The 138,356-nt window shown below is 38.3% G+C and overlaps 3 protein-coding genes across 10 annotated transcripts; 2 read left to right on the top strand and 1 right to left on the bottom strand.

Annotated features, from left to right (window-relative positions):
- The first annotated feature begins 17,870 nt into the window (after positions 1–17,870).
- Positions 17,871–37,926, top strand: PP2D1 (protein phosphatase 2C like domain containing 1). 4 transcript variants are annotated; one of them, XM_019810757.3, is made up of 3 exons: positions 17,871–18,077; positions 24,456–25,267; positions 36,689–37,926. In XM_019810757.3, exons 1-3 carry the CDS (start codon positions 18,055–18,057, stop codon positions 37,489–37,491), a joined length of 1,638 nt encoding a protein of 545 aa, XP_019666316.2. In that variant the 5' UTR covers positions 17,871–18,054; the 3' UTR covers positions 37,492–37,926. The 4 variants fall into 4 exon arrangements, with proteins under 4 accessions (XP_019666316.2, XP_006936508.2, XP_006936509.2 ...); XM_006936446.5 differs by having other exon boundaries at positions 24,456–25,519; XM_006936447.5 differs by having other exon boundaries at positions 17,872–18,077; positions 24,456–25,519; positions 36,956–37,926.
- Positions 37,692–67,969, bottom strand: RAB5A (RAB5A, member RAS oncogene family). 3 transcript variants are annotated; one of them, XM_003992157.6, is made up of 6 exons: positions 67,832–67,969; positions 64,611–64,867; positions 45,527–45,678; positions 45,090–45,212; positions 43,280–43,373; positions 37,692–39,131 (listed from the first exon to the last, which is right to left on the bottom strand). In XM_003992157.6, exons 2-6 carry the CDS (start codon positions 64,771–64,773, stop codon positions 39,016–39,018), a joined length of 648 nt encoding a protein of 215 aa, XP_003992206.1. In that variant the 5' UTR covers positions 64,774–64,867; positions 67,832–67,969; the 3' UTR covers positions 37,692–39,015. The 3 variants fall into 3 exon arrangements, with proteins under 3 accessions (XP_003992206.1, XP_019666317.1, XP_044893602.1); XM_019810758.2 differs by lacking the exon at positions 67,832–67,969 and adding an exon at positions 67,318–67,340; XM_045037667.1 differs by lacking the exon at positions 67,832–67,969 and adding an exon at positions 49,790–49,960 and having other exon boundaries at positions 45,527–45,695; positions 64,611–64,748.
- A 3,851-nt stretch (positions 67,970–71,820) lies between these two features.
- EFHB (EF-hand domain family member B) lies at positions 71,821–122,333 on the top strand. Of its 3 annotated transcripts, XM_003992159.5 has the most exons (13): positions 71,825–74,091; positions 92,249–92,311; positions 92,763–92,906; positions 93,597–93,777; positions 95,449–95,559; positions 99,363–99,492; positions 103,829–103,912; positions 104,491–104,558; positions 108,248–108,402; positions 113,916–114,123; positions 117,084–117,296; positions 119,317–119,498; positions 121,998–122,333. In XM_003992159.5, the coding sequence occupies exons 1-13, from the start codon at positions 73,195–73,197 to the stop codon at positions 122,169–122,171; spliced, it is 2,610 nt and encodes an 869-aa protein (XP_003992208.4). In that variant the 5' UTR covers positions 71,825–73,194; the 3' UTR covers positions 122,172–122,333. The 3 variants fall into 3 exon arrangements, with proteins under 3 accessions (XP_044893600.1, XP_003992208.4, XP_023116358.2); XM_023260590.2 differs by lacking the exon at positions 95,449–95,559; XM_045037665.1 differs by lacking the exons at positions 119,317–119,498; positions 121,998–122,333 and having other exon boundaries at positions 71,821–74,091; positions 117,088–117,288.
- The last annotated feature ends 16,023 nt before the right edge of the window (positions 122,334–138,356 follow it).

Raw genomic sequence — 138,356 nt, 5'->3', positions numbered from 1 at the left:
TAATTTGGGGCGCCTGGGTGGCGCAGTCGGTTAAGCGTCCGACTTCAGCCAGGTCACAATCTTGCGGTCCGTGAGTTCGAGCCCCGCGTCGGGCTCTGGGCTGATGGCTCAGAGCCTGGAGCCTGTTTCCGATTCTGTGTCTCCCTCTCTCTCTGCCCCTCCCCCGTTCATGCTCTGTCTCTCTCTGTCCCAAAAATAAATAAACGTTGAAAAAAAAATTAAAAAAAAAAAAGAAAAAAAAAGAATAAAACTAATTTTTCTCATTTTCTCATTTATATCCCCAGGTCCTCACTCAAATTTCTTAGTAAGTACTAGTAGTCATTTCTACCTTATTTTTTTAAACATTTACTTATTTTTGAGAGAGAGAGACAGAGACAGAGAGCATGCACACAAGTGGGAGAGGGGCAGAGCGAGAGAGGAAGACACAGAATCTGAAGCAGAGAATCTGAGGCAGGCTCCAGGCTCTGAGCTGTCAGCACAGGGCCCTACACAGGGCTCAAACCCATGAACCCATGAACTCATGAACCGCAAGATCATGACCTGAGCCCAAGTTGGGCTCTTAAACCGACTGAGCCCCCACGTGCCCCATCATCTCTACCTTTAAACTCTATATTCCATCTGTTCATATTTATCTCCACAGCTCTCCTCTCTCACCCAGACTACTAATAACAGCTTCCTAACTTGTCTCTGCTTTTGCCCTTCCTCTACCAATTCCCTCTACCATTGAAAACTGTAAGTGCAAACCTGATCCCATAATTCCCTGCGTGAAACCTTTTAATGGCTTCTCATAACGTTTAAAACACAATCTCAACTCCATAATCCATTCAGCAAGTGCAATCTCTCCTAGCCCTTCTCCCCGATGTATCGTATACTCCAGCCAAACTCAGGAAGCTCTTTCCTTCCATGGAGCCTTCACTTTTGCCATATTCCTTCCTATCAAGCCAATACAGCATCTGTAAAGCACCGGCAAGCCTGAAACCACAGATAGACTGAAACTGTCCCCACTGAGGGCCCAGACTCCAAGGGCAGAGTCTGGGTCAGGTATTATGAGAAGGAGGTTTAGCCCTGTGTGTAGTCAATGCCTGGCATCCTTTCTGACATGGCCACCTGTTTTTAGAGATAGCGGCTTGACGTGACCATAAAATAAAGGCATGTGAGGTAGATGCCTTTCCATGGAGCTCTTTGGGCCAAATTCCCACCGGAGAAAGTGACTGTGATTACTGCAGATTTATTTTAATAACCTCCAAAATAAAAGTTTTCCTTCTAAGGAAACATTACTGAAAAATAATTATAAAATGAATCCTAGGGGATGGAGACATAAATTATTTTTCCCTAGTTTTCAAGCATTTATGCAATTGAATCATCTTTTCTACAATGTGTCTTAGCCATGCCCCAACTACAATCTCAACTCCATAATCTGTCATTAGTGCTATTTTATTCATTTGTATTTTTAGTTGTTCCTAATAAGAATTTCCCACATTAAATATGAGTAGTCCCAAATGTATTTGGCTGAGCATTGCCCTTGTCAAAAAAGGTTTTTTCCCCATTGTTTTGTTTTAAATACTGACACGTTTATTTACCAGCCTACCTACCATTTGCAATAAAGGTACAAAGTAAGCAAAAGAAATGAAGACTTCTTTCTTCTGAATTCAGGCTAAATGGCTACCTGTCTAAGGCAATATGTGAGTATCTCTTTGAATAACTTGAATATTATATTTAAAAATCAAATTTTCAGGGTATATGACTGGCTCAGTCATTAGAGCATATAACTCTTGATCTCAGTGTTGTGAGTTCAAGCCCCATGTTAGGTGTGGAGCCTACTTAAAATCAAACTTGGGGAACTTGGGTGGCCCAGTTGATTGAGCATCTGACTCTTGGTTTCAGCTCAGGTCATAATCTCCAGTGGGTGGGATCAAGCCCCACATCTGGCTCTGCACTGGCAACTCAGAGTCTGCTTGGGATTCTCTCTCTCCACCTCTCTTTGTCTCCCCCAACTCATGTTCTCTCTCTCTATTTATTTTTGAGAGAGAGAGACAGAGAGACAGAGTGCGAGCAGGGGAGGGGCAGAGAGAGAGGGAGACACAGAATCTGAAGCAGGCTCTAGGCTCTGAGCTGTCAGCACAGAATTTGACTTGGCTCGAACTCACAAACCGGGAGATCCACAAACCGGAAGATCATGACCTCAGCTGAAGTCAGACGCTTAACCGACTGAGCCAGCCAGGCGCCCGTATTTTGTCTTTATGTGTGTGTGTGTGTGTGTGTGTGTGTGTGTGTGTGTGTGTTTAATGTTTATTTATTTTTGAGATAGAGACAGAGCCTAAGCAGGGAATAAACATTTTTAAAAATCAAACTTTCAAAGAATCTAGATTTTCTGTAACATTCTGAAGACAGGTTTCCCCCACTTCTGGAAAGTTCATGTTCTGCCACTTAACTTTTATGAAAGACCTACATTAGTATGGTAATGAGCTTCTTTTGTAAAAGCAAAATCCTCTTCAGACTTCTTTCAGTTGGTGAAAACAGATGCTGAGATATTGTTCTGGGATACTTATTCTATTTTTTTAGTAGACTTTTTTTTTTTAAAGATATATATCTATTAGGTTAAGGGTACTAATTGTAATGGTCCCACTCAATGAATTTTTATATGTGCATATACTTGGCCACTCATGATCCAGATTAAGTTATAGGACATTCCCAATACCCAAGAAGTCTCCCTTTTGCCCCTTTCTAGTTAGTACCCTAAGGCAATCATTATTCTGGCTTTATCATTCTAGATTAGTCTTGCCTATTCTTGAACTTCATAGAACCATAATCATACATCATGAACTCTTGTTGTAAGTCTCCTTTTCGAATACAGTTATATTTATGACATCCATCATGCTGTTCCATGTAGCCATATGTCACTTCTTTTTACTCTTGTGTGATGTTCCATTATATGATTATACCACAGCTTATCCATTCTCCTATTGATGAACATTTCCAGTTCCTTACTACTATGAATAAAGGTGCTATGAATATTCTCTTTTTATTTATTTTATTTTTATTTATTTATTTTTGAGAGACAGAGAGAGAGAAGGGCAGAAAGAGAGAGAGAGGAAGACAGAGAATCCCAAGCAGGCTCCATACTCAGTGCAGAGCCCAACACGGGGCTCAGTCTCACGGTTGTAAGATCATGACCTGAGCTGAAATCAAGACTTGGGCGCTTAACAGACTAAGCCACCTAGGCACCCCAGTATGAATATTCTTATAATACTTTTTGTACTCATATACACTCATTTCTCCCATAGCTAGGGGTATGGTGGCTGGATCATAGGGCAAGTGTACATTGAGCTTTGACCAGCACTGTCAATTTTCCAAAGTGGATGTACCGGTTTATACTGCTATCTGAATTATATGAAAACGACAGTGCTGCACGTGCTCATCAAACTGTGGTATCATCAGTCTCTTGTTTTCACCATGTTGGTGGTGATAGAGTGCTCTTTGTGGTTTTAATTAGCATTTCCAACATGCAGAGTAATGTTGAGCATGTTTTCATTTGCTTATGGGCATTTCAGATTCCTTCTTTTGTGAAATAAATACCCTTTCAAATCTTTTACCCAGTTTAAAATTAATTCGTCTTTTTTTTTTATTTTTTTTTAACGTTTATTTATTTTTGAGACAGCGAGAGACAAAGTATGAACGGGGGAGGGTCAGAGAGAGGGAGACGCAGAATCTGAAACAGGCTCCAGGCTCTGAGCCATCAGCACAGAGCCCGACACGGGGCTCGAACTCACGGACCGTGAGATCATGACCTGAGCCGAAGTCCGCCGCTTAACCGACTGAGCCACCCAGGCGCCCCTTTTTTTTTTTTTTTTGATTGATTTGGTAGATTTTTAACGTATATTTTGGATTTGACTCCTTCAACGGATCTATATGTTGCAAACATCTCTTAGTCTGAGACTGGTCCTTTCACTCTCTTTTTTTTTTTTTTTAATTTTTTTTTGATGTTTATTTATTTTTGAGACAGAGAGAGACGGAGCATGAACGGGGGAGGGTCAGAGAGAGGGAGACACAGAATCGGAAACAGGCTCCAGGCTCCGAGCTGTCAGCACAGAGCCTGACGCAGGGCTCGAACTCACAGATTGTGAGATCATGACCTGAGCCGAAGTCGGCCGCTTAACCGACTGAGCCACCCAGGCACCCCTCTTTCACTCTCTTAATAGTATCCTTTGATGAACAGATACTCTTCCTTCTTGGTCTGGCTTATTAATATTCTCTTCTGTATTAAGTGCTTTTGTCTTCCATTTAAAAACCCTTTGCCTGACCCAGTTCGTGAAGGTATTCTCCTGTGTGTTCGTTGAGTTTTATCATTACCTTTCACATGCAAGTCCTGTTGCCTCTCAACCAATTGCCGAGTCAAGTGTCAAGGAGTGGCCTGCAGCTTATTAAAATTTTCTCTTTGTGTGCCATTTTTAAACCACCATTGTGAAATGTCTGGAGCAGGAGTTCCTGACAGCATGACCCTATAGGTCCATCTTTACTGAAAGTTCACTGTAGTGTTTTGAGGAACAGTTTGGTATCCCATTAAAGATAGCAAGCTCTCTAATTAGTTTTTAAAGCAGCCAGCGTCACCCTTAGCCTCAGGCAAGAGGAGTCCCTGCTCTGGGACCCATAGTATGTAGAGTCTCTCCTGTCATAAACACGCAAAAGCAGAGTGGGGGAGGGGACTCTCTGTCTCTGGTCACTTGCTCTGAGCCCTCAGACCCGGCCACCCTGTAAACCTAGACATTCATCCTTTCATCTAACCTAACCATCTCAAACCCTAAGGAGACTCACTTCCCTGCCTTTCTTGTCCCAGATCCTCAAGCAGAAGGCGCCTGCGTCACAATACTGAGAAATCTTCTGTGTGAGAGAGACACAGTGTGGAAATGCAAGTAGGATCTGAGTGGCAGAAATGCTTAGGTAAGAGGAAAGACAAATTAACTTGTCAAAGCCGCCTTCTTAGTGTGAATGCAAAAGGCTCTTGCATACAAAGTATTGTTTCCCAGAGTGCCAAGCGGCCCTTGTCTTCCTTCCCTTTGTCCTCCAGTTCATGCTTCTGAAGATCCTCATCACTTAGCACGGTGTTCCCTCACGCTGCGGTGTCTGAGGAACATTTGGTAATATTACACAAGTTTTTACCCTCATATGGGTACGGTGTAAACATTACGTATGGGAAGCGTGGCAAGTTTTTTCTTTGGCAAATAGGTGAACATTCGATGCGTACACTGTGAACAGTTTTATAACATTATTTAAGACTTCGCTGAACTTTCTAAAAAGCCAATAAAACCTGTAGCTTATTTTCATACCTTTGACTAGAAATTTGATAGCGATTATAACTTCATCTTGCCTTTTAGCTTTGGTAGGTCATTTTGGATATTTTAGAAGATAGCATTTTTTTTAAGTGAAAAATAATTTAAAAACATTTTTTTACGTGTATTGTCATTCACATTTTTGAGAGAAAATACATTCAAAATTTGTACACTTTAATTTTTTTTAATGTTTACTTATTTTTGAGAGGGGGGCTGGGGAGGGGCAGAGAAGAGGGGGATAGAGGATCTGAAGGGGGTCTGAGCCAACAGCAGTGAGCCTGATGCGGGGTTCAAACTCACGAACCGTGAGATCATGACCTGGGCCAAAGTTGGCCGCTCAACCAAATGAGCCACCCAGGCACCCCCAAATTTGTGCACTTTAAATACAATTACATTTTGACTTATGTACATGTATTACTTTGAATTAAAAATTAAATGAAAAAAAGACAAAGAAAAAAAGAAAGTCCATAAAAAATAAAAATAACTTTTTCTGGCAAATGGTGAGTATTCAGTAAACATTAGGGGTTCCCTCTTGCCACCCCATCTTCCTTCTCTTGCTTTTAACTTGACATCAGATTAAAAATCATTTCACTTTCTCTTTTTCCCCCCTCTATCCCCCAAATACAAACATACATATCCTGTTAGGAATTCAGTTGCTTCATGGAAATAGGTCTAGAATTTGAGAGACAGCAGAATTGACAGGCGGCACATTGGAATCTAGCTGTGGCCCAAACAGAAAAATTAGATAAAATTCAATCATTTACGATGACCAATACTTTTTAGTAGAATTCTGACATATAGCCTATGTCAGGCACATCTTGGCCTAATGAGAAGTCGGGGACATCTCAGAAATGTGGGTGTGGTTAAAGGAAATGTAACTGGTTCTTTTAAAAAAATTTTTTTTTAAATATTTATTTATTTTTGACAGAGAGAGACAGAGTGTGAGCAGGGGAGGGGCAGAGAGAGAGACACACAGAATTGGAAGCAGGCTCCAGGCTCTGAGCCGTCAGCCAGAGCCCGACGTGGGGCTCGAACTCACGAACCTCGAGATCATGACCCGAGCCGAAGTCGGACACTCAACTGACTGAGCCACCCAGGTACCCCTCTTGCCAGCAGTTTGACTTACGGGTTAGGCTGCCAGCCCTTGGCAAAACCAAATGGAAGTTTCAGAAAGTTCGCACTACTGGCCACATCAGCATATCTTCAGACACACACCTGGGATGATTTTAACAGCTGGAATCCAATTTCTGAGGCAATTCGAGAAACTAAAATTTGTAGCATTGAATAATAAAATAAGAATAGCTAACCGTTTGGGGGTACTTACTATATCCTAGGTGCTGTGTGAAGGGCTTTTTACTTATCCTTACCTGGATGTTCTCATCCTCACCAGGATGTTCAAGTTATTAATTATCCCCATTGTAGGGATGAGGAACTTGAGCCTCAGAGAAGCTAAATAATTTGTACCCGAGTCTCTCTGGCTCTTAACAGGTAACTTTCAGCCAGTAACAAGTGTGGCTGCCATTTATGGAGAACTAAAGGCCTAAACAAGTGTTATAACTAACTTTATCTTTATAACAACTCTCATGGGGAGCACTTAGGAGTCCTGCTTATAGATGAAGGACCTTCCGCTGCAGCACCTAGAAATTACGTGTAATAGACATAGTAACTGTAATGGCTGCAGGCCTTGTCCCCCACCTCCTGATCTGAAAGCAGAAAGAAAGTAGGCTTTCTTCTGTCAGCCTGTTGAGAATCCTGTGTTCTGTGCACAAGAGGTATTTTTCATTCTAGAGCAGCACTATTCAGTAGAACTTTCTGTGGTAATGAAAATGTGCTACCCCTGCACAGTCCAATATGGTAGCTATTGACCATGTGTGACTGTTGACATATGAAACATGGCTGGTGAGACTGATGAAGTTTTCATTTGACTGATGAAATTTTAATTTTATTTCATTTTAACTAGTTTATTTCTTTTATCTTAAGTAGGCTCGACACCCAATGTGGGGCTTGAACATTGACCCCAAGATTAGGCATCCCATGTTGTACTGACTGAGCCAGCCAGGTGCCCCTTAACTAGTTTTTAAATTTAAACAGCACCATGGGTGGGCCTGGGTGGCTCAGTCAGGTAAGTGTCTGACTTTTGATTTTGGCTCAGGTCATGATCTCATGGTTTGTGGGATCGAGCCCCACAAACCTGCTCTAATAGCACAGGGCCTACTTGGGATTCTCTCTCTCCCTCTCTCTCCGCCCCTCCCTCACTTCTGTGCTCTTTCTCAAAATAAATACATAAATTAAAAAAAAAAAAAAGTTAAACAGCACACATGGCTAGTGGCTACCATATTGGCCAGCACAGGGTCAGACTGTTTGGTGACCAGGTTCCCAGCAGCAGAGTCTAAGAGCTTCTGATATTATATTCTCCTTTCTCTTAGTCCTACTCTTGGCCAGCTTCTGGGGAACGTATCTATAGACTAAGGCACAACTAAGAAAGAGAGAAAATATCCAGGATCTTTTTTACTCCCTTTATCAAAAACTGAATATTTAAGTGCTCAAACACTTATTTCATTTGTTCATTTCTTTAACAAATATTTACAGAGCTCTTCTTGCATGGCAGACCTATCTACTAAACGTCTATGCTTTGGCTCTGGGGCTAAAATGGTAAGCAAGACAGAAATGGAGAGAGAGACATGAATTAAATGATCACACAGAGACATCGTTAGAAACTTGAAGAAAGGAAAAGCATAAAGAGTTGGGAAGGTGTTTGCAAGGAGGAGGATTCCTGCGAGGTCTCTGGAAACACCTTTCTGATCACTCTAAAGTTCAGCTCGTAGAAGTGATGTTTCAGCTGAGAAATGAAGAATGAGCTAAACTAGGGCCAGCAGAGGGAAAAGCATTCCAGCTTGAGGGAATAGCACGTACAGGCCTGAGGTGGGCAGAGCATGGACACGTTTGAGGAACTTTAAAGAAAAGGAAAGTGGAGAGCGAGAGGTGAGGCTGAAAATCAGCCTCTAAAGAGCCTCATCTGCCGTATCAGGGCTTCTGACCTTTATCCTAGAAGCAGTGACCAGCTACTAAAAGATTTTAAGCAGAGGAGTGACATGATTGGAAAATAAACTTAAAAACCAAAACCAAACAGCAACAAAAAACTTGGCTTTTAACAAGGGCTTCATTGTTCCCCGTTCCTTCCTTCCTTCCTTCCTTCCTTCTGCAGCAGCCAGGCAGGTGACTTCCCCAGATACAGGGCTGCAGCTGGCTCTAGAAGCAAATCCTCAGAACAGACTGGAAGTGCTTGGTCCGGGGCCCAGAGGATGAATGGAGCTAAGCTGTGTTCTCTCCTCTAATGCTCTGTGTGTTCTCTCTGTGTGTTTCTACCATTAAATAAATACTGGGGTATTTATAAAAACTTCAGCAAACCACCCACTCCATTTTCTCTGCCACAGGCCCAGAAGCCCTCAACTGTAACAAGCTGTCCCAGAATGTCTGTGATATCCAAAGAGACAGCTCCTCAAGGACCAGTAAATATAGCTCTCTTCCACACAGGCTGGTGCCTGCTGCCTCAACTTTTACAATCATGGTTGTGGAACATCTAGGAAACGAATTTGACAGGGTTAAGCCGAACAAGGGCAGGCCCCTAGAGAGCTTGGCTTTCAGTATTTTCTAGTCTGGCCATCTTTCTGTTGAGCCACATGGAGTCGTTTGACTTTCAGTTGGGAGAATGACAAACCAAAGAATTCACTCCAGTGGGAAGAAGGCAAGAAAGGAAGAGTGAATATGAGACAAAAGACTTGTGAATGTATTTGAACTTCAGAAGTTTCAAACCGGAATCCAACTCCTTAAGCAACGTGAATCACCGAATGTCTCCTTCTTCCAAAATGAACTGACTTTACCTCTGCCCCTGGCATGATAGAAACGTCACCCATTTTGCTGGTCAACACTCTTGAACTTGATTGTCAACTCTGTCACTTACCTCAAGCAAGTTAACTCACCTTCCAGAGCTTGGGGTTTTTGTTTGTAAAATAGGTTAATAGTGTCTGTTTGCAGCATTGTATGGATGTAAGAAAATGTGGATGAAATACTTAGAAATAGTCTCTGCGCTGGGGTGCCTGGGTGGCTCAGTTGGGTAAACATCTGGGTCTTGATTTCAGCTCATGTTCTCACAGTTCATGAGTTTGAACTCCGTGTCAGGCTGCACATCGACAGTGTGGAGCCTGCTTGGGTTTCTCTCTCTCCCTCTTTCTCTGATCCTCTCCTGTTCTCTCTCTCTCCCTGTCTCTCTGTCGCTCCCCCACTCACCCTTCCTCCCCTCTCTCTCAAAAATAAACTTAAAAAAAAAAAAAAGAACAGAAATAGTTCCCTCACTGATGTTGCTGTTATCCATTACTGCATCTGTGTGTCTACCCTCATTACACTGAACTCCTTAAGCACAGACACTTGCCGTTGGCCTTTATGCAGATCTAGTCCCTATTCCTGTAGGTGTTCAGTAGATAAAATGAGTAATCGCTACAGCCGTCTTATAATAAAGGGATTCTCCTCCCGTGTGGTCAGACTTCCCAACATAATCTATCTTCTATTTTCCTATAACCTTTACTGTTTGTCTGTTTTAGACATGAGTTTGGAAAATAAAATTATGGGCTACATTTGCAGAAAGATATTTTGCTAGAGTGTTTGTACTTCCACCCACATATTATTTTATTAGTAAACTTATTTTTGAGCATTTGGGGGATTACAGAAAACCTGAGCAGAAAGTAGATTTCCCATATGCACCTCACTCCCTTCCCTCCATATTGTTAACATCTTGCATTAGGGTGATACATCTGTTATAATTGGTGAGCCAATATTGACACATTATTATGGACGAAACCCATTGTTTACATTAAAATTCATTCTTTGCATTGTACGCTCTATAAGTTTTGACAAATGTATAATAACTTGTATCCACCATTACAATATCACTCGGAATAGTTTTACTGCTCTAAAAATCTCTTGTGCTCCATCCATTCATCCCTCTCTCCTCCCAGCTCCTTGATCCTTTTATTATCTCCATCGTTTTGCCTTTTCTAGAATGTCATGTAGCTAGAGTCATAGGATAGGTAGCCTTTTCACATCTGCTTCTTTCACTTAGTCACATGCTCTGGGGATTTGTCTAGGTCTTTTCTTCGCCTGATAGATCATTTCTCTCCATCACTGAATACTATTCCACTGTATGGATGTACCACAGTTTATTTATCCATTCACCCGCTGAAGGACATCTTGGTGGCTTTCAAGTTTGGGCAATTATGAAGGCTGCTGGAAGCATTCATGCGCAGGTTTTTTGTTTTTTGTTTTTGTGTATGTAAACTTTCAACTCATTTGAGTAAATACCTAGGAGTGTAACTGCTAGATCGTACAGTAAATATATTTTTAGTTTTATAAGAAACTGCAAAACTGTCTTCCAAAGTGACTGTACTGTTTTAAATTCCCACCAGCAAGAAATGAGAGTTCCTGCTACTCTACACCATCTCCCCTCTCTCGCTTGCTCTCCCTCTCGCTCTCCCTCTCTCTCTCTCTGATAGAAGAGAGGTCTATCAGTGTTTGGACTTCAGCCATTCGAATAGGTGTGTACTGACAGCTCATTGTTTCCATTTGTAATTCTCTAATGACACACAGGTATTAAACACCATTTCCTATGCTTATTTGCCATTTGTGTATTTTCTTTGGTGAAGGGTCCGTTCAGATCTTATGCCCATTTTCAAATCCAGTTGTTTCATTTTTTATTGTGGAGTTTCGAGAGTTCTTTGCATATTTTGAATACCAGTCATTTGTCAAATATGTGCTTTATAAGTATTTTCTCCCAAATTGTGGTTTGTCTTTCCATTCTGGTAGTGTATTTTGCAGATCACTTGTTAATTTCAGTGAAGTTCAACTTATCAATTTTTCTTGCATGGATTGAGGTTTTCATATCTAAAAAGTCATCGCCAAACCCAATGTTACTAGATGTTCTCCTATGTTATTTTTTGGGATTTTATACCTTTCTGCTTTAAATTGAGGTGTCTGAACCACTTTGAGCTAATTTCGTGTAAAGTGTTAGATCTGTGTCTCAATTTTTTTTGTTTAGTTTTGTGTTTAAGGATGTCCAGATGTTCCAGCACCATTTGTTGGAAAGATTACCCTTTCTCCATTGAATCGCCTTTGCTCCCTCGTTAAAGATCAGTTGGCTATTTTGTGCAGGTTTATTTCTGGGCTCCCCATTCTGTTCCGTCGATCTCTTTGTCTATTCTTTCACCAATACCACGCGGCCTTGATTAGTGTAGCTTTAGAGTAAGTCTTGATGTTGGGTAGGGTCAGTCCTCCAGCTTTGTTCTATCCTGTGTTGGCTACTTATGTGTTTAAAAGTAGTTTTGTTGTTTTCGGAAAAATTATGCATGTTTATTAAGAAAAATTCAAACCACATAGAAAAGTAATGCATATATTAAAAGTTTACTATTACAGAAGATTGATTTTTAATCAGAAAAATATTAATAACGCAAGAGGGGAGAAAGTATCTGAATCATTAGTTTCAGAGAAAAAGAAAGTTTAGGGCTCTACAAATATGTATAAAAACATCAACCTTTCTCTTAATTTAAAATGAAAATAAATATTAGTAAGCTCCCATTTTGGGGGGCGCTTGGGTGGCTCATTGGTTAAGCCACCGACTCTTGATTTCAGCTCAGGTCATGATCTTGTTGTTCATGAGTTCAAGCCCTGTGTCCGGCTCTGTGCTGACAGTGCACGACCTGTTTGGGATTCTCAGTCTCCCTCTCTCTCTGCCTTTCCTCTGCTTGTGCTGTCTCTATCTCTCTAAAAACAAACAAAGAAACAAACAAACAAACAAATAAATACACATTAAAAAAACTCCCATTTTTCTCTTTTGTGCCCATTATTAATCAGAATAGAGGAAATAAAACTCAGAAAAAATGGTACAAATTGGTATAAAATGTGTAGATGGCTATTTGGCAATATTTGGAATATATGTTCCTTGTAGGAAGAGATTTGTTTTCCTCATATGGTATCCCCAGGCTAAAAACAGTGCCTGACACATAGTATATCTTCAATAAAGGGTTGTTACATAAATTTGGAAAATTCAAAATGTACTTAGTCACTAATAGAGGAATGCTACTACCTGGAATTTACCAAATGAGTATATGTCCAGGATTTTTTTGGTGCAGCATTGTTTGCAAAGGCAAGTGTTATTATCAGACTCAGTGTTCATCAATACAGAAAACATTAAATCACTTTTTGTACAATCATAGAATAGAATATTATGTAGCTATTAAAAAAGAATAAGGTAGATCTATATGAACTGATATGGAACAGGGTCAACAATATTACTGCTAAGTGAAAAAGCCAAGTATAGAACAGTAGATCTATAATACGAGAATATATAACATACAACCAACTTGTTTTCTGACCCATACTGGAAGGATTCATGCTGTCCAGGGAGTCTCTCTTTGGTTGATGGATCAAGGAAGGAAGAAAAGAACACTTTGACTTGAGAATCCACTTACTAGCTTACATTTTACACTGTAATAAGAAGCAAGTTCAAGCTTTATAATTGCTTTTCTTTTAAATAGATTTTTTAAAAGATTTTATTTTTAAGTTATCTCTACACCCAATATGGGGCTTCAACTCACAACCTTGAGATCAAGAGTCATATAGTCTACCAACTAAGTCAGCCAGGAGCCCCAAATTTATTTACTTGTTTGTTTGTTTATTGTTTAAGTATGATTTATTTTTTTAATAAAAATGTATGAAGTTTTTACGTAAAAATATAAAAAGGGAAGATTTATTTATTTGAAAGTACCATAATTATTTAGGGAAAATGATATATGTTCATTTAAAAATTTATATAAAATCATGGGGTGCCTGGGTGGCTAAGTCGATTAAGTGGCCAACTTTGGCTCAGGTCATGATCTCATGGCTTGTGGGTTCGAGTCCCGCGTCGGGCTCTGTGCTGACAGTTCAGAGCCTGGAGCCTGCTTTGGATTCTGCGTCTCCCTCTCTCTGTGCCCTTCCCCCGCTCTCTCTCTCTCAAAAAATAAACACTAAAAAATAAAAATAAAAAATAATAAAAATAAATAAAAATCTATATAAATTGACAAAAATAAAAAAGTAAAAATCTCTTCCAAAGATAACACTAATATCAGTTTGGTAAACATCTTTCTAGCTATTTCTTTACACATCTGTACAATTTTACAAAAGTGAGCTCACCCTACTTATGCTGCTGTGTAGTCTCCTTTTAATCAGACGATATTCACTGGACTTTTTCTAAATAAATCAGTTTGTTTGTATAAGCTTTATAGTATGCCACTGCATTGACAAGTCATTTAGCAAACTAATCACTTATTTTTAAGCACCATAAACAATGCTGCCTCATTCATTTTTAAAAGAATGAATAAGCACACATATAAAAAATAAAATAAAATAATAAATAGGCATAAAGTAACATTTTAAGCGTGCATGTAAAATAAAATAGCAATACTATGAAGAATAATCACCTAGCCAGACTTTCTGTGGTTTGAACATTCAACAAGCACCAACACGTGCAGCAAGACTGTAAATGTGCTCATACTCCTTGTAGTTTTGCTCATTATAGCAAAAATAGTTACATTATTATAGGTAATAGTTAAATAAATGTTACATTTTTACATTTATCATAGAACATAATACAGCAGTTAAAAAGAATAGGGCAAGTTGGTGGGGGCTCCTGACTGGCTCAGTTGGTAGAGCATGTGGCTCTTGATATCTGGGTCATGAGTTCAAGTCCCATGCTGGGCACGGAGCCCACTTTAAAAAAAGAAAAAGGAAAAGGAAATCACAAAACAAACAGGGTAAGTTGATAGCTACCAACTTGAAAAGTCCCCATCCCATACTAGGCAGTGAAAGAAAGCATTTACAGAATAATTTTGTGGTTATGTTACCCAGTTATTTCTAAAAATACAGGAAACTTGATTTAATGGATCCTACGAGTGTATTCCCATATAAAAATTCATCATGCTGTACATTTAGAATTTGTGCCATTGATAATATGTAAATTAAAGCTAAACTTAAAAAATAGGTTGTGTAGGGGCACCTGCATGGCTCATTTTGTTAAGCATCAGACTCTCAGCTTCAGCTCAGGTCATGATCTCACAGTCCACGAGTTCAGGCCCCACATCAGGCTCTGCACTGACAGTGTGGAGCCTGCTTGGGATTCTCTCTCTCTTTCTCCCTCTTTCTCTCTCTCTCTCATGCTCTCTCTCTCTCCCCCCCTCTTTGTCCCTCTTCTGTTCACACTGTCTCTCTCTCTCTCAAAAGTAAATAAATAGAGGGGCGCCTGGGTGGCTCAGTCAGTTGAGCATCTGACTTCAGCTCAGGTCATGATCTCAGTTTGTGAGTTCAAACCCCATGTCGGGCTCTCTACTGACCCCTTGGAGCCTGGAACCTGCTTTGGATTCTGTGTCTCCCTCTCTCTCTGCCCCTCCTCTGCTCATGTGCTGTTTCTGTCTCTCAGTAAGAAATAAACATTAAAAAAAAAAAAAACAAAAATAAACAAATAAAGAATCTTAGTTCATGTCCCACTTAGAATTGGTTTTAAAAAAAAGTAAATAAATAGACCTAAAATTTTTTTTAAAAATAGGTTGTGTCTACCCCACACTGGGGGTAGAGTTTACTTAAAAAAATAGGTTGTGGGGTGCCTTGGTAGCTCAGTCAGTTAAGCATCAGACCCTTGATCCTGGCTCAGGTCATGATCTCACAGTTTGCGAAGGCTGCTTGGGATTCTCTCTCTCCCTCTCTCTGCCCCTGCCCTGCTCACACACTCTCTCTCTTTCTCAAAATAAGTGACTAGACATTAAGAAAATAGGTTGTGTCTATATTTATATGTATATATGTAAACACATGGAAACTGTCTGGAACAACATACACCTGATTTTTGGCAATGGTTACCTTTAGAAAAGTAGACCTCTGTTTTTCCTCTATATACTTCTGTATGGTTTGAATATATTAAAAAGGAGAATGCATTAATTGGGTATCCCATCTATCAATAAATATAAATACAACATGTTTATATTTAAGTTAATAAAATAACATAAATGAAATAATCACTTAATAGATAAAATTAACAGACCACAGGGGCGCCTGGGTGGCGCAGTCAGTTAAGCGTCCAACTTCAGCCAGGTCACGATCTCGCGGTCCGGGAGTTCGAGCCCCGCATCGGGCTCTGGGCTGATGGCTCAGAGCCTGGAGCCTGTTTTCCGATTCTGTGTCTCCCTCTCTCTCTGCCCCTCCCCCGTTCATGCTCTGTCTCTCTCTGTCCCCAAAATAAATAAACGTTGAAAAAAAAATTTAAAAAAAAATTAACAGACCACAAATAGATTTTGGAAGAAAACAAGCTGCCGAGAACCTACGTAGAAATACACCCATCTTCTTCCTTGGGAAGTATTTTAGGACAATGTTTTCTCTATCTTAGCCTCTCCGGAAAGAAGTTCACATTAAGTCACCAGCTAACTTCTTTAAGTACCCTAATCCCCGCCTGACCTGATGTGGAGGTGAGATGGGAATACAGCAGCCACCCTGCAAGGTGCCTGACCCTACCCCAGGGAGCAAGAGCCTATAGGAGACCTGCTACTTGCTTAAGAAACACACCTCACTCCTTTCCACACTTGTGGTGGTGGGGGGATGATACAACTGATGGAAATGAACACGCAGGACTGGCATGCGTGGTATGAATTAAAAAGTAATTGAATAGGGGCACCTGGGTGGCTCAGTAGGTTGAGCATCTAACTTTGGCTCAGATCATGATCTTATGGTTCATGAGTTTGAGTCCCGCATCAAGCTCTCTGCTGTCACCACAGAGTCCGCCTGAGATCCTCTGCCTCTCCCCTGCTTCTCTCTCTCTCTCTCTCTCTCTCAAAAATAAAAAAAAAATTTTTTTAATTAAGATATTTTTTTAAAAAGTAGTTGAATAATAAGAAATTCAGATTAAAGCAATCAAATGCCCTGTCCTACCAAACTGGCGAGGATTTAATGGCGCTACCCCATATTGGCATGGGATGAGGCAATGATGAGAGGGAAGCTAGATAAATTAGCAGAGGTCAAAGGAAGGAAGGAGAGCATTGTCAAACACATTAAGTTTATCCCAGGAATCAGGGCAAGCCAGTAACAAGCCTTAGACAGTTGGATCGCCTGCTCTGAGGAGAAGACATTGAGAAGCAACCAGACTGGACATGGGTAGAGCACCTAAGAGGCCAGTGAAGTAATCCCGGCAAAATATTTTTGTATCCTAGAAGAGTGGGAAAGGAAACAAGTGGATGAGCAGAGGGATATATTGAAGAGAGAGGTCTGACAGGTCTTGGTGATTGATTGCATCCATCCATCCAGAAAGAGAGAACAGGGTGCTGGTGGTGGTAATGGCAGAGGTATCTATAGCATCTAGGGTTCAATCAGTAAAAGCTGAACCCTGGGACTCACGGAATAAGAAATTCATTGCTGAAATTAGACCTTGCACAGTCTGTGGAAGCAACTGAACATCTGGGAAGGGGCGTTAAATCCCTAACCAGGCAAGATGAGAAGCTAAAAATGTCCAGCCACTGAAGTAGGACCTCAAAGAGGAGACTGATGGAAAAGTCTTGAAGAAGCATTTGCCTTTGGAGATCTAAAGGCAGTCAGATGCTGGTGGATCTGGGGCTGCTGTTGGCCAACAAGGCCTACAGTCCAGAGGAAGAGCTGGAGTAAGAGCAAGGACAAGCTGGAACCTGCCGGGCACCTCTGCTTGCACAGGTCATCTCATTGAACTATGATGGCGTTCACAAGTGGTGCCTCCAAATTCCTTTCTTGGCCCACTCTAACCTGGAACTGCACAGGGAAAGGGGCTCTGCAAAAACAGTTGCCCGCTTCACCAAGTTACTGGTGGGAGATTCTGGAGGAAATGCATTGAGTTCCGTTTTAGACACGTTAATGATGAGTTGATTGTCATATGTCCCCTACGGAGATGCCCCGTAAGCACCTGTCTTGTCCAAATTTCATCACTACGCAAACATATTGCTCTAGTTCTAATCCATCCTGGGGTGAGAGAGTGGAATGCAGCTTTGGATTATGAACCTAGGAATGAAAGATATTGGTCAGGAGTGAAGACAGTCTCAGGAAACAAAAAGGCGGTTCAAACAAGTCTATAACTTTCAGGCAGTGACTTGGGGCAGCGAGATGGAGTGTGCAGGCCCCACAGGGCAGGTGGGAGGTGGTGTCCTGGAGAGATGGCCTGAGAAACCTTACCTCTGACTGAGGAGGGAATTGGTCTATACATTAGGGATAGCCTCTCAAATCAGAATTTTGAAAGTCTCATGACTTGTAAGACAAAAACTTACTTGACAGTTACTCCTCTTATTTTTTAATCCTCTTATGGAGGCACAAGACAGTATGTTTAATGAATGATTCTCCTTTTCAGAAACTTCAAAGACAAGTTTGTTAATACGGTTTATGACCCTCCTGCTTCAAAGTCCTTCAGCATCATAAAGAGAGTTCTGACTGAGGTTCCAGGCGATGTAATAAACATTCCACACAGAGAGGTGTAGTATTACATCCGTGGAACCCCCACCACTGCCCCCACACCACCACCATTGCTCCCACCATCTCAACCACCTCCACTACTGCTGTCAACATCATTATCCAATCTGGAGGAACAGAGGCTGGGGAAAGGCAGTAAAGAGACAGCAAAGGGAGGCAACAATTCCAAATAAGTATGGAAATTAATAGTGCTTTCAGGTAAATCTTTTTCATTTCTAGTGGACAACAAATGTAGTCAACTAACATTTTTTAAAAAATTCCAGTGTAATTAACGTACAGTGTGATATTCGTCTTAGGTGTACAAGATAGTGATTCAATAATTCTACATATTACTCAGTGTTCATCATGATAAATGTACTTTTTTTAAAATATGAAATTTATTGTCAAATTGGTTTCCATACAACACCCAGTGTTGATCCCAACAGGTGCCCTCCTCAATACCCCTCACCCACCCTCCCCACCCTCCCACCCCCCATCAACCCTCAGTTTGTTCTCAGTTTTTAAGAGTCTCTTATGTTTTGGCTCCCTCCCTCTCTAACCTTTTTTTTTTTTCCTTCCCTCCGTCCCCCACCATGGTCTTCTGTTAAGTTTCTCAGGATCCACATAAGAGGGAAAACATATGGTATCTGTCTAAGCTTCTGCACTGCAAAGAAAACAATCAACAAAACTAAAAGGCAACCAACAGAATGTGAAAAGATATTTGCAAATGACCTATCAGACAAAGGGCTAGTATCCAAAATCTATAAAGAACTCACCAAACTCCACACCTGAAAAAACAAATAATCCAGTGAAGAAATGGGCAGAAAACATGAATAGACACTTCTCTAAAGAAGACATGCAGATGGCCAACAGGCACATGAAAAGATGCCCAATGTTGCTCCTCATCAGGGAAATACAAATCAAAACCACACTCAGATAAATGTACTCTTAATCTCCTTCACCTGTTTCACCCATCCCTCCACTCACCTCCTCTTTAGTAACCATCAGTTTGTTCTCTATAGTTAAGAGTCTGTCTTTTGGTTTGTATTTTTTTTCCTTTGTTAGTTTTTTTTTTTTTTTTTTTTAAGTAGTCTTTACACCCAGTGCCTAGCCCAACGTGGGGCTGTACTCATGACCCTGCAATCAAGACCTAAGTTGAGATCAAGAGTCAGACGCTCAACTGACTGAAACATCCAGGTGCCTCTCATTTGTTTCATTTCTTAAATTCCATATGAGTGAAATCATATGGTATTTGTCTTTCTCTGACTGACTTGACTTAGCATAATACCCTTTAGATTCCATCGATGTTGATGCAAATGGCAAGATTTCATTCTTTTTTTTTTTTATGGCTGAATAATATCATCTCTTTTTTATCCACTCATCTATTGATGGGTATTGGGCTGCTTTCATAATTTGGCTATTGTAAATAATGCTGCAAAAACCATAGGGGCGCATGTATCCCTTTGAATTAGTGTTTTTGTATTCTTTGGGTAAAATACCCAGTAGTATGATTACTGGACCATAGGGTAGTTCTAATTTTTTGAGGAAGCTCCACACTGTTTTCCACCGAGGCCGCACCAGTTTGCATTCCCACCAACAGTGCACAAGAGTTCCTATTTCTCCACATCCTCACCAACACTTGTTTCTTGTTCTGTTGATTTTAGACATTCTGACAGCTGTGAGGTGGTATCTCACTGTGGTTTTGATTTGCATTTCCATGATGAGTGATGTTGAGCATCTTTTCATGTGTCTGTTGGCCATCTGTAAGTCAATGAACAGTTTTATCTGCAGTATTCTTTTTCCTCCACTCTCTTAGTTATCAAATGAAATCTTGGCGTCCGGTTAGACTATGTACAGGGGCAAATGATATATTATTCTGACTACCTTTTACAAAGGAGGGCTTCAATCCCTCTCTATGCTCTTATTCTGCTGTATTTTTCATGTTAGTACTTACCCCGATCTGGGAATATATGTTTACATGCTTCCTTTATTTATTGTCTGCCTTTGTGTCAGTATAAGCTTCGTCACAGACCATGCCTGTTTTCTTCACTGCTGTATTCCAGCAAATAAAACAGTACTTAGCATATTTCAGACACTCAAGTATTTGTTGAAAACTGAATGACACATTACATTCTAAGAATGACTCCAAGTGAGAGGTGAGAGAGAACTGTATTATGGCTAGTGCCTATATACAGAAAAATAAACTTCTGGTGTAAAAGGTTGACTCTATGTCAAATCACAGTCATAGGGTGCCTTATATATTGTCCCAACAGTTCATTAAGCCTCAGAAAAACTATACCCTTTACATGAACATTACTAAATAATAGCAATTAAAAATCTTGGCTCTACATTTTGGCCAGAAGAGCTTAATAGCTTTGCCAGTACAGTATAACCTTGGATTGTGAATGACTTGTTCTGCAAGTGTTCCACAAGAGGAGCAAACATTTCTACCCAATTTTAACTTGATAAACGAACGATGTCTTGCAATATGAGTGGGACTTGACGCCGAATGTCACATGATCACAACTGAGCCAAAGGTTCTTGAAATTTGCTTTGATATCCACGTGCTTTGGATTACCTGCATGTTTCTGGAATGAATTATGCTCTCAAACCAATGTTTTCTTGTACTCATTTTCTCCACCTACTTCTTTGCTTTTGCATTCTGTTTCCTTTGGTGGGTCCTCTTCCTCCTTCCTGCTAACTGGTCATTCCCTTGGATTTGCCTTGGACCTTGTTAATATCTCTCACCTGTGAGTTTTTCTAGGTCAGCTTCTCAGATGTCATGATGCCATTCCTAGCCAGATGAGGGGTTAGGTCCCTGGTTGGGTACTGTCCTGGGCTTCATCTGACCTGTTTAATTCTTTGTATGAAGGTATGAGTGGCACTGTGAACTCCTCCCCTGGAAGCTTCAAGCCTTTTTTGTCTGTGCATCTTCAGCACCATGCACACTAGTTGGCCTGTTGTAGGTATTGAAGAAGTGATTGAATGCTGACCAAATTTGTTGATGAGATTAAAGTATTTACCAGTGAAATTTATATAATTTTGGGATTTGCTCTAAAATATTCTAATAGACGGGTGCCTGGGTGGCTCATTGGTTCAGCTTCCGACTTTGGCTCAGGTCAAGATGTCGCGGTGCATGGGTTTGAGCCCTGCATTGGACTCGGTGCTGACAGCTCAGAGCCTGGAGCCTGCTTCAGATTCTGTGTCTCCCTCTCTCTCTGACCCTCCCCCCACTTGTGCTCTGTCTCTCTCTCTCTCTTAAAAATAAATAGACACCGGGGCACGTGAGTGGCTCAGTCGGTTAAGCATCTGACCCTTGATTTCAGCTCAGGTCATGATCTCACAGTTCTTGAGTTCAAGCCCCGCATCTGGCTCTGTGCTGTCAGATTCTCTGTGCTTGGGATTCTCTCTCTGCCCCTCCCCCACTTGCTCTCTATCTTTCGGTCAAAATAAATAAAAATAAACTTAAAAAAAAATATATATATATAATAAACAAATAAATAAACATTAAAAAGATAAAATATTCCAATAGAAATACATAAAATGAAACTAAAAAATAAAATGGTTGAAGACAAAGATGAAACAAGAATGAAAAAGTGTTGGTAATGGTTGAAGCTGGCGATGGTTATATGGGGGCTCATTATACTCTTCTATTTTTGTGTATTTTTAAATTTTTTTGTTAATAAAACACAAAAATTTGTTGTTGAGGCAAAGCTAGGAAGGTCTACTAATATGCTAAGAGTTCTAGAAACATTTATGAAGGGCAAATTTGTAAATAAAATTTTACTATACAGTTGTGCCCTTCAGGGAATTAAATACAAATAAGGAAAGGAAAGCAGCAAAACATTTCAAACTTTTCAGAGCTCTGCTTGTTTCTTTAATTTTTCATATTACCATGTGCAAACCATATATGAAAGTTACTGAAACCCCTTGCCTATCACATAGTACACCATCTTATTTATCATTTATCATAGAAAATTTTCCTTCCTAGAAACAAGATTTTTGTATAGCATATAGAATAAAAATTCTAATGGGAAGAATCTTAAAGATATTTTCCTATTTTCTAGAGCTATCGTATTATTTTATTTATGCATTCATTTCTTATTTACATACATTTCTCAAAATTAGGCTCTATTTTTTTTATGTTTTTATTTATTTAAGTAATCCCTACACCCAACATGGGGCTTGAACTCATGACCCCAAGATCAAGAGTCAAATACTCCCCCAATTTAGCCAGCCAGGTGCCCATAAATTGTGTTCTATCTTGTATGTCCAGTTTATTTTTATTGTTATTTGTTAAACTAACATAACTGTAGCCAAGCAATGATATATACAACTTACCACAACATATTAATAAAAACACATCAAGGAATTCTGAAACATTCAGATTCAGTTTCTGCTATTAACAACATCCTCTCCTTGGGTGCCTGTTTGGCTCAGTCAGTACAGCATGTGACTGTTCATCTCGAGGTTGTAAGTTCAAGTGTCATATTGGGTATAAAGATTACTTAAAAAAAAATCCTCTCCCATTGAGTTACTAATTTTTTCCCTTAAATTAGTTTTATATAGAATACATTTCCCCCTAAGCATTGCAATTTCACGTCTTTATGTCATATGTTTTCATTTGGTATGGTTCTCAGTGTCCTTTTTGCTTAGGGTAGAAGGAGCAGGCACTTTCTGAGTGTCCCCTATTGCCAATTGCTTCTCCATTGATCTCATGTGATGCTAAAAATAATCCTGTTCATTTACAGAAAGAAAGCAGATGGTCAGAGAAGCTCAATAACTTGACTAAGGCCATATAGTTTGTAAGTGAAGACAGATTTTCTTTTTTTTTTTTTAATTTTTTTTTTAATGTTTATTTATTTTTGAGACAGAGAGAGACAGAGCATGAACGGGGGAGGGTCAGAGAGAGAGGGAGACACAGAACCTGAAGCAGGCTCCAGGCTCCGAGCTGTCAGCACAGAGCCCAACGCGGGGCTCGAACTCACGGACCGTGAGATCATGACCTGAGCCAAAGTCGGACGCTTAACCGACTGAGCCACCTAGGCGCCCCAAGACAGATTTCCTTTTAATCCAGAGTCTACATTGTTTACAGTAGATTGTTTTGTCTCTCCATATTCAAACTTTCAATATGAGGCCATGACTTAGTATTGAGTGATAATGGCAGATTTTAGGACGGCATGCAAAATGTGACCCTACTTACATTTCAGAAAAGATGACATATTTATATTATATATGTAAATATATTTATGGAATTAATGTTAACATTAATATATCATATCATTCTATATTTAATGATATACACACACACATGCATACACACATATTTGGAAAGATAGATAACAGGCGGTTAACTGAGCCTGGGATTTGGGAGTTAGGGGTGGGGCTGGGGAGACAAGCAGAACACGCTTTCATTTCTAGTTTGTATCTTTCTGTCATGAACTTAAAAATGATTATGCATTGTTTTTATGTAAAACATATTATTATTTTGTCATTAGTACTAAATGGGCTCATTTCTTATTTTGACAACTGTCAGCACTCTTGAATACCTGTTACTATGCATATTATTGTAGGTGCATCTACTATATTAAACGTACTCACATCACATACAATTATATGACTTGAGTTGAAGTTAACAGGATGTTGCATGTCATAAACATTTAAAGCTACTAACTTTGATTTTTCAGGTTTTAAAATATTCTTTAACTAAAGCAGTTTTTTCAGATCTCCAACATTTCCCTGGGCCTCATGAATTGTGCTTATGTGGATAAAAATTGCCCTATGTGCTGAGTACTGTTCTAGATGCTTCTGGGAAGTAGTATAAGAAAGGATGCCTGCTGTCCAGATATTTATCGTTCAGCTCCACAGCTTTTCTTTCCTTTCCTCAGCCTACACCCCTTTCCCACGTAGTCCTAAAAAATTCTGTCCTATAGTTCTTTTTATCAGTCTGCTTGGTTTGGCCATGTCCTATGCATTTTGTTGCAAATTCTTTAAGTAGAACAAAACAAGATTTTCAGCAAGATAAAATGGAGTACAAAAATATTCATGCTCGTGGCACCTGGGTGGCTCAGCCAGTTAAGGTCTGACTCTTGATTTCAGCTCAGGTCATGATCTCACGGTTCGTGAGATGGAGACCCCAGTCGGGCTCTCTGCTGACAGCATGTAGCCTGCTTGGATTCTCTCTCTCTCCCTGTCTCTCTGCCCCTCCCCCATGCTCTCTCTCTCAAAGTAAATAAATCAACTTAAAAAAAAAATAATCATGCCCAATTTTAAATCAAATACCTAGGTCTCAGCATATACCTTCAAATGGCTGGGATACAATCTTGTGTTGATTTCTCGGAGTATTTGTTCTTAGATTCCTAGTTGACTTTGTAGAGACTTTGCCTAATTTTATTCAGGCACACACAGTTCAGTCACCAATTTTTTGAGTCCCACTTTTGCGGTCTTTTGGGAATGACAGAAAGATGCATCAGAATATTCAGCGGTAGGCCCACACAAAACTGTGAGGAACTAAAGCAAATCGCAAAGATAAAGGTCTGCCTGACAAGACTTTCTGTGTCATTCCTAGCGCGTAAATATCTTTTATCCTGTTTGCAGAGTGTTTTGGAAATCAAGGGAATGGAATGTGAGAAAGTCGACATTTAATTCAGACCAGGAAATACCACTTTCATTGAGAAGAAGGTATTTTAAGAGGAAGAAAAAGGGCAGACCATCCAGAGACTCTGAAGAGTATGATAAGCAACAGGTCGGTGATCACATGATAACATTTCCCTGTTCCATATGCAAGCACGAAATTGACGTACGTGAAATTTTCCTCCATAAAAAGCAACATGTGGCTTGGGCCACCCTGGGGTTTCAGTTGATGGGTGGAAAGAAACCAGGGCCCTCAGTGATTGCCATTCAGAGACAGCTCATAATCGCCAAACTATTGTCATCTTCTAGATTCACCGAAAAAATCCTACAGAGCATTAACAATGCTTTTGAGCTACTTTGGAAGAAACAAATACCAGCATACTTTAAGATTGTTGACAGCATTCATAGGAGTTCCACACATCCTCAAACTATCTGTCATCTATTGATTAAAGGTGTCGCCATTTGTGAAGATAGAAATTCTACATGGAGAGCTGACATGAATGATAAATTCACTGTAGTGAACAATTTTGGCAATAAACACAATGTGTGTTTCTTTGGTTTGTTTGATGGACATCATGGTGGCTCAGCAGCAGAGCTGACATCAGTTGAACTCCCAGTTTTACTTCTCCATCAACTTTCCAGATTCGATCCTTCCTACCAAATGACCCCTGAAGAGCAAAACATAATCGAATCCTTTCACACCGTGTTTAGAGAAGAATACATAGCTATAGAAGAACTTTTCTCCTCCATAACGAAAAAGACAAAAACACTGAAATGTGAGTATGAGAACATACACAAAGCCTTTGCAAAAGCATTTTGGAGAATGGACAGGCTTTTACGTCTTGGAAGGAAAGAAGTATCCAGGGTTCGATGGAGTGGCTGTTCTGCAGTTACTTGTATACTGGAAGGCAACATTAAAAATCCCTATGCTGAGAAGAGAATCCATAAGCGTGTTAGTGTGGCCGAGAGTTTCCCTTCCCAGATGATGCCACAGATAATTTCTGGAGTATTGCATATTGCAAACACTGGTATGTACATTGAGTTGTACACACTATACCTTACATTTATTTTTTATTCCTGGCAGCAAAACTTCTCTTGCTTCCAGAAATACTTAGCGACCTATAACGTAGTGACTTATTAATGCCTAGAAATTCCATTGGCTAATTTAAGAAAAGATCAATAACCACAGAATAAATGCAGATTGCAGGCACAAAAACAGTTGTAATTTTGGAGGAACATATACATAATGATGTGACCAAAATGTTGAATTTCCTAAATGGGGTAGCAATACAGCTGTTGATAAAGGAAAAGCACATTTGCTTAGATCTGAATGAAACAAAGAACATTTCCCATACTTCCCTTTTCCAGGAGAATGGAAAGTTCTTTGGGGATTGTTACAGTCTGAACTGGTTATTCTGATAACACAATTGCAATAGGTCATGTGTGCTTATCGGTCAACTAGCATCAATTTGATTTTTAGAGAAATAATACTTTATGCCTCAATTTTATAGGCATATGTTCTCTTCTCCAAAAGAGAATTTTATTTCAAGAAACACTTCTTTTCACTTTAAGTGTTAAAGTTCTAGTTTAGGAGCTTGCCAAAATGCAAAGCACATAGGTTAAACAGTTTTAGAAAAGTTAAGCTGAGTTCCATGAGATGCTTAATTAGGTTTCCACTACCCCTTTCATGAACAGAGTTATTTGTTGTTGTTATTGTTTTTTTAAGTAAACCCTACCCTCAGTGCAGGGCTCGAACTCATGACTCCGAGATCAAGAATCGCATGGGCTACCAACTGAGCCAGTCAGGTGCCCCTGGACAGAGTTATTATTATTATTTTTAATATGAGATTTATTGTCAAATGGTTTCCATACAACACCCAGTGCTCATCCCAACAGGTGCCCTCCTCAAGGCCCATCACCCACTTTCCCCTCCCTCCCACCCCCCATCAACCCTCAGTTTGTTCTCAGTTTTTAAGAGTTGGATAGAGTTATTATTAATAATTGCATTCACTTATTGAATATTGAAGATAGCCTAATTTCTCATTTAGTTTTACAAGAACACTGATATCTAAAGATATATTCTAAGTATTATTTTTTTAAATGTATTTGACATATCACCTTGTGCAAGTTTAAAGTATGTTAATATGATACATTTATATATTATAATATGATTGCTGTTCAGGTGACAATTAGCACCTCTATCATGTTACATAATTACCATTTCTTTTTAGTGGTTGAAACAATTAAGTTCTAGTCTTAGCAACTTTGATGACTATCATACAGTATTGTTCTCAATATTCCCTATATTGTGCATTAGATCTCTGGGACTTATTGCTGCAAGTTTGAACCCTTAAACTATCCATACCCCTGCCCTAGTATCTGTTGTTACCTCAATTTTCTATTTTTTTTAATGTTTATTTTATTTTTGAGAGAGAGAAAGAGCACGAGTGGGAGAGGGGCAGAGAGAGAGGGAGATACAGAATCCGAAGTAGGCTCCAGGCTCTGAGCTGTCAGCACAGAGCCTGATGCAGGGCTCGAACTCATAAACCATGAAATCATGACCTGAGCTGAAGTTGGATGCTTAACCGACTGAGCCACCCAGGTGCCCCTACCCCAGTTTTCTAGATGAGAAAACAGAAACTGGGAGAGGTGAGATAATTTGTTCAAGGTCTCAGAGGTAATAGGAATTGGAGCTGGAAATTAACCCCGCTATGTCATACTGCATCTGAAGACGATTGCTTCCAAAGCTTGAGGAGGCTGGCCCTCAGAGAGTGGGACATTGTGATCAAGATGGCTCTGAACAAAAACCAGACAATCACGAAGACCACTATAATGTCAAGGTCCCTGGAAGTCAGCCTGTTTCTGCTCTAGCTCTGGTTCTGAGCCCAAGATGGGTAACTCCCATTAAGCAATGCCAAGTGCAATGCCAGTTAGTTCCCTCAGAATTTTCATCATTTCTCAGGCTTTATGCTGAGGTTCCAGATGGCTTCAGAGCAGGTCTACTTCATACACAGACAGTTTTCAGATTTCAGATCAATCTGGGAACTGACCCATATTCTTGGACTTGGGACCTCCATTAGAAAATGTCATTACACATTAAGGTTCTTGTAAAATTAAAGGAAGAATTATGAGATAGTGAATAACTAGACACTATCATTAAATGTCTAATTTACTATGACTCACTACTTCCAGAATCACTGCCGTTTGGCTGGTTCTAATCTCCAGGTCAGACTTTTGTTGGATCTAATCTCCAGGCTACATAATTATGTTAAACTGTTTTCATTTAGGCATCCTTCATTTTAATAAAAACAAATAGGTAGGGGAAAAAATCCAGCTTGTGAAAAGGAGGTTGTGATTAATGACAAAAGAGTGCTCCTGGAAGAAAGCAATTTAAATGGGTTACAAAAAAATGTTCACAGAAATTCACCAAGAGCATGTTTTGTATTTTATGATACAAGACCTCTAATTATAGCAAGGGTATTTTTTTTTCTTATTTGAAGTTTGTAAAATACCAGTGCCATCACAACTCTGAAATTAAACAAAAGAAAACAAAAAAACTCGCTTTATAATGAAACATGAGTGCAATAATGAAGCCACTGAATAAATGTTGAATGTGTGCATGTGGAAACAGACACTTCCAAACCAACATTCTTGAGTTTTTATTCTTAGCACATCTCATTTAGAGTGCATTTTATAATTTCTCTTGGTGCTCTCGTATTTTACTTCAATTAGTCCTCACAGAATTAAAACACTAACAAATGTATTTACACAGAATACATAATTACACATTTTCCCTAACATCAAATAAACCACAAGTTTTACATTTCTAATTAACCACACTAGTTCCTTATAAACAGAATGGATTCTTATTTGAGCCCTTAATTTTCCCCAGTGCTTTTATTTTTAATAGCTTTATTGAGATGTAATTCACAAAGCATACAATTCACCCGTGTACAGTTCTGTGGTTTTTAGTACATTCCATTTACAGATACGTGCAACCATCACCATATTCAATTTTTGAAAATTTTTGTCTTCTTACAAAGAAGCTCAGTACCCTTTAGCAATCAACTCCCTAACCTGACATTTCTCCAGGTCCAAAAAGCCACTGATCTACATTCTGTCTCCATACAGTTCCCTCTTATGGGTACTTCATAGAAACGTAATCATATGACTTGTGTTCTTTTGTGACTACCTACTTTCACTTTGCATGTTTTGAAGGTTCACCCATGTTGTAACCTGCATCGGCACTTCTTTCCTTTCGGTTGCTGCATAATATTTCACCGTATAGTTGTGCCACATGTTGTTTATCCATTTATCAGTTGAAAAACATTTGCGTTGTTTCCAATTTTCGGCCGTTACGAATAATGTAGGCATGAACCTTGTGGATAAGTTTGTGTGTGGACATGTTTTCACTTGCTTGGGTACATACCCAGGAGTGGAATTGCTGGGTTGTAAGATAAGTCGACAGTTAACCATTAGAGGAACTGCCACACCATTTTCCAGAGTGGCCACACCATTTCACTATCCTGCCATGGATGTCTGAGGGCTCTAATATTTACACATTTTCCCAGTGCTGTCTTTCTGATTCTAGCCATCTTAGTGGGCATGAAGTGGTGCTGATTTGCACTTTTCTTTGTTGACTATGTTGACTATTGACTACCTCTTTATGTGATTATTAATCATTTCACTATCTTCCTCTGAGAAATGTCTACTCAAATCTTTTGTCCATTTTTTTTTTTAATTGGGTTGTCTATTGAGTTGCAAGGTTTTTTAGTATTCTGTACACAGAATCAGATATATGATTAGGAAATATTTTAATTACATGGGTTTCTTCTCTTTCTTCTGTTCTGAAGCAAAAACACCTGAATTTTGATAAAATCCAATTTATCAACTTTGTTGTTTTGATGCTTGTACTTTTGGTGTCAAATCTGAGACCATTGCCTAATTCAAGGCTGCAGGAACTTACACCAGTGTTTTGTTCTGAGAGATTTATAGTTTTATGTCTTACATTCACGTCTATGATCCATTTTGATCATGATGAGGGGTCCAACTTCCCTCCTTTCTGTGTGGATATACAGTTGTATATTGTTATCTCTTTTACTACTTTCCTTTGAGTTGATTTCTTTATTCCTATCTATCTCCTTTGTTGGGTAGTTAGCTATAACTCTTTGTTATTCTAGAAGTTTACAGTATACATCTTTAGTTTCTCACAGTCTACCTTCAAATATTATATCATTTTACATATGGAATAAGATTCTTACAACAGCATACTTTTATTTCTTCCTTCCCAGACTATATATATATATCATATATAAGGTGTAAAAATCTTATTCCCTATGTATATGATATATATATATTGTGATATATATGATATATGATATATATATATATGATATATATGGTATATATGGTATATATGTGATATATATATGTCATATATATATATGGTATATATATATATGACATATATATATGATATATATGGTATATATGGTATATATGTGATATATATATGTCATATATATATATGGTATATATATATATGACATATATATATGATATATATATATGACATATATATGAGTTTGTTTATATGTATAAAATATCTATTTTTTAAACTTGTCTATTTTTATACAAGCATATCTAGGAGGTATTTTGGGTTTGGTTCCAGACCACCACAATAAAGAAAATATTGTGACAAAGCGAGAGAAAAGAATTTTTGTTTGTTTCCCAGTGTCCATATGTGATGATCACACTATACTGTAGTCTACTAAGTGTACAATAGTGTTATGGCTAAAAAGCCACAGTGCATATCTTAATTAAAAATACTTCATTGCTAAAAAATAGTATCATCTGAGGTCTTAATAATGTAATCTTTTTGCTGGTAGTGGGTGTTGCCTCCTTGTTGAAGGCTGATCAGGGTGGTGGTTGCTAAAGGCTGGGGAGACTGTGACAATTTCTTAAAATAAGACAACAATAAAGTTTGCCACATCGATTGACTCTTCCTTTCATGAACTATTTCTCTGTAGTTTGTAATGCTGTTTGATAGTATTTTACTAACAGAAGAACTTCTTGCAAAATTGAAGTCAATCGTCTCAAACCCTTCTGCTGCTTTGTCAACTTGAGTGCATGTGATATTCTAAATGCTTTGTTGTCATTTCAATGATCTGCACGGTATCTTCTTCACCAGGAGTAGATTCCATTTCAGGAAACCACTTTCTTTGCTCATCCCTAAGAAGCAAGTCCTCATCCGTTGGTTTTATCATGAGATTGCAGCCATTCAGTCACAGCTTCAGGCTCCACTTGTCATTCTAGTTCTCTTGAATTTCTGCCACATCTACACTGACTTCCTCCACTGGTCTTGAACCCCCTCAAAGTCATCCATGAGTGCTGGAATCTGCTTCTAAACTCCTGTTGATAACAATATGTTGACCTCTTCCCATGAATCATGAATGTTCAGAAGATTTCAATTTTCTTTGCCCAGATCTATCAGAGGAATAATTATCTATGCTGGCTATAACTTCATAAAACTCTTTCTGAAGTTACAACTTGAAAGTCAAAATGACTCCTTGATCCATGGGCTGCAGAATGGATGTTGTGTTAGCAGGCATGAAAACAACATTACTCTTTTTGCACATCACCAGAGCTCTTGGGTGACTTGATCAGCTGCATTGTCAATGAACAGTAATATTTGGATCTTTTTGTCCTGAGCAGTAGGTCTTAAGAGTAGGCTTAAAATACTCAGTAAATCGTATTAAAAATAGTTGCACTGTCATCTAGGCTTTGTTGTTCCATTTATAGAGCACAGGCAGAGTATATTTCTCAAGACCATACTTAAGGGCCCTAAGATTTCTGGAATGGTAAATGGGCATTGGTAAAGTAGTGACTTAGTGTATCGATTCCAATATCTTTATGTCCAGATTATAAATATTTGTTCTTAAAATTCCTTTTAATGAGGCCCTAGAAACTACTTTTGTACTAGTGATGCAACCTTAATACAACTGGTGAGGTTCATTCTTCTTACGTATTAATATGCAATTACCCTTACCTCAAGAGGCTGTGAGGATTAAAGGAATCACTTGGTAACCTTGAGAAGGAAAGGACTGGGGCTTGAGGTGTCCAACAATTAAGGAATTGTGAATAATAGGAAAGTATTTGGTAAAGCTATGATTGGTCTCTGGATCTACAATGAGCTCATGGGACAGAAAACTGGGTCACTTAGGAAACAAAAGTAGTTTCTGGTAATTATTTCCAGCCCCATCCTTTTTCTGTAAAACCTAATTCAATTTCAGAACCACCTTATTTTACGCAGGGAAGAAACCATATTCTTTTTTTTTTTTTAATTTTTTTTTTTCAACGTTTATTTTATTTTTATTTTTGGGACAGAGAGGGACAGAGCATGAACGGGGGAGGGGCAGAGAGAGAGGGAGACACAGAATCGGAAACAGGCTCCAGGCTCTGAGCCATCAGCCCAGAGCCTGACACGGGGCTCGAACTCACGGACTGCGAGATCGTGACCTGGCTGAAGTCAGACGCTTAACCGACTGCGCCACCCAGGCGCCCCAGAAACCATATTCTTAAATAACACTGACCTTTTACGTGCCTCTTCCTCCCTCTCCCTTTCTTGGGGTATGTTGGTGGTGATACAAACCTGATTCTGAAAATAGATTCAACAAATACTTGACAGATAGTTGAGGCTGACGTGTAAAGTGTTGTTAGGCTCCAGATGTACAACGGTGAACATGAGTTTCATGCTCATACATCCTACAAAACGAACAAAGGGATCTTTTGAATAACCAATGAAAACTAGCTCCACATCAGCAAGACTCTCATGCTGATCGTCAGTTGGAAGATGTAAACCTAGTGTCCACGCATACAAACAAATTCAGCCTTTTCTGCAAAATGAAAAGTCCTGTAGACAAACTGGATACAGATTGTTTCCCTGACCTCATTTACATGCATTTCTGTTATGATTCCATTTTAGGTATACCTCACTCATGTTTCAATTTCACATTTGTTCATGCTCCTTTTCAATTGCTTTTTCTTTCTCCACTAACTTTCTCAAATAATTCATTTCCCAAGCTCCAAGTTACTGCTCCTTACTTCCTTAAGCCTATAAATCTACTTCATAAGAATTTTCTTAAAACTTTTTTTTCCCCCCAGGGGCACCTGAGTGGCTCATTTGGTTAAGTGCCTGATTCTTGATTTTGGCTCAGGTCATGATCTCACCCTTCGTGGGTTTAAGCCCGTGTTGGGCTCTGTGCTGGTAGTGCACAGCCTGCTTGGGATTCTTTCTTGCTCTGCCTCTCTGCCCCTCCTCCACCCGCTCTACCTCTCTCTCAAAATAAACTTGAGAGAGAGCAGGGAAGATCATGTGAAATCATGACCCGAGCCTAAACCAAGAGTCGGACACTTAACCGATTGAGCCACCTAGGCGTCCCAAATTTTCTTGAAAGTTTTTTATAAATGGGTCTGAAATGAAACATTTATAGTTTTGTCTCTCTCTTTTGTGGATAGCCTCTCTTCTGGTTTCCCCTTCTTGGAACACAAAGGAAAACCACCTTTATCAAGTTTCTACTTATTGAATTACTTTCTTAAATCTCCACAATAACCTTGACAAAAAATAACATTGCAGGTGGAAAACTGTAACTCAGGGAAATAAAGTGGCTAAATGAAGATCAAACACAAAGTTGTAATTTATTAAAGCCCAAGTGTGTCAGATACCCAAGTGTTCTGTTTCTTCCAAACCAAGGCAACATTTTTTTTTTCCTGGGCACTCCTGCATCCTAAGTATGTTTCCTTTCCTTCCACCATATACAATTTCTCTTCCTTTTCCCTCCAGTTCTAAAACTTTCCTGTTATCTTCAATAGTAAGTGGCTTTATCTGAAAAAATATCTTGATCTTGCTCATTCACATCTAGAATTCCCTGTTTGGGATTCTAAGGTCACTCTGATGTTTACAGGGATACTCTTCATTTTCATAAGTTGGAGATAACCCAGCAATTGCAGGAGGCAGCTACACCATTGCTCCCTGCATAAGGGAACACTTTGCCTGACTATATACATGCCATCTTGAAAAAGCTTGAGTATCATCTCAAAGCACTTTTTCTAATCCCCATATAATTAATGTCCTCTTCCAGTAACCCTGTTCCACTTTTTTTTTTCTAAATCAGATTGCATTTTTTGTTGTTGTTGTTCCACTTTTTTTCTGATAACATTTTCTGAACAGCACAATCTCTCCAAACTACTGAAGTTCGTAACTTTGTCTAGGAATTTGAATTATTTATGCCCAGATTCACAGAAACTTTTGTGGGTTTTCAAATCAGTCCACTGTCCAGTTATTCTCATCCCCTCCAAATAGATGTTCCAAGAACCTTTCTTTAAAGCCAATCTGTCCTCCCTTTTAAAGTGTCATAATCTGTTCCTCTTTCAGTTCTCCACACACTTGGACATACAGTATTATTAAAAAAAAATTTAACGTTTATTTATTATTGAGAGACAGAGCGTGAACAGGGAAGGGGCAGAGAGAGAGGGAGACACAGAATCGGAAGCAAGCTCCAGGCTCTGAGCTGTCAGCACAGAGCCCAACGCGGGGCTCAAACTCACAAACCGCAAGATAATGACCTGAGCCGAAGTCGGACGCTTAACCGGCTGAGCCACCCAGGCGCCCCAATACAGTATTATTTAAATCTTCTAATTTCCCATCTTCCTGGGGCCTTTTTGTTCACTAGTCTATCCTAGCTTTCAGCTTAATGTAGCCAAACTGCTTATAACAACCTCATTTACAGCTGACAGCACATGCAACCTATGCAAAGGATATAAATGAACTCTGCACATGTAATTTTTCTTATTTCCTCCAACGGTACTCTTCTAGGGCCTGAATCTTATGTATCCTCTACTTCCTGGGTAATGTATGAATAGCTGAGATACAGTGGGTACCCCCCCCCCTTCACTTTTTCCTTCATGAACCATTCACATAGGTAAGGATACAAGTTATTCAGAAGGCACTATTTCCCTTTTTATCAGGGTGAGCAAACTATCAGCTAACGCAAAGTCAGACAGCAAGTAAATTGTAGAGCAAAAAGTGCAGACAGAACTTAATATCCCTTCTTCTAGAAAGTTCTATCATGTTGACCCAGAGGGATGTTCACAATAGTAAAATAAACACAGCTACTGGGGGTGGGGGTGGGAGAAGGCAAATAGTTTAAGGCTATGCTTACCAACCTCTGCAAAGGCAACTTAAATAAAAATACCAGTTTACCACCTTTCCGTTGTAGCAACATAATTACTGTATTTTCTTTTCAAATCGTGCAACAAAGTATTTTTTCTTGTTGCTAAAAGGGCTTTGGCCTGCCACATGCAAATTATCATTTAGGAAGTCAGTGGATTTGACCATTCTGAGCCAAATGATGTCCCCTGTGTTTTCAGAGCGATTTACATGTATATGTACACACATAAATTTCCTAATTTAAGAGAGGTATTGAATCCTGTCTTCTGAATACAACAATTCAGTTTACCCAGGTGACATGTTCACTATTATTCCATGCTTTGCTGGTACAGAAATAATTTACAGCTTAGCAAAAGTCAAGGATTATTTTACTGATTCACCTTCTGTAGAGTGTTTAGAATGACTAGCAAAAAAGACAAGTCAATGCAAAGTATTAATAACCAAACCACAGAGATGTAAAAGAGGTAATGTAGTTTTTGTCACTTACTATTCTCTGGTTTTAAAAACATTTTCCACATACATCATCTTTAGAATTCCCATTACACAAATGAGCCAATAGGGCTCAGCCTATCACTGACACTAATGCTTCAATCACCAACTTAGGCCCTTTCTGTCCAACCATACTAGTTGTATAGACTTTAGTCTTCCGAAATCTCAATTTCTTTGCCTCAAAACCCGAGGTGGGGAGGTTAGAACTGAACCCCTGTAGCAGCAAAATTCAGATTTCAGGTATAGCATTATGCTTGAAACCAGAATATTCTAATGTAAATTTTGCATGATCTCAGGAATTTTAATTTTCAAAGGTACTATAATATTCAAACATCATTGGGCTGCCTGGGTGGCTCAGTCGGTTGAGCGTCTGACTTCGGCTCAGGTCATGATCTCGCGGTTTGAGTTTAAGCCACGCGTTGGGCTCTGTGCTGACAGCTCAGAGTCTGGAGCGTGCTTCAGATTGTGTCTCCCTCTCTCTGCCCCTCCCCCACTCACACTCTGTCTTTCTCTCCTTCAAAAATAAACACACACAAAAAAAATCCAAACATTAACCCCATCTCAGATTAATATAACCTTTTATAAATGATAAATTCCATATCAAGAAAAACTATTGCCTATGTTAGAATATATAATCCTATTTCTAAAAATTTGGGAAAATAATTTTTCTAAGAAATTAAAACAAATTTTGTATATCTTTTTAATAAACCAAAGAAAGTTTTGGTAATAGAACCATCCCTTAATCTGTTCAGAGCATTGTTTAGATTTTAAGATTTCAATGAAGCACACATCACAGGTTCATCTGAACCATGAACAAACTATGATCTACTTTTAAGATGTCAGTTTTCAGTCGAAGAGTTTAATTTAATGTTGACTATTATCAATGTAATACATTAACAATACATATTATTTTTGCTTTACTAGGGCTAATTGACTTAAATTTCTTTGTAACTACACAACACGTAACTAGTAATATCAACATTAACAGTGGTATTCTGTTTACGTCACCCAAACCTACAATATGTTCAAGATCAAACTCCACTCTTAAAAAAAAACCCAAAACAACAAAAAAAGCCTGTTTTTAATTAAGAAGGCATTTATCTGAACATGTAAAAAATGTCTGCTCTGTGGAATATATGTCGGTTATAAAAAATTTCAACTGTTGGCTCTTCAAAACAAATATTCAGAAGCTGGTTCATAAAAAACTTGATGGTTATTTTTATTGTCTGTAGCTTTAGTTATTTTAGTATTAAGTGCAGTATTTTAAACACTAGGTTGCTTAAAAATGAGGGATAAACTGGCCTTCCAGTTTCAGATCTTAATGGCCATAAATCGTTCAGTCATATCATTACTTCACACATGTAAAAAATATTTTTAAATTTCTTGCTTTCTGTTTATGCACTGAAACAAAGAATTAATAAAGTCAACAGCATACTTTGATATGATTAGTTCAGGATCAATTTTTCAAATAATCTTCTAGGTAATGTACAAGCAGTCTTATGCAGAAATGGAAAAGGCTTTTGCATAACCAAAGAACACACCACGCGAAACATAACCGAAAGAAGAAGGTTACTTCAGAATGGAGCGATGATTAGTTCAAATGAACCACATGGGCTCCTAGAAGGGCAAATAAAAACCACACGAGGACTTGGGTTTCATGGAAATCTCAAACTGAAAAAATCCATTATTCCAGCACCTCATACTATCTCTGTCCCTATAGATGACTTATGCCAATTCCTTATTTTAGCTACTCATGGACTCTGGGAAGTTCTGGATACAAAGGAAGTCACTGCACTGGCAATGACCATGTTTCAAGTGTATAAAGAAACCTACTGTTTTGTCAAGCAAAACAAATCTTTACCATCCAAAGAGCCTCTGCTTTTCCCAATCAACGAACCAAGTAATACTAAATCAGAAAGTAGTATCCATATACTATTTCGGTATAAACCTGAATCTACAAAATGTGTGTCAACTACAAATTCAGAAGAAAATGTTTCTGATTCAAAATGTTCTAATTCTAAAAATGCACAAACATTTCCACCAGAAAAGACGAATCACGATCTTTGCAGTGAGAAAGAAACCAAAGGACCAACCAGTGTAAGTGATGTGCCAAAAGATTCAAGTGAAAAAGAAAAAGAATCACGCACGAAAAATTTCTATGAAGGTGCAGCCAAGTATATTAGCCACGAACTTGTGAATGCTGCTTTAGTGGCTGGCTCCAGAGACAACATTACAGTCATGGTAATACTTCTCAATGGAAGCGAGTATCAGTTTTTGATGTAACAGTTGAAGTTCCGATGATCCAGAATATAAAAACGTAAAGACAATTCTTCAAGACCCAGATATTAGGATCATACATCAATACCATGCAAATCATTTTTACAAATGTATTAAAGAAACTTTTATAAAAGCATATTTTAGGTTACACCATACCATTTATATATGTTCACTGTTCCATGTCAAAAAAAGAGAAAAACCAGTACTTGCTTTTTATACCACTTTATTCCAACCTGAGCACCTCAATATAAAACTAAACACTGGTGAACTGTTTTCCTTACTAATTCTGAATTACTGTAAATGTACAAGTTCTGCTAGCAGTTCAACACTTAAATAGATTAAATCATCTCTGACACATGGTAGATTTCATATAATGAAAATACTTAAACAATTAGTGCAATATACTGAACTGATCAAAATAAAATGAACTTTGGAAAACAAGGCTGCAAGATTGTTACTAACATACGGCAATATTTATGTTACAAATTACTGGTACATTGTTTATTATGGTTCTAGCCATGTAGGAACAACTGGAGCCCCTTCCTTTCAAAGGGAGAGAAAAGGTAAAATTAGCTGTTTTAGTAACTGTACATTTTGTATACTTTTAAGCAACTCTTAAATATTACAGAAAAAGTAATAAACATATATGGAGACTACAGTGCAGTACCCTATTTACAGTACAGCTGAGGATCAAATTTAAAATAATCAAGTTTGAATGTACATAATTGTTAGTGCATTGACTATATTACGTCCAAAGGGAACAAAAGCCCCCTCCCTGCCCCCAAACAACAAAACCTATGTAATGGCCAGCAGTGATTGAACAGAAATCACAGACACCTGGTTTGTTTCATTTCTGTTGAAGAGCTCACATGTTTGAAGGGAACACTATCCATTAAGATCAGTTTTCATATTCCTAAAACAAGAGATTATATTTGACTTTTTTTTACCCCACTAAAAATACCAGGACAGCTATAATTTAGATGCCACTAATGTTCATTTTTTTCACCCTTTCACTAAAGATGTGGCACTGTTTTCTTGTGGTTAATTTGTTAAAACGTGGAATGTACATTTTAAATATGCATACTAAGAGAAATTACCAGTTGCCTGAATACCATAGCTAAGCATAAATATCCTTAGAATCTCCTTCTAAAAAAAGAATGTTTTCTGAAAAGCCCAAATTAATAAGTTCCAAATCTTTTTCATAGAAGTGGCTGGTTAACTGTGGGTTTTCATCATCATTTGTCTCTATCCCTGGTGATGAGAAATGATTCCCCCTAACCGTCCAAGGAAACAAGCATACACACACAGCTCTCATTCCCCCTTTCTACTTCTGAAACATTAGTCAGAGGGTCACATGCATGTTATTAAAAATTAAGTTCAAAACACTTAAAATAATTCTGTATTAGAAACTTGACTCTATCGTAAGTCTCTTCTTTTTGGAAGTCATACTGGGCTGGTTAAATGCTCCAATTCCACTGTCATTAACATCGAGGAAGCAGAAGAGTATTCCAGCAAGTTCAAACTGGAGGTTTAGTTACTACAACACTGACTCCTGGTTGGCTGCGTGGGTTCAGTAAGGTCTACTCCTCTTCCTCTGGCAGAATTTGCTCCTGGATTCTGTGGTTCATTCTTTGGCAACTTTTTAGCTGAGAGACAAATTGTCAAAATACACACAATTAGAATATTCATATTAGAATTACTTTCATCTACTTACTTAAAATCTTTTTTTTTTTTTTTTTTTCCAGCTAGGTTAACCCAAAGAATCACACAGCAGTATGTTCATTCTTTTCAAATGTTTACTGAGTACCTACCAAATACTATGGACTGGTCAGTCCTTAGGTCAGTGGAGTTACACACATAAAATTAAAACTTAATTTACTAGAGCTATATTTAATCCTTTATATATTTTCAGTTAATAATACCAGAAAAGTTATACTTTATTTGATAATCATTAATACTTCTATTGTTTAAGAAAATCTAAGTTAATAATGATGGCCAGCCAGTAAGTTTATAAAGAATCTTAGCTTTTACCAATATTCTCTAGACTGCCATAAATACTTTTCTGGAACAATTTGGGATTATAAACAAGTACCATCACCATCATCCCGTAAGAACCTGTCCTCTTACTGTGCTACCTAATTATCATCCCAAATTCTGGCAGGTCACATCTCCTGTTTTCTTCCTGGTTACACAGACTTTACCCTTCAAACATCTACCGCTTTCCTCTTTTATGTCTGATCAAGAACCCTAATCCGATTCACCAGTAGCTCTGCCTAGTTATGAGTTGCCTTGATTCTGAAGGCTCTATCTCAAAAAGCTGTTTCCCAATTTTGAGTCAGGTGATCTTGGCTTGCCACATTTGGATGAAGCCCTCAACCAGCAATCAGGGTTTTAGTTCTGCTAAACTCCATACAGCTAATGGCTGTTCTCTGGAGCCTGGATCTCTCTGATTTAAAAATTCACCTGTTACATACACTCTACTTAGATCCCAAAGGTCCTTGATGTGGGTTCACTAAATATTAACTAACTCTAAGAGTATGGATTATAAAGGTGACTAGATACATTGGTCTCTATCAACCTTGGAGAGGGACGACTATGGCTGAGTTCTAGCTTTACACCTTAGCCTTGGCTCAGGTTAAACAAAAGTTAAACATGTTCTACTTCAGTATCTGAATGCCATGAGCATTAATCATCTTTAGAATCCCCAACAATTTAGAATCCCATTCCACCTCAATGGAAGTGAGAACCAGGAACACTGAAGTTTGGGAAGAAAAGCCTTCACCTGGGGCCACTTCTCTAGAAATGGCTCTATGGATCGTAGGGTAAATGGTAATAAAATGGCAAATTTCCAGTCAAATGTATTTTCAAACAAAGCCTTGTAGGGACAAAGAGTAGGCTAGCATTTATAAACTTTATTATAATACTAAGTTAGGTTTTGGACTGAGTGATCATTTCTTCCCTTTAGTATACTCCATGGGCTTTCTGTAATTAGATCTGGATGAAATTAGGAGGTTGCAGGAAATAAACTGGAATGAGGAATTTTGGCTTCTATCGGTTTACTGTGCAAAGATTAAACTAAAACACAACTCTGAGAAGCAGTCTCCTGTCTCCTATCGTATTAAGCATTACCAAAGTGAAGCTGATACTATTTGTTTGGTATATGGATAATTGGAGTTTACCAATTTGCCCCTGAATTAGGATTGTTAACAGGCTAAAATCCTGGATCAAGCTAATGAAGATGTGCAACGAAAGAAGCTATGCAATCATGATCTTATCAAATTGAAAGAGGATGATAAGTTTATTGTAGATTTTCTCCCACTAAGTAACTACTCCCTAAGTCAGTAAGAGTGAAAATATGAGTGCACTGTGTGATCTAAGTTACTAACCTGGTAAGAGAAATAGGCCACAAATCAATTTATGCTTGGTATTTCTTTCAAGGGAAGGAACACTGCAATTTCAGGAAAAAAACTGGCAATTCTAATATGTAGGCTACTCTCTGACTTTCTGACTGGAAAAAACCATTATTATTAGCACATCTGAATAAAAGGTACAAATTAAATAAAGCCCATTTGGGGGCAACTGGCTGGCTCAGTCCGTAGAGCATGTGACTCTTGATCTTAGGGTTGTGAGTTCAAGCCCCACAGCGGGCACAGAGATTTCCCTGATTTGTTACTAGCTTTTTAGATATGGTTCTGGGTATAATCTATTCTATTAATAAAAAGAGCGTATTATTGCCCAATCCTTCACAAGTATGTCCCTAATAAACTTCAAACCTGAGTTTTGCAGAAAATTATTTTATACAACAGTAAGGTTTTTTCCTAATGAGCCACCATTAAACTCTCTTGCCTAGTGAAAGATATTCTGACAGTACTTGCAGCATTTACTCTGTTCTTTAGCCTCTGAATCAGCTGTTAATTGGTTAATTTGTATGACTTCAATAAAAAAAGAATATTTCTTATTTGGGGATAAGTTTATGGGCACCCCAGTTAAAAATCATTGCCATATAATAAAAATGTTTGGGAATGAGAAGGGCTTGGTGCACGAATAGTGCAGAGAGAATAAAATGCGAGAGCCACCAAAGTAGACCATTCTCACAGAATCTACACCTTAAAGTTACTGGAAGGAGGTTGGGGGGCCTGGGCAGCTCAGTCAGGAATCCAACTTCTGCTCAGGTCATGATCTCTTGTGCTCTGTGCTGACAGCTCAGAGCCTGGAGCATGCTTCGGATTCTGTGTCTCCCTCTCTCTGCCCCTCCCCCTGGTTGTGCTCTCTCTCTCTCTCTCAAAGAATAAATAAACATTAAAAAAAAAAATTACTAGAAGGAGGTTAAGGTCAATAGAAATACTTATATTTTTGTTACAGAAAATAGAAAGCATCCTTATTAGTACGCTAACTTCATTGCTTTATAATCAACAAATGTGGAATCACAATCATTATTAGTTAAAATTACCTTAAAGGAAAAAGTAAGAGCACTAGGTAGGTCAAATGACCACTGAGCTACTATAAAGCATGTTATTTATATATTAAAAAAAATTTTTTTTAATGTTAATTTTTAGAGACAGACATAGCGTGAGCAGGGGAGAGGCAGAGTGAGAGGGAGACAGAGAATCTGAAGCTGGTTCCAGACTCTGAGCTGCCAGCACACAGAGCCCAACGCAGGGCTCGACCCCATGTATTGTGAGATCATAACTTGAGCCAAAGTCGGATGGATGCTTAACCAACTGACCCACCCAGGAGCCCCAAGCGTGTTGTTTATATTGTTCAGAGCACCTCTGTGCCTCAGTGCTTTGAAACTTTCTCCATTAAAATATTTGATTACAATAATTTGCATACTTACATAACATGTGCATACTTGAGTTATATTTGTCAATCAGTGGTTTGAAAAGAACGTGAGAAAGAAAAATAGCCCTTGTTCAGGGCAAAGAGCACATGAAAACAGTCATTCATCAGTGAGAAAGAAATCTCTTTATGCCCATATTTTGCCCTAATATTAAAAATTTTTTTTTTTAAGTTTGTTTATTTTTGCAGAGAGAGAGAGAGACAAAGAGAGGATGAGTGGGAGAGGGGCAGAGAGAGAGGGAGACACAGAATCTGAAACAGGCTCCAGGCTCTCAGCTGTCAGCACAGAGCCCGACGCGGGGCTTGAACTCACGGACAGCGAGATCATGACCTGAGCTGAAGTCGGACACTCAACCGACTGAGCCCCCCAGGTGCCCCTGCCCTGATAAATATTGCTCTGAGCTTATTTTCCTTTTCTATAAAAAGTATAATCTAACAGAAAAACATATTTATCCAAACTTCTCATTGAAATCTTTAGACATATATCTGCTTGAACTATTAGCTCAAAGTCTATGCTTTCAACTCACCTAGAAGAAATTTGACTAAACTGAAAAGTACTACAACCTAATAAATAGATAATAGTCTTTCAAATTTAACAATATTACTAACAAAATAATTCTTGGAACGGATCTAGAAGAGAAGAATCATTTAAAAAAAAAATCAAGAATTTTTAAAAAGATTGGGCACCTGGGTGGCTCAGTCAGTTAAGTGTCTGGCTCCTGCTTTAAGCTCAGGTCATGGTCTCCTGGTTTATGGGATGAAGCCCCACTTCTGGCTCTGCACTAACAGCATGGAGCCGGCTTGGGATTCTCTATCTCCCTCTCGGCCCCTTGCCTGCTTGTGCTTGCATGCTTAGTGCTCTCTCAAAACAAATAAATAAATAAATTTTAAAAAGACAAACCAAATATGCCCCAGTGTAATTTGTTTTGCCTACATTTACTGTTTGAAAACTTACCTATTGCCATGAATATTTCATTTACATTCATTGATGTTTTAGCTGATGTCTCCATGAATAATAAACTGTTGTCATCTGCATAAGACTGTGCTTCCTGTTTATAGAACAAAAAAATGAGATAAATACTTTGCACATACTATACCTGCCTTATTTTTGTTATAGAAAAAGAGGTTTATTACTACTCCAACTTGACTACCTATAATCAGCAACTGGGTAATAAGCAATTACTACTAAAGGTAATAGGGAGATAACAGCACTCTTGTAGGATACCTTTTCAAATTTCTTTTTGCCTTAACTTCTTGCACTATTCCATTCTGATTCATCTGATCTGACATTAAAATTTGATTTCAAATAGTGAGTTCCAGAGGGTGGAAAATTCTCCTATTCTAAATATAAAAGTCTCTTCGATCTCTATAGCAAATTTTATTTATGTTCATTACTCACAATGAAGACAAACGGAATCCTAGTATCTAACACTGGCTTCAAACACTAAATGGCTAACAATACTTTGAGTATGTCATGAACCATTCCTTTAAAAATTACCATATTTTTGTCATGCTTTACATTTTACATATATTATTGCCTTTAAGCCTCACAGTTGTGAAGAGCAACCGATTATCTTTCCAATTTAAAGAAAAAAAATGAGGTTCCTTTGAATTGTGTGAGAGGGCCACTTTTGACTATAACTTAACTGCTCTACCTCCCACACTCTATGCTGGGGACGAACCATCTCAGGGTAATAGATATTATACCTCATAGGACTGTAACCAGAATTAAATAAAATCACAATTGCAATGGTAGCAATATACCAGCTTACTACCTAATGGTGCAAGAAATAGTAGTTCCCTTTCAGTCCATGTACTCCACCAACAGCCATCATCAAAGACAATTATGCCACCACTGATACTATACTATATGTATATAGTACACACTAATATATATATATAGTATATACACATACACACACTATATATATATACAGTATAGTATGCAGTGTACAGTTTCTACTATATACCATGTATAGTAGAGAAACTAAAGAGGGAGAGAAGAGGGAAAGTTTAAAAATGTCTAACTAGGGACATTTGTTTTAAATAATTTTACTTTAGGGTTGCATGGGTGGCTCATTGGCTGGGTGTATGACTTTGGCTCAGGTCATGATCTCATGATCTGTGAGTTTAAGCCCCACATTGGACTCGCTGCTGTCAGAGCAGAATGCACTTGAGATTCTCCGTCCCCTTCTCTCTCTGCCCCTTCCCTACTCATGCTCTTTCTCAAAAATAAACACAGGTAAGTAAATAAATAATTGTGCTTTATTTTGCAGAAGGGAACATTCTTAGTTAGCTAGAATAAATAACCTATAAGTGGATTTTTGAGCCTTCATTTTTGAAGGCCCTTTTAAGAACCACGTAGTATAAGCTGTATGTGTATATGTGTATGTATGCTAATATATAAACATTGGCAGATAAATAAAAAAGGCTAGGAAGGATACTAAAGTATGTGTGGGGGTGGAGGGATTAGGGTAGGAGGCAATCAATAATCTTTTGCTTTATAGATTTCTGCACTATTTGTGAAAAATCACTTCTTTTGTAATTGTTTAGATCAACAAAATCTTTGAGAGTATTTATATATTACAATTATGTGAAGATATTTAAAAATTCAGATTTGTCATGAGGAGCATTTTATTACATACAGTAGATCAACATTTCCTTAAAAAATTGATATTTTCTATTATTTGCATGGCTTTAAAATAACTAATTCAAGTGTAGATACAGAAGGAAAATTTACAATACATATGTGCCTTCAAACATACCTGGAAATCGACAGCTCTTTTATTTGCAAGGTCAGCCTTGTTTCCTGATAAAGCTATTACAATGTTAGGACTGGCTTGCCTCTGAAGTTCTTTAACCCAGTTTTTGGCTCTGGCAAAGGACTCCTGGGAAACAAAGAAACAGCTATTTGGCACAGGCTCAAAAAAATGGTTAGGGAGAGTCTCTGTAAGTAAGACAAAGCTACAAACTCTTCAATGTAACTCGGAAAGAAGTGCTTAGGATTATTGTATTATTTGAGACAATTTCATCTTTTTTTTTTTTTTTAATCAGTTCTTCCATCTCATGAAAGCTTTGGCAGAAATGTCATGGTTGGGTATCGAAAAAAAAAGTTAAAAAAAAAACTTTTCTCTAATTGAAATTCTGAATACAAGAAATGTATAGTCAAAGTAGTTTCAGTGTAGTATACATTTCTACTTACCTCATTTGTGATATCATATACAACTATGGCTGCTTGTGCTCCTCTGTAGTACATTGGTGCTAGGCTATGGTATCGTTCTTGACCAGCTGTATCCCATATTTCAAACTTTACTGTTGTGTCATCAAGACACACAGTTTGGGTTAGAAAAGCAGCTGAAAGAAGAAAATGTCTGCAATAAGTTTAGCATCATTTCCCCCCTAATATTTTCACAGTATAGAAACCACCTGGACATAGGATACACTGTACATGCACAGTTAATGGTGGCTTTAGACACCTGAAAGGTCTGTGCTTCAAAGCTTGATATACATACATGCTTGTTAGACCTTAACAGTAAAATCAGATTCAAAGATTTTTCTATATTCTTAAAAAGTTTATTGTAACACTAAATAGGTTTAGTAACATTTCTTAAATCGCTCTACACATTACAAATCTAAGAATTTTAAAATTTTAAAACAGTTCAAGAAATATACACTGATATTCTTGAAAAATTGCAAGGGGCGGGGAGCTGATAGAGAGGACGGGCATACCTAAAACTACACCACCTACATTGTCAACCCCATGCCCCCTGCTCCATTCTCCTGGTATTTATTGGCATAGTATGGTGATTTAGTTCCAGTCCTTTATGACTAAGTATTTTTTGTTATGATGTTTTTCCTTCAAAACATGATAAAACTTTAATTTTCATAATCGTTATGAACTCAACCTAAACTTAATTTGTTAAATTCAGATTCAATATTAACTCCTGTTTCAGTCCTTGCCATAAGGACTTTTTGCATATGTGCTCTTTCATCAGTTCTTTTCTTAATTTTAACAAGAAAGTATCCTTTTTTTAAAAAAGTAATTTCTACACCAAACATCAGGCTCAAACTCATGACCAAGAGTTGCAAGCTCTACTGACTGAGCCAAGTAAAGTATTATTTTATGGAGATATTTTTCTTTTAAGGTTAAGAAGTTCGCTGTCCAATCTTGCAAATTACATATCATTTATTTTCTGAACTGCTTCTTGAGAATAGGAAGTAAAATTTCCATCATAATCCTCTTAGCTCTAGGAATAAACATCAGGAAAAACACTGTAATGGATACTTTAAAAAAATGAAAAGAAATCGATTCATAAAAGGTAGTTTATAATCAAGTGAATTGAACTTTAAAATATCAGTTGTTAGGGGGTGCCTGGGTGGCTCAGCTGGCTAAGCATCCAACTCCTGATTTCAGCTCAGGTCATGATCTTATGGTTCCTGAGATAGAGCCCTGCATTGGGCTCTGTGCTGACAGTGCAGAGCCTGCTTGGAATTCTCTCTTCCTCTCTGCCCTTCCCCCACTCATTCTTTCTCTCACTCTCAAAATAAACTAAAAATTGTTAGAATAAGTTTCTAAGTGTAGCTAGCTGCACTAAAATAAAGATACTTAGAACCAGACCTACACTTAGCCATTTTTTAGCAGCATGCTGACATCTTACAGTTGTTTTCCTTCGTTAACTTTGGTAATTAATCCTCTGCTACTCTATCATTCATTATAAATTAGTATGCCCTTCCCTTTTACTTTCAGCTCAAGGTGTGATTATTCAACTTTCTCCCAAACTGGCACAGAATTAAGTTATAAAATTTTCTAAAACTCTGGGGTGCCTGGGTGGCTCAGTCCGTTGAATGTCAGACTTTGGTTCAGGTCATGATCTCACAGTTCATGAGTTCAAGCCCCGCCATCAGGCTCTGTGATGACAGCTTGGAGCCTGGAGCCTGGAGCCTGCTTCATATTCTGTGACTCCCTCTCTCTCTGCTCTTCCCCTGTTCACACACTGTCTCTCTCTCAAATATAAATAAAGGTTAAAAATTTTTTTCTCCTAAAACCCTGTCCTATCATGTAAGAGAATTATGATCTATTTCTGTAAACTGTAGTTTATCTAGTGATGTCAACTTTTCATAAGTGATTCACTAGTTAATATCACATGTGCTGAATAAGCCAAGTCTAATTAGATATTTTATTTTACCTTAAATATAGTATTTATTTTTCACTGTATTTTTTATAAGGTCAACTGGTTGCTGGCTTTATATTAGCAACTATAACCTTCTCAGTTTTATAAATGTCATAATTGGAAATATCTTTATCTTAAGCAGATTCTAATGAATAGTTCTGTGAATTCTCAGAAGTAGCTAATCGTAATTAAAATATGTTCTAATTCATTGACCTTAACATACAAAATTAGCAAAAATATTCCATTTACTTAAATCCTGTATATATGGTAAAGGACACCAAAAAAAGCACCACGTCACTTTTTCAGTCATGAAAAGTTCTTCTGCAGAATCAAAAAATATTTTTAAACACTTAAGCCTCAAAAACAATACTCCTTTTTTTCATAAAATGAAAAAAGGAAAAAGATGCATCACAAACTATAGGCTATTTCTCAAACTATACTGTTTGATGCAACTTGGAAAAAAAAAACTGGATAATTTGCATTCAGACTGTTTTCTCTTTTCTATGTTCACAAATACACTGGGAGTAAAAACATTCATTTACACTTCCATAAATCAACTCTAGGCTCAGAGACATAATTAATAGTTATGCTGCCTTAAAGGAAATATAATCTGAATCTCAAACCAGTTAAAGATATTACAAAAGGCTACCAATCTTTTTTTAATAAATGCATGTACAAAAATGACAAATAAAATACAGGCAAGGAAATTTCAACAAATACATTAAAACAACAATAACCCATAACTGTAGATTCACAATCACAAAGCACTCACATCAGCAGGCTAAAAAAGAAAAACCATGTATTTAAATAAATGACAAAAGGGCATTTGAGGCAATATCCATTCCTAATATACATGTAGGAATCTTCCTTAAAGTTTATCAAGTGTCTATTGTAAGCCTGAAATTAGCATTTTGCTTAATAGGAAAGCACTTAAACAGTCTCTCTAAATCTAGAAACCAAACAAGAATGTCCACCATCACCATTATTTATTAACATTTCAAATATCCTTATAATAAAATAGATTATTGTGGGGTGCCTGGGTGGCTCAGTCAGTTAAGCGTCCGACTTCAGCTCAAGGGCACAGGTCATGATCTCGAAGTTCTCGTGGGTTCGAGCCCGCATCCGGCTCTGTGCTGACAGCTCAGAGCCTGGAGCCTGCTTCAGACTGTGTCTCCCTCTCTCTCTCTGCCCCTCCCCCACTTGTGCTCTGTCTCTCTCTCAAAAATAAATAAATGTAAAAATAAAAAAAAATTGAAAAAAAAAATAAGATTATTGAAAAGAGATTATTTTTAAGAGGCATGACTGACAAGGAAATCCAAAGGCATTAACTAAAAAAGAACAGATAAAATAATGAGTTCTTTAAATGGGCTAGAACAGATCAAAGTCAACAGCCTTACAACACACTGGCAATAACCAGGGTTTTAGTTGTTATGCTTGGAGGAAAATGGATCCCAATTATATTAACAAAGAACAAGAACAATCAATTCACTTAACTCCTCTTAGCATCCTTCATCACACCCTATTTAATAGCCCCCAACTCTGTGCCATGAACATTTTCACATTTTTTATAAACACTGATTTATGTAATCTTTTTCTTCTAGACTAGGAGTCTCTTGGGAAATTACTGTTAGCTATTCTTCTCCATACCCAATAATAAAAATCCCAGTTCACATAAATATTCAAAATGTTTGCTAAAAGAAGTTCATAAAAGATATGTCTATTTTGGGGGTATCTTTGATAACATCTGAATAGAAAAATAGTTCCCAAATGGGGGAAAAAATAGACATTTCAAAAGGCCTCTCTCTACCCAAGTTATTATATAACTAACACAGTATCAAACAAAATACCATCAAGATCTCTTTAACTTGGTTAACACCATACTGTTATTCATGTGCTATGATAGAGCATAATGATGGGGGTGGAAAAAAAGTAACAGTATTAAGAGGCCAGGGGGATGGGGTTTTAGGGTACATCAAAACCACATTAAAACAATTAAAAGTGCTGTAGTGCCACAAGAACAGAAATATTATGTTATGGGACAATTCAGCGTTATTGAAACATTACATATTGCAAGGCCATCATGATTCCCTAATGTTCGCAAATTTTCAAATACCTCCCCCATAAAACTTAACTTCCCCCATAAAACTCAGTGAAGTACAGCTGACATCTTCAAATCCTTAATGCTTCTAAAATCACATTGCTAATCATTTATAAAGTTATAAAAATAAATTCTGACACTCAAAATATACACTACTACATCGATACTGTAGCAACATTAACCACCACCAACTTACCTTAATCTGCACAACCACTTTAATTTATCCAAAACGTCTATTTTCTGGCTAAGAACCATCACTTTCTTAGACCTCTTCATTTTCTCTTCACTTCATCACCAGCACTAGCAGTTGGTTTTCTTTTCGGGCCCATATTTCACAAAGAAACAGCTTTTATCACTTCGAGAGTTACTGTGTACGCGACGACAAGTAGAGAAAAACAAAGCTGTGTTGAGATGTGGGTGCTGGCCTGTCTAATAGGCTCCCTCTTTGAGCTACAAGATCAGTTCCTATTGGTAAGCCTGGCAGCAAGCAAGTAACATTTCAGTTTCAGCAACACTACAAATTAGCAAATCACAGACCTTGCAGTCAGCTGAGATAGCTGAAACTGTAAATGTTAAATCTGCAAATACCAAAGGCCTATAATGTGCAAGACCTTCATAAATAATAAGCAAGGAAGAGACACTGCAATACAATGAGCCAGGGGAAAAATATCCAAAGCATTATCCGGATAACAGCATTATCCAAAGGTTAATAAATCAGAGTTTAATCTAACAACTAAAATGATTCTACACGAATTGAACAGAAGGGCATAATAGAGAAAAACCAAGGAACCAATACCACCCCAACCCTCAACTTTGTATCAAATCTGATAGAAAAGGATTATGTTATTAGAATTGACCAAAAATCCTATATGACTATCAGTTTGATTACATAAAAAAATTTGAGATTTTATCTGCCAACATGTATCATACACCCATAACACAGGGATGAACACATTTCTGGAAAATTTCTACAGTGAATATTAAAGGATTAAATTTTAATATGTAGATAGCTCATATAAATCTTAAGCAAAACTCCCAAAGCATCAAGGATAAATGTGTAAAGAAAATTCACAAAAGAAATAGAACCTAAGAAAAAAAAAGTCAACATCACTAGTAACAAAATCATCCTTACAGCAAAAAGTCGAAAGAAAAGTTATTTTACTTCCTTATGAAAAAAAAAAACAAAACCTTGAAAAAGTGTGGCAAAAACTCACATTGCTGGTGATCTGTTTTGAAAATAATTTTGCCAACATGTAGCAAAATAATGAAAATGCTGACACTTGTTAATCTAGTACCTCATGGAATCTCCAAAAGGTGGTATGGGGAGCAGGAGAATAGGAAGAAGAAACCTTTAGAAAGAAAGAATTTTGTACTTAACAATTAGAAACAACCGAAATGTATAAATGCAAAGGTACTGGTGACTTCGTAGGTATTAAATAGCAATTACATTAAAAATGGTTATAAAATAACCTTTAATTGCCAAAAAGTAAAAAAAAAAAAAAAAAATATATATATATATATAAATATATATATATATATATATATATATATATATATATATATAAATAAATAAATTCCTGGTAGGTATATGGTACATCTATGTAGGAACATGACCAGAAATGCACAGAAAAAACTAAAATAACAGTAGTCTCCTCACAGTAGAATCATGACTGAATGTTCTCCCTTATACGTAGTGGATTTGTGGCCTTTCAAAACTGAAAGGTAAGGAATAGAATTGCTAGAGAGAAGGGTCTTGGTTGAGGTTCTCAGAAGCAGATCATAAAATCCAAGTTAGAGACTGTTTGGGAGTGATTTGCAGAAGCAAAGTTTTTTAGAGGCAAGGAATTTAATAAATGAGTTCAATGGATCTGAATCAAACTCCAAGATGAATATCCAATCAGGGAGAAGGATGGCAGGAATTGACCGAGCAGCATCAAGAAGCAGGTACCAAAATTATCAGGGTAGAAACTGGCTTGTTGGGAAGAGTATCAATAGCAGTAATTGAGTATAATGGATTTTCTCAGATAAGCACTGACTTCAGATAATAAAATTATACACAGAGAAGAATATACGGAAGTCCAAAGCTAACAGCAGGCAAAATAAAAAAAACTAAGCCTATTATTATTTCCCATTAAAATCATATGTGCATTGTGAAGAGTACCCAGTGGATTATGACAGCAAAAACCACGTATTCAGGAAAGAGTTACATTTCAGTTAATGTAAGAAACAGAAGGGGGATAAAAAAAGACTAGGGCAGACAGGAAAACATACAGTGACTAAACCCAAAAAGAAAATACTCCAAAAGCCTGGCAACAAGGTAAAAAAAAAAATTAAAAAAAAAATTTTTTTTTAATGTTTATTTATTTTTGAGAGAGAGACACAGCATGAATAGGGGAGGGGTCAGAGAGAGAGGGAAACAGAATCTAAAGCAGGCTCCGGGCTCTGAGCTGTCAGCACAGAGCCCAACATGGGGCTTGAACTCACAAACTATGAGATCATGACCTGAGCTGAAGTCAGACGTTTAATTGACTTACCTTTACCTAGGTGCCCCAAGCTAAAAAAAATTTTTACTAGACGGGTACTATGTAAAAAGATGGCAATATTTCTAAAAGCAAATCCATCTTATGAGATGATCTATAAATCACTAATCACATAAGATTCATTCTTAATCAATGAGCATCTAATAAGAGATTGATATTCAGAATACGTAAAGAAATCCTACAATTCAACAACACAAAACCTCAAACATCTAATTAAGAATTGGGCAAAGAAATAGACATTTGTCCAAAGAAGATATGCAAATGACCAAGAAGCTAATGAAAATGCTTAACATCACTAGTAGGAAAATGAAAATCAATACCACAATGAGACACTAGTTCACACCCATTAGGACAGCTATGATCAAAATAACAGAAATTAAAGAGCTGGCAAGGATATCGAAAAATTAGAACTCTTGTGCACTGATGGGAATATAAAATGGGGCACTACTGTGGAAAATGACAGATTCTTCAAAAATATTAAGCAGAATCACCAGATGATCCAGCAATTCCACTTGAGTATACACCCAAAAGATGTGAAAGCAAGGACTTCAACAGATACTTGTATACCAATGTTCATAGCAGTATTTATTCACAATACCCAGAAGGTGGAAGAAAACCCAAAATCCACAATGAAGGATCAACGGAAGATAAGCAGAATGTGGTCTTTATTATACATATGGTGGAACATTATTCCATTGTAAAAAGGAAATTCTGACACATGAGACTATGGATGAACCTCAATGACATCTTAAGTGAAATAAGCCAATGACAAAAAGACAAATATTGTATAATTTCCCTTATATGAGATTCCTACACAGTGAAATTCTTAGAGGGAAAATAGAATGGTTATTTGCTAGGGATAAAGGTGGGGGAGAATGGGAAGTTATTGCCTAATAAACAGAGTGTCAGTTGGGGAAGGTGAAAAAGTTCTGAAGATGTTCAGTCCTGATGGCTGCACGTTAATGTACTGAATGTTCCAGAACTGTTACTTACTTTTGTTACATTCATTATTATTAACGCTTATTCATTTTTGAGAGAGAGAGAGAGAGAGAGAGAGAGAGAGAGAGAGAGAGAGAGAGAGTGTGTGTGTGTGTGTGTGTGTGTGAGAGAGAGAGAGAGAGAGAGAGAGAGAGCAGGGGAAGGGCAGAGAGAGACAGGGAGACACAGAATCTGAAGCAGGCTCCAGGCTGAGTGGTCAGCATGGAGCCTGATGCGGGGCTCAAACTCACAGACGGAGAGATCATGATCTGAGCCGAAGATGGACGCTTAACCGACTGAGCCACCCAGGTGCTCCTATTTTTATTTTTTTTAAATGTTTAAATTATAAACTTTATGTCATGCATATTTTACAACAAAAAACATCCAACAACACCTAAAGGCAACTGCTGCTAAATGAATTGCAATCTTGGAAAATATTTAAGGATACCTAACTCTCTTAAAGGAATCTACTAACCAGGACATAAGCTAGTCACATGTTACCTGCTGAACATTACCACGGTAGTATTTCTGATACCAAACTATGAATATTGTTTTTAAATTAGTCTTAAGAATTTGAGTTTGGTTAGTATTAAGTTAGGGCCCCAAACCTGAACACTCTATGATGGGACTGATAAAATCAGTAAATGAACCTTCAAGGCTAAGAATCTGTGCTTATCCCACCACAGGCCCAAACTTTATAAAGTCTTTTCTCACCAGATTGGATTTATATAACAAGGATGTATCAAATAATAAACTGGGAAGCAGAATGAACACATTACAAAGAGGAAAGGTGAAGAAAGGGGAGAGGTTGTGAGAAGTTACTAACTAGTTTTCAGACAAATGTTCTCCAAGGAACATCAATACAGAAAAAGTTAATGAAATTAACTTAGCTTTAAGGGATGTGTGTCTTTGAAAGACATTTTATCTGTGGACAATAGGTACTTTATTAAATAGTTTAAACAGTACTTTATTAAATTCCCGTAATATGCAAGGAAAAGACACTTCTGGCTTCCAGGTCTGCATGTATGGTGCTTAGAAGTAGCCACGCCATCCTAACAAGTAAAAAGATGAACTGAAAAATTGTCAACTCTTCTTTGATCTGTAAGAAAATTGAGGGGAGAAGGCAATACGCTACTCCCAAAATTGTACAGAAAGGTGGATATGGTAAGGATAACCTCAGAGCAGAAGGATGAGCAAGCCAGCTCAGGTAGAAAAACCTAAGCTGTAATTGACAAATTGCTAGAAATTAAGTGTGGCCAAGTCAGAGTTAAAAACTCCAGAGGCAAAAATAAACAATCCAGACTACATGAAACTAAAAAGCTTTTGTACTTTATTTTTTTTTAGTATTTTTTAATGTTTGTTTATTTTTGAGACAGAGGGAGACAGAGCGCCAGTGGGGGAGCAGCAGAGAGAGAGGGAGACACAGAATCCGAAACAGGCTCTAGGCTCTGAGCTGTCAGCACAGAGCCCCATTTGGGGCTCAAACCCACGAACCCTGAGATCATTACCTGAGCCGAAGTCGGATGCCTAACTGACTGAGCCACCCAGGTGCCCCAAAGCTTTTGTACTTTAAAGGAAATCATCAACAAAATGAAAAGGTAACCTGCTGAACAGGAGAAAATATTTGCAAATGATGTATCCAATAAGGGGTTAATATGCAAAATACGTAACAAACTCCTACAACTCAAAACACCCAAATCTGATTAAAAAATGGGCAGAGGACCTAAATACTTTTTTCCAAAGACATACAGATGGCCAACAGACACACGAAAAGATGCTCAACGTCACTAATCATCAGGGAAATGTAATTCAAAACCACAGTGAAATATCACCTCCCATCAGTCAGAGTGACCAGTTAAAAAAAAAAACAGAAATAACAAGTGCTGACAAGGATGTGGGGAAAAGGCAACCCTAGTGCACTGTTGGTGGGAATGTAAACTGATAAAGACACTATGGAAAACATTAAACATTAAAAAATATTAAAAATAGTAATACACAATCCAGGATTCTCACCTCTAGGTATTTACCTAAAAGAATATGAAAATGCTTATTTGAAAAGGGGGAAGCTTCTTTTTTCCCCCTTCTCTTTAGTGATACACCTTCTGCATTGGGTTTAAGAACCTAGCACTTAATGCTTCCCCAACCTCAAGGGAACCTCTCAGATCATTAAAGTATTACTGTCTTGAAGTGACTTTAATGCTTAGCAATAAACCTATCCACTAAGGAAGCTTAAAAGTTCTAATATTTGTGAATTTTACAACACAGGAATGGAAAAGGACAACTTAAAGAAGGGAGAAAAGACAAGGAAGATTTTAACTCCCAGAGTTAACAGTTACAAGAAACTTGTAATCTTAAAACATATTTAAGTTGAGCAATGACAAAAAAAAAAAAAAAAAAAAAAAAAAACAACTGGAAGTATCACCAAGGGAGGAAAAAATTGATGAAAAGACTGGAATCCTTTTGATCCCATAATCATTAGATAAAATTATTTTTGGTTCAGTAACTACATCTAGAACTCTATCTTACAGAATTAACTCCAGAGAGAAAAAAAATATTCCAAGAAAATGTCCACAATTAGAGGATTATTAAAACAGCAATCAAAAATACAAATATTAAATGTCCAACAATAAGAATATGGTAAAAAAATGTGAGATTACCAGTTACTAAAATAAGTATGAATAAAACAGAGATGAGAAATTAACATTAATAAATGAAATAAAATAGAATAGCATCTATTAAAAATGAATTCACATAAAAATATCATGAAGTTATAGTTAACAGAAACACAATGGGCTCTAAAAATATGAAAAGATTATTGATCTTCCTCATAATATGGCAAAATGGCAAAATCTACAAGTCTCTTTTGAGTTAATATACAGTAACAGGCACATTCTGTACATTGTTGTTGAAGGGCTGTCAGAAAATTATATCAGAACTACAAATGTATGTAACCTTTTATATAGGCAACCAACTTCTAGGAATTTATACCATAGAGATACTTGGGATACATCTGAAATTACTATGAATTATTTACTGCAATACTACATTATATTAAATTAAATTATATTAACAGCCAAAAATCTAAAACAATGTACAAATTCAAAACTAGAGAAGTGACTTAAATATACATTGATATGATCCATGCAATGGAATACTGTTACACCTAAGAAAAATGAAGATGCTCTTCATAAAATGATATGGATAGATCTTTGACAGAATGTGTTCTCCAAGATGGCCTCAACAAGATCTCCCACACCACATTCTTCTTACATGATGCTGACACCCCTCCTTTGAATCTGTGAGTCTGTAACTAGAACATGATTGATGCTATCTATGTAACTTCTGGGGCAAGGTCATGAAAGGCCACCCAGCTTCACCTGGTACTTTTTGGGACATTCTTGAACCAATCCATCAAGCTGTGAGGAAACTCAAGACAGGTGGTAAGGCCCGCATGTAGGTGTTCTGGCTGAGGCTCCAACCAATAGCTAGCAGCAGTTGAGATTGAGTCTATCTAGCCCCAGCACTGATAGCAACCCATGAATGATCAGAAAACCATCTACAAAGCCCACTCGATTCCCAGAACCATGAGAGGATGAAATGATTTTGTTCTAAATCATCAAGTTTTGTGGTTGTTTCTAAGAAAAAAAAAAAAAAAAGTCACGTGAATATTAAAGTGAAAAATATAAGCTACATTATAGTAGCCCTGATATGTTTCAAATTGTATTAAATGGGGAAGAGACTATATAGATTAAAAGTAATAGTAACTTCCCAAGGGCATATAACAAATTTACATTGTCTTGGGTGGGGGACGGAGAGAACCCAGTGGGTTAGGAGAATACAGGAAAGAGAATTTTTAGTGTAACCTCATATAACCGTAGTAAGGTCCTCGTAAAATGCTGAGAAATGCTAAAGGTACCCAATAATTAATATAGTGACTTGAGTCCCATATCATCAGATTATCCTCTTCTTTTTGAGTCCGAAAGCACTTGCTATCCTCAAGGATAGAAACCATGAATAACTGGTTCCTCATCCTGGTTCTACTTTCCACATCTGTATTACCTTGAAAAGAGGGTGAATGCTGTTTATCAACTTATTTCAAATATTGTTTTATAAAACTTGTAAAGCACTAAGGATATTCATTTCCAAAATCCAATATGTAGCTTCAGTAACACTTTCATCTTGAGAAATTTAATAATTTGCTAGCTAGTTCGTATTTATATCAAGCTAGCCAATGATCAAACTCCCAAAACCTCTTGAAATTATTTCCTATTGCTTTTCTCATTCTTACACATTCTTATTCTCTCCACCAAGAGGTCTGTAATAAAAGCTCAATGATGACTACAAATTAGCTTATCCTATGTTAAATTCAGTACGCATCACAAGATTGCATATAAGTAACAGCTGATTATTATAATATAGTGTAAGATGCAAAAGGAGAAAAGAAACATTTTTCAAAAACAATGTTTTCTCTATTTTTATCAAGTCAGAATTCTTATTCTATTAACGAAGTTCTTAAAAAGCTGCCCATTCTCTCTCCCTCCCCTGCTTTCACCCTCTCTCCCAAAATAAATAAACCTTAAGTAAAAATAAATAAATAAAAATAAAGTTTCCCAACCCACCACATCAAATCATTCAAACCAAGTATCTTATGTGCCTCTGGTGTCTACCGAAGGTCAATTATCCACAAACCTTAAATGTTCAGAACAGAGTCAACAACAGAAAGGTAGCAAAAATAGTCCGAATGCAGCCAAAATAGATGTCATGAAGTCCAAGCACCAAAGTTTACGCAAACTTACACATTTCTTCAGTATGTAACTGAGAATATACTTCCTTTATATATACGTATGTATCCTTTTTTGGGATATATATATATATAATAAATAAAAAAGATCAGTCAGAAATTTAGGCCTAATTTAAATAGTGGTTTATAATACCACTTTTCATACCTTATGTGTACTCAATCTGTCTCCCATCCTAAACTGTAAGATTTGATTTCTAGTACTTAGCACAATGTTAGGAGCTTGGTAAATCTGTTGAATAAATGAATTTTAAAGAAGTTTGACAATCTTACTTCCCAGTCTGTAAGAGAATAAAAGCAGCAAATTAATCAACAGAGGCTGTTCGCTGTAGTTAGAACTAACTGGCAAAAACCATTCTACCAAATAGCTTTGAACACTTAAGCAGCACCAGAGGGCAATCAATGAATCAAGTTAAGACAGGACAAAAACTGATGTTCAAAAACTGAAATTATGAAATAAATTTTAAGAGGAGGAAAAGATTAAAATGTACTGATTATACTGTTTAATGTGGAAAGTACACACTAAAAAAAAAAGCCTGCTCTAGAAGAATTCTTACTTACAATCCTCTCATTTTACAAATGTTCGAACAGGGCTCACAAAGTGTCCATAAAAGGTTGCCAAGACTAAAAACAAGATTACAGACTCCTAAGTGGCAGCAATGTTTAAATACTCCTGTATAACATTCTGAAGTAGGATACTAGAAAAAAAATTACTGTTAATTCTATTAAAAAATCATTTTTTAGGACAAAACTCGTATAAACTGATATAAAGTAGCCAATCTCTACCAACTTCTCTCAGTAATACAACCTATCTCAGATACTGAATACATACTTTCTAGAAGGAAATAGTACCATGCATAAAGATAATATTCTTTCACTTGAAACCAATGATTAACTTCCACAAATTTTAATTCTCACTGTATTAGAAAGAACAATGAACATTTCAAACACCATTTTTCTAATGAGTCAAAAACCATATGCTTATGGTCTGTCTCTATCTAGGTCTTCCATCCTTTCTCAAAAGTACTTTTAATTGAGAGCAATGTGATGAAAAAAGATAAAGGTAATAAATGTAAGGGTTACAATTACAGACCTTTCTCAAGTCACAATGGGGTTAATACTGATAAACCCATCACGTTGAGAATTTGGTAAAAATGAAAAATTGGGGCGCCTGGGTGGCGCAGTCGGTTAAGCGTCCGACTTCAGCCAGGTCAGCCAGGTCACGATCTCACGGTCCATGAGTTCGAGCCCCGCGTCAGGCTCTGGGCTGATGGCTCGGATCCTGGAGCCTGTTTCCGATTCTGTGTCTCCCTCTCTCTCTGCCCCTCCCCCGTTCATGCTCTGTCTCTCTCTGTCCCAAAAATAAAAATAAACGTTAAAAAAAAAAAATAAAAAAAAAAAATGAAAAATTAATTTAATACACCTAACCTACCTTTGCTCAAATGTACTCAGAACACTTATGCTAACCTTCAACTGGGCAAAATCATCTAACACAAAACCCATTTTACAATGAACGGTTGAATATCTCATGTAATTTTTTGAATACTGTACTAAACATGAAAAATGGAATGGCTGTTACCGGTACAGAATGGTTGTGACTGTATCGGTTATTTGCCCTTGTGATCACGTGGCTGACTGGGAGCTAGAACTCACTGCCATTTCCAAGCATCACAAGAGTATTGTACCAAATACTGCCAGCTTGGAAGAAAATCAAAATTCAAAGTATGGTTTCTACTGTCTGTATTGCTTTTACACCATCATGAAGTTGAACTAAGTAGAACCACTGCAAACTGGGGATCATTTGTATACAAATCAGTCTTTCTGAAGGCTAACAAGTGAAGGGCAACAGTAGAAAGTTTACTACTACAGGAAGAATGTAAGTTATTCAGATTTAAATTTTCTGGCTGGCTTTTCTTTCTCAGTTTAGGAGACAAGTTTAATATCTGAATACATTCAGTATTCTATTTAACAGTGTAATTTCCCCCTCTGAGAAAACTTCCACAAATAGCTTAGTTCATGTGGGTGGCATGCATTTAATGTAATATACACGACTAACTAGTTTTGTGAAAACCAATAAATGGAGAGGGAAAAATTAGTAAGAATTTACCAAGCAGAATTTTAAAAAACTTAGTTGTACATGCTTATACTATCCACTTGAATGAATCTGCAAAAACTTCATTTTTAGGATGGCTCAAATTTAGTTAAGTACTTGCTTTTATAAAGTTTTTAAAGTCTTATTTGTTCCTATAAATTTTATCTTCCAGGGATGCCTAGGTGGCTCAGTCAGTTAAGCATCCAACTTTGGCTCAGGTCATGATCTCACAGCCCATGAGTTAGAACCCAGCATCAGGCTTTGTGCTGACAGCTCAAGAGCCTGGAGCCTGTTTAAGATTCTGTGTCTCCCTCTTTCTCTGCCCCTCCCCCACTCGCGCTGTCTCCTTCTCTCCCTCTCAAAAATAAACATTAAAAATTAAAAAAGTTTCATCTTCCAACAAAGGAAATCTAAACAGAAAAAACTTATTACTGTCATATCCTAAATCAAATGCCATGCACTATACGGAGTAATGTCATGCTGTAGCAACATAACAATGATAAAAATGACTCAGCAAAAAGTAATGGTGATGGTAGTGGTAACAGCTAACATTTAATAAGCATTTTACTTTGTATTACGCACTGTGCCAAGAAATTTATATGTACTTTCATTTAACCCTTACTAAAAACTTTTCTAGTTAGATACATTATTTCCATTTCATGTGAGAGCTGAGTCTGACTTACCTATGATCAAGCAGCTAATACGTGCCATGTGCTGGAACTATAATTTAAAAAGGCACTTGTTTCTTTAATTAACTTAGTGTATAATCAGCCCTTGATTACTTTTGGCAATAAAGGAGAACAGCACTGGTACAGATAACTGAAAACTATACAAAGTCCCTTAGTAAAGAGAGACAAAGCAGAGCAACCCTGATGGGACAGAGAAGGGGCCATACTCTCTTAAAGGGCCTACCAGGTTAACAGAGTTGAGGGAAGGGGTTCCCATACAAAGAGATAGAAGTCATGTGTGATGTTACCAGGACACAATACTTGTAATCCTCAAACTGGAGTAGCTGAACAAACAACATGTTTTCAAAAACCCTACTCAAACTGCAGTTTAACAAAAAGCAATTATTCCAAAAACTTTAGTGTAAATGTAATACTGACTACTCAGAACACAAAAAGCAGTGGTTCTCAAACTTCAGTATGCAACAGAATCACCTGGGAGACTTGTTAACATTTAAGATTACTGGTCCCACTTCAGTGTTTTGGTTCAATATAGGACATTGGAATTTGCATTTTTAACAAGTTCCCAGGATTACGGAACATTCTGAGAACCAGGGTGCTAAACCAAACCTCAAAAATAACAGTTACCTGCAGGAGGAATGTTAATATTCCCCCGTACAGTTCTGTAACCTAAACTTGTCTGACATTCCTTTGATGATCAGTGCATTCAAAATTAAACTCTGGTATCACACACTTACCTTTCAAAAGAAAAGAAGAAGAGTTGAATGACTGCATCTTATTTCATTGCATATTAAAAAAAAAAAGGTTTATTTACTTATTTTGGGAGTGGGCAGAGGGCGAGAGAGAATCCCAAGCATTCCCTGCAATGTCAGTGCAGAGCCTGACACAGGACTCAATCTCACAACCCTGGGATCACGATCTGAGCTGAAATCAAGAGGTGGACGCTGAACCCACTGAGCCACACAGATGCCCCTTCACTGCATATTTTAACCTTGCTCTGACTTACGCTGAAGATCCACTTGTTTATAAATAGCATTTAAATGTATTTAAACAATATTTTTTTTGACAGGAGTAACTCACTTGAAACCTTTAAAGTCTTAAAGTACTCAAGGTGTTAAGTGAAAGATGAACAGCCCTATCCAACAGATATTTACTGAGGAGATACTGAGGAACACAACCATATGAACCAAATGCTCCTTGCTAACCTTCTGGGCTCTTTTTTTTCCTTTTTAGAGAAAGAGAGGGAGAGACAGTGTGTGTGTAAGGGTGGGGGAAAGGGCAGTGGGAGCCTGACGCGGGGCTTGATTCCACGACTCTGGGATCGTGACCTGAGCTGAAATCAAGAGTTGGATGTTCAACCAACAGAGCCACCCAGGCGCCCCTGGGTTCGTCTTAAACAATAAGAACATAAATGTCCTGAAGACTTTAAATCCCTACAAATAAGCTAGAACTCCCCGAAGTATTAAACCCAACATCTAACTACTTAACTTTATTATGAGTGCTATAGGGCAAAGGGGCAATTGTATAGGATGCAGTGAGACAACACTGATTCTTAAATCGAGCTATCATGTTTAGAACTGCATAAACTACCCTGATATTCTTGATGAAGGTAAGGCTCTAGAATACACAAACTCAAGAGCATAGCATATGATTTCAAACATGAAAATTTTAAGTTAGCTCTTCAGACCATACCTAATGTTAGTAGGTATAAACCATCAAAAAATAAAATGCAAACATTTGGCTAAGTTCATTTGTTAGGTAAGTCTTACCACACATCAGCCAAAACAAAAATATATATTACTTACAAGTTATGGACTTGTGGTGTTGATAATTAAATAGCTCAAACCATGAAATCCTTACAACAGAATACTAGTATTGTCCCTAAGGGCGAAGAGCTGTTATCAAAGAGCATAAAACAGCACTCACTATTAAAACATATCGAATCAATGTCTTAAACCTTAAGCTTACACTATGTCAACTATGTCTCAAAACAAAAACAAAAACCCAGTGCTCACAGCTATAATCATAATGGCACTGTCAGACTTCCTAAAAATTGGTCGTCTATAACATAAACTGTCCAACAACCGTTAACAGAGAAATTTGGATATAAATCCCTTCTAAAGTTGGTTTTAAAAGTCAATTTGCACAAGTAGAAAATATTAAGGAAGCTTTAGATATAGGAACAAAACACTTGAAAAATCCATAAATGTAGATCACCTGATTTGTGTTAAATGGAAATGCAGATTACATATACGCATACAACATTTATCAGATCTGTATATTTACAACTCACTGACAGGGTTCAATTTTTCTTACAAATGTCCTTCTTTAAATATCATTAGGACAAAGTACATTTGGATGACCATAAAATCCAAAACAAAAACAAAGATTCTAGTCTAACCCTCCTGAGGCTCTTGCAGTTCCCCAGGAATTAAGTTCTTTACTATATAGTGCTTCAGTGTTGTTAATGGACTATGCACTGTGAAGAGGGGGAGGGTGGCACAGAGCCAGTCCCAAACCTATCTGGCCCAGGTATTTAGCCTAGAATGCATATGAACTTTGGGAAATGCTGCCACTGACAATTACTTGACAAGCGATACTACCTTGAGAGATATTTCATTCCTAAACCAAATGTGTGTGTGTGTAAATGTTCTAACAAAAAAATCACAAAGAATGTATATTGTTCATTACATTTTTAACTCAAAACCTCAATGATGTGGACTACATTTTTGAAGGTCACCCATTATAAAAAACATAAAACACTGAAACAATAGAACACTGTGTAACTTGATATATACACAAATGAAAGAAGATGACAAACACATTGCTACATCTATTAAAGTGGAAATACCACCTATGTACTGTATTTTCTGTACGCAGGGAAGTTAGGAGGTAGTACAGTTTTACAAACTATTTCATTAGAAAGGTCTGAACTATGAATAAAATTATCAAGTGTACCTGAGAACATACACTAAATGCACAACATAAAGTTATATTCCTAAAACACAGATCTAAAGTTGCTACATATTAGCTGGGTCACATATTTCAGAAGTTTGACTTTTCAAAATCTATTTACGTATACCTTTAAAAATATAGTACTGCTTAATTACACACACCTTGCAAAATATTGTGAATCTTAAAGCTGTGTGGTTCCTCTGATATTACCTAATTCAAAAGCTTCATTTGACAGATGAAACTGAGGCACTGAAAAAAGTTTTGCTCCAATGCTATATAGCTGTGAATGTGATTAATTCAATCACCAATCTCCTGTCTTTATCCACACACTGCACTATTAGTTGTCTCCTTTGTCCTGCCTCTTACCTTCCCCTCATCCCATCTCAACCCTACCAAAACCACTGTATCCATGGCTTACTCTACCTCTTCCTCATCTTTGATCTTTCTCTCCAGGTCCCATTTCCCTTTCATGTCCCTTTCCATTGACCACTGACTTTTTCTCTTCAAGTTTAATACAATTTAATTAATTTTACTAATCAGTGTTAATATACAAATAGTCTAGTTATTTAGAATTAGGATTTTAAGGTTAACCTTCACTATTTATTATTTTCATTATTCATTCTAAAGCCAATATTATTCAGCACAAACGTATTAATTCGAAGAAGCTTCTAATCATTATCAAGAAACAGGTATCGGATCAAATTTAATTACTTGGGACACTGACTCTGTTCATGCTTGTATCTGTAGTCCAGCTTTTACACAATCATCTTGGGGATAACCAGGAAATCAAAATGTAGAAAGATACTACCTAAACAAAAATCAAGGTAAGTTTTAAAGCTTGAGGTCTGCTGAATGGTTTTCTTCACTGTGTGACCTATTTAGGTATTCATCATCACACAACTGGAACTGCAAAATCTTTTTTGCCAATGTATGATTCAATTAAATGAAGGGAAAAAAGAAAATCTCACCCCCTATGGTACTCTCTTGAAATTCATGAAACTGGCCCTTCACAAAACGAAGCACTAGGCTTGATTTGCCAACAGCAGACTCTCCCAGAAGTACTAGTTTGAACTGGCATATTTTATTTCCAGTATTTGGCCCGTTGGGTCTTGTTGCTCCTCGATTAGCCATGTCCAAATTTGAAAGAAGTCCCTAATTTCAGTCTTTTAAATGAACTTCCAGGATGCAAGGTGTCAAATTTTTTTCTTTCTGGATGTAGAGAAACCTGTAAAGAAACAAATATTGTATTATTAAACACACAAATCAGTAAACAAATCTAATGTTAATCACTTCAGTAATTTTGCCTATCACATATAATATGATAATTGTAACCTCTACAGGACACCGATTCCCATGTATTTAAATTCACCACCTTTGTACTGAAATAATGTAAAAGTATGAGACTTAAGCCTAAAATCCTGCTATAATTTTCAGATCAAAAAAAGATTTAAAGCTAATCTTTAAGACTCAACTTTGTACCAGGTAGTTAAGTACTTAACATAGTCATTCAACAATCCTATAGACTTACAATCCTTAAAAATGAGGAAACAGGCACAGAGAGGTTAAGTAACTTGACTGAAGTCACACAGTTACTGTGACAGAGCCATGACAGAGCCACAACACAGCTGTGTTTCAAACCCAGTCAACCTGAGAGGTGACTTAAGAGTTCAGGTTTTGGAGCCAGACTAGATGGGTTAAAACAGTTTTGGGGAAAATTCAGTTCATAAATGGGAAGTTCTTACAACAGATCCTAGAACATAGTAAGAACTCAAATGTTGGCTATTATTATTTGAAGGCCCCTATTAAATTGTACAGTTTTTGATTAACGGTAATGTCAAAGTAACAAGTATTTTGTGTGTCTAGTAGCTAAAAGACTTAAAACTGTTTCCTCATGTGCTCAAATACATCATACATGGAAGTGTTAACAGTGGTTTTCTATGTGGTTAGCTTATTGGTGTCTTATTTACTTACACTCTTCTGTAGTTTCGGGGCTAATAATTAAGTCGTTATTTTCCATTTAACACATTTAGAAAAAAACTGGCCTAAATGGCAACTTCTATCTCTTTTCTTAATACCTACTGCTAATTTTCAATCTGAAAAGAATAAGGGAACATTAAAAAGGACTCTCTTCCAATCTACTCAAAAATCACAGTTTTCTTATCTTTAGTCAAAATCTGATTATGTGCTTACTAGTAATACTAAACCTGATGATTCCTCCCCCTAAAAATCACTGTTATATTTAGGTACCTCATATAAGAAATTTGCTTTCCCCATGAAATGAGGTTATATAAAACTCCCTCTCGACAATGGATTAATAAATACCAATGAGACCTTCTATTTGAGACAATAAAATCACCACTGCCTTATCTCAACAGCAGCTTTGCAGAGTTCTTTTAGTAACACATACTGAACTATTTAAACGTGAAATGGTATGTCTAAGTTGTTTCTAAACAGTAGGGATATAAATAAAACACTACTGGCCATAGATAATTTAAAGCAGGTGATGGGTTCATTCTACTATTCTCCCCCTCTTTTGTGTACTTTAACATTTTTCTGTAATAAAAAAATGCCCCAATCTCCACACTGACTCCCCACCACATTAAAAAATATTGGATTTGGTGATGTAATCTTGACTGGGTATACTGAAGTCTCCATTTCCAAAATACCTAACTAACTTACATAGCTGCTGCAGAATTAAATGAGAGAATATATGTTAAAAAAAAAAAAGTCTCTAATACAGTGGCCAACACATAACAGGGACTGAAAAATGGCAATTAGAGTGGCTCTCTGATAAAATAAACAGAACATCATGCAGACTAAACATGTGAACACACCTTTAGATATTTCAATACCAATTGAAATATTTCCCAGTTGTCTCACTACCCACAAAACAGCAAATTAAAATACTCGTCAGGGACAACATGCTCCCAATTTTCAAGGCCCAAAATTTCAGGGAAAACATGAGACTCCCATTAAAAAAAATTAAATTTTTTTTTTTTTTGCTGTGCCTTTTAAGGGTTAAAGCTGTTGGAATAGATCTCTCTCCAACACTCTAGAGCAGGAAATAAATGTATAAAGTTAGCACAGTAAGGTTAAAAATCATGGGCATTCATTTTTATTCGCTACCGAAACTTTTGTTTTGCAAAACGAAGATTCTGCATAAAATGCATTTTAAAATCTTTTGAGAACGACCGGTATCCTATAAAGTCCTCTAGGAGCTCGTTAATAAAGATAGCATCAATAACAGCAGCTAACATTTACCAGACCCTTATTTTGTGCCAACCATTATTCCATGAATTTTGCTTACGGCAACCCTATGAGCTCCTGTTGTCCCAATTTTGCATTAAAAATAAAGTTTCTGAGCTCTCTTGACTTAAAACAGGGCGGTCCACGTTTCTTTTTTTTTAACCAGTTATCTGAAAGGCATCCGAATCAGCAGTGAGACCAAACCCCAACTATGTGAATTGCGACGTTTAGAGCTTACAGTCTGAAAACCTCACGGGGGTAACCAGCTCCCAGGGAGGAGAACAGCAGACAGGTTTAATAAGGTCTCTACCCACTGTGCGGGTGCAGCGGCCCAGCTGTCTTGAGTTCTTTTAAGCTGCGGTTCACCGCCCTTCTTAGACCAGACAGTCCCTAGGCATAGCATGTTGACGCGCCTCCCCCCTCCATTACCCGTTTTTGGAAGTCGCAGGTAGGCGGAGCTCCCCCCCATTCACACCTGCTGTAGGCCCCGGTTGCTCCTTGGAGAGTACCTGAGTAACTGATACCGAACTCCCCACGGCCTGAACAAGCAGGGCCCGCCAGGCCCCTTGGCCCTCTTTCCCATCCTGCTTCCCCCGACCTGGCCTGGCTCGGGCTGGGACCACCCCCTCCGGGACTGCCAGGACAGGGGCCAGACGGAACCGCGGCCTCCGGCACTCTTTCACGGCGCCATCTTGAGAAGGGAAGAGGGTGACACCCGTCGCTCCCTCAGCCAGTCTGCAAATCCTGGTCTCCAGAGCTGTTTGAGGAATGAATCACCAGGGCCGGCAGGACGAGACGCCAGGCTCGATAGCTCTGGGTACTGGCGCCGGGCGGGGACGAATGGGCGGGGGACTCCGTGCCGGCAGGGCCGCGGAGAGACCGAGGACGGCGTATAACCTGGGGTCCCGGCCGGCGCCGGGCAGGGGAGGGACGCTTTGGTTACCTGAGACCGCAGCACGCGGAGCCGCGGGGCTGAAGCCTCCCAGCAGCAGGTCCCAGGCGTGGCCCGAGGAGAGGGTGACGCTGTGGCTTAGACGGCGGCGGCGCGTCTCCTCCTCAGGCCGCTCCCCTCAGACTGGACGGTGCCGGGATCGTGCCGTGGTGCCGCCCCCGTCCGGCTCCGTCTCCGCCTCTCTCCGCTCCGCCTTCCTCTTTTCCTTTCTCCTCCTCCGCCACCGCCGGCGCTCGAGTTCCGACTAATTCTTCCTCCTCCTCCCTCCTCTGCCTCCTCCCCTCAGACCAGCCGGCGGCTCCGTCGCGAACCAAAACACAAACACTCAAGTCCCAGCGCGGGAGCCACTTCCGCCGCCAGGCGCCGGCCTCGCCGCCACGTCGCTGCACGTAGCGAACTACGCCTCTTCGTCACTTCCGCCGTCGCCAGTGCGCTCTCTCCGTCTGCTCCCCCGCCCCTTGTCGAAGCCCTGGCGGCCGGGCCTGGTTTCGGGGCCGGGTGGGCCGTGTCACGTGACCTCGGCGAGAGGCCGCGTCGGATTCAGCCACCTCCCACCTCCCTCCCACATCCCAGGCAAGCGCGGCCCCGCCCTTGTCGGCGCCATTGTTATCTTGGTGGCGGTCTCGGTCTCCCGGCGGCCGGCGTGGGGGTGGGGGTGGGGGGTTATTCCTTTACTCCCTGGCTTTCGGGGAAGCGTGAGAAAACTGGGGTTTGTTGCTCCCCGCCATGGGGGCGGCGAAGTTCCCGCTGAATATTTGCACACAGTCCCAGTTATTCTACCCTGTGCAACACCCCAACCCTGGCAACTTGGCTAAGGGGAGTGGGTGGGTGGGGGAGGGGGTGTACTTTTCTAGCACGTGAGAGCCCCCGAACACGTCCTGCGGGGTGGGGTGGGGGGGTGGGGGATGGATGTGTTGTAAAGGTGTGGTTATTTACCCAGGGAAGAGGATTAGACCCCGTACCAAAAGTTGTCTCTAGGCGAGGAAATCTTAATAACTTGCTTTTGTTCATTCAGTGTACCTATTTTTGATGGTGGTGGTGGGGAGCAAATCTTAAAATAATAGCTCGCTTTTATTCGGGGCTTTCCTTTGCGAATTACTGTACGAAACGCTTTAGAGGAGTTTTTCCATTTTACTCTTATACTAGAAGGTTTCACTCTGAAACTAGTATCTGAAACTAAATGCCTTCCTACATTAGAATATTAACTCCCCAAAGTGGTCCTCAACGCTGTCTCGCATAGTGCCTGCCAGCTCAGAATCTTCAGTCAAGTGTGGAATTAATGAATGAGGCGTGCCTTTTTTAAAGGTAAAGAATTTGAGGCAGAGAGATTGTGTAACTTGTCCAAAATCCCCACTGCGCTGGTGATGAATTGTATTCTAACCTGAAGGCTGGCTCCACAGCCCGAGTTTAAGCAGGATTCCAGTACAACTTAAACTTTCATTACCATCCACTGCAGACCTACATACACACCTTGCTTTGTTAAAGTTCATAGAGTAGTTTCTGGCCAGGTATCTGAAACAAAACAAAATTCATTCTGTAATTTGGTGGAATGTTAAATTGACTTTCCCTCAGCATAAGGACTACTTTTCAGTTTGCAGTTTACCATTTATAAGCTTCATTTTGAGAACATCGATATTGATTGTCTAGGATGTGTACTAGGGAAGGTATCCTGAAGGTTCTCAGTCAACGTTATGCAATGAAGATGATTTGAATCCTTGAACAGCCAGTCTTCTAGATCAACTCCCCAGTTACTAACCAGAAGAGCATAATGTGTCATACCTAAATGGTATCTGTGGCACTTTATTCCAAGAGGTTGTTCCAATATGGTGTGTTAGTCACGTTAATACCTCTTGGACAATCCAAGGAAGAATCAGGAAATAGGATATGTCACATCAGTTTTGACATGTCAACAGTATGTAAACCAGACCTACAAACCTGCTTCTGCCTTGTTGACTGGTATTAACAGCCTCCCAGTCACCTGAACATGAAAGGCCAGAATCATCTTCACTCTTCCTGTTTTCCCTCATAAACCATTGTCCGTTCTAATACCAAAAATTCTCTAATCCCCAAATCTGTGATCTAATCCCAACACCCAGGCTGTGGTAGTATTAATATAAACAGGAATTAATGCACACACCTGTCTTCAATCATTCTGTACGCTTCAGCCGGTCATTCTCAGAAATGCTCAGGGATATCTCATTTGCAAAATAGAGTCCAAACTTCTGTAGTCCTGTCCCACATTTCTTTCATTCTGTTTCTGTGGTCTCCCTCTCCCCAAACACTTGCTTTGTATCCTAATCACACTGGTCTATTCTGTTCCCAGAATGTTGTTGGTATGTTATCATCTTGGCATTTTTGATCATTTTGTTCTCTCCCTCCCAGAACACTGTTACCACCCATCACTGCAGGTTTCACTTTGGCCAGGACGCCAACTCCTCTGGATGGCATCTGAAGATACAGTGGACCCTTGAACAATGCAGGGGTTAGGGGCACTGACCCCACCCAATTGAAAGTCTGCATGTAATGTTTGGCTCCCCCAAAACTTGAGTACTAATAACCCAGTATTGACCAGAAGCCTTACCAATAACATGTTGTATGTTAAATGTATTACATACTGCACTCTTACAATAATACCTAACTTTCACTTAATTTTTTTGGTATTTCTAGGCTATGCCATTTGCAAATTTTTTCAAAATTTTGCAGATCTCCAAAAAAAATTCTGATATATTTATTTTAAAAAAATCTGCGTGGGGCGCCTGGGTGGCGCAGTCGGTTAAGCGTCGGACTTCAGCCAGGTCACGATCTCGCGGTCCGTGAGTTTGAGCCCCGCGTCAGGCTCTGGGCTGATGGCTCAGAGCCTGGAGCCTGTTTCCGATTCTGTGTCTCCCACTCTCTCTGCCCCTCCCCCGTTCATGCTCTGTCTCTCTCTGTCCCAAAAATAAATAAACGTTGAAAAAAAAAATTTTTTTTAAATCTGCATATAAATGAATTCACACAGTTCAAATCTGTGTTGTTCAAGGGTTAACTGTACTTTTACTAGATTTAGTTATTTTTTTCCTGTAGTTTCACGCTACTTCACTTTACTCTCTGTAGTGGTTCTAATACCAACTTATTTTACAGTGCCTACACTTTTCTCCTCAGGTTTTTGTTCCCATTAGGGAAGCTAAAATCTCATTAGGATTTTAAAGTTCTAAAGGACCAAGACCGTTATTTATTCATCATTTCAATTCCTCACAAAGCATCTTTGAGATAACAAGGGCCTCAAAAATATTTGTGAACCTAATTATATTTAGAGTGGTGAGCATTTGATTGGAGAAGACCTCACAAATAACACAGGGATGCGGAAATTTATAAATTGCTAGGAACTCCCCGTTTCATTGTTCTAGGATATTGCTTCCTCGTTTATTTTCTTCTACCAATTTGGTCTTTTAATTCTCCTCCTTCATGAATACATTCCACAATGTTTTGTAGTTTAGTCATAATGTTTGTCTTAAAGAGAACTGTGCCAGTGGCTAAGCACTTTTGAGATCTGCTGCCAGAGACTGAAATGCCACAGTAAAGCTTTCCTCTTGCTGCTGCCACTCACAATATGCCCGTGTTTTTTTCGTAGCCCCAGTTAACTGAGGAGGACTGATAAGTGCATATATTTTAGTGTCAAATGTGGAGTCCTACTAATTGACAGATTTTGTTAAGGAAGCTACAAAGTGGACAGACCCTAAATAAAGTTATAGACTTGAACACAGCCCTTAGTGCTTCCTTTGCTCTCAAATCTATAAACATCCACTCACAAATTCCCAGCACTTTATGTCTCTCTGTCGCCCCTGGCACTCTTACCCTATATATTCTACCTTCTCTTCCAGGACGTCTTTCCTCCATTGTGTAGTTGAAGAATGAATCATAGATAGTAATGACTGGTAACATTTTGTTTTAACTGGGACTACCTGGAGGCAAACCTAAAGGTAATTCTAACGTAAGGAAACGTGGGCATGATGGCAAGGCAATGAGAAAAAAATTATGTGAACTTGAGCTAGTCATGTTTAAAAAGTTTGTGTCTTTGCCCGGCTAAATGCAAGCCTCGGTTCAATTGTCATGTACCTAAGGAACTTCTAAGCCCACCGATTCTAAAGTAGCATCTCTTTATATCAAAGTATTGTTTTCTTTGTAACATTTATCACTATGTGAAATGATCTTAATTATTAGTTTACTTGATGGTTATTTATCCCCACTAGAATATAAATTCCGAGAGAGAGGGATTGGCTTATATTTCACTATATTCCCATCATAGACACAAAGTAGGTACTCAGTAGTTATTTGTAAAAATGAAAGAATTGAATGAACGCTTATACATACAGACATCCCTTCATTTACACGCTTTCAAGTCATTTAAAGTGCTTGGGGGAGATGAATATTTATATTAACTATATGAAAATTACAGTACACAATTTGTTCAAATGTGAAATGTCTCTTAAGCATTTTTTTTTTTTTTTTAGTTTTTCATTTACAAGTTTTTCATAGTTTCTAAAAGACTGGAATCCTATAAATTCCAGATTCTACGCTAGGTGCTCTGTATCCCCTGTATGTGTAAAACATGACAAATATTTACTAAATACACTTTCATTAAAACCTGGCAAGTTGTAGCCCCAATTTAAAGAAAAGCTCATGCTTACATATCCAGAGTTTGAGTTGCACAATATTTTAAGAAGTTGACATGCATTATTGTATAACACCCCTCAAACTTTAACATATTTAAATACTATTTAAAGCCTATTTATTAAAATGTAAATGTTCTCAAAGACTTTAAGTAGTTTCTGTAACACAGGTACCAAATCACTTCACAGAATTTAAAGCAGTTCTTTAGGCTGAAAGAACTACGTGCACTGTGCTTGTACATGCACAAGGAAGGACCTAAATTAATGGTCACAACCAGAGAAGTGGTTACTTTTATCCTGATTGCCATAAAATTAGTAGGCCAATGGCCAGGAGGAGGAAGCCCACAGTTGAACGCATCCTGAGGGGACTGCTTTGCTAGAGAAACCCGAAGAGAAGTTAGTGAACATTTTCTCCAGTGCCCAAAACCACATCCTCCTTGTTTTCTTGCCCTCCAGATTTGGTCAAGAAGGAGGAAAAGAGAGGAGAGAGGGAGGGAAGTTGAAAAAGAAGAAGGGGGAGAGAGAGAGGGAGAGAAACTGACTGGAGAAAGTCGGGGAGAAATGGGCGGGATCCTGCCCCGAGAAACAATTGCGCGTTAAGCCACGCCCCTGTTTCCTAGGTAACCGGGTAAACAGACCTTAGTCTCCTTTCTGCTAGGTGTTATTTCGTAGGCAGGAAGCTGTGGGCAGGGAGTCCGAGTTGAGATGTGTTCTTTCGTGAGAGTGGGGTCCCCCAAAGGTTTGGGGCACCCCAAGGGATTAGGAACTTTCCTTGAGCCAGGTATAGACTTCCCCTTTGAGATGAGTGCTGTTGGAGGAATGGGGGTGTCTGAGAGGAAATCTCCCCAGAGCATAGAGGTTGGGCTCACTCACGAAGGGAAGGATGATTTAGGAGAGAGGGGGGTCGTCATGGGAACAAAATCTCCCACAGAGTTAGGGTTAAGAAAAGAAGATTCCCCATGTAGGGAGAACCTCTTGGTTAGTAATAAATTTGAGAGGAATGCATCACCAGAAACAAAATCTCTGTTGAGCAAGGAGCTTGAAATGAAATTAAAAAGACAGAGTACATCTAGGACCCTCACGGAGAGGAGTAACTTAGGAGTCTATGGGGTCTCAGCCTCACGGGAAACAAAACCTCTGGGTACGGTGTCAGGAGGAGGGGGTTTAGAAAATGAGTGTCTTCTGGCAGGGTGTTCTGGAAGGATAATACAGCCTCGCTTAGGCATGGGAGGCGAAAGTCCACAGGCTCTAGGGAGCAGGAGAGGCTCTGCAGCTGGTTCCCCTAAAGCATTAGGGGCTTCAGTAGGGAAACAGCCTGCTTTGGATATGGATCCTAGACAGGAACTGGGAAGAGGTACCTGTGTGGTAATGGAGCCCAGTGCAGAGATGAAGCCTCCTGCAGTGGTAGACACTGGTCTAGAAGAGCCAGATGAAACAGGCCCCCAAATGGGCTTGGTGATAGAACCTTCTGAGTGCCAGTTTGCCCAACAACCAGAAGAGAGAAAAGAGACTGAAAACAATGAACCTGGAGTAGAACCTCCAGATTGCATCAGACCTATATACTCTGGGAAATTTTTTGATCGGATGCCTTGCTGGCCAAGTGTAAGTTTTTTTTTCTAGTTCTTTTCCTAGGAACTGTGGAATGTCCTGTCTTTACCAGGATGACAAACTGATGAGACTTGTTTGGGTTCGTGGAGTCAAACTGCAAAGATTTCATTGGGATTCTGATATTCCTTTTCCTGTTGGATTCTTTCCAGCTTTCACTTTGATCTCCTCTCATGCTCTGCCTCTCTTCCTAGATGTCAGCTTTGTTTTCTGTGCACACCAGTGATTCCTCTTGATTTCTCCTGCCTTTCTCCTTTGACTTTCATTCTATTTCTCAATCTGCATTTTCTCAGCCCTTTCACTGAGATACATGTTGTATCCTCCTAGTCATGTAATGAAGGGAAAGAAAAACACATTTTCTCCTATTCATTATTTATTCTGTGAGTTATTCATTCTTTCAGCAAAGACTTGCGGTGGCCATTTTGCTGGATGCAGGAAAATATAAAATAAAAAATACATGATCTCTACAATCTACATTTAGGCACTCATTTCAATGTTGGAGACAGCTAACAAGTATTATATAGATGTCCAAATGAATGCAAAACAAATGTGATTCTTCCTTAATAGAGATATACTCTAAGCACAGAGTTCCGTGGAGAAGTTGGACAGCTCTGAAGGAGATGGGAAATACTTTGCCTAGCAAGTAATATTTGAGCAAATTTAGACATATCAGATGGAAAACAAGGTTGGAGCATTTTTGGCAAAGAAAGGCATAAAGCATGACCAAAGTTTCTTGTGTTTGGGAAATATAAGCAATTCTTTTTATCCAGCATGGTGTTGAGAGATACAGATGAAAAAGAAATATGTGGATGGGGGTGCCTGGGTGGCTTAGTCGGTTAAGCATCCGATGTCGATGTCGGCTAAGGTCATGATCTCGTGGTTTGTGAGCTTGAGCTCCATGTAGGGCTCAGTGCTGACAGAGCCTGCAGTCTGCTTCTGATTCTGTGTCTCCTTCTCTCTGCTCGCACTCTGTCTCTCTCTCTCTCAAAAATAAACAAACAACAACAACAAAAGAAATCTGTGGACAAAATCTAAATGTCCAGAATGCAGGGGTAAAACATACGGATACAAAGCAATGGTGGATAAAATTTGTCTTTTGGAAAGATAATTCTGACATCAGTAGTAATGATGAACTGGAAGGGGGAGATAATGGATGACAGGAAACAGAAGGCTTTATGAAAGTAATTATGGACTGAAATTAATGTAGAGTTAGAATAGAGAGGAGAGTGCAGTTTTGAAAGCTTTTTAGGAGATGATATTGTTAAGAATTGCTATCCATTTGTTCATCTATGTGGTGAAAGACAGGAAAGTTGATGCATGACTTAAAAGTTTCTAGGTTGATAATGATCTCTTCTGGTTTGGTGGCAAATGAGTGTCTGGTGTTGGCCGTCCTGAGTTTGAAATATCTACAAGTATCAGATGAAGAAGCCAGGGAGCCCATTGGTAATGTGAGACAGTTGGAGCCATGAGTAGCATAGAAGTGTCTAGGTAAGAACCTTGGGAAACACATTAATGTGGTGGTCAGAGAAAGAAATATGAATTGGGTGAGCTTTTGAGAAGGACTTTTACCTTATTTATTGTGCAGCTTCATGGCATATCACAATGCCTGGCTTATGGTGATCATTTGGTAAACCTACGATAAATGGAAGGAAGGCTGGATTAATAAATGGGAGAATGAACAGTTAGAGAAGAAAGAGGTGAGTCTGAGAGGGTGGTATTGAGTTACATAAAAAAAGCATCCTTAAGATATTCTGAGAATAAAAGACTCCACACACTGAGATTTGACAGTACAATTCTGCTGAAGTGGTCACGGGGATTCTGCAGATTTTCTTCTGCAACTGCAGACTTTTTTGTTCCCCTTGGGATTCAGGGTGTTCTTTTGTCTTTGACCCACTTTGCTTTCTGGTTCCATTATTGGATTTCCCCAGCCAAGCGCTTTCACTTGACCACACCTGCTTCTCCTTTCTGAATTGGTCCTACAGTCTATGGCTTCAGACCTGATCTCAGACACAGGCTACCAGCTTTCGGTTTCCAGCAGAGGCAATTCTAAAACCTGTGCTTCCTCCTCCTCTCACATCCTCCTTTCTAAGTGTGATAGGGCAGTGAAGAGAATTTCAAGGAGAAAGTGACTAGAAGTGTTAAAACACCTGTGATCGGGTAAATAGGATATACATTAATTAGTTTTGAATGTTAAGGAAATTAACAACATTGTTAGAATGGCATAACGGAAAGAGAATTTAGATTCCAATATACCGAAGAGTGAATGGGAAATGCAAATTGAAGAAAGTTATTGTGAATTTTTTTTTCCTTAGGAAGTGTGACAGTGAAGAGAGTAAAGATTACAGTTAGGAATCTGTTTATTTAGTGAATCATTAGAGGAGTTTGAGATAACAGAAAAGAGATAATGGATGGAACCAGGTCCTAGATAAACAGGAGGGAGTGGAATTAGAATATAGGCAAGAGAAGAGATTAGCATGAATTAGAAATAGTATTTTTTATTATTAAAATATGCATTTTTACTGTAAAACAAAAATAATATCATAGAAAGTTTAGAAAATGGGAATGAAAACACTCAGAATCTTATCTCCCTAATACAATGCCTACTAGCACTCTGCTGCATTCACATTAATGTTTACTAGCAGCTTACCATATCAACATCACAGCTCATGGAGCTTTGCAGGTATTAACTCATTTGCTGTCATAACTCTATGAGACAGCTGCTATTATTTTTTAAAATGTATTTATTTAAATTCGAGTTAGTTAAATACGGTGTAGTATTGGTTTCAGGAGTAGAACCTAGTGATTCATCACTTACGTATAACACCCAGTGCTCATCCCAACAAGTGCCCTCCTTAATGCCCATCACCCATTTAGCACATCCCCCACTGACCTCCCCTCCACCAATGCTCAGTTGCTTCTCTTTACTTAAGAGTCTCTTATGGTTTGCCTCCCCCCGTTTTTATCTTATTTTTCTTTCTCTTCCCCTATGTTCACCTGTTTTGTTTCTTAAATTCCACATATGAGGGAAATCATATGATATTTGTCTTTCTCTGACTGACTTATTTCATAGCATAATACACTCTAGTTCTATCCATGTTGCAAATGGCAAGACTTCATTCTCTTTGATTGCCGAGTACTGTTCCATATATACACCACATCTTATTTATCCATTTATCAGTTGATGGACATTTGAGCTCTTTCCATAATTTGGCTATTATTGAGAGTGCTGCTATAAACACTGGTGTGCATGTGCCCCGTCGAAGCAGCATTTTATATCCTTTGGATAAATACCTTGTAGTGGAATTGCTGGTTATAGAGTAGTTCTGTGTTTTTAAATATTTGTTTATTCTTTTGAGAGAGAATGACAGAGTGACAGCAAGGGGCAGAGAGAGAGGGAGACACAGAATCTGAAGCAGGCTCCAGGCTCTGAACTGTCAGCAAGAGCCCAACATAGGGCTTGGACTTGAAAACTGAGAGATCATGACCTTAGCTGAAGTCAGCTGCGTAACCAACCGAGCCGCCCAGGTGCCCCTAGAGTAGTTCTATGTCTAATTTTTGGAGGAACCTTCACACTATTTCCCAGAGTGGCTGCACCAGTTTGCATTCCCACCAACAGTGCAACAGTGTTCCCCTTTCTCCACATCCTTGCCAACATCGGTTGTTTCCTGAGTTAATTTTAGCCTTTCTGACAGATGTGAGGGGTATCTCCTTGTGGTTTGGGTTTGTATTTCTCTGATAATGAATGATGTTGAGCATCTTTTCCTGTGTCTCTTAGCCATCTGGATGTCTTCTTTGGAAAAAGGAACAGCTGCTATTATTAACTTCCGTTTTATAGGTGAGAAACTGAGGCAAATCAGGTAATTTGGCCAAAGTTATATTACTAGGAGGTGTTAGCCTCAGGATTTGAAGTCACAACTTCAGAGTCAAGAGTTTGTATCGTTGACTATACGACATTTCTTGTGACACTTTTCTCCAAATGCATTTTAATGTAGTTGTTACACTAAACATAGTTTTTCTTGATTTTTCACTAATTATCATTTAATAATATTTCAGTGTTATTACAGAGACCTTCAAAGATCTCTTGTTGATAAAAAAAATCAATATTGGGGCACCTGAGTGGCTCAGTCGGTTAAGCATCTGACTCTTGATTTTGGCTCATGATCTCGTAGTCATGAGATCGAGTCCCATACTGGGGTCTGTACTGAATGTGGAACATGCCTGGGATTCTCTCTCTCCCTCTCTCTCTGCCCCTCCCTGCCCCCCTCCTTCAAAATAAATAAAATTAAAAAAATATATTTCTTTAAGCCAATATATGATTTTTTTAGCTCATTCATTCTCTCTCTTGTTGGACATTAGATTTTTTTCCCCAGATTTTTCTGTTTTCTATGAAAGTAGTCTGTGAACATCTTTATATATCTTGGAATATTTTCTTAGGATAGAGTTATAGCAGAAGCCAACAAATGGATCTTTTTCTAGTTACTGTTGCCAAATCCCTTCCTAAAAGATTGTACCACTGAATTTTAAAAATTAATAATGGTTTGTAGGGCATTGTTTTAATTCACATTTATTGGTTATGTGATGAGATTGAAAATTGTTTCATATGTTTCTTTTCATTGTTTTTCTTTCTTTTTTTTTTTTTTTTCTTATTAGCATGGAGGAGAGGGACAGAGGGAGAGAGAAAGAGAATTACAAGCAGTCTCCACACTCAGTGTGGAGCCTGATGTGGGGCTTGATCCCATGACTTTGGGATCATGACCTGAGACAAAATCAAGAGTCAGAGGCTCAACCAACTAAGCCACCCCAGCACTCCTGTTTCATTGTTTTTCTTATTCTTATATCTGGTTATCTTGGTGAGCTCCTATTATCTTAATTGCTTATCATTATATAGGTTTGCCACTTGGGGTGCATCATGTTGAGCACAATCCAAGGAAATGTTGAAAGCAAAGAGCTTTTTATTGTTATAAGTAAGAACACAGGGAGATAGCTTTCAAAGCACTGTCTCCCAGCGTTTTGGAGGAGGGGGCATGGAGCTTGCATATGCACTTTTGGTTCAACTGCTCATGCCTAGCATGTCAACATGCTAGTACATACATTGTATGTTCAAAAAATGATGGAAAACTCTGCTCATAGGAGGAGAGCTTAGTATTCTAATGAGCTAAAGGTGACTTGAAGACACCTTGGGACCTCCTCTGTAGGTCCTTAATGCCTATTCAGCTTAAACTGGCTCAAGTAAGGGGTCACCAAGTGAGACACACCTGTCAAAGGGCTATTGGCTGAAACACCTAGTTGGGCATCTCCTTGGCTGGAACTGTTGGTTCTGTGAAGCAAAACATATTCCTTCCCTATTTTTGTCCCTTCCCGTCCTCCATTCTGTGATAGTTTTCAGTCCCCTTATTTAAGCAAGTTCCCATTGCATCCTAGCTAACAATTATTTCTTTTGTATTTTCTAGGTAGGCATATTGATACTTTGCCTTTCCTTCTTCAGTATGGATACCTGCTATCTTTATTTTCTGTTTCTCTGTATTGCTTATGATCAATAATACAATATTGAAAGTAAGGTCTCTTTTCAAAATTTAATGGGAAGAATTCCTGTGTTTCACTATCAAGTATTATTTTTGGTGGAGATTTCTGATATATGAAATTAAGGATATTTATATTCATTCCCAGTTTGCTCAAAATGTTTAAAAATCAGGAATAGAGTTTGAACCTTAAGAGCTTTCCTCCACATTTGTTGAAATACGTATTTTCCAAATTGAAACCATTAATTTTCTAATAGCAAACCATCTTTATATTTTGAGCTAAACCCTACCCGGTTGTCATATATTATAATTATAACATATTCCTGGATTTATGCTAGTATTTTACTAGCATATTTGCATCTATGATCCCATATAAGATCAGACACTAGTGTTTATTTTTGTGCCATTTTTCTCTGAGTTTGGTATGGGAGTAATGCTGGTATAAAAAGAATTCCTTCCACATTCCCATTCTTTATGCTTGCATCAGTTTACCCATTATGTGTATTACCTATTTCTTGGTAGGCTTGGTAGAATTCACATAGCTAAAAGAGGAAAGACAGGCGATCCCTCATCATTGTCACCAAGGAATATAATGGTAACGTATTTGATGCTCCTGAGGTCATCCAATCTTACAGGAGGAAGGAAGTGCATTTGGTTGAGTTAAAACCCAGTGTCAAGCATATGGCTGTGAGGTGAGTTCAGATGGAAATCCCTATTGTGAAGAGCCTGCTAAAATCAATCCTTGAGGACAATTGCTTTGCCTCAGGGTACATTCAGGGAATTGGGGAGATCATCTCAATCAGAGCCGTTTCCAGTTGGGGGAAGGGGAGTAAATACTTCTCAAGGTAAAGACACTCATCCTGTTGTCACATGAAGTTGCTGCCCAAAGTTGGTGTTGATCTTTATGTGAAGGTCTGCTCTGATGGATTTATGAGACTCCATTAGGCCTTCTAGTCCTTCTTGTAAAAGGCATTGGTATAGCAGCAAGGACCTGTCTTCAGGAAAGTTTGCAGGAAATGGTGGCCTACAAAGAGAGAGTTTTAGAGTGTCCCTCAAGAATTAAAAGGATTCTGGTAAAAAGAGGTCTTCTATATGTAGCCCATAAAAGGGCTGTTGGCTCTTAGAAAGCACTCTGTTAGAGATCAAAATCTCTGTAATGGTTATTTCTCCAAGACATCCTCAGACTGTCCCTTGATCACCACTAATATACTGACTATGGCAGAAACACTGGGTTATTAGACAAAAAACTGAGTCTTACAAAGTACATAGTGTTAAGCCCTGATGTAGAAAGAGGAAGAAGGAAGTACAGGTTCAAATAAAGGTTAAAAAAATTACAGTGTCTCTAATGACTAGGGGCACCTGGGTGGCTCATTTGGTTGAGTGTCTGACTTTCCATTTCCACTCAGGTTATGATCCCAAGGTCATGGGATTGAGCCCTGTGTCAGCTCTGAGCATGGAGCCTGCTTAAGATTCTTTCCCTCCCCCTCTGCCCCCTTCCCCACTTGCACATGCTTTCTCTCTAAAAATATAAATAAATAAATAAATAAATAAATAAATAAATAAATAAGTAAGTAAGTAAAAATAGTATCTACAATGATTAGACAGTATGTTAGGCATTGGTGCTACAAGGATGCCTACTTTCAAGGAGTTAAGAGTCTATAGACCTGAGACCAATAGACAAATGATTTTATAATACAGTAAATGTCATGTAATGGGGATGCCTTATTATTTTTTTCATTCATAAGAGTAGCTGATAGCTATTTGGGGAAAAGATTCATTTTGTCAGAATTTGCAAAGAACCAATCTCTGCAGAATTCTGAGAACTGAGTGGTTTCATTTGCATAATGGGTTCAGGGCCTTTTGGGCAGAAAGAAATTGATGTTATCACTCCTGTTTCTCTGAGATATTCAGAGTTAAGGATATCTATGGGTAAAACAGAGTGATCTTGACCAAGGCCCCGTGGGAGAGATGAGACTATTGTGGTAGCCCACACTGAGTTTGGAGGGGGAAAGTGGCATATGATTATGGGTCAGTGGGTCTTTAGCAGCTAGAAATGATGTTTTTTTTTTTTTTTTTTTTTTTGAAGCAGGGACCCAAGTTGGAAGGAAGAGTCTCTTTAACTCTTTATTATTTTCTTTTAAAGTTTATTATTTATTTTGTGTGTGAGAAAGAATCCCAGTGCAGGGCTCGAGCTCACAAATCATGAGCCAAAATCAAGAGTCAGATGTTTAACTAACTGAGCCACCCAGGTGTCCCTAAAAATGGTCTTGTATCAACCTTCCTGAGTGGACTTGAATCTTGGGAACCAATCATAGACATGGTCATTGAAAGCTGTAATAGTGGGAACTGACTGAGGAGGTGGCCAAATGAGGCAGAACAGCTGTGATTAGGAACTGAGAAAGGGGTGGTTGAGTAAGGATGTGGTCAGTACAGTTGGGAGTTTGATTACATACAGAGGACCTGAGAAGATGAGTGGATATATTGAGGAAAACAGCCAAGTTTCTCACTGATAGAGAAAAAAGTTACCAATATGAAGAAGAAAAGGATAGAAGGAATCCTGCTTGGTTGGATTTTAATTGGTGGACACTCATGGTATATCTATATCTATGTCCCTGTCTGAATCCATGTCTATGTATCTGCATGCATTTTATAAAACAGAGTATTATAAAATTGATATAGATGCTAGTATGGGGGTGTGTGTATACATACATAAATACATACATACATACATACATACCTTACCTCTATTCTCTAAGAGGATCTAGAAGCAATGTTTATCTGGTAACAAATGAACATACCAAAAACCAGACCTTCATTTCTGAATATCATTCTGTATTAAAAGGAATAAGGACACTGGAAGAATGGCTGACTCTAGGGCTGGTGCAGTACAGTATGAACTTGAAACACTTTTGGGAGCCAAAAAGTAAGAAAATTCTCAAAGAATAATGCAGATGTGTCAAGGGGCACAGAAAGAAGCTTGAAGGAGCTCTTAGTGAACCAAACTGTTGGGTTTGGGGCATTGAGTAAAATAGAAATCCATGAACTTAGACTTATGTAAATACATGAAAAATTGAACAGCCAGCAAGAAAAGAAAGCTTCCTTGCAGTATAATGCCAATTAATAAGTATGGATGGAAGGATGGAATTAGAAAGTCACCATTTGGCAACCATCATGATAGTAATGATTTAGGCAAAAATCATCAATGGATCTTAAACAGTAAGTGAAAGTTTGGTATGGAACTGGATATTTACATAGAATAATTAATAATTGCAAAGGAAAAATAACTTTATGGTAGAGAAATGTAGCAGATATCACCTTCATTCAGTGACTGAAGTTAACACTATCAGTAATCGGACAGATTGACAGTGTGTGCTCCCTGACAGAAGAACACAGCATTGTTTCTGTGACACCCCTGACAAAAACGTATAATTTTAATCATAAGAAAACACTAGTCAAACCTAAACCGAAGGACGACATTTTATAAAATAACTGGCCTGTTCTCCAAAAATGTCAAGGTCATGAAAGACAAGGAAATATTAGGAACTTGGGATAATCCCTGAGAAGCCCAGCCCTTGGGAGAAAGTGTAATAAAGTTTGGATCTGAAAATCAAAAGATCAGTTGTAAGTTGATATTCAGCACAGTTGGGCTTCTGGTTCCACTTCTTTTTTTTTTTAATTTTTTTTTTCAACGTTTTTATTTATTTTTGGGACAGAGAGAGACAGAGCATGAACGGGGGAGGGGCAGAGAGAGAGGGAGACACAGAATTGGAAACAGGCTCCAGGCTCTGAGCCATCAGCCCAGAGCCTGACGCGGGGCTCAAACTCACGAACCGCGAGATCGTGACCTGGCTGAAGTCGGACGCTTAACCGACTACGCCACCCAGGCTCCCCCTCCACTTCTTTATCTTATGCTAGCCTGATTCCCTACCTCTCTGCACCAGCTCCCACTCCCTTCCACCAAATCTGGATTTATTTTCCCAAAGCAGATTTTAGAGTAAAAAATGCCAAGGCCAAGATAAGGTAGGGATGTAGCTCCATGCTGAAAATGGGTCATTAATAAATAAAAATATACTTTCTGTAATGCAGGTTCCCTGGCTTTCTCTCTCAGAGGATGAAATCAAAGATATTTCCCAGACATTGAAACAATGATTAGAAATATTCAGATACATCTTAAAAAATACTTTTCAAGTTTATTTATTTATTTTGAGAGAAACAGAGACAGTGTGAGTGGGGGAGGGGCAGATGGGGAGAGAGAGAGAGAGAGAGAGAGAGAGAGAGAGAGAGAGAATCCCAAGCAGGCTCCACGTTGCCAGCACAGAGCCTGATGCAGGGCTCAAAACCAGGAAACTGTGAGATCATGACCTGAGCCAAAACCAAGAGTCATAGGCTTAACCAACTGAGCCACCCAGGCACCCCACAAATATTCAGATACATTTTGATGGGTTTTTGGAGTGGTCATGGGGATTCAGAGCTGACAGCCAAGAAAGAATTCTTGAAGAAGTCTTTGGTGCAAAAAGGTGATTTTATTAAAGCAAGGAGACAGGATGCATGGGCAGAAAGAGCTGCACTGGGGTTGTGCAGAGTGACTGGTTACATACTGTGGAGCTGGGGGAGGTAGATTCAAGAAGTTTCTTAAAGGGATTTCCATATGCTAAAGAAGACTCACAGATTACTGGAGGCCTAGCTATTGTCTGGCTAGAGTTGTTTTTCCCTCTAGCAAAACACTATCATTAAGACGGTAGGAAAACAAAAAAAGAGTAGAGAGTTCCTGGAGATTAGGCTATTGATAAGATTCCCCTTTTCTTCTAATTGTACTAAGATATTTGTAAACTGGTAGAGACTTATTTCCTGCCCAACTGTGACCTCTATCAGTTAACTGTTGGTTTTCTTTCCCTTTCCTATGTCCTTGGGCAGCCAGAAGTGCCTGAGGAATATCACACATATCCCCCCTGGAGGGAAGGGGGTTGTGCTAGCTTGTGCTTGCCTTATGGTCTCTCATCATATTTGATTTAATAGTAGGGCCAGAAAGAGAGAATAGGTAAAATGAGGTAGAGAAAATTATCAAAAAATACAGCCACATTTCTTTGATTTTAGGATACAAATCAAGATTGCAAGGAGCTGGGGTGCCTGGGTGGCTCAGTCAGTTAAGTGTCCGACTCTTGATTTCGGCTCAGGTCATGATGTCATGGTTGGTGAGATGGAGACTCCAGTTGGGCACTGAGCTCGGCTCAGAGTCTGCTTGAGATTCTGTCTCTCCCTCTGCCCCTTCTGTGCAAGCATTCTCTCAAAAATAAATAAATGTTTAAAAAAGTTTGCAAGTAGTTAATTGAGGATCAAGCCAAATGAAGGAAAGAATACCGATACCATGGATCATTACTATGAAATTTCTGAAAACTAGGGATATAGAGATGATTCTAAATACATCCATAGAGGGGAAAAATCACATATAATGGAAAAATTCAGAACTATATTAGACATCTAATTAGCAAGATCACTTCTTCTTTTTTTTTTTTAAGTAATCTCTTTGCCCACCAATGGGGTTTAATGCACTACCTTAAGATCAAGAGTTGCATGCTCTACTGACTAAGCCCATTAGGTACCCTAGACAGCCTCTTTTTTTTTTTTTTTTTTTAATATTTTAAAGTTTATTTATTTTGAGAGCACAAGTGGGGCAGGGGCAGAGAGAGGGAGAGAGAATCCCAAGCAGGCTCCATACTGTCAGCACAGAACCCAACTGTCAGCATAGAGCCGAAAGGCCAACTGTGGGGCTCAAACTCAAACTGTGAGATCATGACCTAAACTGAAGTTGGATGCTTAACCTGATTGAGCCATCCAGGTGCCCCACCTTAGATCACCTCCTAAAGGACATTGGCATAATGCTTTCAGAATTGGGAGAGAAATTATTTGCTACCTTGTATTTTATACCTAGCCAAACCACTAATCAAATGTAAAGAGTAGCATAAAGATATTTTCAGGAACCTGTTAAAAAAAAAAATTCAACTGAGTAAATTTGAAGATCTAATGGACTTTTTTCTAACAGCTCATGAATCAGGCAGCATCCCCTTTAGTAAGTGGAAAAGAGCTATGAGGAGCTGTTGAAAATGTAACTCTTTTATAAGCAGAAGGGGCAGGGATAAGGAAGTCATTAATAAAAAGAAAGGATTACTTCAGGCAAGGTCACCTCTCTCTTGGTAAGGGTGGGGTCTACTAAGCAGATGACCTCACAAGGGTTGATCAGGAAATTCCAGACTGATTGATTTAAAATTCCACTCCTGGGAAAGGCTGAAACTGCAATTAGGTTATATATTAAGTCCTAGTTTGCTAACATGGGGCTTAGCATAAATGGCTCCATTTTAAGCCTGTTTGTTTTTTGTTTTTTGTTTTTAACATGCAAGGAATCAAAAGTTGATTTTTATTCTTTTTTAGGAAAATACTAAAGAATTTACTTCAGTGAAATGGGGATAGATGGGGTTTAGGGAATAGGCAAACCTAACTCTGAAGCATGGCAAAGGAAAAATTCCCAGGACAAGAGCTCTGCACAGACTTAAGAGCAACCAGCTGAGATTAAAGCAAGAAGACAAAGTGCTATAGGAGAGCTTATTTAAAAAACAAACAAACAAATACACCCTAGAAATTTGACAGTTTGGTTGGAGTACTTGGAAAAATTTAGAAATAGGCATATTAAAAAACACAAAAAGCAAAGGCAAAAGCAACGATTAGGAAAAAATAACGTAACATAACATAACATGACAATATATAATATACTTACTTATTTTAGCCGTGAACAATAATTATCATAATGTAAACACCATTGACTTTATCAAAAAGTATGATGTAACCGTACTGAGAGGTATAAGAGCTCCAGCCTTCTCCATCATAAAAGGGTACCAGTAGATGATGTCTAAGACTAATCAGTATGTATCAGTATAAGGGTTAGAAACATGCAGATAAATACCAGAAGTGGCTGAAAGTGTAGAAGACAGTTGGTAGGACTAGATGCAAGTGGGGTGGGGAAATGCTGTTTTTTATTACAACCCTTTGAGTTTTGAACAGAGTACATGTATTATTTAGACAAAGTTAATTTTGAAAAAGAGAGAGAAAATAACATTCATTCTTCTAAGTCTTTTGAACCAGACCAGATGGCAATCTTGACACATCTGTATGGTGTACATACATGTTTGACTTGAACTTGGGGGTGCATAGGCTTGTCCTTCTGGATGATAGGTGCTAAAATAAGTAATAAATGATGAGTGATAAATCAGGTAGGGAATCCTTGCTATAGAAACTGCAAAGATGTAGATGAATATACCTTATAAAATAGATTATTTGGTTTCATTTTTATTCCCTGGGTTTGAGACTTTATCTTCCTCTCTCTCCTTTGAAAAATCTACTAGTATTTATTAAAGTGTTTATTCCAGGCTGGCCTTAATCATATTATGGGGAATAAGTTTGAAACCAAGAATTAAAAGGGCAGTACCTCTTCCTCTGAAACCAATCTGTGGTTGAGAGATAGTAGTTGGGAAGAAATCTTTAAGAGAAAGGAGGCAAGATTTATGTTATAAAAAACCCACTGTCTTACCTATATGGAGATTTTTTTCTTCGATTACCAACCTTGGAAATAGCCTTTTATTTTATAAATGAAGTCAGTGGTAGAAACACTTGAAGAAATGAAACTCCAAGTAGGGGTTCCTATATATGGCTTTTCATACAAGGCTAATTTAGTGACACAAATAAAACCTCCGAGGTCAAATTAATGGTAGAGCACTAAATGATCCTTCCTTTTGAGATTTAAAATGTACCTTAGTATAATAAAGATCCATCATTTCCCAAGTTTTTGCCAGCATAATTTTATTTTCATTTTTTTTAAAGTTTATTTATTTTCAGAGAGAGAGAGTGCAAGTGGAGGAGGGGCAGAGACAGAGAGAGAGGGAAGAGAGAGAGAATCCCAAGCAGGCTCTGCTCTGTTAGCCCAGAGTCCCATTCAGGCTTCAAACCCATGAAACTGTGAGATCATGACTTGAGCTGAAATCAAGAGTTGTCCGATGCTTAACCAACTAAGCCACCCAGGCGCCCCTGCCAGCATAATTTTAAAAATACATACATTAACTATAGGTGTTCATGTGACTAAAGTTTGAGGAACAGGGCTAAGGAACTCTACCCATCCCTGGTGGTGCAAGAAGAAGTCCCTCCTAGGAGTTCACAGTCCTGGAGAGTGTGTTTTATGGTGTGTTGGGGGATAGGGTTATACTTAATGTTTGTTTATATTTCTTGGCTGGATCCTGACACCAAAGCTCCGTGAGTCAACAGAAAATCTTCAGGAAGATCATTGCTCTCTTCCTCAGGTTAGGAAGGTCATTAGGACCCCCCTAGGCTACCTTTTAGAGTTCGGGAAGTAGACTCAAGGTGGCCATTAAAGCTGCTTCTAAATTCTGTCTTGGGCCTGCATATACTTGATTATTATTCTTAGTTTCTGGTGCTCTTGTTGCTGTTTGCCTTCTATTTGATGTTGTTTGTAGGCTTTTTGATAACCTTTTATTGCTTTCTTTTGCTTTATAAAGCAATATATAGTAGTAAAATATTAAGAAGAATAGTATAAAGAAGAAAGTAAGTCACTTATAATCTCACCACTCAAATAGAATCACAACTAGCAACTTTTTGTCTATGTGTTCTGCGTGTACTGCTGCGTATAGAGATGTGATTCTGTGTATTTTGGTTTTTTGTGTGTTTTCTTTTTGGTGCAGAAAAGGTGGTTTTATTAAAGCATGGGGATGGGACCTGTGGGCAGAAAGAGCTGCCTGTGTGTATCCATATGATACAAATTTACATCTTTGTTTTAATTCACATTATGTCATGAACATTTTTATACTATTCAAAATTATTTATATCCATCATTTTAAATGATTATACAATAGTATATTATTTTTTTAAATGTTTTATTTATTTTTGAGAAAGAGAGAGAAAAAAAAAACACTCCAGCAGGGGAGGGGCACACAGGCTGGAATCAGGCTCTGTGCTGACAGCAGACAGTCCATTGGGGGTCTTGAACTCTCAAACTGCAAGATCATGACCTGAGCCAAAGTCAGGTGCTTAACCGACTGAGCCACCCAGGTGCCCCACAATAGTATGTCATTTGAAGATACCATAATTTATTGAACCATTTGCCTGTTTTTCCATATTTAGTGTGTTTACGTATATATAATTTTTTTAAATGTTTATTTTTGAGAGTGAGAGACAGAGTGTGAGCAGGGGAGGGGTAGAGAGAGAAGGAGACACAGAATCTAAAACAGAACCTGAACCAGGCTCCAAGCTTGTTTATGTCTATGTAAATAAAACACAATTTTATTCTCTTAGTGGACCACATGAAAAATGACACAATAAATGTTCACCAAACTTGGGGCCTATGTTTGGGATAGCCAAATTCAGGTGTAGGCCATGAAGGAAAGAATGTATTTTTGTTGTGGGGCTTGATGGAGAAACTTTAGGGGAGGAAAAATAATTTTGTCTCTACTCTTCCGAGTTCTTGGCTGAGACTCCCTGCCATAAAAAACAGATTAGCAAGAGAAAAACAAACAGAAGTTTTTTAAATATGTATACCTCATGCATACATGAGAGATACCCAGAAAAACTGAGTAATTCCCCAAGATAGCTCAAGCCACCTCCTTAAACACCATTTTAAGTTAAAAACAAAAGAAAGGTGTTGGGACAAAGGGAAGTCCAGTTGTGGGAGGTTGCCAAGAAAAGTAGAGTAAACAAGGGTTAGGTTTGTCATGCAGATTTAAGTCAGTGTTTCCCTGTTGATAAGAGTGGAGTCTTACAGCCATCCTTTTCTTTCTGGTACTGGGAGGGAGACACATTTACAAATGACTTCCTTTGTAAAACATAAATATCCCTTATGAAAGGGTCACTTCTATTCTTGTTTGCAGAGCTTCTTTCTCATCTGCTGTTTCTTAGAATGGTCAGCTCAGAATAATCTTTTTTCTGCTACCTTTCATACCTCAAAGCGATGGACAGACATCCTTGAGAACAACTGAAGTAAAAAGAGAGATCCATGACTGAAGTGGGGTGGAGGAGACTTGTCAGACATATTATATGACACTAGATAGAAATCAGACATAATGGCTTCCATTTTTGTGTCCCCAGTCAAATGGCATGAGGACATCAACCTACTCATAGCTACTGATCTGCAATCAAATTGCTTTTCATGTAGGCAACTCTATGAGGAATCCCAAGGGCATTTCTGTCCACAAAATGTTTACAATGATGAAAACCTAGAATATCTACCGTCAAACACTTGGAAGGGAAGCCGGTATGAAGGACAGGTAGAATTCTGTATGAGGCCATGGGCTGATTGATCCATCAATCAATCCATCCTTGCTTCTATCTCTGTAACTGTCTATCACCCACATAATTAGCTGCATGAGTATTCCCATATTCTTCAGCCTCATGAGGCTATCTTTCCATTGAATATTTAAAAGAATGGCTGGAGCGCCTATAACAGGTATAGCAGGAGAGACTTTATGTTCCTTGATATCTCGGAGGTTTCTTACAATTTTTTAGCTGAATTAAAAATCACTTGTATGTGTCCTCCCTTTTCTGTATGCTGCTTTAGCCCAATTTACAACACAGTCTCTTTCCCTTTTTTCACACAGTGTTCTCACATAATGTAGTTGTATGAATATAATTTACTTGGAATGACTGGGTGGCTCAGTCTGTTGAACGTCCTTTTCTTGATTTCGGCTCAGGTCATGATCTTAGAGTCATGAGATGGAGCCCTGCTTAAGATTCTCTCTCTCTCTCTGCCCTTCTCCCCCCCTCATGCTCTATCTCTCAAATAAATAAATAAATAAATAAATAAATAAATAAATAAATAAATAAATAAGCATGTGTTAACGACTTTTAAAAAATTGAATTTACTTAAGATTTGGCATTAAAGCTTCTCACTGGCCAATTTCTTGTATTGGTCCTCCTGGCCTCTCACTTGTTGAAGGCCTTTCCCACCTTCTCCTCAATATTGTCATTTCCTTTAATCCTTCCTTAGTCTAGCCCATCAATAGTTCATATTTTTTCACATTAATTTTTTTTAATTTTATTTTAGAGAATGAGCAGGGGAAGGACGGGGGGGGGGGGAGAGAGAGAGAGAGAGAGAGAGAGAGAGAGAGAGAGAATATCTCAAGCAGGCTCCATGCTCAGCATGGAGCTTGACATGGGGCTCAATCCCACCACTCTGGGATCATGACCTGAGCCCAAATCAAGAGTTGGATATGCAACCGACTGAGACACCCAAGCGCCGCTCTCCTGTTTTTTAGCAAAGCAATTAAATTCTCTGTCTGCTCATGTCTGTGGGCTTCCTCTTTTATACCCAGAGATGTTGTCAAGATACTGTCTTAAATCTTGCTGGTTCTCCTCCTAAGAGGAATTCTGTACTCAACACTTAACATAATAAAAAGCTTTCACATACCCATCTATATCCATGTATCTATTTATATTTTTATCCAGCTATCCATTTAATCTATCTATCCCCTTGCCAACATCTACACATTTATCCATCCACCCAACTCTCAATCTTTCTGCTTTTCTCCATCCGGATTCCTCCATGACCCTCCAAAGACCCAGAACACTCTTTTATTTATTTATTTATTTATTTATTTATTTATTTATTTATTTATTTATTTTTTAACGTTTATTTATTGTTGAGACAGAGAGAGACAGAGCATGAACGGGGGAGGGTCAGAGAGAGGGAGACACAGAATCCGAAACAGGCTCCAGGCTCTGAGCTGTCAGCACAGAGCCCGATGCGGGGCTCGAACTCACGGACCGCGAGATCATGACCTGAGCCGAAGTCGGCCGCTTAACCGACTGAGCCACCCAGGCGCCCCCCAGAACACTCTTTATGGGAAGTTTCTTTCTCTAATTTTTTTAAAAAGAAACTTATGCTTTGCACAAATAACTATCAGCTGCCTTGAAATGACAAAGGAGAAATAGATAAAAAGTGTATCTCTGGGAATAAATAATTATAATCTTTGTCTTGGGCAAAGGAAGAACAGGTAAGAACCAAGTTAGAATTAAGTGAACAAAACCAAGTGCATTGGGGCCATTCACTGAAGGAGCTTGGCCAGGAAGGACATAGTTGCATATGCCAAAAGTTGGGTGTTGGTAGAAATACACTCAAATGCAAACATACTACACACATTCAGAAGTACCTAATACTTTTTCTTGAGCTTAGTTTGAATGCAGCTGTACTCTCATTGTACTGATTATGTCATGCAACGGATAAACATTATTTCTAAAAGTTGACTCCCTCAGCATATTCACAGAGATCCCATAACTGGAAGGATCACTGACAATACTACCACTCTATGTGTGTGTGTGTGTGAGTGTGTGTGTGTGTGTGTATAAAACTATATGTGGGTATAATATATATAGTGGTATATTTAGCAATTAATATTTATTATGTTATATATCAGGATTACTGTAGATTTGCTATATTTCTTATTTTTTTTCTTAATTGTGTTAAATAGTTGAAAGTAACTTTGTAGCATTAGAAGCATAGCCCAAATTTGAAATAAATGCCATTGTTTAAAATGCTCCACCTCTACACTGACATGGCCAACTATTTATTTTCTTTTTCCCCTTAGGCAGGGAAAGTTATTCCTATTGGAGACAGAGTTGCAACCTGTTTGACTGAAAAACTTCCCAGGGTGAGCATTTTCAATATGGATTTTTGTGAGCATTAGACAACTCCCAACATTTCTTATGAAAGTTGTATAAACTTAATGTGGTCAATTTTGATTATTTACTGTATTTTGAGTCCTTTTATTGATTTTGTCCAAGGAAGTAAAAATTCAGGCTTAAAATTTCCAGCTCTACAAAAACTATTGAAAATACCATTTATTTCTATAGAAAATAGTCGTTTATGTTATGCTTTCTAACCTGAATACTTCCTGGTTGTTTTCTAATATAAATTTTAAAATATGATGTTTATTTCTATAAAACAAACACATGTTAGGAAGTTTCATTATTTGGGTCTATAGTTCCTCATGTACTTACTCTACTCATGCAATGAAGGGGGGGGGTGTTCACTGATTGGTATAGATTAATCTTGCTAATATTTTCAAAACTACTTAGTTTCATTTTCTTGTCTCACTGTAGCTAATTACTCCACCTGAGGCAAAAAAATTTTTCAACTATAGATATCCACCTGCTGGAGCTGAAAGAGTATTTTATGGCAGAGCAAATGATCCCCAAATCGCACCTTATTTGACACATGGAATAAGATCTAAAACTTCAATACCGGTAACGTCTTTTCCTTTTTTCCCTGTACGTTATTAACTTCCCAAAGTGAAATTGCACAAATGAGGTATTAATGAAATCATCAGTTCCAGTTTCCTTCCCTCTCATACTCTTGAGTAGTGAAAAAATCCAAGCAGCAATAGCCAAGACACAAGATATTAATGGTCTGAGCCACAAACTACACATTCTCCCCTCAGATAATTAAGAGCCAAGGTTGCTCTCCATTCTCTCTGAGTAGAGAGAAATGCTGTTGGGCTTTGTTAGAACACAGAGAGGATGAAGGCTGGGTGATACCACGTTGAGGCACTACATGGTGCTTGTGTATACTTTGCAGGGAGCAGGCTGAATGTTGACTGGGCAGTCCAGATTCAGAACACCTCATCTATATATCTGGAGAGAGCTTGTGGCAGCCTCGTGGCTCTTGCACTTGTCGTTCCCACACTTCTAGACTCTGAGTCAAGTAGCCACGGAGCTCTCTTCATAAACCTTAGAGCCTCCTTGAAGGTTCATGTGTAGGCATGGTTGAGCTTCATAGCTCCAATTCTGACAGTTCATTTGAAGATGAGCAAAGGCAAGGACAATGAAATGTTTTTCCATAATCATATTCTCTTCTTCCCAGTTATTGATTAGTTTCAGTTTTCAGATTTTTGCTTTTGGTTGTTGTTACATCTGTGCTTTATATGATTTCTTTAGGCAAAGGTATTGATAAATCCACAGCCCATTACAACATTTCAACAGAAAATTAAAGATAAAAAGGAATCAGTATATTTAAGCAATCAAAGGGCACCATTAGGAAAATCTCATGATCAAAGGCCAGGATTACCTAAAGGCCTGGATGTACTCCATACGACATTTGGGACAGCAGTCGTCAGAGGTAATAAAAAAAAAAATGGTGGGGAGCTGAATGATAAAATGAGTCTTCTAAAAAAAAAAAAAAAGAAAGAAAAAGAATTCTTAGAAAATGGAATTGAATATCTTTTTTTTTTTTTAATTTTTTTTTTCAATGTTTATTTATTTTTGGGACAGAGAGAGACAGAGCATGAACGGGGGAGGGGCAGAGAAAGAGGGAGACACAGAATCGGAAACAGGCTCCAGGCTCCGAGCCATCAGCCCAGAGCCCGACGCGGGGCTCGAACTCACGGACCCCGAGATCGTGACCTGGCTGAAGTCGGACGCTTAACCGACTGCGCCACCCAGGCGCCCCTGGAATTGAATATCTTGTTGACATGGCATTTGGTGGTGGTACAAATGATGATTCAGAATGAAAGATGGGATCATAGCAAGAAAATTAGTCTCAGACCCAGAATCCTTAGAGTTTATGTGTACCAAGCAGTAAAATTTCAGGTTTTGGAGGCAGATTCAGCGAGAGATGATATAAAAACAGGAGAGAGATTCAAGAAAGTTAATATTGGAGCCAGCTATGAAGTCTGCAATCCCATTTCTATGGACGTCCATTTGTGTGTTTTATTTCCACCGATGCTTCTGATGTGCTCATAACTCTTAACTTTTTATGAAACAGACCACAGAACAAGTAAGTTTGACCAGTGCTGTGTACCACACTCCATCCGTGCAGATCCACAGTGTCAACCGTGTATTAACCAAATGTAGGCCGTGTGTAGAGCAGAACTTCACTCTTCTTTGGAGAGGAGTGGAGCACATCTTTCAACAAACAATAAGTTAAAATGGAATTGGTCACAGGTCATTGTTTCTTCTGAAGCCCCAGCCTCCTGCCATGTTGTTGGGTGCTTTTCCTTACACCCATTTCACATTTATTCCCTCCTCTCCTTTTCAGGTCTCTTCTCCTCTTTCTCCAGGAATCTTACCACAGGAGACCTCAAATTACATTTTTCTTTATCCTGCAGAGAAGTTTGGTTCTCTTTGTTTTTCTGCACCCATTAAGGCTCTATCTCAGGAACCCTACCTTTGTTTTCACCCAAAGGGCCAATAGATTATTTTCCTTAACATAGTAACACCCACTCTGGAAATAAATTATGCCTCTCTCTTGGGATGAAAAATCTGCAAAATCTACACTTCATCATATCAGATCTAAAGTTAAAATTAGGCAAAATTTGAGGCTTGAAAAAAATGTATTTTAGGATAGATGATCTTTTTCCTTTATACTAGTATTTAAAAATTGTATTTATGTAGGCATGGCATTACAACATTATAATTATTATATCATAACTGCTATCTAGGATTACACCATTCAATGTGAAAGTACTGTCAAGGTATACCACATTTAAATACATAATAGAATGTTCTAAAATGTGCATATGTCTATTCATAGCTGTAATAATTCCTCTATGAGACAAAAAGTACTGCCTTACAGGATTATTCTGAGTTGACCCGCTTTCTGGTATTCTTCACTATTTGTGTATAGGCTGTGCCCTGTCTTTCTTGCTAAATCTTCATTTGTGTTCTCTCAGAGTGCCCATGTAGCCTATGCCATTGGTATACCTCATTTGTCATTTGTTCTAGTCAATTTAAATATGTTATAAATAGATGGAAATTACCTTAAACCTGATTTCATCAATTCTTCCTTTAGAATTATCTGCTAGAGATGTAGTGAATCCACCAAAACCCTATGAAGAAGTATGTAAAGAAGGAAAAGAAGGACATGATCTGTATATTGTTTCTCACAATGATTATTATGTGGGTAAGTGCCCTCCAGTGTAAAATAGGCCTGAGCATATAGGATTCTCAGATTTGTGGAGAGGAATAAAGATTATGTGTATAAGCTTAAATGCCTGGCATATAATAAGTGATCAGTAAATAATAACTTATTAATCATAAGGTCATAACCCCTGATAGCTAGGTACACATATACTTATGCATTTTGTATATTAAATGTAGAAATGTATGTATTATTAAAAGGAAAAAAACATCTTAGAAAGGTTACATGGTAGTTTTAGGTTTAAAAAAATACTGTTCTTATTCAAAGGTCAGGATTATTCTAAGTACTAAGATTGGGTAATGGTCAAGTGCACAGTTTTTTGAATCAGATAGCACAGGCTCAAGTGCTAGCTTATCTATTTACTGTCTCTAAATCTTGGATATTTTAATTATCCTACCATCATCTATTCTAATCTCTTAAATGGAGATGATAATATTGTGAGGATTAGGGGAGTGCCTGCAAAATGCTTAGCATAGTGCCTGGAACATAGAAGGGGCTCAATTACTACTCCTGCTCCTACTCCGACTTCTACTCCCACTCCTATTCCCACTCCTACTCCTACTATTATGATGTAATCTTGTCTGATGTAGCATATCACTAGAACTATTCTATAGCACAACTAAAAGGCATTAGATATTTAGAGTGCTGTGAAATACAGCTTAATTGTTGGCATGTTGGTGCTAAGTGGAATCTTGATGAAATTAATAGAAGACAGAATCAGACTCTGATATATATCCCGAGAAAGCTGATGGATTATATGTGATTGATTCATGAACTCAGTCTTCATTAGCTAGAAGCAAGGCTTGCTCTTTACTGCAGCGCAAGGCCCCTCTCTCCCTTGCTTTCTCTTATTTCTTTACTTTTTCTCCTCTACCACCCTCTCATACCATAGTCCCTCTCTGTGCTCTTCCTCCTAATTCTGTTGGTAGCTGGGCCTGTTTCCTATTCTCATTGCTCCACTGTCTGGAATCTGTCATTCTCTTCTTTCATGGCCAACCTCTGCTGATTCCCTACACTTTAACATATCCAGTCCTGAGATGATTTCTGCCTTCCCACTCTCACGCCACTGCTTCCCTCACTCGGTCGTGGGTACCCCTTCTACTTCCCTGGCTCTCTCGCTCCCTCCCTTTCTTCCTCTCCTCCCTCCAGTCCTCCCTCCTCTTATTCCTCCTTCCCTTTCCCCCTTTTTGTGAAAATACTGTATTCATTTTTTGAAAAAGCTGAGCATGTATTGCACAATAAAATCCAGCACTTTTGTCATCAAACATATATACATATATGTATGTACAACATAATACAGACAACTTGTAACTAGATTCCTTACATATATTTAGCAATTAGAGGAAAATGAGCATAGATTTTTTTTTTATATTTAGAAGAGCTCTAATGGACTATAAAATGACTGACATTACTTTCATTTGATGATTTAAAATTTTTTTTTATTTAATTTTTTTGAGGGGGGTGAGGTGGAGAGAGTGGGAGAAAGAGAGAGAGAGAGAGAGAGAGAGAGAGAGAAAGAGAGAGAGAAAGAGAGAGAGAATCTTAAGCAGGTTCCATACCCAGTGTGGAGCCCGAGGTGGAGCTTGATCTCAGGACCATGAGATTGTGACCTGAGTCGAAATTGAGAGTCAGATGCTTAACCAACCAAGCTACCTGGGTGCCCCCATGTGCTGTTTTTTATGGAAGTTTCATTGGCCTCTTGAAAAGGTGTAAAATCCAGGGTGCCTGGGTAACTCAGGCTGGTTCGTGAGATTGAGCCCCATGTTGGGCTCTGTGCTGACAGCACAGAGCCTACTTGGGATTCTCTCTCTTCCTCTCTCTCTACCCCTTCCCTGATGGCAGATACACATATGCTCTCTCTCTCAAAATAAATAAACATTAAAAAATAAAAAATATATAATAATTGTAGAGAATTTAAAAATCTCAAAAAATGGGGGGCACCGGGCTGGCTCAGTTGGTAGAACATGTGACACTTGATCTTGGGGTTTTAAGTTTGAGCCCCACACTGGGTATAGAGATTACTATAAAAAAAATTAAATCTTTGGGGTGCCTGGCTGGCTTGATTGGAAAAACATGTGAATCTTGATCTCAGGGTCATGAGTTTGCACCCAACACTGGGGGGTACATATTGCATAAATAAATATTAAAACAAATACATACATACATACATACCTAAATATCTCAAAAAAATTGGAAGAGAAAGTAAATGTAACCTTGAAATCCCATTAGCCAGAGATAACTGCAGTTTATATCTTGAACATCTTTTTAACCTGCATGCACTAAGCCATCTATCTTTAGTTGAACGGCGTAATATTCTCCATGCTTTTGGGGAACTTTAATGTATATACATTAAACATTTTTTACTTAAAATAATATGTCAAAAAAAAAAATGGAGTGCCTGGGTGGCTCAGTCAGTTAAGCATCTGACTTGATTTCGGCTCAGGTCATAATCTTATGGTTTATGAGTTTGAGCCCTGAGTCATGGAGCCCCTTAGGATTCTCTGTCTCCCTCTCTCTCTCCCCTTCCCCCATTTGCACACATGCACCCTCTCTCTCTTTCTCTCTCAAAAATAAATAAATAAATATTTAAAAAATAATATGTGAAGGGCACCATTCAATAACAATAAATATATAACATCTTTCAAATACACTTAATTTTAGTCATTACTGTAATAAACATATTTCTTTTATAAAATACAAAGAAAATCTCCCACAATTCCCAGTCTTTCACAGATGATACTTTCATAGATGCTTTTTTTTTTGTGCATTCACATAGGAGTATATATGTGTGTTTTGTTTCCGCACTATATATGCTTTTTTCTACTTGCCTCCCCCCCCATTTAATGTAACACTGTAGTTGTTTTTCCATATCAGTATCTATATTGTATTTTTCAGTATCACAAAATATATTGCTTATATATCTTTGTGAATGTGATGTTTTTAGGATATATTCCTAGATTTATGAACATTTGAAATACTAACTCTGAAAGCCAAAACATACACCGAAATAGGTGCCCCAGTTGGCCCGCACACCCATAGTGTATTAGAGTTTCCACTTCCCATCCTCCTTAACAGTGAGCATTGCCAATCTTCTTTATTTTTACCTGAGAGACAAATTATGATTTCACATTATTGTTTTTATTTACATTGTTTGGATTACTGGTGAGGCTGAATCTCCATCCTTTTTTTAACCTTTTAGCTGATCTCTAGTTTTATCTAGAAAGACTAACACCTTATCTAGAAGACTTTTATCTAGAAGACTAACTCCACATTATGACATGAAAAAAGTACAGTATTAGATGTTAATTATAAAAAGCTCCCTGTTGGGTTCTCAGGCTTCAGTTTCTAACATGAGATAAGTGAATACAATGAAATGGGAGGGTTGCAATGTTCTGATGGTCTCATCAAATCAGCAAGTACAAAACACCAGGCTCTCAAATCTTAGCACAGTGGAAAGGGAATCTTGGGATCCCAAAGCACGGCAGTACCTCCCCTGATCTTTAAGATTTCTGCAACGTTAATGGGGCCTGGATTTTTCATCATTCATATGTCTTTCTCCTACATCATTTCTGTACTTACTTTCCAGATATGAAGACAAGGGACTCTTGTTCCACCAGTCTCCCAGCTCACGTGGGAGGATGCTTGTCCTCCGTTACCAAATCTGTGCACTCCTGGCACCGTTACAATTCCATTTGGTTCCCACTCTCATTTTCATTGTCAGTGAGAGCATAATGTGCTTCTTGCAAGATAAGGTTATTTGTGTTGCTTCCTCTTTTTTATCATAGGAGAAGCAAAGAACCGAAAGTATAACCCATCAAGTTTCCATAGGTTTAACTTGTATGGGGTCCCAACACCACATTTTAATGATGGACGAGCCATGGCAAAAACTTTATATTGGCTCCATGAACTACAAATGTAAGTTTAATTATATTGTATCCTGAAACAGGTGTTAAATATCATGGAACATGTACTTAAAGAATAGTATGTTGATTAAATTTATTTTTTGAAGAGGTGCAATGCATTGATATTGTTCAAACATAAAATTAATAGAAAAAGATATGCAGTGGTATGTCTTCCAAACTTCCCAGTTCTCCCAGAGATAACCATGATACTGTATGTGTGTGTGTATGTGTATCATTCTATGGTTATTTCATGCCTTTGCAAGCAAATCTGAAGACGTATTTTTAATCTATAGAATCAACCCTATTCATGTTTCTTAAAGATGTGGGCTTTCATATCTCTATAAGATGGTCATATCATATATAACTGAATTGTTATTTATCATTCAGTTTTGTTTCATAGTTATTTGGGCACCTGAGTATCTGACTTAATTCTTGTAAACTGTGACCTTTTTATGCCTGAATTCTAGGTAGGACTACTTGCCTAGAAAATTAAAATAAAGTTCCTTAATTTTTCATTTTCTGTGTTATGTTTTATATATAGGTTAACACTTAAGCATTGGGAGATTACTGATAATAATTCATATTTCCTCCTATGCTTAAAAAACCATAAGATTGGAAATACTGATATAGTGGCTTGAATGGTGGCCCCTCAAAAAGACGTTGTTCATATTCTAATTCCTAGAACCTATGAGTGTTACCTTATGTGAGAAAAGGGTCTTTGGAAGTGTAATTAAGGATCTTGAGATGAAGAGGTCATTTTTGGATTATCTGGGTGGTTCCTAAATCCAATGACAAGTGTCCTTATAAGGGAAGGCAGAGGGAGATTTGAGACAGAAGAGGACAAGACACATAGAGAAGAGGTGATGTGAAGATGGGGGAGATTGGAGTGATGTGGTCTCAAGCCAAGAAAGGCCAAAGAATGATATTTGCCTCCAGATGTTGGAAGAGGCAATGAATAGATTCTCCCCTAGAGCCTTTGGAGAGAATGTAGCTTTGCTGACACCTTGGTTTCTAACTTTTGGCCTCCTGGAATTGTGGGAGAATGTTCTTGTCATTTAAGGCCACCAGTTTATGGGAATTTGTTACAGCAACCACAGGAACCCAGTACATCGTGCCTGTACTTCTGCACACCAGTTGTGGAAGTAGATTTGTTTTGCCCTCTGCCCTCTTTAAAGGAGACACTGGCCATCCAAGTCTCCATGGGCCTCAGTGTGCATACAAAGTTTGCATGCCCACAGATACTCAACCTGCCTGGCTCATTCGTGTACCCAATATCATGCAGCTAAAAAGTACTAGGGGTAGAAATGAAACCCAGGCAGCGTGGCTCCAGAGGCTGCCTCTAACCCCCATACCAGGTTTATAGGCACTGGACTCTGTGATCACAGGCCTGAAATACTGTTTTCCATTCCTCGTCTACTTTTTTATTATGAGTTTCTGATACTTGAATTATTCAAAGCAATAATGGTAAAACATAAACCCAAAACAAATTCTTGTAATATTATATACTAAACCCATATGAAATAGTTTTCTTTAGAGTACAGAAGAAGAACCCATATAGCAAACATTTGTTAACTTGTTAATATTAAAGTAGTTAAACCATTATTTAAGGATTATTAAGGATTATAGATATATTAATTAAATATAGAAATTAATGCCTAAAGGGAGATAACAAAATGTGGTTTATCCATTTTTGAAAGCTTAGAAATGTAAAGCTGTTATCAATTTATAAAAGATCTAAAATAAACACAATGGCAATGTGGTCCTTAAGAATGTCCTAGAGCAGAGCCTTTAGGTTATTAACAAGGACATATTTATCAATGATTTGGTGGGATAGTCATAGAAATATACACTGAATACAACCAAAATGAATGCGGTGTTATGTGTCAATTGTATCTAAATTAAACAAACAAACAAACAAACACTGAATTTGTAAAAGCAGGTAACATGCAGGGATAGTTTTCCTCCAACTTGTCTCTACCCCCAAGGAGACATCATTGATGGAACAATGCTTTATTTGATCATATTTCTTGTATTTTGAAACTTAATTATTGCAAAAGCAATAGAGAGATTCTTCATTGCTTTGGTTTGCTGGATTTTTAAAAGTTTATTTTAATATATAAATCAGAGAGAGAGGGGGTGAGAGTAGGGGAGGGGCAGAGAGAGGGAGAGAGAATCCCAAGCAAGCTCCACACTGTTAGTGCAGAGCCTGATGCGGGGACTTGATCTCACAAACCATGAGATCATGACCTGAGCCAAAGTAGGACAGTTAACCAACTGAGGCACCCAGGTGCCCCTGGTTTGCTGGATTTTAAAAAGAACTCACCTCTTCATTCTACAGTGTGATGTCTATTATAATTTTGGAGTTAAGCATGTTTACAATTTAAGGTATCTCAGTTTTATATTTTAATGTAAATTTGGTTTACGCTCAGCTTTTAAGGGATGTATTTCCTCTGTAAAGCTACCTCTATCTATATTCTGTTTATGATCTTTGGTTTGAAGAATCAGAATCTTCAGATGATGGGAGTGTGTGTGTGTGTGTGTGTGTGTGTGTGTGTGTGTGTGTGTGAAAATTCACACGGAGGCCTTTATTCTGAGTTGTTTAGTGAATGCTGTGAGGTTGTGCAATGATGCTGAAGTTAAGGATATTCCGACAGACATGGCTGCTAACAGATACTTCATAGTTCTCCCAGAAACATAATCTAGGCACTTTTAGGGTGAAAGGAGTAAGCTCCGTGATTTATAATCCTTATCCACTTCATCCCTACATGTTCCTAATTATGCCCTTTGGAGGTGGTTTTTAGAATGTCAACCTTATTTGTTCAAATTATGGCCCTTAAACTGCCATTGATTTATTCTGACTTTACCCATATTGTTCTTTTTTTCCCCCTTTTTGAACCAAGGGGAAGTTAATGGAGATATAAGAGATGAATTACTTTACATTTCATCTATTGTTTCTCCACAGAGTGTCACTCTTCTCCAGAAATTTATACGGCTCAGTGTTTCTATAGTACAGGAAACAGTTTTAAAAGCAAATGGAGTTTAAGAATTTAATGTTTATTGTTTTTAGTCTTAGCAAAACAATAATTTATTAATTTTAATGTTATTAAATAGTAGTGTTATATTTTACAGTTCTCAAAAGAAACCTTGTTCATTTAATCACAGTGATAGAAGTAATGAAATTATATTACAGAAAATTGGCAAAATAAAATCACCCATAATCCTGTCACCAAAATTCAACCATTATTATCTTTTTAATGTATTTCTTTCTAGTGTAGCTTCCTGTGTAAATGTTGACATAGCCTTAATCACCATGCGATCCTATTTTATACCCTGCTTTCTCACTTAACATAAAATAATTTTATATTGCTGTATATTCTTAATAACCAACATCTAAAATGCATGCAGAGTGTATTCTTGTTATTGTGACATAATTTAATCACCCTCCATGACTAAACATTTATCTCCTTTTTTTTCATTTGTAGTCAATGAGCTACAAATATATATATATACACATATACATATATGTATGTGTATACATATATATATATGTATGTGTATACATATATATATGTATGTGTATGTGTATACATATATATGTATGTGTATGTGTATACATATATATATATATATGTATACACATACACATACATATATATATGTATACACATACACATACATATATATATATATATATATATATAAAACTTTCCCACATTTTAAGTTGTTATGTGGATTATCTTCTTATGATTGGCTCCCAGATATAGATAAAAGGGAATGACCGTTTTTATGCTTTTTGGGTCATATTACCAAATTATTTCCAAAAAGATTACAGTAATTTGCATTTACCAAGTGTTTTACTGCAAGTTGTACCAATGTTAGGTATTCTGTCTGTCTCTATATTTGCTTATGTACTATGTTAAAAGTGCCACTTTGTTATTCTTTTATTATATATTTGTTACTGGAGAGTATCATAATTTCTCCATATATTTGCTTACTAGATGTGAGTTATCTATTTATATTCTTTGGTTATTTATTTGTTGCTTAAACTTAGAAATTTTAGGAGTTGCATTTGTGATAATGATATTAACACCTTGGTTGTGTTTACTGAAAAAAATGTTAAATCTGCTTGTCTTATTCTTTACACAAAATTTTATATTCTACTATAAACTTATCTTTATAATAGAATATAAATGATAGAAGAATGAACATATACAGATTTTTTTAGCATACAGCATTTTTTTTGAAACTGGATGTATGTTTTGATGACTCAAATGATACTATGGTATTCCTCACCATATGTGTATTTGGCAACCAAGAATACTTAGGTTGACAATTTTCTAATTTTATAGGAAAAGAGGAGCTAAGGTTGTATCTAAGAGAGTTGATGATTTCAAAGAAAAGTTTCAACATCAACTTGGAAGAGTTTTAGATCCGTAAGTTAATAATTAACTTTGAATTGATAGTGTCTTTGGATGGAATTTAAACAGTGCTCTTGTGGTAAATGTTGGTTTGTTTTCTGTTAGGTGCTATCCGTTAATTTAAAAAGTCATCTTTCGTATTAATCAGGGAACTCTACTCCGTAGAGCCTGGGGTTCAAGGAAAGTGCTGAGTCCTCTGAAATGAAGAGGGCATTCGGAGAAAAGGGAGGGAGAATTTTGTGTAAAGCTTTATTTCTGGGATATTAGAAATTTAATTTATCATGTTACATTTTCTCTCTCTCTTCCCTGTGTCTGTCTGTCTGCCTGTTTGTCTCTATTTCCGTATTCTGCTTTGAGTCTGTTCTTAATTTTCTTCTTAACTCTGGGCTTCTGAAGGCCAGGGAAAGCATATATAGCCATTGCTAATGCAAGCGGGAGGTTGGACAGAAGATCTTTTGGAGAACTTCTGTTTGATCTTCATAGTTGGTTATAGGAGAAATATAGGCTATTAAAAACATATGGCAAGTGTATTCTAAATTCCAGAGATGCCGTGTGCTGAGTGTTTTAACTAAAGGATTTGTTTTCTTTGATAGCATTGCAGAAACAATGAATGTTCCCCCAGACCACACGTTTGGATCTTGTCTCCGTGCCGAGGAGTATGGTAAATATACAAACTTTCCCCTTAAAAAACAAACAGCAACATCCCCACAAAGTTATGCTGTTAAATTCACCATCTCCTTCCCTCAAAGCTTCTAATTTTAAAGGCTTAAAACATTACATTAACATTAATGAGAACAATTTGTAGCACAGGAGAGAAAAAAATGTTCATATTACGTTTGAAATATGTACAGTTTAAAGCCTTTGTGAATGAATACCTTAAGTGTAGTCAAGGCTCAGAGCTTTATTTAGAAAATAAATATGGCCTGTGTTAAATACACGAAAGTGAGCGAAGCAGCTTTTTGGTGAATTCAAACATTGGACGAGGCTCTTGTCACTCAATGTGGTGTGCAGACTGGCAATGTTGGTGTCCCCTGAGAGTTTCTAAGCCATACAGAGTCCCAGGCTCCACCCCAGGCCTACTGAATCTGAAACTGCATTTTGAAATATTCCCAGATGAATTGTAGGCACATTGAAATTTGAGAAACCCCTCTACTCTACAATCACATAATTAAGAACCACTCTCTTCCCACCAGCCAATCAATCGATTAATCCATAAAGTGGCAGAAGAAACTTGCCAGGATTTTGTCTTTCTTTCTGAGCCATCTGTACGGTAGATATCCAAAGGCAAGACTAGGCTAAGGCTTGTCAGGATTAGGCCGTGTATCAGTGGTTTTCAAAGAGTCTGCAGTCTACCTGCATTAAAATCACCCAGGGAATTTATGAAATATGCAGGTTCCTGGAACCTGTGCCCAGACGTGCTGATCAAGCAGGCTCTTATGTATGCTTAAACTCAAGTTGAAGAACGGCTGTTGAAAAGGCTTTAGCTAAAGCCCACTCACTGACAAATAAGATGTATATTTATTGAGCTTATGCAATAGTGTTTTCGACCAACATTAATCACATTAATTAGGAGATTGTATTTTGGGTCTGTTTTTTAGATGAATTGTTGCATGTTTAATGTATGCCTAACTGTCTTAGAGGCTCTTCTTACCTGTAAGAGTGGTTAAGAGATGATTTAGGAAATGCATCAATGAGCCTGAAAAGTAAATAGGTAATCATGGTAAATTCTGCTTAGGCGAGGGTAGGCTTCATGCTGGTGGGTGCTTCATCTTGCTATCTGTTGGATCCCCGGGGTCTAGCATACAGTACATTTTTCACAAATATTTATAGCATGAATTGGTGAATCCAACACATAGTTTATCATTTTGACAGTTTGACAGCACTGACAAATTTCCTAATAGTTGATCGAAGTTATCCTTACAAATTGAATAAGATAGTGTTACAAAATGAAAAGGAAGAACACTGACATTAATAATTTTAAAAAGATGTAAGTATCAGTACCAGCATTGGTGCTGCATAGTTGAACTTGCATAGTTGAACTGTGAAAGGGGACTGATAAGTCCTCTCTGGACTTTTTTCTGGAGTTTATGGATGGAGACAGATTAACTGTAGGTTCTCACCTTTTGTGACCATTGTTGGGGTCAATGAATAGCATTTATTCTGCAGAAAGCTCCTGCTTCTAGGGACTTACTGATTTCTTTACTGGGCCTGAATTTCTCCTTTACACTTACTTATGGAAATAAAGGCAGCTGTGCAAAGAATGTCTCATCCTTAAGGCCTGGAGTTACTGGGTATGTTAAGATGCCTCCAGGAAGCGTGTAAGGGTTGTGCCCAGCTCTGAGTATGCACCAGAACCAAGACCAGTGGACAGTGCTGCATCATGGGAATTGGTTGCAGGCAGAGTACAATGAAAGAGCTTGCTTGGCTTTTCTGATGGCCGTGGAATGGTAGCCAGGTCACGGTCTCTCGGGGCCGGAACTTTACTCCTGATTTCAGCTCTTTAGAGATGACTCTTGAGTAATTGCAAGTGACTTGACATGAGCTTTATAAAATATTCTTTCAGGGCCAGGCCAGGAGAAGATATCAGCATATATATCACTCACCAGGGGTTATACCTAGTGAAGAGTATAGTGGCAAAACCAGGTGGAGTTGAAAAAAACCATCATTCAAATGTTCCTTTTGGATGTTAATGGAGAGGGAAGGCCTCTGAAGGTAAAAACTCAATCAAGAGCCATCTTATGGAGGAATGAGGACCTCTGTCTTACAGAAGAGCCACCCACAGGGTTTATATTAGGGGGAAGGAATGTGGAGGAACAGAAGAAGCCATGCTTATCTGTCAAAAATCACTTTCACTGTCATGATTTCCTCTCACGAAGCCATTTATGCTTTGCCCACTTCAGGGTGGTCCGATGATAGCTGATTCCACTTCAGATGACTTTGTTCTGAGGCACTTGCCAAGTTCCTGGAGCCAGCCTTAGTTGTAGGCTTCTCACCCATATCTACCCGTAAAAACATGACTTTTATCAGAATAGGTGGGATTAGCGCCTGATTTTATAGTAAGTAAGAATCTCAGAGGTGCAATGAGCACCTATTAAAAGAGACCCTTGACAGAGCCTAATATAGGGACTTACACAGAGCAGGTATAAATACTAGTTGCTGCAAACTGCACCAATGTAGTGATTTAAATGATTCCATCTAGGATATGACAGTCAACTGCCAACACGACCCTGCCCCCAAGAAAGCAGGAAGGAAGGGCATTGGCATGAATTGAGGCAAAAGGTTCCTTCTGGTGACGTCCACCAAGCCATCGCATCTGAAGCAATGGGGTCAACTCTACTCTGATCTCTGTCACCATTAACATCCAAGGAATCCATTTTCTGACAAGGAATGGGGCTTAGAGGCAGAGTGTATGTTTGTACTTTCTTTGTGTCATAATCTGGGGAAGTCATGAAGGATAAGTGGAAGCAAGGTCCAGGTCTAGGGGGCATGTAGTAGGTAGACTGGAGACTTTATTACTTCCAGATAACTGAGGGGATTGTGGGTCAGGACTCAATTAATGGAACTGTGATGAGGGCTGGTCTCCTGTGTAGGTGGTTGTACTGGGGAAGTGGGGCTGAGAAATGGAAACTTGATATGCAGAATGAAGGCAGACTGGAAATTCATATTAGAAGGGAGTAGGTAATTTGAGTTCCATTTTTATAAGGGATCCCAGAGGTTTATTAACTTCAAGGCATATAGAGTGGTCCCTTATGGACTCTGCCCCACTTTCAGATCTTCAGCATTGTAGACAAATGTTTGCTAAGAGGCACATAGGCAAGGGCTTCACGATCTTAGGAAAGACAGCCTAGGAGGGCTGATGAATCCCCTTCCCCCACATTCATTTTGTCAGAAGTATTAAGTTTTATCAGTTATTTTATGTTCTTTTTTATATACAAGGATTTTTTAAAGTTTATTTATTTTTTAATTTACACCCAAGTTAGTTAGCATATAGTGCAATAATGATTTCCGGAATAGATTCCCGCGATTCATCCCCTATGTATAACACCCAGTGCTCATCCTAACAAGTGTCTTCCTTAATGCCCCTTACCCATTTAGCCCATCCGCCCACCCACAACCACTCCAGCAACCCTCAGTTTGTTCTCTGTATTTAAGAGTCTCTTATGTTTTGTCCCCCTCATATACAAGATTTTTGTTTTTGTTTTTAACACACTGCATAATAGAATCAGAGTTAGGCATAAGGTTTTTTCATTCAAAGAAGTTGCTAGATCATTCTCTCTTTTAGGATGGGAATAATATTGACAGACTTTATCTGAATTCAGATGAAAGACTTTTTCTCTCCCTCTTTAATAGGAGCTGGTGATCTCATCCATAACAGACTTCCGGGTGAGTATCTTCGAGGCAAGGATAGACAGAGAGCCCTGATTGCAGCAGTGCGACACCACTTGAAGAAAGTTAACTACCAGAACTTTGAGACTTTGCTGGCAGCCTTCAGGCACTATGACAAGGTCAGTAGTTGAACAGAACTTTTGGGACTATGCATGGGCTTACAGATTCTGGCAGGTTGGTGTAGATCAGGGGTCAGCAGATTAAGGCCCATGGGTCAAATCCAGTCCACCACCTGTTTTCGTAAATAGTTTTATAGGCCAATTCATTTTGAATGTTTTCTATGGCTGCTTTTGCACTATAGATGCCGAATAGGGCATCAGAGACCGAATAGCTTGCAAAAACTAAAATACTTGCTTTTTGGCTCTTGACGGTAAAAGTTTACTGACCCCTGGAGTAGATCAGTGGTTACCAAAGTGTGGTTCTTTTATCACTGTCAGGGTCACTTGGGAACCTGTTAGAAATGCACAATCTAAGGCCCACCCCAGACCTACTGTATTGGGGAACACGGGGTTGGGGCCTAGCGACGGTGTTTTAACAAGCCCTGCAGGTTGATACACATTCAGTTTGACTAACAAGCCCTGCAGCCCTGATACACATTCAATTTGAGAACCGCTGAGACAGATTTAACTGTACTGTGCTGGGAGCAAGGGGAGGGGGTGGCACCCTAGGTCCCCAGGGAAGACTTCCTGGGTCTAGGTCATTTATACCTAAAGCTGAGTATGTACACGTAGTGCTGTCAAGGTCCAAGTCAGACTTAGAACGTCTCTCCCCTGGGGGAGTGGTTGTGGTTTCAGTTTTGAGAGTGTAAAATCATTCAGTTTTCAAGCTACTCTAAATTGTAAACTTTGAAAAAGTCAGATAAAGCTAGGGCTGCGTAATAACCTCACACCATTTTAGGCCATCACAGGATTGTTTTTACCGAGCTGCACTGCCTTTGGCTTATACTAAGGTGCACTATTGTGCAAATCTCTTGTGAAATGTGGCACAATTTTAGTAGTATGCCGCTGAGGCTGTTATTTATTTTTGTCACATGCATCCTCTTTATATAGAGAAACCCATTCTTTCTAAAGGAAATAATTGTGTTTCATTTAAGTATCTGGTTTGTTTTTACCTCATGAGTAGCATGGATTTTGTACTGATTGTGAATACCTTTTTGAGTTGGCCTCCAGGAAGCTCAGAGCCAATTCAACAGCACACATCTAGTTTTGTGAACATGATCTTACAGCATACATTTTGTGTACTCTTTTTATTCCAGTTTCTTCTTATTTTAGTCCATCTTTATTTTCTCTTTGCTCTGATTTCCTCACTTTTCGGGCTCTGTTTCATTGTACTCATTTTTCTAGGCAGCCTCAAACTATTTTAGAATGAGTCCAATATAAACAAATAAAAGCTCCTAAATAAACCTGTAATGATGCAGCGCATCATAATTTTGATTTGAGAAGAAAAAACCCTGAGCAGAATGATTTTAGTTTATCTCAAAGAGAAAAGATAATGTTTATATCTCCCTTCCAATGTTGAGCACAGTTTTGGAAAAGTTACACTTCACATTTTTTATCTTAAAAAAAAATCTTGATTACTCATTGGCTTATTCAGTTTAATCCATTCAGTTTCTTTGTTTTTTTAGATTAGGGGTCTGTGTGCCTGTGTTGTACTGATGAATAAAAAGTGGGTTAACTGTCTCATTTATATTTGTACCAATTATGCAGGGACAAACACCAATCAGTCACCCACTGCATTTCTTGCAAAGTTGTGTTTAAAGAAAATGTAAGCATTCAACTGTTTCTCTGGTTTCTAACAGAGACAAATTCTATTTACAGGTAATTTAAAAATGAATCTTCAGACTTAAAATATGTAAGCTAAAATAAGTACATTTTAAACTTGACTCAAATACAAGTATCTTACAAAGATCATAGTGGGGTAAATTTATTTATTTATTTATTTATTTATTTATTTATTTAAAAAAATTTTTTTAACATTTATTTATTTTTGAGACAGAGAGAAAGCATGAACGGGGGAGGGTCAGAGAGAGAGAAGGAGACACAGAATCCAAAACAGGCTCCAGGCTCTGAGCTGTCAGCACCGTGCCCGATGCGGAGCTTGAACTCACAGACCGCGAGATCATGACCTGAGCCGAAGTCGGACGCTTAACCGACTGAGCCACCCAGGCGCCCCATGTGTGATAAATTTAGATAGCACTGATACAAATAAGAGAATCTACCACAATACATGGTGCTCTGCTTTTTAAAAATTCTTCATTTAAAATGTAATTATAGTCAAGACGATCATCTTAATAGCTGTTGATTATCTTAGTGAACCACCAGGCACATTCTTTATGATAAAATTAAATTAAGCAGAGAGGAAATTACTGAGAATTATTTAATTTTGATATACCTTTTAAATAGTTAACTTTTAATATGTATAATGTAGTGCTCAGTGTCCTCGAGGAGCTTTTTTTCTGAGAGGGTAATAAGATGTGGGTCTTCCTGGTACAGCTGTAGGATAATTTTTGATTATTTGAATCTTATATGATTGGATGCCCAGATTTAGTTTAATGAAAAACACAAAACGAAACAGAATAAACAAGCCATGATTTCCTGAATGAATCTTCTTAGCTTAGAGGATTAATTCTTTATTTTATTGAACTCTCATTGTACATCAGACATTGTTCCAGACTATGTGTAGACTTTTGACTTCAGAAATTTAAAATCTAGAAGGGAAATAAAAAGACTCATCATGGTCACAGCAGAGTCCCAAATTTTCAAAATAGGTCTATATCATTCCAAATCCTTTTATTCTAAGTATTACCCAGGAAGTAGCTGAGATGACATTATTCCTTTTAAGGCCAGCAGTATTCAGTGATGAGACCCATTGGATATGAGCCAGAAGCTGGTGAGGTAGACAGACAATTTTTGAGAAGGTTATTCCAAAGCTCAGTCCTACCAGATGGCTATGGATGGTTGGGTGTAGGAAAGGTTCACTGAATACCTTGACCAATAGCTCATTGTTGAGTAACACTTTTGCTATAAGACACACCATTGTCAGGCTGAAAATGGCCCAGAAAGCAAAACACAAGACTCAGATTAGTTTCATGGGCCATCGTCTTGTGCTTGGAGCTGGCTGATTAAACTGGAATGGCAACTCCATAGCTTGAAAATGTGTCAACAGTGTGATGCACCACTAATAGCTCTGAGAGGGGACACAGGTTCCATGTAGACAGATTGGCCAACTTTTGGCAGGAGTCAAAGTAAGGCATGTGGTGTGGTAGCCTCTGCCTCAGAGACGTGGAGTGGTTTTCTTTGTAATGATTGGTGTGTCGCCGTGTCTGGTACAACAACGGATCCAGGCAGCAATGGTGGCACTGTGGATGATTTACGCTCAGTCAGAAGCTTGATTTCAGTCTGAGAATGGGCAGAGAAGGGACCCTTATCATAGGCATCTATATGACTTACTCACATGGTTCAGTCAGGAGCTATGATTTGTTACCATAGTTTTCAGACTCAAAAAGAAGTGTTTTTAATCTTCCAGTCTGTAGTTTTCCAAATGGCAAACCAAACAAGCAGGCCATTGGCAATAGTCCAAGAGTCAGTAAAAATATAACAGGTTCATCAAGGGGAATATTGGCCAGAGCAATGCGAGTAGCCTTGAGTTCTGCCCACTGAGTAGATTGACTGTCCATTTTGATCCTCCATAGCTCTCATTGAGGTTAAAAACCACAGCACGTTAGTAAACCAGACCCAGAGACTCTAAGTGTCAAAATCATTAGTCACAGAGACTTGTAACTCAAAGGGGTCATTAGGGTTGTGTGACCCCAAAGGTACTAGCATCCTCTACTTGTGGCTCATTCATAATACAAACATGTAAAGCATCAGTACCAGTTATACATTCAGTAGTGGAATAATATATTCTGCTACAGAAATAATATATTGCTAGTTTTCCTTCTCCACTTTGAGCAAACCCTGCCCACACCCCACTAGCTGAATCCAGACATCTCCTCCCCATAGAGACTGAGTAGGATGATCAATTTGGCACTTATATCCAAAGAGGCCATAAAAGTACGTGACTTCGCCCCTCTGAAGTTAGGCAGTTTACTTGAACAGATGAATGTGGCATTTGATCTCCCTTGGGGACAGGGAGACCTTGGTCCCACATCTAGTCATCTTTCTCCTTAGAGTAGTTGAGGTTGGTGCATGGAGGAGGGAGGAATCAAGGGTGCAGAGGGAGAGAGTGACTCACTACCTGGTGAATAAGAAACATTCACTTTGAGTTTTGAGTGGTATGTAGCTCAATGAAACAAACCACCAAAGTTTTCATTCCACGCAAATCCCTATATTGGGCATTGAAGTCATCACTGTTGGCACCATCTGTTTCAGTTTTGATTTAACAGCCATATCCTACATAGCTTTTCAGCTAGGGCTATGGGGTTCACATTTTTGTTTGACTTGGGCTTGCAGCAGAGATTTTTATAAAGTAGTCTACATTAGTCCAGGGAATTTGCAGCCCCCCTGTCGAGATAATATGTTTTAAATTCTCATTCTCTTTCAACACAGGCATCAGGGATGTTTTCCAGGACTAGGGATCTGACTGCAGGAATTTATCTAGAGTTTATTGGTCAGTTCCTCATTCTCCAGGGATCACCTTCATCAGCACTGTAAACCCAGTCCTGAGTGTAAGAGCTGAATACTAGTCAATGAGTCATTTATCACCTCTTGGGAGTTTGTCTCAGGGAAATTTCTCTGAGAGGGCCAAAGCTCCCTTATAGCAGCTAGGACGCACTGCAAAAATACTCAGACCTTTTACTCTCCTCTCCAAATGGACTTAAGGGTTGATAGACTCCAGGAGGAGTCTCCAGAGTGGTAAGACGTCTCAGCTCTTGCCCTTCCTCCTTAACAAGCATTACGTGTTCTGCCCCTTTAGTTCCCAAGGGAAACCAGCTGGTTCCTGCCCATAGCCTTCATAAATTTCCCTCCTTCCACACACAGTGTAGGTACTCCTTTAGCTGTTGTCTGGAAGAAGGTGGAAATTCTCCTGCTTCCCCTACTAGGATGAATCTTAGTGCTAATTGTTACAATGGGCCAGATTGGTAGCATGTCCCTCTTGCCCATAGGAATGTTAACAACAAGCAGGCAACTGTCTGCTATACCTCTGTGCACTTGGCCTACAATTACTTCCCCAATTTCCCCTCATTACCAGAGAGTGGAGTGGAGGGCCATTTAGTGCTGTTTGAGCACCAGAGGCGTTAAAAACTTTGAAAGTATGGGAAATGGTAGAAAGCTGTCAAAAGCACAAGATGTTGGTTAAATGAAATGTCAAGCACAAATCATGGTTACACCTGCCCTACCACAACGTGATTTAAAGAAAAAAAGTATTTGGAAAAAAAATTATTAAAATAGAATGAACAAAGATTCTGAGCCACACCCTGCTCCAACCAGGGTTGGAATTACTGTGCGCATGTTAGGATGACACAATGAAGACTTACCTTAATAACTGCCTGCTCTTTTGTGAAAAAATAAGATAAATTCATTGAATTTATGTGATAGATCTCTTTTTTTTTCTTAAATGAAATAACAGATGTTGCATACTCTGCTCTTAAAGATGATGCTTGCTTCATCTTTTTCTGCTTTGTGTCTAACAGAATGGAGACGGGGCGATAGATAAGGCTGAGCTTCGGGAGGCTTGTGATCAGGTCAGCTTGCACTTAGATGAGACGCTCCTGGCCCAGCTATTTGACTACTGTGATGTGGATAAAGATGGACTGATTAACTACCTAGAGTTTGCAAATTTTCTTAACTGGAAAGATAAAATGCCTCTGAAAGAGTATGAAGAGAGGGTCATTATTAAAGGTATTTAATTTTTGAAGATTTGCTAACTTCTTCAAGGGACTTTTATATTTTTACTTTTCTAGAAGCTTGACTCTTGTCAACTTTAATATATAATATTAAATATGCACATACATATATTATTTGCTTGTTTATCCATAGAATACCTGTGGAAGGACAGGAAAGAGTTTGATGACATTTAAGGGGAACCAGGTAGCTAAGGGACACGGTGGCAGCAAGACTCACATTTTAATCTAGGTGTTTGTATCTCTTGAATTTGGAACTATGTACTCCTCATTCAGAAGAAAAAAATTAAAAGCAAAACAGTTTACACAGAGACCTAAAACACTAAAGACAGTTCCTCAGAAAACTGTTTGAAAACCATTGTCTTAATTAGCTCCCCTCCCCCAGGAAAAGTCAACAGTAAAATAGAATTTGACGTAAGAACACTTCTTTTACATTTTCTTACATTGACTTCCTACATCACTAACCATATATTGATAGACATAATACTATGTATATGGACATGTGTGTATATTTTAAATGTAGCTAAAATCACAGTGAATGTACCATTTTTATTTGACTTTTTAAACTTTAGCTTTCAAATTTCTATGGAATTAAGAAATAGTTTTATGGTAAACTTTTCTGTAAATTTCATTTTCAGTTCCCTCATGCTGATATATTATGAATTACTAAGCCATTTCCTTACTCTTTGAAATTTAGGTTGTTTCCAGATATTTTGAAAGTAATATTGATAACACTCAAAAAGCTTTGTTTCTAATTATATCTCATTTCTTATGAATGTTATTATTGTCCCAGAAGAACTCTGTATTTTCATTTTGCTTTTCTAAATGATTGTAGCAGTCTGTGATTGTATCAGCAAAATCTTTGAGGTTTGACCCTAACTTTGCTACCACTGAGTATTATTTCAAACATGCTTGTAATTTAGTTGTTATGATACCTTGTTTGCTTTAATGTTCAAATCTTGATTATTAAGGAAGATTAACTTTTTTAAAAGACTGTTTACGTTTTTTATCTCCTCTTGGAATATTTTTCTCTAAAAAGTGAAGTTATTACTGTTTTTACTTTTATTTCTGGGTCATGCCTTCCTGCAAGGTCAAAACCAAATTTGGGGCTTTATTGATGATGTGTGACCCCTTATGGGTTTCTGAGATGGCCTTTCTATTCTAACCACAAGGAAAGCAGGAAGTTCTTCTCTGCCTAATGAAGAATTTATGGAAAACATTTCTACCCTCGTCCTCTCAGAAATACAAAGGGGCGATAGATTTATTTTCTTCTTGGCACAACCCATGGAATAGTGGCCGAGGGCTGAAGCTGGTTTGAAACCAGATTTTCAAATTGTTCTTGGTTTTTGGGTTCTGACTTCATCAGCCATTTTCAATGGAGTCCTTGAAATTTTTCACCTTCTCAGAATCTTCTAAGATAGTGGCCAGTGGTTTAGTCAGGAAGGGCTCAGGAATGTTTCGCCAGGAATTTTTTTTTTTTTTAATTTTTTGGAGAGAGAGTGTGAGCACAGGTGAGTAGGGGTTGGCGGGGAGAGGGACACAGGGAGAGGGAGAGAGAATCTTAAGCAGGTTCCATGCTTAGTGCAGAGCCTGACGTGGGGCTCGATCCCACAACCCTGGGATCACCATCTGAACTGAAATCAAAAGTTTCAACTGAATTTCAACTGATTGAGCCACCCAGGTGCCCCTGACAGGAATTTTCTTATATCAAATTCTATATTACTGTTGACTTCTAGAGGAAAAGAGGTAAGTGTTCTAAGGTAGTGGCTTGCTTTCTTTCTTCCTTTCTTTGTTTTTCTTTTCTTTCTTTTCTTTTCTTTTCTTTTCTTTTCTTTTCTTTTCTTTCCTTTTCTTTCCTTCATTTCTTTCTTTCAAGTTACTGTTTTTTATTTATTATTTTTTTACTTTTGAAATTAAAAAAAAAATTCCAGTTAGTTAATAAGGAAGTAGCTTTCTAACAGTTTTCTGAGAAACTGTTTCTCATACTTTGTCCAGATTTCTGCCTTTTGAGGGGTGCAGGGACAGCATTAGAGGTTTTGGAACACAAGGTCTGAAAGTGTTCATGGCAACAACTGGCAGGAGCTGAATAGGGGCTGCAGACTTTAGATAGGCATGTCTTTTCTGGTTTGCCATGGTTCTCACCCCAATCTGATACTGGGGTTCCATTTGCCTTTGCAACCCTTGCTTGGGCTTTCCCAGAACCCTGAGAGTTCTTCTAGAAATTGAAAGACCACAGCGCCCTCTGGTGCTGGCTGTGTAGCTACCAGGTCTGTGAAAAAGCTGTGTCAGGAATTCAGTCCTAAGTTCCGGAATGACTCAGTAAAGTAAATCTTCAAAAAGACAGAGTCTTAGAATTGGAGTTTTACCTCAGGGTTTTCTTTTATATACCGATTCGAGGAGGTATATAACCTAACCCTATATGATTTATATAATCGGTTCTTGAGCTTACGCTGTGTTCTCACTGCCAGTCCAAATGTTGCAATAAATGGGGTTCCCTGCCACCATCAGGCATGGGTGGAATTTACAACCCTGATATGCCTTCTCCCTCTCTCCTTGGGGGAGAACTCTGGAAACAACTCTGGTAATCCTGTAGTTCAAGTTAAATATGAAAATAAATTCTAATTTTTTTTTTTTTTTTTTAAGGAGAAATAGGTTCCATGGTTTCATTTGGTCTCTCAGATTTAAAAGCTTTATTTTAGAGTAAAGCGAGTGGAGTGGCAAGAAGAAACCTTAGGCTACATTGGGATTCCCATATATGTCATCAGCCTGCCCTTGCTCTCCCACAGTGGGACGCTGGCTTCAGTGGAGGGTTTCCATCAGCCCAGTCTCTGTCTCCACCAGCAAGGAGGGACTAACCAGGAAAATGGATTTTGCTGTAGAGCAGTAAGCACCAAGTAGTAATTTCTTCCTGTACTCCCCCCCCCCCCGACTCCCCCGCCTTTCCCTCTTTGCTTGAAGGTAGAAAACCAGATTGTGCAAACCCTGCGGAGGCTAATATTGAAGAATCTGAACCAACTCTCCTGATAAAGCCAGAAGATACTGTCTTAAAAGAACCAGGGAGCTCAGAAAAGACTCTCCGGACACTTCTGAGGCCAAGTGATCAAGTTTCTAATCACTATAAGACAACTTCTTCTGAGATCAATGCGGTTGTAGGAGCTGCTCCTTCTCTTTGTGAGTATGTCACGTTATTTGCTGAGTTCTAAAAGGATCAGCAAACATAGAAGTGTTCTTTGTCCTTGTATTATCCCCAGTCTCTTATCTTCATTAGGCTGTTTCTCAAAGCCTAGGACCTTTGATTCAGTTCTGTATTTGAAGCAACCAGGGGGGTCTCAGTAAATGTAGGGAGAACTGAACTATTGTTAATGATGACCCAAGTAATATGATTCTCTCAACACTAATGAAATTGATCTATGATGAGCAGAATATTGAATATTACGCAGACTTCACCAACTGTTAGGAGACTTATAAACCATGTGATTCTTAGCTACAAAGAGATTTGCCTTCAAATATTTGAAGAGCTGTCACAAAACTCTTCTCTGTATCTTCATTCTCCTTCTGCTAGTTTGCTAGGGCTGCCATAACAAGTACTGCAAACTGGATGGCTCAAACAACAGATATTTATCATCTTATGGTTCTGGAGGCTGAAAGTCTGAGGCCAGGGTATTGATGGGAGTTGGTTCCTTCCAGAGCTGTGAGGGAGAATCTGTTCCAGGCTCCTCTCCTAGATTTTGACAATTTTTGGTGTTCCTTGGCTTCTGCTGTATCACCCTGATACCTGCCTTCACCCTCACATGGTGTTCTCCTGTGTGAGATGCCCCCTTTTGTAACGACCCCACTCACATTGGATGCGTGGCCTACTCTACTCCAGTATGACCTCATCTTAATTAATCACAAATACAATGACTATTTTTTTAATGATTTATTTATTTTCTTTTTTTTAATGTTTATTTTTGAGAGAGAGAGAGAAAGACAGAGCATGAGCAGGGGAGGGGCAGAGAGAGGGAGACAGAATCGGAAACAGGCTCCAGGCTCCAAGCAGTCAGCATAGAGCATGATGTGGGGCTCAAACCCACAAACCATGAGATCATGACCTGAGCTGAAGTTGGATGCTTAACCAACTGAGCCACCCAGGTACCCCGCAATTACTCTGTTTTTAAATAAGGTCACATTCTGAGGTACTGGTGGTCAGGATTTTAACATATAAATCTGGGGAGAATATGGTTCAACTCATAACACCTCATTATCTTAATATTGAGCATGATGATTCTTGGTTAGTTAGATTATTTTATGTTGGTCAAGATCACTTCCTGAGACTAAGGACATGACTAAGGATTTGCATGTTTTTCTTAACTGGATTTTTTAGATATGCCATATATTCTGGTGTAATGAGCTTCTACTCCCATTAGAATAGTACTGTCCAATAAAAATATAATTGGAGTTATATGTATTTAAAAAATTTTAGTAGTCACATTAAGAAAAAGAAACAGGGAGGGGCGCCTGGGTAGCTTAGTCGTTGAGTATACAACTTTGGCTCAGGTCATGATCACAGTTTGTGAGTTTAAGCCCCATGTTGGGCTCACTGCTCTCAGTGCAGAGTCCGCTTTGGATCCTCTGTCCTCTCTCTCTCTGCCCCTTCCTGCTTGCACTCTCTCTCTCTCACAAAAAAAAGAAGGAAAAAGAAACAGGTGAAATCAATTTTAATAGTATATACACTTTATATGTAATACATAGATCTTCCAAATACCTTTTCAACAAGTAATCAATACAATATGATTAAATATTTCACTTTTTTGGGAGTACTAAATCTTTGAAATTCAGTGTGTATTTTACCCTTACATCACATCTCAACTTGGACTAGCCCATTTCTTTTTCTTTTTTTCTTTTTTTTTTAATATTTCTTTTTTATTTTTTGAGAGAGAGTGAGTGCATGCCTGCAAGCAAGGCAGGGGCAGAGGGAGAGGTAGGGAGAGAATCTCAGGCATGCAGAGTCCAATGCAGGGCCCAATCTCATAATGTGAAATCATGACGCAAGCCGAAATCAAGAGTCAGATGCTTAATGGACTGAGCCACCGAGGCACCCCCGACTAGCCCCATTTCAAGTATGTACTCAATAGTGACAGGTGACTGGTAGCTACTGTATTGTATAGCTCAGTTGTAGAATGTCTGTTTTCCTCTCTCATTGATGTCCTAGGCTATCCCATCTATGGTGTTCCAACCATTCGGTCTGATATCCCTGCCCCCCGAATTCGTCGCATCAGTGATAGAACTAATTATGGTGAAGAGGGCAATGCCTATTCATTACTACATCCTACCATCTTTGGCCAGAAAGGAGTGTTTGAAAGAGACTTCTTCAAGACAAGATCTAAAAAAGAGGTAGAGTGTATTATTTCAAAAGAGTTGAAAGACATGTCAACTTTGCATAAACACACAAAGATGAAAATGCTTATTTATCAACAACTATTTAATTTTAGACTTTTAAAAAGTTGAGCTTTTATGTTACAAAAGTCATCAGGATCCGCAAATAGAGGATTCTTAAGGATACTATTTAGTTTGGTTGTGACATTTTGGTACAATTCTTGGAGCAGAGTTTCCTCTGTGATAGGAAACATTACTCTCATATGATACATCCACTAGGACCTATGTATAACAAGAAATGTTTTCCTAAGGAACTCAATCAAAAGGGATCACTCCTTTCCTTGTGTAAGTATCTCATGGTTCCAAAACCAAAGAGTAGGCATGAGAAGGGCCACTCTGCCACCCTCCTTATATACTGCTATCTGATTTAAAATATTCCATCCTGTTGCCATGTCCTTTGTCAGCCCATGTATCTTGTTTCTGTTTTGTTTGTTAGAAAACATGGTCCTCATATTCCAGGTGATTTTCTTCCTAGGTGGGTTAGAAAGCAGGAGTGACCAGCTACATCAGAATAGCCACTAGGGTTCTTAGGGCCAAGGATTAATAGCAATGCATGGTCAGCCTGCTTGATCTGCACTCGTGGAAGGCAGCGTGTACTCTAGGACACAACTGCTGCTTCAGAACTCTCATATCCAGAGCTAGGAATGATATGAGGAGACATGTAGACATATGATGCTTTCTGAGACTTCAGATGAAGAGTTGATTACTTGAAAATTTACTAACTCCTACCTTAATTATAACAGATTCATTCTAACAATTCATCCCCACTGAGGTAGGGGACAGAGGAAGGGAGAAACTCAGAGGAGAGGCCTTTTGCCTGGCCTTTGGGACCACCCCAGGGGATCAGAGAAGGGACACCCCAGACTGTGTTTTCACATCCCTTAATTACTCTAACGGCCATATGAAATAGAAGTTCAGGGTTGCCAAAAGAAACAAAAATCTGCTTGTTGCATGTTGCCTAAAATTCTTTTAACTAGGAAGTCATCCTTTGTCTCACACATCTGGAAAAAAAAGAACCCAGATGAGTGGTTGGAGTGAGAATGGACGGGTTTCTGGAAAGATCAGCTGATCTGTGTATTACAATGGAATGGGGACCTAAGGGAGGGATGCCTCCTGAGGAGGGGGAAAGGAAGTGGAGGAGGAGGCCACTTCAGGAGTTGACTCTGTGGGGACACTCCTTACCTGTCACTGTGGGTGGGGCAGTAGGAAAACGCTGTTCTGCACAGGGGCACTGAGGTGTTTTGCTGTACAACTGCAGCTTCTGGCAGCTCTTCTGAATTTCAAGTGTAGTTGATCATACGGTTAATTTCCCAGGAGGGCACATCATTTCTCCAGGATCTTTAAATTGTTAAGATTCTGCTTAATAGATGTATTCTGCAACTCTTCTATTTCTTTGGCTTTCCTATTCACTGTCTAACCTTTCTTTCTATTTCCCTCTGCTTTTTTTTTTTCTGTGTGCTTCATAATAAATGTTTTTCCTCCTTTAAATTTAATTTTTTTTCAAATCTTTTATTTCCTCTACTCACTCTAACATTTCTTTCTACGTCTATGTCTTATCTTTCCTTCCTTATGTTTTCCCTTAATAATTATCATTGCAGAGAGGTTGCTAACCAAAGTTTGCTGGCTTTCAGTATGTTCAGATTTTAGTTTGCTCAGTTGTTCATGCATGCTTTATCTCTCTGGCATTTGCACATTCACAACTGTAAAGTTTATATTGGGCCAGTTAGGGACATTTTATAAATGATCCTATTTTAGAGAAGGGAATTTTCAAGGGGTTTACATGACATACAAAAGATCCTAGTGACAAGAAGTGAGTGAGATGGAACTTAAATCCAATGTGTCTTCTCTAACTTTTTATTCTTTCTGCTTGAATTTGGCTGCTACCTTAAAAAAATTTTTTTTAATGTTTATTTATTTCTGAGAGAGAGAGAGACAGAGTGCGAGCAGGGGAGGGGCAGAGAGAGAGGGAGACACAGAATCCAAAGCAGGCTCCAGGCTCTGAGCTGTCAGCACAGAGCCCGACATGGGGCTTGAACCCACGAACTGTGAGATCATGACCTGAGCCAAAGATGCTTAACCGACTGAGCCACTCAGGCACCCAACTACCTTTTAAAATAACCAGAAACACTTAAATAGTTGAAAGTAATTTTATATATGGGTCAGTATAGGTGAATACCCTCTTAATTGCATTAATGCTTATTTATTTATTTTGAGAGAGAGAGTTAGAGTGTGAGTGGAGGAGGGGCAGAGAGAGAGGGAGAGAGAATCTCAGTCTGTCAGCGCAGAGCCCAACATGGCTCATTAAGATCTCACTAACCATGAGATCATGACCTGAGCTGAAATCAAGAGTCAGATACTTAACTGACTGAGCCACCCAGGCACTCTAAAAATATTAAAGATATTAAAATACAAATTTAAAAACATAGATCTCAGTCTGACTTTCAATTTTTCCCCTAGATTGCAGAGATATTATGTAACATTGGTGTCAGGCTTTCTGATGAAGAATTTGAAAATGTATGGAATCTTGCATCAAAAAAACATCACAGAGGAGAAGTTTCTGTAGAGACCATCAGAAATGTTCTGGATGAGCTACAACATGCAGACCGGATCAAGTGTAAAACAACCATGTGATATTTTTGGAGTTCATTCATTTAAAAAAAGAAATGTTAAATCTGTGTTCAACATTAAAATGTTGAGTCCACTCTGGTTTTAGATATGTTAGATGTCAGTAGTCACTGAAGTAGGACTCATATGCCTATGTGTATTGCTAATAAATTTGATTTGGGATTTTAAGATTTATTGTATTGTTTTCTGTAAAACACCAAACAACTTGATGAGCACTTAGAGTTAATCTTTCATCTCACCAAAGGCCTAGTTCAGAATGATGTAGATGTTTGTAATGAAAGCATTGTAGACAGATGCTTAAGAAGTCTATGCATTTTAGTTGGTTGAATGAAATTCAAAGTCTAGTTTGTGATACTAGGTTGACAAAATTTTGCCTTCAATCTTTTGTTATTTTTCTCTTGAGGTGTCACTATGACAGAATGTAAGCTTAGCAAGCTTTCAATCCGTGTTAGCATCTGAGGAAAACAAACACAAGGAGCAGAATTTAGAGAAGAAAAGCTGGGGTTCCAACAATGACACGATAGCCATTAGTTTTAATATATTCCTATGGCCATTTATAGCAGCATTATCCACACTAGCCAAGTTATGGAAAGAGTCCAAGTGTCTATCAACTGATGAATGGGTAAGGAAGATGTGGTGTTTACACACACACACATACACATACCCCCTCCCCCCCACACTAGAATATTACTCAGCCATGAAGAAGAATGAATTCTTGCCATTTGCACTGATGTGGATGGAACTAGAGTGTGTTATGCTACATGAAATAGGTCAGTCAGAGAAAGACATATCATATGATTTCACTCATATGTGGAATTTAAGAAGCAAAACAAATGAGTGAAGGGAAAAAAAAGAGGCAAACCAAGGAGCAGACTCTTAACTATAGAGAACAAACTGATAGTTACCAGAGGAAAGGTGGGTGGAGGGATGGGTTAAATGGGTGATGGGGATTAAGAAGTGCACTTGTGATAAGCACCAGGTATTGTACACCTGAAATCTATGTGCACTGTATGTTAATTAACTGGAATTTAAATAAAAACTTAAAAAAAAGTCTTCCTATGGCCAGAAAAGCATATTGCCCTTAAAGTCTGTGAAGAGGACACAGCTGACCTACCATTACTTGCAGCTTTAGAGCACTCTTAGTAGCAAATTGCACACAATCATTTCCTCTCATGTCTTGGCCCTCTGATGCTCTGGCCTGATGAAGCAGGGATGGTGAGAAGGTGTGACCTCAGCATAGTGTGTTCTTCCTGTACATCAAAAGCACCAGTGTGGGTTAAAGCCACCACTGAAGCTTGATTAGTAATACAACTTGATTAATTGAATTATCAATAAAATGTATTCTGTCAATGTTTTCCTGTGAAAGACTTTGAATTTTGTTGTTCATTGTCTATTAGTATGAAAAATTACTGTTTAAGATACTGTCGTTACAGTGTAGCCTACCATTACTTATAAAAGAGAGAGAGAGAGACCTAAAGTTTAAAAAACTGCCCATTCTCTAGAAAATGTAATTTTATAATGCATTTATTATATGGGTAATTTATTTAAAAAATATTTAAGTTTATTTATTTTGAGAGAGAGACAGAGAGACAGAGACAGAGAGAGAGAATGCATGAGTGCAGGGGAGGGGCAGAGAGAGAGAGGGAGGGAGAGAGAGAATCCCAAGCAGGCTCCATGCCACCAGCACTGAGCCTGAGGTGGGACTGGAACCCATGAACCGTGAGATCATGACCTGAGCTGCAATCAAGAGTCAGATATGCAACCAACTGAGCCACCTAGGCGCCCCATAAAGCCACTATTTTCAAGACTAAGGAACATAACTGACTCTCGTAATACATAAAAACAAACACAGGAAGTTAGACAAGCGGCACGTGGGTGGCTCAGTTGGTTACATATCTATTTCAGCTCAGGTTCAGCCTCACATTGGGCTCTGCACTGACAGTGGAGAGCCTGCTTGGAATTCTGTCTGCCTCTCTCTCTGCCCCTCCCTTGCTCATGTTCTCTCTCTCTCAAAAATAAATAAACTTAAAAAAAAAAAAACTAAAAAAGTAGATTAATCACTTATAAAACTGTATGGAGGTTAAAGCACAAAAGCAGTAAAATCAATTATACAAAAGTCAGTCAAGGGATTCACAAAATAAAAGGTTGCAAAGTATGACATTATGTACATAAAACATGGTTGGTGGGGAGTAAAAACTTAGTGTTTTAGAATGGGTTCACACCCTATGTTTGACAGTCAATATTGCTATGTGCATAAGATGTTATATATAAGCCTAATGATAGCCACAAATCAAAAATGTATAATAGTCATGACAGTTAAGGGTCTGACTCTTGATTTCGGCTCAGGTCACGATCTTGCAGTCATGAGATCAAGCCCCACATTGGGCTCTGTGCTGACAACATGGAGCCTGCTTGGGATTCTTGCTCTGCCCCTCCTCTGCACTCTCTTTCTCTCTCTTTCAAAATAAATAAGCTTTTTTTTTTTTTTTTAAAAAGGAAAGGAAATAAAAGATATCTAAATTGGTAATGAAAAAGTAAGACTTTCACTAATTACGGTTGACATGATACTAAATATAGAAAACCCTAAAGACTCCACCAAAAAACTATTAGAACTGATAAATCAGTGAAGTCACAGGATATAAAATTAATATACATAAATATGTTGCATTTTTATACACTATTAATGAAGTAGCAGAAGGAGAAATTAAGAAAACAATCCCACTTAAAATTGCACCAAAAATAATAAAGTACCCAGAAATAAACAACCAAGGAGGTGAAAGATCTGTATTTTGAAAACTATATATTAATGAAAGAAATTGAAGAAATCACAAGTGGAAAGATGCTGTGCTCATTGATTGGAAGAACAAATATTGTTAATATGTCTATACTACCCAAAGCATTAAATATCCACATATTTAATGCAATATCTATTAAAATCCCAACATTTTTCACAGAACTAGAACAAATAATCCTAAAATGCATATGGAACCACAAAAGACCCTGCATCAAAAATAGACACCGTAGATCGATAGAACAGAATAAAGAGTCCAGAAATAAACCCATGCTTTTATGGTCAATTAATCTATGACAAAGGAGGCAAGAATATACAGTGGGAAAAAGACAAATGGTATTGAAAAAACTGGACAACTACATGGAAAAGAGTGAATTTGGACCACTTCCTTATACCATAAACAAAAATTAAATCAAAATGGATTAAGGACCTAAATGTGAGACCTGAAACCACAAAATTCCTAGCAGAAAACATGGGCAGTAATTTCTTTAATATCAGCTATAGATACATTTTTCTAGATATGTCTCCTCTGGCAAGAGAAACAAAAGGAAAATTAAAGTATTGGGATTACACCAAAATAAAAAGCTTTTGCATAGCAAAGGAAACCATCAATAAAACAAAAAGGCAACCTACTGAATGAGAGAAGATACTTGCAAATGATACATCAGATGAGGGGTTAATAACCAAAATATATAAAGATCTTATATAACTTAACACCAAAAAAATATTAATAATAAAAGAAATTTAAAACTACAATAAAAAATAGTCCAATTAAAAATGGGTAGAGGACCCGAATACCCATTTTTCCTAAGAAGACATTAGGATGGCCCTACAGACACATGAAAAGATGGCCAAAATCACTATCAGGGAAATGCAAATTAAAACCACAATGAGATACCACTTTACATATGTGAGAATGGCTAACATAAAAAAACATGCAAAAAAAACAACAAGTGTTGGCAAGGATTTGGAGAAAAAGGAACCTTTGGGTGCACTGTTGGTGGGAATGCAAATTGGTGTAGTCACTCTGGAAAATAGTATAGAGGGTCCTCAAAAATTAAAAATAGAATTACCATATGGTTCAGTAATTCCATTGCTGGATATTTAGCCAAAGAAAATGAAAACACTAATTCAAAAAGATATATGAACCTCTATGTTTATTGCAGCATTATTTAAAACAGCCAAGATACAGAAGCAACCCGTGTCCATCCATAGATGAATGGATAAAGTAGAGGTGGTATGTGGGTATACATACATACCTATGGAATGTTATTCAGCCATGAAAAGAATGAAGTCTTGCCATTTGCAAAGACATGGAGGAACCTAGGGGGTGTAATGTTAAGTGAAATAAGCCAGTCAGAGAAAGACAAATACCGTATGATTTCACTCATATGTGGAATTTAAGAAACAAAACTAATAAAGAAAGAAAGACAAAAGGACAGACTCTTTGGCAAACCAGGTTGCCAAAGGGGAGGTAGGTGAGGGGACGGGTGAAAAAAAGAGGTTTACATTACACTTATCTTGATGAGCACTGAGAACTGCAGAGAATTGTTGAATAGTTGTATTATACCCCTGAAACTAATATAGCTCTGTATGTTAATTATAATTGGGGGGGGGGTCAAAAAACCAGCCTTTAATATGTGGACTAACCTGCCGTAAGCAGTATGCCATCTCTGACCAAGGTTCAGCAAAAAGCGGACAGCCCAACCGTGAAACCAGCTGCACTGCACCAGGTCAGCTCCTGGAATCAAACAGCTCATGGTGCTTGGGACGCTGTGAGGTGCATGATGCTGGAGATTTTCTTTTCATGCAGACGAACATCTTGTATTTGGCTATATTAAGAAAGTATGAGGAACTGTCATCTCAGTCAAGTTTCATGCCTTCAATGATTTCTAATTCATCATTTAGTTTTTTTCCACTCTTTGCTAAAGTGACATCCTTTCCCCCAGATTGTGTTGCATCGGAAAAGTAGTGCTGATTTCTTGATTCCTATGTGTAAGAATTACGGTCCTGGCATGACACGGTCTTCAGGCCCTCACGCTTCACTAAATCTGGCCACATGGTGTCATAAAATGCTTAGCAATTTTAGTTTATCAATCAGACTCTTCTTGAGGAGCAAACTGAGAGCATTTGATATGAATAACAAATCTGGATTCGTGACCTTAGGAAGGACACCTAAACTTACAAAGCTGTGGCTTTCTTATTTACAAAATGGAAATAACATAAGTCCCTTATGAACCTGTAAGGCAGCTTTGATGGCATATGTGAGCACCTAGAACCATTTTAGCTCAATAAATATGAGTCAAAAGACCTGATTCAGGTCATAGCTCATCTCACCTACTTGTAAGTACTATTTTGTTTTCCATATATTAATATAATTATGTTGACTTCTTCTTCGTTTTGTCCTCATCCTCCTGATTCTTTTTCTTAAGTGTCCATCGTTGATTTTGGCAGATTCGATAATCCCCACTGACTTACTGCTCTAGGTAATTTAGAATCCACCTGGCATGTCTATCACTATGTTTTGAGCAGAGCTCCTCATTTTATTATTTTTTAAAAAAATGTGTACACAAACAATATACTGGGATTCTTACTGTGATTGCATTGAGTGTAAAGATGAATTGGGGGGAACTGACATTTTTATAATGTTTTGACTACCAAACAATAAATATGATACATTGATACATTCATTGAACTTTTCTTTATCTCAGTAATTCTTCTCAATTTTCCATGTTGAGATATTGTACATTTTCTGTTAGATTTATTCCTAGGTATTTGGTATCTTGATTTTATAATACATTGTATCCATTTTCATGTGGTTATTCTATTTTTTATTTTTTTAAAGTATTTATTTTTTTAAAGTTCATTTATTTTGAGAGAGAGAGGGAGGGAGAAGGGGAGGGGCAGAGAGAGAGAGAGAGGGACAGAGGATCTAAAGTGGGCTCCACACTGACAGCAGAGAGCCCCATGTGGGGTTTGAACTCACGAACTACAAGATGATCTGAGTTGAAGTCAGACACTTAACCGACTTACCCAGGCATCAATGTATCAATTTTTAAATAGATTTATTGAGATATCATTTACATGCAGTAAGATCCACTGTCACAAACACAACATAGAACTGTTCTATCATGTCACAAAATTCTCTGGTACCCTTTTGCGGTAAACATCTCCTCTTCCACATTCTAGCCCCTCACAACCACTCATTTGTTTCTTTGTCCTGTAGTTTTCACCTTTTTGAAAATGTCATATCAATGGAATTGTGGAATATGTAGCTAGCATTTTGAGAGTGACTTCTTTCACTTAGTAATGATTTTAAGATCCATCTACGTCATTGCATGGGTCAGGAGTTCACTCTTTATTGCTGAGTAATATTCCACTGTACGGATACACCACAATTTATCTGTTTACCAGTTAGAAATCTGAGTTGTTTCCAGTCTTTACCAATTCTGAATAAAGCTGCTATGAACACTTGTGAATAGGTATTGTGTAAACGTAAGTCTTCATCTCTCGGGAAAATAACTACGGGTGAGATTGCTGGGCTATATGGTAAGCATATGCTTAACTGTATAAGAAACTGAAAATCTGTTTTCAAAATGGCTCTATCATTTTGCATTTTCACCAGCAATTTATGAGAGTTCTAGTTCATCCTGGTATCGTGTTTGAAAAAATTATTTTCGTCTAATAGGTCTGAAGTAATAGCACATTGTGGTTTTAATTTACATTTTTGTAGTGACTAATGATGTTGAGCATCCTTTATGGGCTCATTGGCCATGCACACATCTTCTCTGGTAAAGTATACATTCTAACATGCTGCCTAGTTTTTTTAAAAGTTTATTTATTTTGAGAGAGGGAGAGAGAGAAAGCATGAGCAGGGTAAGGGTAGACAGAAAGGGAGAGAGAGAATCCCAAGCAGGTTCTGTGCTGTCAGCTTGGAGCCTCATGTGGGGCTTGATCTCACGAACCATGAGATCATGACCTGAGCAGAAATCGAGTCAGACGCTTAACCGACTGAGCCATGCATGCACTTCACTGCCTATTTTTTAAAAAGGCTTGTTTTGGGGCGCCTGGGTGGCTCAGTCGGTTGAGCACCGACTTCGGCTCAGGTCATGATCTCGCGGTCCGTGAGTTCGAGCCCCGCGTCGGACTCTGTGCTCACAGCTCAGAGCCTGGAGCCTGTTTCAGATTCTGTGTCTCCCTCTCTCTGACCCTCCCCCGTTCATGCTCTGTCTCTCTGTCTCAAAAATAAATAAACGTTAAAAAAAAATTAAAAAAAAATAAAAAGGCTTGTTTTCTTATTATTGAGTTTTGTGAGTTCTTTATGTATTATAGATACAAATCCTTTATCAGATATGTGTTTTGTGGATATTTTATTCTATATTTAGCTTGCCTTTTAAAAAATTTTTTTAAAATGTTTTTAAGAGAGAGAGACAGAGTAGGGGAGGGGCAGAGGGGGAGGGAGACACATAATCCAAAGCAGGCTCCAGGCTCTGAGCTGTCAGCACAGAGCCTGACGTGGGGCTTGAACTCACAGATCACAAGATCATGACCTGAGTTGAAGTCAGTTGCTCAATCAACTGAGCCACCCAGGTGCCCCGCCTTTTTATTTTCTTAACAGTGTCTTTCAAAGAACATAAGCTTAAAATTTTGGTGAAATATGATTTATCAATAATATAGCAAAATTGCCAGCCCTCCTGAATTTAGTGATCATAAATTGAAAGTGAGACCAATCACTTGATTTTGTATCTTTCTTTGGTTAGTTTCTTCATATGCCACTGCTGAACTTCAGATTTGGAATAAGTGGAGATATGAATTTAGGGGTGGAATTTAACCTGGTGAATAAAATGGTGGGAGGAAGGGACCAAGGAGTTGAGTGTATGCAAGGAGTTGATTCCAGTGATAGAACATGGAAACTAAGATGAGTAAAGAGGAAGTTCAGAAATAAATGATAGTGAAAAGTGGCAGGATTAATGGATTGGGCTATCCCAGTCAAAGAATTGTGGGAAAGTGATATATATATATATATATATATATATATATATATATATATATATATGAAAAAGTTATATATAAAATAGGAGTTGGTGATCACAAAGTGGAATGCTCGCAAAGTGAAATTCTGTACGTGGTAGTTGTTGGTAATGACAATGTCTAGGATGTGATAATAGGATTTCATGACTTAAACAGGTGGAGAATAGGATCATTGAAGGAAAGGAGTACAAAAAGTGAGAAGTCCATTGTTAAGCAGAAGGATCACCTACCTGGATATTGATACCACCAAGAAAGACGACAGGGAAGGTAACAGAGAGAGAATGACCCTGGTTTCATATCCCTTTGAAATCATGATGAAAGATATACACTGTTATTTTAGAAAAGAACACACGCAAATATTTTTGGTCATGTAATACTCAATTCCCCTTCTTCCCCCCATAGATAGACCTCTAGACCAGGTAAACATTTAAGTAGCTAAATTTAAATTTTATCCTCAGGTGGGCTTCATATTTTCTCCTTATTTCTTTCTCCTTTCTCTTTCTTTCCTCATTTCTCCTTATTTTCTTGCCATCCATCCATCCATCCATCCATCCACTTACCACGTGACTAACCATCCCGCATCTGAACTTTGGTTAAATAGCATTTTCAGGAGAATGCTGTTCTCTGAATGGAGATGCAAAGAAACATGCTTCCCCATTTACAACGGTAGGGGGCACCCTAGCATTTCCAAACTTACTGAGGAGCCTTAGCCCACATGCAGAATAGCTGTAGAGGCTCAATAATACTGAGTAAAAAGAAGACTGTTAAACTGGAGGGAGGAGACTTTTTACCACTGTACTTTGTGAAATCCAGGATGATCCATGCAGTTTCTTCTTTTATTATTTAGTGGCAGTAATTAGGCTGGAAAGGAACATTTTAAATAGTAAGCTAGAGTGGAGGCTTGTTTGGATTATAAAGTGTTATCTCTGAGTGACACAAGTAAAGCAGTGAGAAATATTCAAGTGAGACAAAAATAAATATCCAAATATATCACCACGTTCTCACCTAAATCCATATTTCTATAGTGTTCAGATAGTCTTGTTAAAGGTAAAATATATTAAACCCATGAAAACTTTAAAAAGCGTTTCCTAGCCCAGGCAAATAAATTTAATACATTTTCTTTACAACATAGCTAACAAAGAGAGAAACTTGTTGGAAATATTATGTGGGCCAATAAAAGGTAATTTTATTTTATATAGTCAAAATATGAAAACTCATTGTGGCTGGATGTGGAGGGCTGGGCTACTTAGAGGTTAACACCCCAACCATAAACCACCAATGAGGATAGACTTGAAGGGCATTTCTTCTATTATGAAACATTTACAATAATAGCCTTGTAAAAAATAATGGGATCTATTTAAAGCTCATTTATTTCCCAGCTAAGTGGCAATTTCCTATCACTCAAAATGCTAATATTTCCTCCTGAAACCCTAGGGATAATCCAATTCATGTGTGTTCGTTGAAAAAATCTGGTTAAAATAAGCAGGTGATTCTGTTTTAATAATATCTGTCCTGCCAGCAATAAGACAGTCTCAGGTGCAAATAAATATATCAACAAACAGATTTTCTTTAAAGCACACAGGGTCTCATATCATTTCCAAATTAGCCAATTAGCATGATGCTATTGGAAGAGCTAATTAAAAAGTGCGTTTAGACTCAGAAATGTTTCCTGAGAGTAATCTGGAGCGTATAGTCCTTATTCCACCTGTAATTACTCTGCCTGATTTTCTACTCTGTAGATAGAGGTGAACACACCTTCACCTGGGCAGAGGAAAAAGCCCTTTTTTTTTTCCCCCTCTCTTGGAGTCAGCTCATGTATATCAATACCTTGAACTGATTAATGCATACTTAACTTGTTAAAAAGGCACTCCCCATCCCAATTCTTTAAGTTGTTAGAAGGATGGTTAACTAGTACAGAACTTAGAGTAAGGTTAAAAATTTCTTTAGAAATTTAGTCCTGGTAGAAATATATTTACAGTTAGAATCTTTGGTAAGTTCAACAACTTTTGTAGCAAATGTGTCTATCAGAAGAACTAAATTCTTGAGATTTACCAGTAGAAGAATTTTGCTGGGGGGAGGTGAGGATAGGCGATTTATATTTGGTAGCCACTAAGTCAGTGCCTTTTATTTTCATTCATTCATTCATTAATTCAGGTAGGCCCAACATGGGACTTGGGCTCACAATCCTGGGATCAAGACTTTAGCAGAGGTCAAGAGTCAGATGCTTAGCTTAACTGACTGAGCCACCCAGGTGCCCCTAAATTAGTACCTTTTAAAGTTTAACATCCATACAGATTACCCATAGATCTTTTTAAAATACATTTTCTTACTTGGTAGGTACCCCCTCCCCCACGCCCCCATCCCCCTCTGGGGGCTGAGATTCTGCATTTCTAAAGCTTCTGAGTGACACAGTGCGGCTGGCTAGGGATAGCACTTGTGCTCTCAGTATAGAATTAGCCATTTCTCCAAAGAATCCTAACCAGCCCTTTTAGTAGAGAATGGTATTGGAAATCAAGTTCTGAGCACTAAGTGTGCTAACTACTACTGGAGTGTCTTTGCTTCCATGCCCTCTTAGCTAATAGAGCAAGCAAATATATATGTGTATATTAGACTGTGTACCTATACATATTTACAAATATTTCTATGTGTAAACATCCATATCTACATTAACCTAACAATGAGCTTAATGATGTCCTTTCTCCCTCCCTTTCTCTTTCTTTTCTTTCCTGACATTCAAATTATGCACATTAGGCCTTTTGAAAATAAAATTGTCCCTTAGCTCTTAGATGTTTTGCTCTTTTTCTTTCTTTTTTGCCTTTTAGTTTGGGAAGTTTCTGTTGACCTATCTTCAAGCTCACTGATTTTTTTTTTTTTCTCAGCCATGTCAAGTCTACTGATGAGCCCACCCAAATCAATCTTCATTTCTGTTCCAGTGTTTTGGATTTCTATAATTTCCTTTTGATTTTTTTTTTTTTTTGAGTTTTCATCTATCTGCTTGTATTATCCAGCTGTTCTTGCATGTTGTCTACTCTTCATATTCCTTAACATATTAAATCACAGATATTTTAAATTACTTGTCTGATAATTCCAACAGCTGTGTCATATCTGAATCTGGTTCTAATGCTTGCTCTCTTTGGAGTGTGTTTTTTCTTTCCTTTGATTTTGCCTTTGGTTGTAAGATTTAGTTGAAAGCTGGTCATGTTGTATTGGGTAATACAGGAAGTGAGTTCAATAGGATTTGGGAAAATTTATGTTAACCTGGCTAGGAGGTGGCATGCATTTCATGTTTGCTGTAGCTATAGGTACCAGAGGCTTCATATTCCTTTAATGCCCTTGATGTCTCTCTCCTGTAGATTTTGGGTTTCCCTAGAACTCTTAGAGTCTGCATGTCATAGTTCCTTCATCTGTAACCTGCTGTGATAGTGGAGGCCTGTTGGGGAGCTGGTATGGTATGGGCGAGGGGAAGCATTGTACAACTTTAAGATGAAACCTCAGTCTTTTATGTCTCAGGGCTGTGACCTTCTTAAGTGTTGATAGGGTGGAAGAGCTTTTTTTCCCTCCTGACATGAGGCCAGAGAGCTAGATGAGGTGGAATAGGAGGAATATCCTCCGACCCGCCCACCCCCCCAGGTGGGATAAAGCTCTGCTTCATTCTTTCCCTGGAAAGTAGACCTGTGTTATAGAGAGCACTTTGGACATTTTTCATAATGATTATTCTCCTTCCTCTGCCAAATCCACCCAGTCTTTCTGTGATCTTCACCATGAGAACTTGGTAGTTTTCTTGAAGGTAAAATCCAACGGAGTGGGGGGAACCCCCCCCCCAACAGTGTGGCCCCCAAGAGTTTCTCAGTCTCAGGCTGCTCGATTGTCAGCCTCCGCAATTTGTCACAATGATCGTTTCCTACCAGCTTCTAGTGCCAGCAGCTCCTCCTCCAGGGAAGCGGATCTCATCTGTGACTCTGGATTTTGCTGTCTCTCCGGATTTTGCTGTCTCTCCAGATTTTGGATTGGCAGTTTACCCTGCAGTGTCAGTTCCCTGATGGGCCCAGGGAAAGTTGTTTTTCAGTTTGTTTTGCTTTTTTAGATTGTAAGGATGGGAGATTTGACTTCTAAGCTCTCTACATGTTGAAGAAAACTAGAAGTGTTGTATTAACTTTTCACTTGCACCTCTATCTGGGTGGAGGGAAAGACAGGGGAATACCAAAAGGAGTATATTTCATAATTTACGAACTGTAGTAAACAAGGATGAAACCAATCACTGAAATGAGTTTGAGAGTTTAGTTTGCGTGTAATTATTTCTCTGTCTCTCCTGTCATAATTAATAGAGATTAATAGAGTTCCAGGATCTTGTGGTTACCTCTGCAAGGGTCAGCACATGTATGAAACACCACCTAATGTATCAGATAAAATGTTGAAAGGAATATATCAGGGATGTGTCTTGACCATTCTTCTATTTAGTCTGTACCTTAATGACTTGAAAGGACTTCTGAATGAGCTGATTTATGCCCGTATGTTTACAATTTCTATGCTTATCATTGCTTCTTACAACTCACTTCTTTCTGAATTTAATTTCCTTCTTTTCCTTTTTAGTAGTTCTTTCTGATATGGCTAATGATTGTTAATTTAATCTGTTGTCACTTTCATTTTCAATCACATAATGTTTTAGTTCGGTATAGTATCTTAATTGATAATTATTGTTGGCCAACATGTTGGCAATATTCGCTGCATTTTAATTCACATTGTTACTTTTGAAATGAGTGATTTCTGACTGTTTCTTTGTAGGTCATATATCTTTTCTCTCTTCTTGCTTTCAAGACTTTTTCATATTTTTTATGTTCTGTAGTTCACTGACATATAGGTGTGACTCTATTTTAGTTATTTTGCTCAAGACTCATTGTACTTATATCTGGGTTCACCTTTGACAAGAGAACTAAAACAGTAAGCTAACGAATCCATGTGCTTTTTTGTCTCGTTAAAACTTGAGAATAAACTTAATCTTGGTGGCAATCTTTGCCAAATGGGACTGAAGTTTCCAGAGACAAGGAACAGAGTTGTAATCCAGTTTTGGGCATTTGAACTGGGCTGTTTCTCCTCCCACTACTAACACATGGGCCTGATGGATAAAATATGAGAATAGAAACACAACTAAATCATATCTCTCTAAAAAAAAGAAAAGAAATAGAAATCCTTGAATGCTTGAAACAAAGAGGTAATTTGAAATCAGAGAAACATGTTTGTCGCATGACATCATGATAACCTGAGCCTATGCAAGGTATACATTAGAAATGAAGTTCCTGAGGGGCGCCTGGGTGGCGCAGTCGGTTGAGCGTCCGACTTCAGCCAGGTCACGATCTCGCGGTCCGTGAGTTCGAGCCCCGCGTCGGGCTCTGGGCTGATGGCTCAGAGCCTGGAGCCTGTTTCCGATTCTGTGTCTCCCTCTCTCTCTGCCTCTCGCCCGTTCATGCTCTGTCTCTCTCTCTGTCCCAAAAATAAATAAACGTTGAAAAAAAAATTTAAAAAATTAAAAAAAAAATTTAAAAAAGAAATGAAGTTCCTGAATCAAGCTAGAGCCCTATAAGGGCTGCTGTGGCAGATTACATTCTCCAAAGGTGGCCAAAAGAATATTTCTAAGCCCACTTGTCCTATTTGTTTATTTATTTTGAGAGAGAGACAGAACAACGGCAAGCGGGAGTGGGGCAGAGAGAGAGGGAGAGAGAGAATCCCAAGCAGGCTCAGCTCTGTCAGTGTAGAGCCCAATGTGGGACTTGAACACATGAACCATGAGATCATGACCTGAGCTGAAATCAAGAGTTAGACACTTAACTGACTGAGCCAACCTGACACCCCCACTCCACATGTTCTTATAGATACTTGCCCCACCATCAAAAGGTGGAGTCTAATTTCTCTTCTCTTAAATCTCTCATGTCTCACTTATAACCAATTAGACTGCAGAAGTGATGCAGCATGACTTCTAGGTCTAGGTCACAAAAAATGATGCATCTTTTCCTTTGTTTGTTGGAATATGTATGCTGGAGTCCTGTGCTGCCATGTAAACAGTCCAACTGCCATCATGCTATGAGGAAGCTCAAATTATCCCATGTGGAAAGACCACATGGAGAAGCCCTGAAACTATATATATAGAGAGATGCCTGGCCAACTCCCATCTGCTCCTTCTGACCCCATTCCCCTACCTCACTTCTACCTCCAGTCACCATGTAACTACAACCGCTTGAGAAATCTTAAGCCAGAACTTCCCCAGGGAACCAGTGTCAAGTTTCTGACCCAGAGAGGCCGTGAGATCATAAAATGACTTTTTTATTTTATGTCATTTTAAGCTACTTAAGTTTTATGAAAATTTGTTAATACAGCAATAGCAATTGGTACTATTATACTTTTAGTAAAAAGCAGACTAAAAGCAACCTTTCCACTGACTCACTGGAAATCATTTCTTTTGAGAAATCAAAAGCAATAGAGGGCTCTCTCCTGAGACTGTGAGCTATGAAGTCCATTTAAACATGAATTGTTGATTTTTTTTTTTATCACATGGTAACTGTCTTTGTTTGCTTTTTTCGTTTCTTATTTCAAGTTTTTATTTAAATTCTAGTTAACATATAGTGTAATATTGGTTTCAGATATAGAATTTAGTGATTCATCACTTACATTCAACACCCAGTACTCATCACAAGTGCCCTCCTTAATGCCATCATCCATTTAGCTCATCCCCCACCCTGCTCCCTCCATTAACTCTCTTTGTTCTCTATAGTAAGGTGTCTCTTATGGTTTGCTTCTCGCTCTCTTTTTTTCTTACCCTTTCTACTATGTTCCTCTTTGTTTCTTAAATTCCACATATGCATGAAATCATATACTATTTGTCTTTCTCTGACTGACCTGTTTAGCTTAGCAAAATAGATTCTAGCTCCTTCCATGTCATTGCAAATGGCACAATTTCATTCTTTTTAATGGCTGGGTAATATTCCATCACACACACACACACACACACATGCATACCACATTTTTCTTTATCCATTCATCATTTGATAGACTTTTGGGCTGTTTCCATGGTTTGGCTATTATTGATAATGGTGCTATAAACATTGGGATGCATGTGTCCCTGCAAATTAGTATTTTTGTAACCGTTGGGCAAATACCTAGTAGTGCAACTGCTGGGTTGTAGGGTAGCCTATTTTTAACTTTATGAGAAACCTCCATCCTGTCTTCCAGAGTAGCCACACCAGTTTGCATTCTCACCGGCGACTTTGCTGAATTCATGTATCAGTTCTAGCAGCCTTTTGGTGGAGTCTTTTGGGTTTTCCATGTAGAGTTTCATGTAGTCTGCAAAAAGTGAAAGTTTTATTTCTTCTTTGCCAATTTTGATGCCTTTGATTTCGTTTTGTTGTCGGATTGCTGATGCTAGGACTTCTAACACTATGTTAAACAACAGTGGTGAGGGTGGACATCCCTGTTGTGTTCCTGATCTCAAGGGGAAACTCTCAATTTTTCCCCATTGAGGATGACATTAGTTGTCGGCTTTTCATATATGGCTTTTATGATGTTTAGGTATGTTCCTCTATCCTGACTTTCTTGATGGTTTTTATTAAGAAAGGATGCTGTATTTTGTCAAATGCTTTTTCTACATCTATTGAGAGGATCACATGGTTCTTATCCTTTCTTTTATTAATGTGATGTATCACATTGCTTGATCACATTGTGAATATTGAACCAGCCCTGCAGCCTAGGAAGGAATCCCATTTGATCATGGTGAATAATTCTTTTTATATGCTGTTGAATTCAATTTGTTAATATCTTCTTGAGGATTTTTGCATCCATGTTCATCAGGGATATTGGCCTGTAATTCTCTTTTTTTTTGTGGGGTCTCTGTCCGGTTTGGGAATCAAGGTAATGTTAGCTTCATAGAATGAGTCTGGTATTTTTCCTTCTGTTTCTATTTTTTGGAACAGCTTGAGAAGGATAGGTATTAACTCTGCTTTAAATGTCTGGTAGAATTCCCCTGGGAAGCAATCTGGTCCTGGACTCTTTATTTGTTGGGAGATTTTTGATAACTGATTTAATTTCTTCACTACTTATGGGTCTGTTCAAATTTTCTATTTCTTCCCATTTGAGTTTTGGTAGTGTGTGGGTGTCTAGGAATTTGTCCCTTTCTTTCAGGTTGTCCAGTTTGTTGGCATATAGTTTTTCATAGTATTCTCTGATAATTGCTTGTATTTCTGAGGGATTATCTGTGATAAACCTATTTTCATTCGTGATTTTATCTATTTGGGTCCTTTCTCTTTTCTTTTTGAGAAGTCTGGCTAGGGGTTTATCAATTTTGTTTATTTTTTCAAAAAGCCAGGTCTTAGTTTCATTGATCT

Source organism: Felis catus, chromosome C2 (genome assembly GCF_018350175.1).
Source record: "Felis catus isolate Fca126 chromosome C2, F.catus_Fca126_mat1.0, whole genome shotgun sequence".
NCBI classification, from domain to species: domain Eukaryota; kingdom Metazoa; phylum Chordata; class Mammalia; order Carnivora; family Felidae; genus Felis; species Felis catus.
The sequence above is the reverse complement of the archived record's forward strand: the minus strand, read 5'-3'. Positions and strand labels throughout refer to the sequence as shown.

Coding starts and splice junctions, on each gene's coding strand:
- PP2D1 (XM_006936446.5), top strand. CDS start 18,055: ATGGAAATTAATAGTGCTTTCAG. Junction 18,078..24,455: donor GAAATTAATAGTGCTTTCAG/GTAAATCTTTTT, acceptor TCCTGTTTGCAG/AGTGTTTTGGAAATCAAGGG. Junction 25,520..36,688: donor ATTGCATATTGCAAACACTG/GTATGTACATTG, acceptor ATAATCTTCTAG/GTAATGTACAAGCAGTCTTA.
- RAB5A (XM_003992157.6), bottom strand. CDS start 64,773: ATGGCTAATCGAGGAGCAACAAGACCCAACGGGCCAAATACTGGAAAT. Junction 45,679..64,610: donor TCAAGAGAGTACCATAGGGG/GTGAGATTTTCT, acceptor TTCTTCTTTCAG/CTGCTTTTCTAACCCAAACT. Junction 43,374..45,089: donor AAAGAGCTGTCGATTTCCAG/GTATGTTTGAAG, acceptor TTCTATAAACAG/GAAGCACAGTCTTATGCAGA.
- EFHB (XM_003992159.5), top strand. CDS start 73,195: ATGTGTTCTTTCGTGAGAGTGGGGTCCCCCAAAGGTTTGGGGCACCCC. Junction 74,092..92,248: donor GGATGCCTTGCTGGCCAAGT/GTAAGTTTTTTT, acceptor TTTTCCCCTTAG/GCAGGGAAAGTTATTCCTAT. Junction 95,560..99,362: donor TCACAATGATTATTATGTGG/GTAAGTGCCCTC, acceptor TTTTTATCATAG/GAGAAGCAAAGAACCGAAAG.